General features: G+C 40.9%; 5 protein-coding genes across 16 annotated transcripts; 2 read left to right on the top strand and 3 right to left on the bottom strand.

Annotated features, from left to right (window-relative positions):
- Nucleotides 1-3,283: 3,283 nt before the first annotated feature.
- Sowaha (sosondowah ankyrin repeat domain family member A) lies at nt 3,284-7,511 on the bottom strand. The gene has a single exon (XM_046467605.2). It carries the CDS (start codon nt 7,075-7,077, stop codon nt 5,371-5,373), a length of 1,707 nt encoding a protein of 568 aa, XP_046323561.1. The 5' UTR covers nt 7,078-7,511; the 3' UTR covers nt 3,284-5,370.
- A 36,948-nt stretch (nt 7,512-44,459) lies between these two features.
- On the top strand, nt 44,460-69,925 carry Septin8 (septin 8). Of its 8 annotated transcripts, none has more exons than XM_046467568.2 (10): nt 44,460-44,690; nt 55,191-55,314; nt 56,622-56,817; nt 57,168-57,348; nt 58,330-58,491; nt 59,052-59,148; nt 59,305-59,473; nt 59,674-59,806; nt 59,923-60,113; nt 68,588-69,925. In XM_046467568.2, exons 1-10 carry the CDS (start codon nt 44,661-44,663, stop codon nt 68,751-68,753), a joined length of 1,449 nt encoding a protein of 482 aa, XP_046323524.1. In that variant the 5' UTR covers nt 44,460-44,660; the 3' UTR covers nt 68,754-69,925. The 8 variants fall into 8 exon arrangements, with proteins under 8 accessions (XP_046323524.1, XP_046323521.1, XP_058442501.1 ...); XM_046467565.2 differs by having other exon boundaries at nt 44,463-44,690; nt 57,162-57,348; nt 68,591-69,925; XM_058586518.1 differs by lacking the exon at nt 68,588-69,925 and adding an exon at nt 62,293-64,891 and having other exon boundaries at nt 44,463-44,690.
- Ccni2 (cyclin I family member 2) lies at nt 69,627-73,116 on the bottom strand. Of its 2 annotated transcripts, XM_058586519.1 has the most exons (3): nt 72,619-73,116; nt 72,084-72,212; nt 69,627-69,887 (listed from the first exon to the last, which is right to left on the bottom strand). In XM_058586519.1, the coding sequence occupies exons 1-3, from the start codon at nt 73,030-73,032 to the stop codon at nt 69,627-69,629; spliced, it is 804 nt and encodes a 267-aa protein (XP_058442502.1). In that variant the 5' UTR covers nt 73,033-73,116. The 2 variants fall into 2 exon arrangements, with proteins under 2 accessions (XP_058442502.1, XP_046323599.2); XM_046467643.2 differs by lacking the exon at nt 72,084-72,212.
- Nucleotides 73,117-80,595: 7,479 nt separating this feature from the next.
- On the top strand, nt 80,596-130,156 carry Kif3a (kinesin family member 3A). 4 transcript variants are annotated; one of them, XM_046467563.2, is made up of 19 exons: nt 80,596-80,872; nt 84,428-84,701; nt 96,308-96,452; nt 96,588-96,672; nt 99,570-99,675; nt 107,908-108,047; nt 108,450-108,647; nt 109,080-109,254; nt 113,747-113,845; nt 115,471-115,542; nt 117,611-117,619; nt 121,234-121,390; nt 121,782-121,962; nt 122,320-122,430; nt 122,909-123,034; nt 124,393-124,446; nt 124,789-124,857; nt 125,428-125,552; nt 126,820-130,156. In XM_046467563.2, the coding sequence occupies exons 1-19, from the start codon at nt 80,627-80,629 to the stop codon at nt 126,866-126,868; spliced, it is 2,421 nt and encodes an 806-aa protein (XP_046323519.2). In that variant the 5' UTR covers nt 80,596-80,626; the 3' UTR covers nt 126,869-130,156. The 4 variants fall into 4 exon arrangements, with proteins under 4 accessions (XP_046323519.2, XP_058442493.1, XP_058442492.1 ...); XM_058586510.1 differs by lacking the exon at nt 115,471-115,542; XM_058586509.1 differs by lacking the exon at nt 117,611-117,619.
- A 5,351-nt stretch (nt 130,157-135,507) lies between these two features.
- Nucleotides 135,508-143,195, bottom strand: Il4 (interleukin 4). Its single transcript, XM_046467641.2, has 4 exons — nt 142,952-143,195; nt 142,631-142,678; nt 137,916-138,074; nt 135,508-135,632 (listed from the first exon to the last, which is right to left on the bottom strand). The coding sequence occupies exons 1-4, from the start codon at nt 143,078-143,080 to the stop codon at nt 135,522-135,524; spliced, it is 447 nt and encodes a 148-aa protein (XP_046323597.1). The 5' UTR covers nt 143,081-143,195; the 3' UTR covers nt 135,508-135,521.
- Nucleotides 143,196-143,477: the final 282 nt, after the last annotated feature.

Genomic DNA, 143,477 nt, shown 5'->3' with positions numbered 1-143,477 from the left:
TAAGGATATTTTTGGAAGTTGGGCACATTAAAAGGCATATGAGTGTGTATTTAAAGCCTACTGACCCTAAAGTGAGAAATCTCTGCTTCTGAGCTTTTTTTCTGATGTGTATTGTCACTAAGTGCAACTGGTTGGGAATTTTAAATGGTTGTATTCATACCAAAAGCATTAGTTATAACAGTCGTGCTATTGAGCACAGAACAATGCTCACATTGTACCTCCTTATAAAAAACATATGGAGCTCCTGCTGAGGCCATTGCGGGTTCTAACATTATGCTTTGCTTCTCTCCTTTGAACACTGTGGGCGGGGGTCTCAGGTCCAAGGTCCTCAGCTGAGCAAGTCTGCATTATAGACGGAAGCTACTAATTTCTTCCTTTTTGTCCTGTATAGTTCTCCATTGCATTCTCCCATTATGGTATTCTTAGAAACACATTTAAGCGCTGTTGTCTATTAGGCCAATGGGAATTGTATGTTTCAGACAAAGCACTTCCAGCCTGGGTCAGGCATTGAGCGCATGGGTATGGAGGTAGGGGCATCTGCCATCTTTCGATGAAACTGAACTTTAGTTCTGTGCTGGTCTTTCCATGAGGGAATATGAAGCTTCTGTGCTCAATCCTGCTAGCTCAAGAGTAGGGCCACTCTTTCTGCTCTGGTCCTTCTGTCTTGCCTGTCCTTCCTGCCGATTTTCCTCACTTCCATCTGTTATTTCTTCAGAGAGCAAGAATGAGTTGTTCAGAGATGTTTTGTTTTGTATTGCCAACACAGACCTCAAGACTTTTGGGGGACCTGAAGTCCGGTGAATTGACCCTCCAAGACATTGCCAGCAGAGGGCACTGTTCTCTTTAAGGTGAAAGCTACTCCCCACCGTTATCACCCGCAGCCTCTCCAGCTAGCAAACTCTGGTCAAGCCACTAGGACTTTGCCATGTCCTGCAGAGCAGTGGCCCTGCTGGGCCTGAAAACTGGAGCTGAGCCTTTGCTTCTGTCAGAAGGAAATTCTGGCTAGCTAAGCAGGGAAAGGCTGGCTGGCTCTCCTTTGCCACAAGGTCTCTGCTGGAAAGTGCTCGGCTAACGAGAAGTGCAGGGGAGGAAAGCCGGGGGTGTCGATCCTGAGCTTCGGTATTACAATAGGCCTTGCACAGATTCCCAGGGTGGAAAAGAGTGTTGCACGAGTTGCAACTGGGGTTTCTGCCGCCCCACTCCTTTAGCCGCCCGCGTCCGTGACTCCTGGTCGCCTCCTACCCCTGGTTGCCTGAGACGGTGCCCTGGGGCCTTGAAGGAGCTTTGGCTTCTGCTGGAGTGGTTGCCCGGCAACAGGCAGCCCCGCGGCCGCCTCCCCTGCTCGCCTCGCACCGCCCCCGCTGCTCCTCCTAATAAGGATTTAATTAGTGTACTTTTTACCTTCAGACTGTAAATTGGAAGCAGAATGGGGAAGCAGTGTTCCGCGGTGCTCCAAACCAGTGAGCAATCTGTCTTGAACATCCTGCTCGGCACACAAAGTACCTCCCTGAGCGACTGGCGTAAACCTCAGGGATCCTCTCTGGAACAAATTGCCGTGCTGTTCATTCAGATGTAAATCAGAAGCTTAAGAGCAAAGTTAGGTCAAATGTAGTTGAGGACTTTAAAGAGAAGAGGTGAAAGGGGAATTTGGGGACGTGGGGAGGCAGAGGGGTACTTGCTATGAGGAAATCCTCCTCCAGGCCCCGTAGTGTTACTGTTATAGCCTCGCTGCTCTTAAAAGGTCACAAAAAGCACTTGTCTGTTGTCTTAGATATTTAAATGAACACGCACTCCCCAGTAGCAGGAATTTTTTTCCTATGTGGGAGAGGTCTGCATTTCATTCTCCCTTCTCTCCTCTTGCAGGTAGGCACACATCCGGCTACCCCGGCTTCCTAGAGTCAAGTGCAGAGGAGTTAGGCCAGTTCAAGGCAAAAGGCTATCTGCAGAGCCATAGAGAATCTATTTATGAAACCATTTTCAATGGTCACAGAGTTTCTTCAGGTAAAAGTAAAAAATGGGGAGAATATGGATCCTGAGTGGGTCTAGATTTATAACCCCGTGTTCAGGGGTTTCACACCCCCCTCCATCCTGGGCAACAGTTTAGGTGTCATAGGTTGGTTGCTAGAGCAGTATGGGCTAAGAAAGACAATTGTTTCTATGTTTTTAGCTTTTACTTATATGTGGTGCTGAGGATCAACCCAGTGCTTCACATGTGCTAGGCAAGCACTCTACCACTGAGCTACAACCCCAGCCCTGATGCTTCTATTTTAACTAAAATGATATTATTTACAGAACAGGATAATTTCCCTTTTGTGGGAATATGTTTTTTCCTGGTTCAGTGAATTAATTTATGTATGCAAATACTGACATGGTAAAAAAAAAATGGTGATCATATTGAGTAAATCCATAAACCAGTGCTATATAGTTTTGGAATATAGGCATGTACACTGTGGAACCAACTCAGTACCCTTGTAATATCCCCAGTTGGCAATGGAATTCAGGAAAAGCCTTACTTATTCCATAAGTTCCTCCCTCCCCACAGCCCATTAGAATAGGTACTGCATCATAAGTCCCACAGAGGAAGGAGATGTGAGCTTGGAGAATTGGGTGACTTGCTTAAGGTCACTAAGTGAGGAAGGGGCTGAGAGACGACCCTGCTTCTAGACAGGACAGGGTAATGGAAAAGAACACAGGGATGCCACCCTAACTCTGTCATTACTAGCTGTGAGGCCCTAACAAGTTACTAAAAGTTTCAGTTCCCTCATTTTAAAATCAAGATATTAAGTATATTCCTTGTAAGTTTTGATTAAATATTTAGAGTTGTGCCTGGCACTTGCTTAATGTACATGGCTTATATTGTATGTATTATCCCTACCCTAGATCTCCATTAGGAGAACGAGACTTGCTCAAGAATACCTTAATCTCCATATGGGAAATGTAAAAATTTATTAGAAAGTTTGCTATGGATATGACTCATGCACCTCAATATCATCGATTAACTTCTCTCCCATTAAAAGGAGTCATTATCCTCTCTGTGACAATTTTACCACCTAAATAGCCTTAACAGTTCATTTTTGGGAATGCCCTTCTAGAGGAGAGCCTATTGCTGGGCAATATATGGTTCTTTTTAAAAAATTATTAAATATATGAATATATGGTTCTTGAAATCTCTCTCTCTCTCTGTATATATTTTCTACTGACTTACTTTATAATTTCAGAATGTCCTGGTCTGAAATAAAATAACAGTGGTTTTCTAACACCTGAGTTTTAGGTTTACCAATCCTTAACTCTTGCCAAATGTTTTATTTTGCTTGGACACTCTTTAGAAACACAGAGATTCCTTTGGCCATTCAAATAACACTTTTCTGATGTAAGCATGCAATAAACATTAATTATTAGTGTTAGTTTAGATTTTGTCTCTCAAGGCAAGTGATATCTGTGTCTGTAATCTGTTATCTTGTCTCAATCAAATCTCTTCTTTATCATAGAAAATCTCTAATATTTCATTCTTTTAGATCTTCAGCTACTAAAATTGCTATAATTATTGCCTCCCACATTTTTTTCTTAAGAGGCAGAATATTTAATTTGCATTTTAAAATAATTTATGCAGACTAGTTAGAGTTCCACACAGGAAGGTATGAAGGGTCAGATCAGGGCCTGTATTTATCCACAGTTCTTGGCTACTGTAACTATGTGTGGTTGACTCTTTTAGTTTGGAGAGAAATCCAAATTCTTTCAGTAATAGAATGCTTGAAAGAAGCAGAAGAATGAGGGGGAAAAGAAAAAAGTAGGTAAAAAGAAAATAAAGACACAGTAGTAAAAGCTGAATAATGTTTAAGGGAAGTATATCTCACAAAAACGTGAATAAAATGCTGTCTGTTTATTTTGTTGCTTAAATCAAAACATTCCATGAATGATTGCCTTAAATAACTTCAACGGCCTCACTGATATATACTGAAGAAGAGGGAAAGCCCTACTACTCTCTGCCACAAAAATCATTTGATATAACTAATGACATGCAAACATAATTTGCAAAAGCAGACCATTATCACGATATGAAATAAAAAAGTTGACTGAGCAAATAGATTTGACATCTTTGAAATAGAAAATGTACCCTTATAATTATCCTGTGCCAAACCTGGGAAATCTTGGCGATATCTACAAGCCTTCTCAATTTATGATTGAAACAAAGGTCCAGAGAAGTTAAGTTCTCAGTTCAATGTCACTGAGCAAAGATTCTTCTACATATGTTATTTTAGAATAAATTGTCTACTTTCAATTTTTTTTAAAAAATAGATACCACATACTTTTTGCTTATTCAGGATTTTCAAGTAAAAGAGTTACTCCTTAATTGTATCAATTACTATTTAATCAGTTGTTTTTCTGGTATGATGTTATAACTTTTTTTCCTTTGAATATTCACCCATTGCACTGAAAGGCTTAGCAAGGTGTGAAAATCACAGATTCACAAATGTGGCACTAAGGCATAATTCACAAAGAGATCACAATTTAAGAAAACTAAATATTCATGCCAAATCAGAATAGCCACCTTTGAGTGCCAAACATACATTTACATTTCACCATAAGTATTCCCAAAATGTCTCTTTTCTATCTTTGTTAAATCATGTTTACTCCCAAGATGCACTGGTTTCTTAATATTTAGCATTCACAGTACAACTGCAATTAGTTACATTCATATGGGTCACAATAGTTATTCTGTGTTCAAGACTCCCCAGAATCATGATTGACTAAAATGAGGTAGATGAACTTTTAAGAGTTTTCTTGGTTGGGACTAATTTCCTTTAGATCTTGAGCATTCTATTTGTTTTAAAATGGAATTCCAAAATATTTAGCAAAAGATTGAAAATGTCTAAGCTCTTTGCCTAAAAATGGAAAAATATAGTTTTAAAAGGTTATTATGAAAGTTGCTTTACCTCATTTCAATTTAAAAACAGAATAAAAGCATCAAATTACAAAACCACTACATATCTTAAAGTTGACAAATAACCCAACATCTTTGAACATTCAAAGAGACCCTTGCTCTAGTTCTGGCTTGGGAGTGTGTAGACTCAGAGGCATCTGGTTAGCTCATTCAGGGGCCAGACCAGCTGCTGCCCCTTAACCTTTGACCCTAAATTTTAAGTCTCCTCCAGAGTTCAGGACTGAAGGCTGGTTTCTTCATAGGAGCCTTTCACTGAGATCTCAATCAGACAGATCAGGTTTCAAACAGAGGCTGGAAGTGCAGGCCCATAAGGATAAAACAGGCTGCAGTGGACAAAGTTGGAAACAAGTGTTGAGCCCCATTCTTGAGCAGACTTAGACTATGAGGCGAGCCTAGATAGACCAACCAGGCCATAGCCCCATGGATCTTCAGGTTTCCGGGGGCAGACTGGGCACCAAACCAGCTAAAGGCCCCGGTGCGGGTCGACGAGAGACTTCTGAGAAAGCTGGCAGGCCACCACGGATCTTTGTCTTTTTACGCGGAGCCATGGGCGAGGCGCCCAAGAACTTGCTGAAAGAGCTCGACTTCTTCAAGCCACGGGCCAGGTCCTGGAGCATCAGATCGTCGGCCAGGACACCCAGAAACGCGCTGGTGGTGGAACTGAGGATCGTGGCGGCCACTTGCACTGGATGCCGGGTAGCAAGGCTACCACTTCCACCACTGGTAGCATCTGGCTCCGTCGCTCCTCGCAGGCCTGGGTCACCAAGCAGGCGTCGCACCGCATAAGAGGAGCCAGGACGCAGATACTGGTAGGCTCGACGTCCGCTGTGGTCACGGACGTGCACTTGAGCACCCAGACGCACCACCAACAGCACGGCGGCGTCCTCGTGGCCGTGCAGAGCGGCTAGGTGCAGCGGTGTGTAGCCGCCATGCGAGCGCGCGTTCACGTCGATTGGCGCGCCACCACGACGCGCGACCTCCACCAGCTGCAGCGCCATCTCACGGTCGCCGCTCTTGGCGGCCCAATGTAGGGCCGTGAAGCCAGATATAAAGTCGCGCTTGGCAGCTAGGCCGCGGTCCCGCAGTAGCAGCCCGTGAAGCTGGTGGGTCCAGCGGCCAGTGGCCGCCCGCACTAGCCACTCGTGCTCAGTAGGCTCCAGGGGCACGGCGGACGGCGGCGGCGCGGTGGGCATCTCCTCGGTGTCAGGGCTCAGCAGACGCGGGCCACTGCGCGACAGGCGCCTTAGGTGCGGGGAACGACCGGGTCCCAAGTGGAGGCCCAGGCCCGACTCCTCAACTGAGAGCCGCCTCAGGAGCAGCGGGGAGCTCCGAGGGCTGGGCTCCTCAGACAGCTGCCGGCGCAGGCCTTGCTCCTCTGCTCGGACCCGGAGCGTGGCGGGGCCCAGGACGCAGCGTACCGGCAGCATGCAGGGCTTCGGAGGCGGCGCGCGCGGAGCGGGTGGCGGCGGCCCTTTCGCGGCCCCGGGTCCAGGTTCCAGGTCTGGTGGCTCTGCGCCGGGAGAGGTTTCCTCCGACGGCGTGCTAACCGGCGAGGCCACCTCCGCGGAGGATCCCTCTGAGGACAGAGCTAGCTCAAAGGCTGGAACCCGGGGGTCCGCGGGATCCTCGGGGTGCTGGGCCGAGCCTAACAACGGCACCCCAGTGGGCTGGGTGGGTTCAGAGGCCGGATCCCCGGGGGTGTCCCGGAGCTCTGATGGCGGGGCCAGGTCCTCCGGTGATTCTATGGACGGCTGCGCGGAGGCCGAGTGCGCAGCTCCCGGGCCAGAGTTCTCCCCTAGCGAGACGGAAGTGGCCTTCGACGGAGGGGTTGGTGCCCCAGGGATGCAGGGGGCCAGGGGCTCTGGTCCCTCCGAGGGCCGAGGCTTCTTCCTCAGCACCACGAACTTGACGCCGTCCAGCTCCTTCACCACCGCCACGTCGTTGACGAATTGCTTGAAGCGGTCCCTGCGGGCTGCGCGGCCGCGCGGGTCGCCGGCATCCAGCAGCGGCTTGAAGCGGCTCAGCAGCTCCGAGTTGCGCACCTTCCCGCCGCGCTCCTGCAGGAAGCCCAGCACTGCCGCCTGGCTCACCCCGGCAGCGGCGGCCGCAGCGGCAGCGGCAGCGGCCAGCGCCATGGTCCGGCCCAGCCGCGGAGGGAAGGCGCGGCAGCCGCCTCCCCCGGGTCCCGGGTCCCCGCGGCGGGGCAGGTGGACGCCGCGGCGCTTCCCGGGACACGCGGGATCCGGGTTTCCGGGAGTGAAGTCCGCCGCGGCTGGCTCACCTGGTGATTGTCCCCGAAGAAGGAGCTCGGTCACGCCTGCGCCGTGGGGCCAGGATGTCTCCCGGCGGAGGGCACAGGGGGCCGCGGCGAGGGGCCCCCGCCAGCGCCCCGCCGGGCCCCCAGCCTCAGGGCTGGATTTCTGTCTTTATGTTCTGTCCAATGGGCGCCGGGCTCCATGCCCCGTGCGCGGTGCTCGCCTTACAGGTGACAGCTGCCACTGGCACCGCGGAGGGAATGGGGGAGCGGAAATTGTCCACCTTCCCCCCCACCCCAAACCCGGAATTAAAGGCAGAGCAAGCGCTTCAGCTCGGCTCCCGGTTGCTAGGTGGGCGTGTTCCCCAAGGATGCCGAGGTTGATTGGTGAGGCATGGATATAATTTCCTTTAAGCAATTTAACTACCATAAAAAAGCAATAATTTAAAAAAAAACAACCATCAATACCTTCCCAATTTTCTAATGCATTTCACACAGGAACGGCTTCTTTGAATTTACAGCAAAACCAATTCTGTACCTGGCAGTGTATGTGACTTGAGGTTTAAAAGAGGTGCTTTCAAAAGCAGCATTCTCAAGACAAAATAAAATTTTTTTTTTCACGTAGAATTTTGGGAATAAGCCCACAGAAAAACATGAAGGAAAAAAATTCACCTGTAATCACCAGTAATATTTTGAAATATTTTACTCCCATATACATGTGTGCACATGTTAATGCTTTAAAGTAAAACAAAGTTGAAATCATTGTTTTAATGCTGGGTATTGAACCCAAGCTGCTTCACCCCCAGACTGTAGTGTGTTTTGAAAACTTCATTTAGGGCTGGGATATAGCTCAGTTTCAGAGTCCATGCTTTACATATGTGAGGCCTGGAGTTGATCCCGAACAAAGAAACAAACAACTGAATTTATTTCACAAGTATTTATCGAGCATCTAGTTTTTGCTAGGGCCTTTTTGGGGCTGTGATACATGTCAGCCTGTGATACATGTCAGATAAAAACCCTGACCTACTGCAGCTCATTTATCGGTAGAGAACAGAAGTAACACAGTGAATCTGAATACTGTATAAAACCATAGCTAAATTCTATAGGGAAAAAAAGAGGAGGAGATAAAACAGAGGAGGGGGCAATTTTGAACTGGGTGGGCAGGGTAAGATTCACTGTGAAAGTGACAAGCAAGGATTTGAGATCAGGAAGTTATGTAGGTGGAGAAGAGTTCTCTGAGAAGAAGGAACCATCAGGGCAAAGATCAGTTTCTTAATTCATAAGCACAGTACAACAAACTTCTGATAAATATGTAGCTGGGGGTAGCCTATTGTAGTAATTGAAGAGGAAAAGACTCTAGTGCCAAAATTCCACACTTGATGGGCTGGGATTGTGGCTCAGTGGGTAGAGTGCTTGCCTAGCATGTGTGAGGTACTGGGATCCATCCTCAGCACCACATACACATAAATAAAATAAAGGTCCATTGACAACTTAAAAACATTTTTTTAAGAATTCCACACTTGAATCCTAGAAAATCCTAGACCTCTCTATGCCTCAGTTTTCATACCTGTAAAGTGGGTGTATGAGAATAGTACTTACCTTGAGATTATTGTGAGGATTAGGTGAGATATAAGTACTTAGAACAATGTTTGACATGAAGTAATCATTCAAATTATCATTAGTACTATAGCCAGTACTATTACTCATTGAAAAGAGAGAACAGTAAAATGTGCAGAATCCCCCACTTTCTCCAATCCTTGTCCCAGAGGCAATTTTTCTGTCTTCAGCATGCATAAAATTTAAACTTTTCTTCCCAGTTTATATTGTATTTTAAGCATTTCTCCCAATGACAATAGCCTTCAAAAATATATGATTTTAGGGGCTGGGGGGGTAGCTTAGTGGTAGAGAGGAATTTGGCATACCCAAGGCCCAGGAGTCAATCCCCATCACCTACCTATATATGGAGGTAGATATAGATATTTAAACATGATTTTAATGATAGCATTATATATATATGTGTATATATATATATGGTTTTTTGTATATAATTGATTTTAATGATAGCATCAAGGAGGTGGTATAGTATTGTACTTTTTAGAATTATTTTTAAAAAATATTAATGTATTTCTTTATAGTTGGACACAATATCTTTTATTTTATTTATTTATTTTTATGCAGTGCTGAGGATCAAACCCAGAGCCTCACACATGCTAGGTGAGCACTCTACCACTGAGTCACAACCCCAGCCCCTACTTTTTAGAATTCTTGATTGTCTATATTGTTTCTCTTTTAAAGTTTTATGATTGTGCTTCTTTTTAAAAATTTTTCAATTCTACATGGCAGTAGAATGCATTTTGACACATTGTACACAAATATCGCACAACTTCTCATTCCTCTGACTGTGCATGGTGTAGAGGCACACTAGAAGTATAATTGTACATGTATATAGGGTAATAATGTCTGCCTCATTCTACCATCCTTCCATCTCCACAGCCCCACCCCTTTCTTAACTCCCCTCTGCACAATCAAAGGTTCCTTCATTCTTCCCTCCCATCCTCCACTATGGATTAGCATCTGCTCATCAGAGAAAAACATTTGGCCTTTGGTTTTGGGGGGGATTGCATTATTTCACTTAAGCTGATATTCTCTAGTTTCATCCATTTACCTGAAAATACCATCATTTTATTCTTCTTTAAGGCTGAGTAATATTCCATTTTATATATATACCACAGTTTCTTTGTCCAATCATCTGTTGAAGGGCACCTAGGTTGGTTCCACGAGTAGCTATAAACATTATTGTGGCTGCGTCACTGTAGTATGCTGGTTTTAAGTCCTTTGGGTATAAACCGAGGAGTGGGATAGCTGGGTCAAATGGTGGTTGCATTCCAAGTTTTCTGAGGAATTTTTATACTGCTAAAGTATGCTTCTTATATATAAAAATTGTTCACCTTTCTGATGAACTCCTGAACCTAGAATCATGAGTTGAATTACTAGGTCAAAGGAAATTGTTTCAACTTATTGCTAAATTCTTTCCCAGAAAAGCTACCCTCCCGGTTTTTCTCTCCTTGGTATTGAGTAGTATCTTTTAGGTTGTTGATTACAATGTTATTACCCTATGTGCATATGTGAATACACTACTGGTGTGATTCTACATTATGTACAACCGGAAGAACCGGAAGTTTATGTACAATGAGTCAAAGTACATTTTACTGTCATGTGTAACAAATTAGAAACAAATAAAAAATGTATTATGCTTTAATTTGCATTTATTTTATTATTGTGATATTAAATATTCCCTGTCTTATTTATTGTCTGTTTGTTGTTATTTTGTGAATTACCTTTCCCCTTTTATCCATTTGTTAAAATTGTTCTTGTTGATATGTAGCAATTTACTCTTTACTATGTTGTATTTTCTCAGCTTGTCATTTGTCTTTTAATTTTGTTTTCTGATGACATATTCTTTTTTTTTTTTTTTGAGCCACATCCCCAGACATTTTTTTTGGAGTCAAGATCTCACTAGTTACTTTGAGTCTTGCTAAGTTGCTAAGGCTGATGTTGAATTTGTGATCCTCCTGCCTCAGCCTCCCAGCTTGCTGGGATTACAGGTGTGCACCACTGTACCTGGCATTTTCATTTTCATTTTATTTTTTAATATTTATTTTTTAGTTTTAGGTGGACACAATATTTTTATGTGGTGCTGAGAATCGAACCCAGTGCCTCACACATGCTAGGTGAGCACTCTACCACTTGAACCACATCCCCAGCCCCTGGCACTTCCATTTTTAAACAACTTGTTTGTTCCAGTGTTGGATTGAACCCAGGGCTTGCACATGTTAAGCAAGCTCTGTACCACTGAGCAACATCTCAAGCCCTTTTCTAAAATTTAATTTTGAGACAAGATCTTGCTAAATTGCCCAGGCTAGCCTTGAACTTGTAATCCTCCTGTCTCATCCTCCTGGGTTGCTGGGATTACAGGTGTGCACCACTGTACCTGGTGACAACTAGATTTTAGTTGTAAATATTCTCTTCTTTTCACTTAGGAAGTAAATGCAAAATAAGAAGGCATCTTTTTCATTTAAAGAAGAACTTTAAGGATCAGTAAAACCTGTAGTATTAAACAATTAACATCAAAGTGATGTTGGGAGGAGTCTCTGTGTGTGTGTATGTGTGTGTGTGTATGTGTGTGTTTACATTTTATTTATTTATTTATTTATTTTAAAGAGAGAGAGAGAGAAAGAGAGAGATGATTTTTTAATATTTATTTTTCAGTTTTTGGTGGACACAACAACCTTGTTTGTATGTGGTGCTGAGGATCGAACCCGGGCCGCACGCATGCCAGGCGAGCGCGCTACTGCTTGAGCCACATCCCCAGCCCAATCTTTTTTTTTTTTTTTTTTTGATAGATCTTTATTTTATTTATATATGGTGCTGAGAATTGAACTCAGTACCTCACACATGCCAGGCAAGTGCGCTACCACTGAGCCCCAGCCCCAGCCCCTAAGTCTTCGTGTTTTATCATACAGTGATACCACGATCAGTCATCATTTCTGTCTAAATATTACCCACTCCAAGTCCCACCTCTGTAAACCCTGCAGCTGTATCATGCTCTGCCCTTCTATAATTGATGTCAGCAAACATCTATTGAATATCTTTGGGTGCAAGGCTGTGAGCCAGGTACTCTGTGAAGGAGACATGATCTGCCTTTGAAGAACTTACCACTCAGTGGAGGAGAGAAAGACAGCCACCTAATTATGTTCCCTAGCCCTGGGAAATGGAGGCTGCAGGAACTTACCAGAGGGTTGGTTCTAGGGCAGGGGTTTGGGGGAACCTGGGAAGTCCTCAAGAAGCAGCTCTGAGAACAAGCTAGGCCAAGGCTTGGAAGTGGGACTGCGAAGGCTGAATCAGGGCGGAGTGTCTCATTGTTTGTAGTTTAGGGTGTGTGCCAGGAATACAGAAGAAGATAAAGTTGGTCATGGGAGGAGGATCTTAAATGCTAGTTTGGACTTTTATCCTATTTGCAGTAGAATTCCATGGAAAGCTTTCTTCCTTTAAGAAGTAGCTTTGATTATTTTGTGATTATAAAATTAATAACGATATTTCCCCAATCCTCAGTAGTGTCCAAAAATATAATAAGAGCAGATCACATGTCAGAGAGCCACTTTTAATCTTTTTGTGTGGTTTTCTCTATATATCCGTAAGTGTCTCCATAGCCCTGTACGTGCCATTCTATGCAGGTGGAACTAGACCACCACGCATCATCTCATAACCCACATTTCTTCCCTGACTGCCATGACCAGCGCTGGTGTGACAACTGAGTGGAGGAAGTGAAATTAGGTGACGGCAGGGCCCCTGGGAAAGATGCCTTTGGTCATGGACCAGGGCAATGGGATGGGTGCCAAAGAGATTTTTAGAAGCAGAATTTGTATTACATTGCCTTACTTTCATTTTTTTTTAAGTCACAATCATGTTGTTGTGATTTTCATTTCAAAAGCTACTTTCTGTATTTTATTTGGCCTTTTCAGGACAAATTTGCTGGGGCCCTTGAAATTTCTTTCCATGACCTCATGGGTACAGGAACCCATGGGTACTGGAGTCTCCATCAGTGTGGACCTTGTTACTGCTCCCTATCTCCAGGGGAAGGAGAGTGAGGACTCCCCTGTTAAAGAGCATCACTGATTTCTGTGGTTTGAAGTCACTTTGTGATCACCAAGAACAGACAGGATTAAATTCTGATTGAACAGGAATTGCTGGTACAAGCAAAGTTTATTGACAATGCTTAACAGGCTTCAGGCTCTGAGCTATACAAAGAAACTTGCCCAAGGTCACAGTTAATAATTGGCTGAGCTCAGAGTCGCCTGGGTTCATTTATCATGCAAAGTTAGATCACCAATTATTCAAAGTCAATGTTCCGCATGTTTAATAAAGTATAGAAAATGCCTCATAAAAATCAGACTTAAACCTTTTTGATTATGCATCTGAACATACTTGACTTTAATATTTTCAAGTGATTAGTTTCTAGTTTGCACAAACATCAGGGCAAGGATGCCAATGACATCCTGTTCCCCACACTGCTCTGTAATTTTGGTGCCCTGCTGCCAGTGAGGCCACTGAATCAATTCTTCCAGTGACCCAGCAGTTTGCCCTTAAACATTAGGAAAATCAAATGCAAAATGTATATTTATAGCAATGGTAAAATTCCATAATGCGTCTTGAATATAGAGAAGGCAGCAGGAAGGCCATTTGTTTTTAACTCAGTATGTCAAACTTGGAGGTCAGGCTGGAAGGCCTCTTGTAATTGTTAAAGCCACATTATTAAATAAATGCAAAATAAAAACCTGTTCCTAATCATATTGTATAATATCAGATTAGCTATTTCAACCCACTCTATCCTCTGATCTTCTTGCCTGGGTCCACTGAAGCACAGTGGATGCTTTATGTTTGTGATGGTCTTGTCCCCTGTCATCGCAGTGCAAACCAGCCCCTTCAGTGTTCAGACCATCACTTCAGCCTCTTTTGCCCTCTTATATTGCACCAATACATCTTCATCCACAGAGGAAGAGGAGTATCTGAGGCCCTGGGAGGCAGGAGCTAAGGGACTCAGGGGGATGGGCTGCCCCACAGTGGTTGTAAAGGGACTTTGCCCAGATAGCAAGCTTTTGTAGTCATGATTTCCTTCCGGAACAAATCATGTTTTGTTCTTGCTTACCAGCCCAGGGGAAGCAAGAGGGGCCTCTTCTTTCTCGTGCCTGCAGCTCGTTAAGCCCGGTCCTCTCTGGGGTCAAGGGGACTTTATTTCCAAGTCTTATTGACAAATGTCAGATCCAGTGCCTGTGTTATAAACTGAGTTTTAGTAGCTGTGATTCATTTCTCAGGCTGCTTTTCTGATTGTTGAGACTGTTGCTTGGTTGCTAGGTAGGGAGCTGGCAAGCCTGGTCCTCAGAGACTTGCAGAGCTGTGTCCTGGTTAGGTAAATCTTGAGCAGACATTGTCCTTTGCTACCCTTCATTAGTCATCCCTTCTTGACCTGTTTTATTCTAATATGTGAGGTTTTTATTTGTTTGTTTGGTACTAGGGATTGAACTCAGGGGCACTTTACCACTGAACCATATCCCCAGCCCTGTTTTGTATTTTATTTAGAGACAGGGTCTCACTGAGTTGCTTAGGGCCTCACTAGGTTGCTGAGGCTGGCTTTGAACTTGTGATTCTCCTGCCTCAGCCTCCCCCAGCTGCTGGGATTACAGTTAAGTGCCACATCGTCTGGCCTAATATGTGAGCTTGGATTGAAAAGTTTCTACCTGCCTCTGCTCTCCACAGAGGGTCATTTTTGGGCTTCCTTTTTTTTCTTTTTTTCACACAGGTCAAGTGTCTGAATTAGGAAGGGGCTAATTTGAGAGGCTGAAAATTGCCATTTAGCCACACCCTTAATTACAGAGTCCCTGTTTGAATGAATCAACAATTAAGGGGCCAGCTTTCCATCCCATGGTGGCTACTCATTCAGATAGGCTTGGAGATTACAGCACCCAAAGGTTGGAAATGTGGAACCCACCAAGAGCATTCAGCCTTGGGGCAAAAGGTGTTCTGGCTTTGAAGATGGACAGGGAGAAATAGTTACCATGTTTAACATACCTTCCATTTAGCAATTTAGTTAAAGCAATTTCAGAGTTATCAGCTTATCTAGCTTCCTGTTCAGTAATTCTTAGGGCTCATTAACAGCTCAAAATGATTTGCAGTGGTAGTAAGAGACTGAAAGTCAGCTGTTGTTTGGGGGTCAAGCTAGGCTCTGGGTGGTGATGGCGGGTAGGACTTGAGCTGGATGGTGGGATAGGCAGGCAGCCAAAGGTCTAGTTCCAGGTCCTCGGAAGATCTACTTGCTTGCCACTTTGAGACCATAAGCTAAGCAAATATTGAACAGTTTCATTAACAGTCTTCAGAGTAATAATTTGTGACATTGAACAATGAGCAAGAAATAGAAAGATGAACTCTACCTCTGAGACTATGTGGTCTGGAAATGAAGTCATTAATAGCCACTGGTTTTATTTATCCAACGAACTGACTATGAATACTAGAAGTGCTAAAAGAAAATAAGGATGAGCCTAGGTCTCTTCAGTTACCTACGCCCAACATGGCTTAAGCTGCCAGAAGAAAGATGCTGTGCTGTGTCTTCATGTTGAGTTTTGGCTCTAAATATGGGATAAATATTGAAAATGATAAAATGGCAATAATTTGTCACCTAATAGTGACTGTCATCTCTTTGACTTTTCTTTTTCCAAATGGGATCAGAGGGTGTGTCTATATACCTTGCTATAGCTTGGGTGTGGATTGTCCCCAAAGGGTCATATGCTGGAAGCTTGGTCCCCAGTGTGGCAATGTTGATAGATGGTGGATCTTTAAGAGGTGGGGCCTAGTGAGAGTGTTCTGGGTTATGGGGGAACCACTGTTAGTGGGGATTAATACTCTTTCAAGAAAATGGGTGGTTAGGTCCCTCAGGATTGGATTAGTTATTACAAGGGTAGATTGTTATAAAGGGAGTCCGGCCCATATGCTTGGTCTTTTTTACATAAAGCTACTTTCCCCTTCTGATTCTCTGTCATGTTGCAATGCAGTCAGGAACCTTCACTAGATGCCAACACCATGCATTTTGGACCCTCTAGTCATCAGAATCATGAGCCAAATAAACCTCTTTATTTTTTTACCTCTTTATTTAATAAAGTAACCAGTCTCAGGTATTTTGTGATAGCAATATTTCTATGGACTTAGACATACCTTACATTGAATAACTACTGATAATGACAAAATAGTAACAATTTTTCACATGGTAGTGACTCCCATCATTTTGATTTTTCTTTTTCAAAATGGGATTGGAGGTTATTGTCTGTGTACCTGACTTTCATCCTGGTCAGAAGGTTAGTAAACAACTTTGATATATTATAATAGGTTAAAATGATTCAAATCCCATAACTTCAAAGCCTAGGAGTGGGGTCATGGAGAGGGATGCTTTTTCTGGACCTTTTCTGAATGTAAACTTCTGGTTACCTTGTCAGATATCAACTGAATGGGCATGAACATAGAATAGTTATCCACCTAGAATAGAATCCACATTAGTCCTGCAGAGCTTCAATTCCAAATAAAGCCGGAGCAAGGAACAACAACAATAACAATAACAACTCAGATGGGGTTGGAGGTGTTCAGCATGAGAAAAGGCTCCATTTGCCCCATCCAGTCTCTGAAATGCACTCTCTTGAAGGTTTATCTCTTAGTAGGAAGAGGCTAGAGGCTGTGCTTGGTTATTTAACCGTGGCACTGAGCTTCTTCCTCTCTTCTTCCTGCTCCAATCTTTTTTCTTCGTTAGCAATGATCATAGAATTTCCTGGGCAAAAGAATCCTTTCTTTTTTTAACTGGAAAATTTTGGCAAAATGTCACAATGTTCTAGTGTCCTAAGAGCTCAACATACTGGGCCTTAGAAACTTTCCAGGAGAGAGACAATAAGACCACAGTCTGTACAGAGCCTTCTGTGTGGCTGGGACTGTGAAGACAAAAACAATCACGTTAATGTTGTTTGCTAGGATTGGGGCTTTTTTGCTACTGCTTCTTCGTGGTAGTTTTTGACTACAGTATTCAACCTAAATTTTTAGGGAGTATTATTTACATTTCCATTAAGATAAATTGCTTACATCTCACAGAAAACACATCCTGTCTTGTCGTTTTTTCCATTCAGAAGGTATAGCAAGCTGAATGGTGGCCCCCAAAAGGTATGTCCATGTCCCAGAACCTGTGAATGTGACCTTATTTGGGAAAAGGATCTTTGCAGATGCAATTAAATTAAGGACCTAAGATGTGAACATCTTGGATTATTCAGGTGGGCCCTAAGTCCAATGACAAGCGTCCTTAAAAGAGACAGGAGCAAAGACATAGTATGAGAAAATGTGGCCCAAATGAAGAGGCAAAGACTGAAGTAATGCTTCCAAGGCACACCTGGAGCCACTAAAAGCTGGAAGAAGCAATGAAGGATTCTCTCCTAGAGATTTGAGAGGGATCAAGTCCCTGCTGACACCTTGATCCCCACTTCCAGTCTCCAGAAACATAGGAGAATACATTTCTGTTGTTTTAAGCTACTGAGCTTGTGGCAGTTTGTTATGGCAGCGACAGGAGACTAATATAAATGATGTATTTACCCAAACCTTGCTGAAATGGATGATTCCATCTTGAAACAGAAGCAGTATACCTCCCCCTGAGGAATTCAGATGATGACCCACCATTATGCAAGATCTGGCCCCTGCATCTCTCAAGGAAAACCCACGGCCTTGGCTGCGTGTTGGAGAGTCCTGATGTGTGCATTGAATTTTAGGAGCAAAAATTTCCCTTCAGTATAAAAGGTATCTAGATGCCAAGAAAAGATTCTTATTATAAGAGGGTTTTGTTTTTGTTGGTGTGATGAGATAGTAAGCCAGCAGGGCTTCTTACAGCCCTTGAGAAGAATTTTCACTGAACTCCTGGTCCCTGTCCTCTTCTCTATTTGTGACATTCATTTTCCAAGCACCCCACCACCACCTGGCACTGCTTGCATCCCTCTGGAAACATCCATAACATAGCATTCCAGGTAGTTGTCAGCAAGCTGGTATCATCCACAAACGAGACGGAAAGCCTTCAGACTTCTTTAAGAGATAAACATTCAAAGGATATAAGTGCTGATTCCTGTCCTCTGCAAAGTAATCTCCCTGTGGGGGATGTTAGATATGTAAACAGATCTATGGGAGTCTGAGCTCAGGGATAGAGAGCAACCTGTGTACAGGCTGGGCACCCAGAGGAGGGAGGGCTTCTCCTAGGGAGAGTCTGAAGGACTTCTAAGAAGATATGACATTGGAGTTGGGTCATGACCAAGAACTCTGCAGGCTGAGAAAGGAGAAGAGAGCATTCCGGCAGAGGCATCAGCATAAGCAATGACTGTTTGTGGGACAATCAGAGGCTTAGGTGACAGAGAACCTGGTGAGGAGGATAGTAGTGGAGTGTAGAAACAGGTTGGAGATAGTGGTGGGTGCCACTATCCAGGGCCTCAGACATCGTCAGGGACTCCAACTGAACTTGTCCAAGATGAACTGCTCTTCTTCCATACCCCTGCTGCCCCTCCTCCAGGGCTCTCCAGCTCCCACCCAGGTGACAGAGACCTGAGCATCTGCCATGATTGTATCCTATGCTTTTTGCATCTCCTGATCCACCTGTCCCCTCTATTCCTGTGCAGGCCATCACTACCTCCAGCCTGACACCTGCGATGGTCCTCCCTCTACTCCACCCCTTGCGCCCTAGTTCTTGGCTTCCAGTCTGGCTCACCTTCGCTCCATCTTCTCCCTAAAGCCCAAATGTTCCATTTAGAAAACACAACTAATCCTATCATCTGGATGGTTGTGTAAAACTATAAACTATCTTAAATTGCTTACAAGTTTCTCTACGCTATACCTTCTGATCCAAACTCTACAATGCACAGAGGAACTCATAACAGAGCACTAGTGTTCGCTGGGGCAGCGGGATGCTTTCTCCCCACAGAGCTTCTTTCAACCAGTTCTAGGTTGTAGCACTTCTGGTGCTTATTTCTGTATCCATTCTAAAAGAAGAAGAAAAAAAGTCAGCCAGGAAAAGGAAAGATACAGCATTCAGAAACAGTGCCTCCAACCCCGGAGGGCAGTAAAGGGAAGCCCAGGATGAGCTGTGAGCTCTGCCGCAAGTGAGGACAACATCCAGGTCAGATGGTCCCCAGAGCGCTTGGTGGGGGGTTGGGGAGGAGGAGGAGGAAGGCAGGCAATTACACTCCCTAAAAAACAAAACAAAACAAAAAAAGTAAACAAGAAAATCTGGTGGCACATGTAGATAATCCCAGGGAGGTTGAAACAAGAGGGTTACAAGTTCAAGGTCAGCCCGGGCAACTTGTCAAGACCCTGTCTCAAAATAAAATATAAAAAGGGCCAGGAACATGGCTCAGGGGCAAGAGTGCACCTGGGTTCAATCAATATACATATGAAATAAAACAGCACCAAGATGGCTGCAGTGAACATGGTCTTTCATAACTGTTATAAAGTCAGCTTTTTTTTCCCCCTCCTTTTTGAATCAATGTAGAAGGAATTAACAGAAGATTCCACTAAGGTTAAGTAGAATATAATGTTATCAAACTCTTAATGCATGTCAAAGTTAAGGCAAGAAATAGCATAGAAGGTGGGTAGTGGGACCTCTAAGGTATCCATTTTTGTTGTTTTGTTATTGTTTTCTTGTTTGTTTGTTTTGTTTTGTTTCAGTACTGAGGACAGAATCCAGGGATGTTCTACCACTGAGCTACATCTCTAGCCCTTTTTATTTTTTTATTTTGAGATAGGGTCTTACTAAGTTGCTTAGATCATCACTAAATTGCTGAGACTTGTCTCAAACTTGCAATTCTCCTGCCTCAGCCTCCCAAGTAACTGAGATTACAGGTGTGAGCCACCATGCCCAGTGCTTGCTTTACCTGGTCTTCTGACCCATGGGTTGTAGATTTGGTTTCCCACAAACCTTTCCTTAGGTTTGATTAATTTTCTTGAGTGGTTCACAGGACCCAGGGAAACACTTATATTTATCAGTTTATTATGAAGGATATTATTAATGAAGAGAAACATAGGGAGAGGTAGAAGAGAAGGGACCCAGGCGTCTCTATGCCCCCTTCCTGTGCTTTTGGGCTTTCATGGAGACTTACTTTGTTGCATAGGCATGATTGAAGTGTAGATACAGTGTTGAAATGTGATTGGACAAAAAAAAGTATGATCTACTGTTAATTGACTGGGCCAGGAAACCCATCAAGACTTGACTGTTGATTCTTTGATATTCCTTCCTCCCAGATATGGGGCAGGCACCTTGTGAAACTGGAGTCCTACCATCTACTATCAGAAAAGGTAAGTCAGAAGGAAGAGAAATTCTAGTTTTTATATCCTGCCTTTGGAGGGAGTTTTGAGCCAAGCCATAGATGAAAACCAGAAGTTAGCTGGGGGGGGGGGGGTGGCTCAGTAGTAGAGTGCTTGCCTGGCATGTGTGAGGCACTGGGTTTGATGCTCAGCATCACATAAAAATAAATAAAGGTATCAACTAACTAAAAATAAATAAATAAATAAACCCAGAATTTATATATTGTAATATCATAGGGGGTAAATTTTTTTTACCTTTTTATTATGGAAAACTTCACACATATATAAAATAATATAATGAATACTCATATATCCATCAACCAACTCTAGAGACTGTGGAATCTTGACTAACCTTATTTCATCTACTCTCCTACCCATGACTTACCACTCCCAGGTTACTTTGAAGCAAATTCCAGATATCATATCATGAGAAAATATTTAAGAATATATCTGGAAAAGATAAGGGCTTTAAAAAAATATATAATAATTAAACCATTAATTCATCTAAAGTTAGCAATAAACTTCTTTTTAAAGAATTTTAAAATTTGTTTTAATTAGTTATATATGACAGTAGAATGCACTTTGATATGTAATATATAATGAAGTATAATTTCTCATTAATGTCATCTGTTGGAATTCAAATTTTTCTGATATATATAAATGTTTGCTTGTTTGAATTGGATCCAACTGCAGGTGTTTGTTACATGTGTCTGGGTTTTGCTGAGTGCATTGCTATTGTGACATTTGACGTGATCCTTTATCCCCTGTAATTCCTATGCATTAAATCTGCAGTCTTCATCAGATTCAGATTGGATTCCTCCCCACCACACTCCCTGGCACTGGGAATAGAACCCAGGGCCTCATGCATGTTAACCAAGCAGACTACTACTGAGTCTTTTTATTTTCTCTTGAGACAGGGACTCACTAAGTTGCCCTGACTGGTCTCAAACTTGTGATCCTCCTGCCTCAGCCTCCCAAGTAATAGGGATTCAGGAACGTACCAACAAACCTGGCCCAGGTTGGATCATTTTGGAGGTACCTTCGTAGGTGGTATTGTATAGTTCCCCAAAGAGGCACAACATGTCTGCTATTGGAGGTCTTTGTGTAGATCTATTATTTTATTAGGCATTACAACATAATGATACTGTATTCCAATTCTATCAACCCTAACTTATTAGCTGGAAGATTTCTATGGTAGAGAGAAATTTCCTTTCATCTACTACTTAGTCACCCTGAGGTTCCTATGCCAAAGGTAAGATAAATTCTGGCTTTCTCTCTTTTATTTAAACATTTTTCAAAATAATGAGTTCTTTTTTTTTTTAAATTTTTTATTGTTGGCTGTTCAAAACATTACATAGTTCTTGATATATCATATTTCACAATTTGATTCGAGTGGGTTATGAGCTCCCATTTTTACCCCATATACAGATTGCAGAATCACATCAGTTACACATCCATTGATTTACATATTGCCATACTACTGTCTGTTGTATTCTGCTGCCTTTCCTATCCTCTACTATCCCCCCTCCCCTCCCCTCCCCTCCCCTCCCCTCCCCTCTTCTCTCTCTGCTCCCTCTACTGACATTCGTTTGTCCCCCTTATATTATTTTTCCCCTTCCCCTCACTTCCTCTTGTATGTACTTTTGTATAACTCTGAGGGTCTCCTTCCATTTCCATGCATTTTCCCTTCTCTCTCCCTTTCCCTCCCACCTCTCATCCCTATTTAATGTTAATCTTCTTCTCATGCTCTTCGTTCCTACTCTGTTCTTAGTTACTCTCCTTATATCAAAGAAGACATTTGGCATTTGTTTTTTAGGGATTGGCTAGCTTCACTTAGCATAATCTGCTCTAATGCCATCCATTTCCCTGTAAATTCTATGATTTTGTCATTTTTTAATGCAGAGTAATACTCCATTGTGTATAAATGCCACATTTTTTTTATCCATTCATCCATTGAAGGGCATCTAGGTTGGTTCCACAGTCTAGCTATTGTGAATTGTGCTGCTATGAACATCGATGTAGCAGTGTCCCTGTAGCATGCTCTTTTTAGGTCTTTAGGGAATAGACCGAGAAGGGGAATAGCTGGGTCAAATGGTGGCTCCATTCCCAGCTTTCCAAGAAATCTCCATACTGCTTTCCAAATTGGCTGCACCAATTTGCAGTCCCACCAGCAATGTACAAGTGTACCCTTTTCCCCACATCCTCGCCAGCACTTGTTGTTGTTTGACTTCATAATGGCTGCCAATCTAACTGGAGTGAGATGGTATCTTAGGGTGGTTTTGATTTGCATTTCTCTGACTGCTAGAGATGGTGAGCATTTTTTCATGTACTTGTTGATTGATTGTATGTCCTCCTCTGAGAAGTGTCTGTTCAGGTCCTTGGCCCATTTGTTGATTGGGTTGTTTGTTCTCTTATTGTCTAATTTTTTGAGTTCTTTGTATACTCTGGATATTAGGGCTCTATCTGAAGTGTGAGGAGTAAAGATTTGTTCCCAGGATGTAGGCTCTCTATTTACCTCTCTTATTGTATCTTTTGCTGAGAAAAAACTTTTTAGTTTGAGTAAGTCCCATTTGTTGATTCTAGTTATTAACTTTTGTGCTATGGGTGTCCTATTGAGGAATTTGGAGCCCGACCCCACAGTATGTAGATCGTAGCCAACTTTTTCTTCTATCAGACGGCGTGTCTCTGATTTGATATCAAGCTCCTTGATCCATTTTGAATTAACTTTTGTGCATGGCGAGAGAAAGGCATTCAGTTTCATTTTGTTGCATATGGATTTACAGTTTTCCCAGCACCATTTGTTGAAGATGCTATCCTTCCTCCATTGCATGCTTTTAGCCCCTTTATCAAATATAAGGTAGTTGTAGTTTTGTGGATTGGTTTCTGTGTCCTCTATTCTGTACCATTGGTCCACCCGCCTGTTTTGGTACCAGTACCATGCTGTTTTTGTTACTATTGCTCTGTAGTATAGTTTGAAGTCTGGTATCGCTATACCGCCTGATTCACACTTCCTGCTTAGCATTGTTTTGCTATTCTGGGTCTTTTGTTTTTCCATATGAATTTCATGATTGCTTTCTCTATTTCTACAAGAAATGCCGTTGGGATTTTGATTGGCATTGCATTAAACCTATAGAGAACTTTTGGTAATATCGCCATTTTGATGATGTTAGTTCTGCCTATCCATGAACAGGGTATATTTTTCCATCTTCTAAGATCTTCTTCTATTTCTCTCTTTAGGGTTCTGTAGTTTTCATTGTATAAGTCTTTCACCTCTTTTGTTAGGTTGATTCCCAAGTATTTTATTTTTTTTGAAGATATTGTGAATGGAGTGGTTGTCCTCATTTCCATTTCAGAGGATTTGTCGCTGATATACAGGAATGCCTTTGATTTATGCATGTTGATTTTATATCCTGCCACTTTGCTGAATTCATTTATTAGCTCTAATAGTTTCTTTGTAGACCCTTTTGGGTCTGCTAGATATAGAATCATGTCATCTGCAAATAGTGATAATTTAAGTTCTTCTTTTCCTATTTTAATGCCTTTAATTTCTTTCGTCTGTCTAATTGCTCTGGCCAGTGTTTCGAGAACTATGTTGAACAGAAGTGGTGAGAGAGGGCATCCCTGTCTTGTTCCAGATTTTAGAGGGAATGCCTTCAATTTTTCTCCATTCAGAATGATGCTAGCCTGAGGCTTAGCATAGATTGCTTTTACAATATTGAGGTATGTTCCTGTTATCCCTAGTTTTTCTAGAGTTTTGAACATAAAGGGATGCTGTACTTTGTCGAATGCTTTTTCCGCATCTATCGAGATGATCATATGATTCTTATTTTTAAGTCTGTTGATGTGGTGAATAACATTTATTGATTTCCGTATATTGAACCAGCCTTGCATCCCAGGGATGAATCCTACTTGATCATGGTGCACAATTTTTTTGATAAGTTTTTGTATCCCAGTGGCCAGAATTTTATTGAGGATTTTTGCATCTAGGTTCATTAGAGATATTGGTCTGTAGTTTTCTTTCTTTGAAGTGTCTTTGTCTGGTTTAGGTATCAGGGTGATGTTGGCCTCGTAGAATGAATTTGGAAGTTCTCCCTCTTTTTCTATTTCCCGAAGTAGCTTGAAAAGTATTGGTATTAGTTCCTCTTTAAAGGTTTTGTAAAACTCTGCTGTATACCCATCCGGTCCTGGGCTTTTCTTAGTTGGTAGTCTTTTGATGGTTTCTTCTATTTCCTCAATTGATATTGGTCTGTTTAGGTTGTCTATATCCTCCTGACTCAATCTGGGCAGATCATAAGACTTAAGAAATTTATCTATGCCTTCACTATCTTCTAATTTATTGGAGTATAAGGATTCAAAATAATTTTTGATTATCTTCTGTATTTCTGAAGTGTCTGTTGTGATATTGCCTCTTTCATCCCGTATGTTAGTAATTTGAGTTCTCTCTCTTCTTCTCTTCGCTAGCATGGCTAAGGGTCTGTCGATTTTGTTTATTTTTTCAAAGAACCAACTTTTAGTTTTGTCAATTTTTTCAATTGTTTCTTTTGTTTCGATTTCATTAATTTCAGCTCTGATTTTAATTATTTCTTGCCTTCTACTTCTTTTGCTGTTGTTTTGCTCTTCTTTTTCTAGGATTTTGAGATGAAGTATGAGATCATTTATTTGTTGGTTTTTTCTTTTTTTAAGGAATGAACTCCAAGCAATGAATTTTCCTCTTAGAACTGCTTTCAATGTGTCCCATAGATTCCGATATGTTGTGTCTGTGTTTTCATTAATCTCTAAGAATTTTTTAATTTCTTCCTTGATGTCTTCTATAACCCATTGATCATTCAGTAACCTATTGTTCATTCTCCAAGTGATGTATTCTTTTCCCTTCTTTCTTTTATCGTTGATTTTCAGTTCCATTCCATTATGATCAGATAGGATGCATGGTATTATCTCTACTCCTTTATATTGTCTAAGAGTTTCCCTGTGACATAATATATGATCTATTTTTGAGAAGGATCCATGTGCTGCTGAGAAAAAAGTGTAACTGCTTGATGTTGGGTGGTATATTCTATATATGTCAATTAAGTCTAGGTTATTAATTGTGTTATTGAGTTCTATAGTTTCCTTATTCAACTTTTGTTTGGAAGATCTGTCCAGTGGTGATAGAGGTGTGTTGAAGTCTCCCATGATTATTGTATGGTGGTCTATTAGACTCTTGAACTTGAGAAGAGTTTGTTTGATGAACATAGCTGCACCATTGTTTGGGGCATATATATTTATGATTGTTATGTCTTGTTGGTGTATGGTTCCCTTGAGCAGTATGTAGTGTCCCTCTTTATCCCTTTTGATTAACTTTGGCTTGAAATCTATTTTATTTGATATGAGTATGGATACTCCTGCTTGTTTCCAAAGTCCATATGAGTGATATGATTTTTCCCAACCTTTCACCTTCAGCCTATGTGTGTCTTTTCCTATCAAATGCGTCTCCTGTAGGCAGCATATTGTTGGGTCTTGTTTTGTGATCCATTCTACTAGCCTGTGTCTCTTGATTGGTGAGTTTAAGCCATTAACATTTAGGGTTATTATTGAGATATGGGTTGTTCTTCCAGCCATATTTGTTTATTTATGTTACTAAACATGGTTTGTTTTCCTCTTTGATTATTTTCCCCCCTTTAGTGTCCTACCTCCCACTGTTGGTTTTCATTGTTATTTTCCATTTCCTCTTCCTGTAATGTTTTGCCAAGGATGTTTTGAAGAGATGGTTTTCTAGCTGCAAATTCTTTTAACTTTTGTTTATCGTGGAAGGTTTTAATTTCATCTTCCATCCTGAAGCTTAATTTTGCTGGAAACACAATTCTTGGTTGGAACCCATTTTCTTTCAGTGTTTGAAATATGTTATTCCAGGATCTTCTAGCTTTCAGAGTCTGTGTTGAAAGATCAGCTGTTATCCTGATTGGCTTACCCCTAAATGTGATCTGCTTCCTTTCTCTTGTAGCTTTTAAAATTCTCTCCTTATTCTGTATGTTGGGCATCTTCATTATAATGTGTCTAGGTGTGGGTCTCTTATGATTTTGCACATTCGGCGTCCTGTAGGCTTCTAGGATTTGGGGTTCTGTCTCATTCTTCAAGTCTGGGAAGTTTTCTCGTATTATTTCATTGAATAGATTGCTCATTCCTTTGGTTTGAAACTCTGTCCCTTCCTGTATCCCAATGACTCTTAAATTTGGTCTCTTGATGTTATCCCATATTTCTTGGATGTTCTGCTCATGGTTTCTTAACAGTCTTGCTGAGCTGTCTATGTTCTTTTCAAGTTGAAATACTTTATCTTCATTGTCTGATGTTCTGTCTTCTAAGTGTTCTACTCTGCTGGTAGTATTCTCAATTGAGTTTTTAAGTTGGCTTATTGCTTCCTGCATTTCTAGGATTTCTGTTTGTTTGTTTTTTATAACCTCTATTTCCCTGTATAGTTGATCTTTTGCTTCTTGGATTTGTTTATGTAATTCATTGTTGAAGTGATCTTTCATTGTCTGATTTTGCTGTCTGATGTCTTCCTTGAGACTCCAGATCATCTGAAGCATGTATATCCTGAATTCTTTATCTGACATTCCATCTGCTGCAGCTATTACCTCTTCTAACGTTGAGTTGACCTGCAATGCTTGTGGTGCTTTCTTTCCTTGTCTCTTCATACTGTTCGCGTTCCTTTCTACTTGGTGAAACTGTTGTGCTATTGAATTTTCCCCCTATATATTTATATTGGTCTTGTATAGTTGCAAAGTCTCCCTCGCAGGCGCGGGCGGCGGCTCTGTCCCTCTGCGGGCCGCTAGGCTTGTTCTGTCGGTGGTCACAGTTCTGTCTACTTTGCAGGCGCAGGCAGCGGCACTGCCCCTCTGCAGGCCTCTGGGGCTGTACTGCCAGTGGGTCGCAGGTCCGCCTACCTTGCAGGCGCGGGGGGGGGGGGCGGCTCTACCCTTCCTCAGGCCACTGGGCCTGTTCTGTCTCTCGGTTGCAGGTCTGGCCTGTTCTGATGGTGGTCACAGTTCCGTCTACCTTGCAGGCGCGGGGGGAGGGGGCGGCTCTGCCTCTCAGCAGGCCGCTGCTCCTCTTCTGCCGGTGGGTCGCAGGCCCGCCTACCTTGCAGGAGTGATTGGAAGCTCTGCCACTCCGCGGGCCACTGGGCCTTTTCTGTCAGTGGTCACAGTTCTGCCTACCTGACAGGCGCGGGGGGTGGGGGGCGGCTCTGCCCCTTAGCAGGCCGCTGGGCCTGTTCTGTGGGTGGTCACAGTTCCCTCTACCTTGCCGGCGCAGGGGGAGGGGGCGGCTCTGCCTCTCAGCAGGCCGCTGCTCCTCTTCTGCCGGTGGGTCGCAGGCCCGCCTACCTTGCAGGAGTGATTGGAAGCTCTGTCCCGCCGCGGGCCACTGGGCCTTTTCTGTCGGTGGTCACAGTTCCCCTACCTGGCAGGCGCGGGGGGGGTGTGGGGCGGCTCTGCCCCTCAGCAGGCCGCTGGGCCTGCTCTGTGCATGGTCACAGTTCCCTCTACTTTGCCGGCACAGGGGGAGGGGGCGGCTCAGCCTCTCAGCAGGCCGCTGCTCCTCTTCTGCCGGTGGGTCACAGGCCCGCCTACCTTGCAGGAGTGATTGGAAGCTCTGTCCCACCGCGGGCCACTGGGCCTTTTCTGTCGGTGGTCACCTGGCAGGGGTGGGGGGTGGCTCTGCCCCTCAGCAGGCCGCTGGGCCTGCTCTGTGCGTGGTCACAGTTCCCTCTACCTTGCCGGTGCAGGGGGAGGGCAAAATAATGAGTTCTTGGCAACTTCCAAAGCCAAACTGTGAGGGTTTTAAAATTTTTTCCCCATGATACACCAAATGTGTTTCAATTCATTGCACTTATAATCCTTAACGATGTTCCCACTTTCCCTTCTATTTCCAGTGGAAATGTCTTTCAGTTAGCTCTGAGCCTCCTGCCTTGATTCGTCCTTGATATCTGGAATTATTCGATGTTCTGGTTCATTATTTCCTGCCCGTTACCTGGAATGAACTCTTCTCTAATTTTTTCCCCCTTTGGTATTGGGGATTGAACCAGGGGCACTCAACCTCTGAGCCATATCCTCGCCCTACTATTTCTCATTGTTACTGGATTGGTCATTTTTTTTCTAGGCCTTTTCAGTAGAAAGGGCTAGAAATGCAATTCTTTAAAGATATATCATCAATTCATACTAAAAATTCTAAATCCAATAGAAAACTAAAGATTTATTTTTTTACTCCACTGGATCTTATTTCTCCTTTCTTCTCATAAACTTTATATCTTTGAAACTGTTTGAACATACTTTATTCTCCTTCATGGTGAATTGATAGCCTGACTTACTATAGAACTGGGTTGCAAATCAAACTTTGATGACATTGCTCCGTTTTCTTCCAAGTAAACAATGTTGCTAATGAGAAATCAAAGGCCATTCTGAGTTCCTTTTCTCATATGTGTCCTACTTTTCTTTTAATTTAAGGGAACCTTTAGGGTCTTACATAGTTATCCTTGTAGTTCTGCAATATCACCATGCCATGTGTAGGTATGGGCCTTTAAAAATTGACCTGGATCCACACTTGTCGGGGGGGGGGGATGAGTGTTGCAAAAAATATGCAATCTGCAGGTGGTCACTCAGCCTCTGGCTTTTAGCTCCTCCCTCTTCCAATGCCCTCCATGGCATCTATGGCTTCTGAGTCTCTAGCTTGGGAGGGTCAACTGGGCAGGTGGATGCAGCCTACATCTATGAGGGTCACCCATTCTGCTTCATCCCTGAATACACATCCTTCCAATTTTCTGTCATCTAGAAAATCGTTGAAATCCTTTATCTGCAAATATCTCCTCCTGCTCTTTTCTGCACTAGAAAGAACAGGAATAGGGCAGGGATGTAGCTCAGTTGGTAGAGTGCTTGCCTAGTATTTGCAAGGCACTGGGACTGATCCCCAGCACCACCTCTCTCTCTCTTTCTCTCTCTCTCTCATACACACACACACACACACACACAAGCACACACACACACACAAATAATTGTTAAGTTTCTTACTTGTAATTATTATAATGGAGAAGTACAGGTACTGGGAAGCCCCAGCCTTGTCTCTCACCATCTTGCCTCTGACCTGGCTCTTCTCTTTTCCGAAAGGGGTTTCAACCTCTCTTACTTTTGGATATTTGCAAACTCTTCCTTCATCTGGGAATATTTCTCCTTCTCTGCCTCCTGCCCTAGCACCTACTTTGGGCCTGGTTAATTCTTGCTCACCTTCTAGGCTGTGCCTATGTCTCCTCTGACCCTCCACTAGATCAAGTCCCCTTATTTATGCTCTCATCACAGTCTGTACTTTCTCATCACATTTCTAGACCATTCTATAACAATGTCTCCCCCTATTGCAATTACTTCTTCAGTATCTGTTTCTGACTCTGGGCCCCTTGAAGGCAAGAGGTCATCTGTCTTGTTCAAGATCTCATTTACCTGCTTAGAGAAGTTTCATATGATCAGCCAGGAGTCAATGCATGGCCATCCCAGCCTCTAGGAAGCTACCTGGAGGTAAGGAGGTGATGAGCTACAGAGATGCCTATCAGAGAGGTGGACCAGGAAGTTATCTCTAGAATCCACCAGAAGCTGAAAAAGCCTTGGACTAGGGGTAAAGAGGGAGGGAGCCTGGTTCAGAAGATGTATCGGAGACTATGATCAGAATTTGGTGTCCCTTCACAGAGAAATGAAGGAAAATAAGCATTCAAAGATGAATCCCCATTTCTTTTTTTTTAAATATTTTTTAGTTGTAGATGGACACAATACCTTTATTTTACTTATTTATTTTTATGTGCTGAACCCAGGGCCTCATATATGTGAGGCAAGCGCTGGGCCACTGAGCCACAATCCCAGCCCTGAATCTCCCATTTCTATCTTGTGAGAAGAGGAAAATTGTAGTTGTTTGCTAAGATAAGAAAGATCAACAAGAGGCAAGATGCAAAGTGAGTTTGTATAAGAAAGGTTCTAAGTTAAGAGGTGTTTGTGGGTCACCTGGGAGGGAGGTGCAAATGAGAATCTACAGCTCAGGAGAGACTTCTAGACTGGGATGTGGGAGTCCTGAGCTTCCAGATGGTGAACCCATTTAAGGAGAAGTTTGGCGAGAAGGAAGGATCAGGTAGAACCCCTAGTCCCAAAAGGGCTGTGGAAGAACACCCATGAAGGGGAAGAGGAAGAGATGGACAGACAGGAGAGGCAGGAATACCAAGGGGAAAGAGTTTCAAGAAATAAAAGACTTGGGGAAATGGCTCATTTGTGACATGACTATCACCTTGGAACAAGCAGCAAAGTATGTACTTGAGAAATGAAGCCAGCAACTTTTTAAATTTTACTAGTGTTTCTTTTTTTTAAATATAAATATATATATATATATATATATATATATATATATATATATATATATTTAGGTGTAGATGGACACAACACAATGCCTTTATTTTTATGTGGTGCTGAGGATCGAATCCAGGTCCCGCCTGTGCTAGGCGAGCCCTCTACCGCTGAGCCACAATCCCAGCCCACCAGTATTTCTTAAGGATCTATTAAGTACCAGGCCCTGGGGATTATTAAATAAACAAAACAGACAAAAATCCCTGTCTTCATGGAGGAAGACAGATGATGAATAAGATAAATAAATGAAACATACCGTATGTTAGAAGATGGTGAGTGCTAAGGAGAGAGAAAAGAAAAAAGGTCACTGAACAAGGGTATGAGATATAGGGAGGGTTGGGATTTTATAGCTTGGCCAGGGGAGCCCTTACTGAGAATGTGATTTTTGAGAAAAGGCTCAAAGAGTAAGCACATAAGCTACCTGGATGTCTAGGTAGACCCATGCGAGGTAGGGCTAGGAGTGCTCAGGGGACAGCAGAGTCCAGTGTGACTGGAACAGAGAAAGCAAAGTATCAGTGAAGTATTGAGGGAGCTCAGATCATGTATAACTATATAACTTTACAGGCCATAGATCTGACTTATGCTTTAATAGAATCTCTTACTGAACTAAAACATTGACATTGAAAGTTCATGTTTTGTTTTGTTTTGTCTCAAGGTAATGATAGATAAGCAAAGAAAGAGAGAATTCAGAAGTTAGAGGTATACTCAAACTAGGTAAAACTTTCCATGGTCCAGAAATAGATTATAAACCCAGAAACTTAGGTTAAAGTTTTGATGGGTGCAGAGTCTAGATGTGAGGGAGATATCCAGGTCAGTGGCTCTTGAGAGCTTCCTATAGCTAACAATTCTCCTTACAAAGTGGGGGGCTAGAACCAGGCCCACTGTGGGGAGTTGGGTATTGAGATAGAGCTTGTAAAACCACAGGTATAGCTTTCATGTTTTAAAAATAACCCAACTGTGATGGGGATGTGGCTCAGTGAGTAAGTACTTCTGGGTTCAATCCCCAGTACAAAAAGAAAAAAAGAAAGAAAAAATCCAAACTAACTGGGTGTGGTGGTATATGCTGTAATTCCAGTGACTTGGGAATCTGAGCAGGAGAATTTTAAGTTCTAGGCCAGCCTCTGCAACTTAGCAAGACCTGTCTCAAAATAAAAAGGGTTGAGGATATAGCTCAGTGGTAGAACACCCCTGGATTTAATCCCCAGCACTGGAAAAAAAAAACACACTAAATGTGTATGAATTCTACTTTTCTTATGCATGGACAAATGTCTAAAAAGATGTGTTGACACAGGAAATGGTGTAAGGGGCAGGGACAGGGATCTCCTGGTTTTTCCTTTGTATATACTTATAGATTTGGCTTTTCCCCTCTCAATGAGTATATACAATGTCACAGAGAAAGTAACAGGGGCTGAGTCCAGTGTGAAAGAAATAGCATGAGAATTGAGCCAGGTGCAGCAGAGTAGGCCTGTAATCCCAGCTACCTTGGAGACTGAGGCAGGAGGATTGCAAGTTCCAGGCCAGCCTCAGCAACATAGCAAGACTCTGTCTCCAAATAAAAAATAAAAAGGACCTGGGATGGAGCTCAGTGGTAGAACATCCCGGGTTCCAATCCCTAGTACTAGAAAAAGAAGGAGAAAGAGAAGGAGAATATGCCACTCGATTTGGCCAATAACAGGACATTGGTGGCCTCAGCAAGAACAATTTCTTCAGAGGTATGAAGACAAAAGACACAAGTCACATGAGTGAGTTGAAGAGTGGATCTCTCTTTCAAGAGGTTGCACAGGAAAAAGAGAGAGAGATAAAGAGAAGTCCTGATGGAGACAGGGTCAGACACAAGCCTTCTTAGGTAGAGGAGACTTGAGGGTATTGGCTTGATAAGAACTCAGGAGACGAAAGGAAAGAGAGAGTTTAGCTGTGGGGAAAAGAAGGAACAACGGAGCCTGTAAGAGGGAACTACCTCCACAGAAGTGCTGGGCCACGTCTTCCTTGGGGTCCAGGCAGCTGTATCTCACAAGTCTTGGGCTGGGTGAGAGGAGGGAGGTGGCCTCAGGAAGGGCTTTAGACTGTGCCTGGCAGTTCAGATATAGCACAGCATGCCCATTTTTACTTTTCTGACTATGAGGGCAAGAACCAGGCCTGCTTTGTCCCCGTGGCTCTAGTGCACACAGTAGGCCTTTAGTTAATGTTTGTTGACTAGGTGGATTTTTCTCCATAAAAATGAGGCCACCATATCAGCTGAGTGTGAAGGGGGACAAAACAGGGCAGAGTGATTAATATTTGGGTCAACAACCATAGGGGGTGACTAGGAATGCAGGCAGGATTTCCAAGCAACTCCAGGAGCTCTGCTGAGCATGGCGCTGTCAGGATGGAGTGCTGTCAGGCTTGCAGGGCTGTAAGACTTTTTTTTTTTTCCCCCTCATGCACCTCTGGGCAGCTCAGGAACATGCCGAGAAAGCAGATGGGTTGTTTGTAATGTGAGTTGGCCTGCTGTCATTCTCTCAGTGGTGGCTTGGAAGGGTTTGTGTAGCTCCCCGAGGCTCTGGCTTCATTCCTGGAGGGTGTTTATGCCTTGGGTGGGCTCCTCCTTTGTGTCTGAAGCTGCTGCTGACCAGAACAAATTAGTGTGTAAGCCTCAGCCCAAATGTCATACCCAGGGACATCTTCTCCTCCCCTCCATCACTCCTCCCATCATCTTCTGGGTGCCTGGCAGCGGGTACCATGTCTGTGAACTTCCTGATTTGTGTTTGGCCCATCAGGACATCCTGTGCAGGGGGTGTGGATTCACCAGCGCAGAGCCCACCCTGGGAGGGCAAGAGTCAGGCTGAGCCATCAGGTATCCTCAGCAGGCCTTCAGTAGGAGGCTGTGCCCAGGGAAGCAGAAGCAATGGTGTTAGTTGCATATGGGGTTCTCGAGGCCATTCGAAAACTGCAGTAATATCACACGAGGCAGGCTGGGAGACAGAGCCAAGGGAGAATAAGGCAAAGACAGACAGTGAAAGATGTGAGCGGGTTGCTGGTGTAGGGCGGCTCAGGATTTGGGCTTCATAACGCTGGTGTTTGCACCCTGTTATCCGACTCATTTTGCTTTGCTGAGGGCAGACTCTTAAAGGGATGTCTAAGTTGAGCTATATGTATTATAATTAATACTTATTATGTTTGCTCTCCTGTTGAACTCTGAACTCTGGTATCCATCCTCATGCCCAAGTACTCAGTAAACCTTTGTTGTGTAAATGACTAAATAACCTCAGTGTTCAGCCAGTCATTGTTATAATTTGAATCTGGAGTGTCCCCCAAAGACCCATGTGTTAAAGACTTGGTCACCAGTCTGTGGTGCTTAGGAAGTGGGGCCTACTGGAAGGAATTTAGGTCACTGGGTTTGTGTCCGTGAATGGGGTATTAGGACCTGAGCCCATTTCTGTCTCTATTTGCTTCCTGGTGGCCTTGAGGTGAATAGGGCTCCTTCATCCAATGCTCCCACCATGATATACAGGGACAGGTAATCATGGACTGAGACCATGAGCCAAAACAACCTTTTTCTCCTCATAAGCTGATTATCTCAGCTGTTTTCATCACAGTAATGAAAAGCTGATTAACACAGTCCAGAAACTTCTACAGTCCTAATAGCCTGGGCTAACAGGATGCTGAGAAGTGAGCCAGACAACCCCCTTCCAAGAGGAATGTCACAGATAATAACAAACTATAAAGGCCCCAATCTGTGATTTATCAGAACAAAACAACTCTTTCCTTTATTAAAATGAATGAGGCCCAGGAGTGGTGGTGCACACCTGTAATCCTAGCAACTCAGGAGGCTGAGGCAGGAGGATGGTGAGTTGAAAGCCAGGCTCAGCAACTTAGGGAGGCCCAAACAACTTAGTGAGGCCCTGTGTGTAAATTAAAAATATAAATAATAAAAGGGTAGGGGATGTGGCTCAGTGGTTAAGCATCCTTGGGTTCAATCCCTGGTATGAATGAATGAATGAATGAATGAGTAAATAAATAAATAAATAAATAAAATAAGAATTCAGTGAACCGGACCTGGAGTCAGAAGACTGGATGAAGTGAGCTCTTGTGCCTTCAATCTCCTACCTAACAGCCATTCTCCGTGTCTCCTGTTGAACATTAAGGACTACAGTCTTGTTGAGATAGCAATGTGCCCAGCCCCAGAGAACAGAGCTTTATCTTCATGTGTGGAATTATCTTGTTACAATGTAGCCTTCAAGTTCTCCATCAGGCAAGTGCCTGGAGGTCATGAATAGACAGACTCCTGGACCAGTTTAAGATGCTTACATCACTCAGTTTATTGATTCCATTTCAAACTTACAGCGAGACTAGGGGACACAGATGGGGCAGATTAACCTAGTCAGGACATGGTATAAGTGGGATGTAAGGAACACACTGCCTGAATCCTATGTTCACACGCTGCCTGCCCTAAGTCCCTCTTCCACATCATCTGTCCCCACCAACAATGTGGTTTTGAAAACAAAAGTCAACATTGAACAAAGTGGCTGAACAGTCAGAAGTTGCCTAGAGCTGACACGTGCTTTGTCAGAGAAACCGGTACAAATATGCCTGGCTGTAGCTAACACATATCACTGACCACCACACAGCTAGGAAAGAGCACAGGAGGGGCCAGAAAGGGATCATAGTGTGTGGGGGAGAGTCATTGTTACAGCTGTCGATGTGACATGATCTTTACCTTGGGGTGTTTCAATCCCTATCTACAAGTAACCCTTATGTGTTCTATCTTTTTTTTTTAATTATTTTTTAGTTGTAGTTGGACACAATACCTTTATTTTATTTATTTTTACGTGGTGCTGAGGATCAAACCCAAGGCCTCTTGCATGCTAGGTAAGCGCTATACTGCTGAGCCACAACCCCAGCCTTCTATCTTTTTTTAAAATCTATGTTTAACACCCATATGTTTCATTCATTCTGTGTCTAGCATATCTCACAAGTTAATAATTTAATATCTATACTTAACACATCTTCTGAATTTTGCCTACTACTTTGTTGTTTTTCTTGCCTTCTAGCAGATTTAAATATTCTCACTATGCAGGCAACACACATTGCATCAGTCTGGGCATACCTCTGGAGATCTTGAAACTTCTGTGCAGTCAATGAGACCCCAGGGGAAACGTTTAGGGAGGTATCTGGAAAAGCTTTTCTTTCTTGACAAATGGCTAGAGTAATGCAAGGAGGAAGTCCTTCAATGCCTTTCCTCTCTTCCCTTGTCTTCAGCATCTGAAACGGTGGTTGCTACATAATAGACTCTTGCTATGGTTGGGATGTGGTTTGTCCCCCAAAGGTTCATGTGCTGGATGGAAGTGTGGCTCCCCAGTGTAGCAAAGTAAAGGTGGTAGAATCTTTAAGAGGTGGGACCTAGCTGGGCACGGTGGCAAGTGCCTATAATCCCAGTGGTTGGGGAGGGGTGGTTGAGGCAGAAAGATTGTAAGTTCAAAGCCAACCTCAGCAATTTAGCAAGACTCTAAGCAATTTAGTGAGACCCTGTCTCTAAATAAAATACAAAAAGGATGGGGATATGGCTCTGTGGTTAAGTGCCTCTAGGTTCAATCCCTGGTACAAAAAAAAAAAAAGAAGTAAGTTCTAATGGAAGGTCATGGAGGCTTCCTCGCGAATGGATTAATCCTATTTTGCAAGAGTGGGTCAAGTCTCTTGTGACTGGATTAGTTCTCCTGAGAGCAGGTTGTTATAAGGGGAGGCTACTCCAGGTAGCCCACAACCAGTATCTGCATCTCTACTGTGTTGTAATACAGCCAGGGGGCCCTGGCCAAGATGGTAGTGTCATGCTCTTTGGACCCTGCAGCCACCAGAATCATGAGCAACATAAACCAATTTTTTTTTTTTGAGGGTGAGTACTGGGGGTTGAACTCTGGGGCACTTGGCTACTGAGCCACTTCCCCAGCCCTATTTTATATTTTATTTAGAGACAGGGTTTCACTGTGTTGCTTAGTGCCTCACTTTTGCTGAGGCTAGCGTTGAATTCGCGATCCTCCTGCCTTAGCCTCCCAAGCCTCTGGGATTACAGGCATGTGTCACCGCACCTGGCCCACAAACCACTTTTTAAAATACATTGCATAGTGTCAGGTATTTTGTGGTAGCAATTACAAAAAGGACTAAAGCACCCCTCAACAAATACTTCATTGAATGAGTGAATGAGTGTTTGCATTCAGTCTTAAATTCTGTGTCACTGAAATCAGTCTTTGTCTTATGACTGAGTTTCATTTCTGAGTCCAAGGTTGGAAAATATGAAAGCAGGGTGGCAAAAGTAAGTTTGATATGATAATTTAAAATAACACTAATATTAATAATAGTTAACATTTATTGGAAAGCGTATGCTGTCAGAAAGGGTTCTAAGCACTTCACATTTAACCTTATAATAACCATATAAGGTGGCAATTATTATTATACTGACTTTGTACATGAGGAAACTGAGGCACAGAATGTAAGATAACTCTGCCAGCAAGTGGTGACCCTGGCATTAAAATTCTGACAACTTGGGTTCAGAGAGTACATGGTGCCATCTGTATTCGTTTCCTCTTGCTGCTATAACAACTTACCACAAGACCTGTGGCTTTAGACAACCAAACTTGTTATCTTACAGTTCTGGAGAATTTTAGACTGCTAACTGCTTACCAGGCCAAAACCAAGGTGTTGGCAGGGCTGTGTTCCTGGAAGCTCTAGGGCAGAACCCATTTCCTTGCCTTTTTCAGTTGTAGAAGCTGCTCAAGTCTCTTGACCTGCCTCTGTTTCCATCATTGCATCCCCTGTGATGCTCCTGTTTCCCTCCTACACGGACCCCTGTGGTGATATCATGTCCACTCAGATGATCCAGGATAATCTCCCCATCTCAAATTCCTTAACTTAATCACATTTGCAGAATCCCTTTTGCCACGCAAAGTAAGATGCTCTCAAGTTTTGGGGATTAGGAGGTGGACATTTGGGGGGCAGCCATTACTCTACCATCCCGCCCATGGGGGCCTATAACACATCTGCAGCAGTAGTTCTGCCACACATCAAGGAATAGAGGAGTATTCCCTGGAACCTTCTCCATGTTCCCAAAGGCTTCTTGTTACCCCTCCCTCACAAGCCTCTCACTGCAGCAGGCATCCTAGGCACTCTTGGAAATCCAGGAGTGTGAACCAAATTAAGAGAAAGTTCATCATCATCTATATGGCTTTCTATACATTATTCAGGTCCTTTGCTTTGTCTAGTTTTGTCCCCCAGCCAGTCGGCTCTATCCTTGTGTGTGTGAGTTCTCCTTCTTGCTTATTTGCTGTTATTTCTACTCCTACTTCAAGTTAGAATAATTTCTCTTGGTTCCCTTGAATTTTCTTCCAATCACCCCAGCCAACCCCTTGGAGCCAGGGGAAACTCGACCTCTGTCTCCTAACTCCCTCTTAGTGGTTTCCCCGTTTCCTCCCAGCAGCAGCCTTTTCTAGACGCGTTTTGTCTGTCTGAATAAATTCTCCCCAGAGACATAGTTTTCAGACATATTTTTAGCTGCCGAAGAACGTTTGTTGAAATGAGACCCTAATTTATAAAGCAGATGGAGTGGAGCTGTTTGGGGAGGGGGTAGAGTCCCTCCCACTGGGCTCTTTCTCTGTCTCCCACAGCTCATCTGGGCCCAGTTAGAAAACCATTGCTCTGCAGGGTTTTGAGTCTTGCCTCTTGTTAGTTAAGTGACTCCTTCCTTAATGGCTTTCTTTAGTGCTTTGTACAATCTGAAGCATTCTTTCTCTCTCCACTTCTCATGCTCTTCGAAGGTCACATTTTCCCAAGAAAAGTGAGAGATTTTAACTTTCTCATCTCTGCCCAGCAATGTCACCACGTGGGGCTTCCTCTCACCTGCATGTATCCTGCCTACTCAAGGCTGCCAGGATGGAGGCCACACTGAAATGGGCTGGCCAGCCAGCTGTGCATCACCTGGTCACCTCCATAATGTGAGTATCATACAGTCCTGTATATAAATTGTGGTTGCTAGACAAGTGACATATCCCCCTACCCCCCTGCCCAGGAAAGTTCTTTTTGGCTATGACTAACTTGAAAGGGAAGAAGTCTTGTACCTTAGTGAGGCCCAGAATTCCAGCGGGACAGGTCCCTGGAAAGATTCTCTGGACGATTGTGTGGAACTCCTCCTTATGAAGTTGATGTCAATCCTGTCCTGTTTCTCCAAGCCAAGCTTGGAGTGGGGTTTCTGGTCCAGAGTGGCAGCTCTGGACCGTGGAGTTGCTTCAGGGATCCCTGCAACTTCTGGGACTGGGGATTCTTGGGTGTCTGTGTGGCTTATTTACTGAGGGTGGCTTGGACCTCAGGAACACCATGAAACTGAGCATGATTTCCAGGGCTCTCACTTGCAAGCATCCCTTCCTTTTCTCGGTCTAAATAAGTAACTACTTCCATATCCACTTTGTCTATATAACTGTGTGTGGTTTTTTTTTTTTTTTTTTTTTTTTAGGAAAACCTTCTACATTCTACTAGATTTAAGCTCCTCAAAACTTGGATGCATCCTTGGAACTGTGGATGCATCAAGTCTCGCTCAGGGGACCCAGGGATCCAAGTACAAGGGGATCCTCTTCTGTGAGAAGAGGCAGAGATTCTCATTTCCAGGGCTTTCCAAGGAATCCCTAGTACTATCTTCAGGGTCTCCATGCCAAATTCTCTGGTGGAAAGCAGGAAGGCATGCAGTCTCTCCCAGCTACATCAGGGTACACCCTGGCACTCTGAGGCAGAGGACAAATAGAAAGCTATGTGGCTAGGGAAGGGCTGTTTGCTATTGGCTACCCCCTGCCCCCCCAAAACACACACACACCTGGTGCTACACAGCTGGTGCTACACAGCTCCCACACCAAATCTTGGTGCAAATTCTGGCGGTTTTCCTGGCAAAAGGTGTCAGAACATGGTCTTTTACCTCTGGCCAACTTTCCATCAGGCCAGGACTTCTGGTCTAGGCCTCAACCTGGCAGTATTGCCATTTGACTATAATCCCTAAATATGGGTTCTAAGAACCATATTTTGCAAAATGGGAAAGTTTGCCCATCTGGGAGGCCGTGTGGACTTGTGAACTCAGTGCCTAGGACCTAGCAGGTTCTTCAGGTCTCCCCTTGCTTTGTATTATTTTTGCAGCTGTTGACACAAGTCAAACCTGGAAGTCAGAGACAGCAAATGTTGCTTTAAAAAAGTGTAGGCACTTCCAGGATAGGTAGTGGATTAGGGCCTCCCCATAGTTCTCGTTCTCTATTCCTAATGAAATAAAAGCATTTAAAACCAAGGGGGAGATTTACTATTAATGACCAATACAGTATGCCTTGAAAATAGGCAAACAAAGATATGGAGGATCCCGGAGTGACCAGAAGTTGCAAAGAACATCTCTCTGTGCTCCCTATCCTATCCTCAATGCCCAGAAATTGACAGACTCCTGTGTTCTATCTACTGCTCCTGCACCTAAAAAGGAAGCAGGGATGAATCATGCTCTTATTCTTCCTTTTCTGGAAGAGCTCGGGAGACTGGATAGAGCAGAGCTTGGTCTACCCAGCTGTCTTGGCTAATAGAAATACAGGCTCCAGAACAACACTCCAGATAGGGACAGTGATCTAAGGCCTGGGTTATCCCCCTTTTGGGGGAGAATTATAGTGTCCTCCTCTCTATCCCCAATCAGGTGGCATGAGCCTTGTACAGGACTTTAAACAGAACTTCAGGACAGGAGCATGCCTAGGTGTTCCAACAAAGTCTGCACTCTGCTTTGACCAAACTCTTCCAAAGTCTTCCTTCCCTTCAGAATACTTAAAACTGTACAGAATCCAAAGACCCAGCCTTGCACTTAGCTCAGAGGGAAAACCAAACTGTGGGATGATGGTCACTAAGACCCTTTCTCTTATCACTCTGTTTCAGCAGTATTAAAAAACTCTGAACAGAGCCACACCAAAACAAATAACAAGAAAATGATTAAAACAAATGGGAACAAAATATAATGATCGATAAAAGGGAAACAGAGGACAAAAGAAGAAAAAAGTTCCTTCCTCCTACACCTGCCAAAATAAATGTGTGTGTGTGTGTGTGTGTATGTGTTGAGGAGGTTGGTTTGACTTCTTCCTAGAAGAGAAAGGAGCAAAATCTACCATCTTTTATAACATTCTTGCAAAATGGGAAAGTCTGCCCATCAAGAATATTATACCCAGCTAAGATATGCTTCCTGCAAAGAGGCAATAGGTAGTCATTCTTAAACATACTTAATTCTTCTTGGAAAAAATAGCTAAACAATGAAATTCAGGCCATTAAGAGATTAATTGAGGGGCTGGGGTTGTAGCTTAGCGGTAGAGCACTTGCCTCGAACGTACGAGACCCTGGGTTCGATCCTCAGCACATTAAAAAAATAAATAAATAAATAAGTGAAATAAAGGTGTTGTGTCCAACTACAACTAAAAAATAAATATTTTTTTTAAAAAAAGATTAATTGAAATAAAGAACTTGCAACTGAAAAAGGTTTTGTAAAAAAGACCAACAATAAATGTCTGCTAAGTAACTATAAAATAGTGTTTACAGAGCAAAATATGATTGTTGTAAGCCTAGATATTGTAATAATAACAAATAACAAAGCCAGGAGGCAGGAGCAGGGTAGATGGGAAGAATCACAAAAACTAATTTTCCAGAGCAATGAACACACACACATACACACATACACATAATTTAAATGTCTAACATAAAAACAATGTGTAACATTGTTTTTCACAATTTTTGTTTAACCTCAGAGGTATCTTTTTGGAAGTAATATTTCTTTTTTTAATTTATTTTTTAATTGTAGATGGATACAATATCTTCATTTATTTCTATGTGGTGCTGAGGATCAAAGCCAGTGCCTCACATGTGAGGCAAGTGCTCCACCGCTGAGCTATAGCCCCAGTCTATTAGGAAGTAATATTTCTTGTGGTCAAGAAACATTCTTTGAAGTTCAACTCCTCCTTCAGTTTCACTTCAACTTCAAGTAAAATTAAATGTAATACATTTATTTAAATAGCATCTGTATTATGGCCCACATTTCTTTAAAATATCTATTATCTTTCCTCTGGCATGTAAATATTCTCAGAAAGCTTTCTGAAATGTATTGTTCATGATGGGCATTTCTGTATGATGGAATTGGAAAAATTCAAACTTTTCTGTATTGTTAAAATTATTTAAAGTGTCCATATATCATTTTTATAAAATCATGTAATTTTTATTAAAAAGGAAAGCATAGGATAAGAAATTATCTCTGATTAATTCTGAATGGTGTTGTCTGATTAATTATTTTCTTGCTTGTCATTTTTTTTGTTTTAATTCTCCAACAAATAAACAAATAAAATGTTAAAGTGTCAGGAAAAATTTTTCAGACATCTCACCATCCAGAACCAGATATGGCAGATATTGCTTCTGTCTTCCAATATCTCCTCTCCTTTTCTAATATTTAAGGAAGTTCTAGCTGTGCATGCAATGAGCAGCAAAGAACCCTATTTCTTAGTTCTCATGAATGGGATGTAAACAGAAGCACCATGTGGCAGCTTCTGGAAAGATTTGAGAATGTTTGCTCATTTTCTCTGTGTTACTTTCATTTCCTTTTGCTGCCTGGAATGCAGGTTCAGTCACACTATGCTAGACCATAATGGTCAAGCCATTCAAAGTCAAGCAAAACGGCTGGGGATGTAACTTGATGGTACAGCACTTGCCTAGCATGTGTGAAGTCCTGGGTATGATACCCAGCATCAAAGGAAAAAGAGAGAAAAGCGGGGGAAGAGAAGAATAAGGAGGGGGGGGGAGAGGAGGAGGGGGAAGAGGAGGAGGAGGAGAGGGAGGAGGAGGAGAGGAGAAAGGAAAAAAGGGAGGAAAAGTCTTTTATGAACTTGAGTTAGGGAAGTTTTCCACAGAAACTTTATTCTTGTATGGAACTCAATATTCCCCATGGTTATTTGACAATGGAATCAATCTTTCCTGTTAAAATTCCCCTTGGAGTACAAGAAACACTTGGAAATGCTATTATAAGAAATAACACTTTGCAATGTGAGACATGATCGTTATACTCACCTTTGAGTCCCTATAGATAATTCTCACTCTTTCATAAGTTCTGACCAGCAGCAGCATACAAAGAGAAAGAAATCTGGGGTTTGGAAAATAGGAGTAAATTTTCCCGGTAAATTGAACATATACCAAGAGAAGGAAATCAGCTGGAATCTGGGTTTTTCCTTCTCATAGCCACTGGCTGTAACTTCAAGGAGTAGGTATTTTGAGATATGCCCAAGTAGGGATAATGACCATTTTAAAAACAATTTAGGGCAGATCCCAAGAGTTGTGATGCAGAAAATGGTAGCCGGGAGTGCCTTCTTGGCACTTAAGAGGAAATAGCAAAAAAGATCTAGGATAATCAAATCAATATTGATCAGCCATTCATTCACCTACCTACCTACCTTCCTTCCTTCCTTCTCTCTCTCTCTCTCTTTCCCTCCCTCTCTCCCTTCCACTTCTGAGCTTATAGAGATATATTATTAAACACTATATTCAACTACAGTTTACAGCCCTTTACTTATTTTACCTTATTTAATCCTGTGATATAGATATTATGGATAGTATCTTTACTTTTAGGGCAAGGTAAGGGAAGCAAAACTAAGTAACTTGCCTAAGTAAGATTAAAAAACTAGCAAGGGGTGAAGGCAGGATTCCAACTAGGAAGGTTTGCCACAGATTCACCTCACCTAACCACTGCTTATACACAAAAATGTCCAAGAAACAGCCACACAGCAAGATAGAGAGAGGAACCAAGTGATTATATGTCAGGAAAGTCCAGCAGGATGGGATGTCAGTTCACCTGGGTGATAAGCTACTGTTTTCTAGGGAGAGAAAGGAAGGGGAAGTCACCTTAGGGTGAGAAGGTCTGGGGCAGGGAGGCAACTCCTCTTAAAGAGGGGTGTGCCAAGTCCAGATTGGGATGGAAGGTTGTTTCTTAAGGGATTAGAGGATGGACACACCTGGGATGAGGCCAATGGAGGATCAAGAAGCAAACCCTGCCATGTTACCAAAGAGAAACCAGAGTAATGCAGAAAGAACGGAAAGAAAAGGAGAGTTTCAGGGGTTTTGGAGTTGTATTTAGTACGGATAGTGAGAAGAACACAGAGCCCCTTGAAGCCTCTGGCTTGGGCATAGGTGCTAGTTTTCGGAGTTTTGTGCACGTTTTGAATAGGGAGCTTAGCAGAGAAAATGTTCATACACTGGGAGCGGTGGACTTCTGCAAAGATCCAGAATGCCATTAATATGCTATTCCAAACTCTTGGGACAGTAGGTGATGGTCACTAGCAACATGGTGTTTTTACCGTTGAGCTCTGTTTTCTATTGCACGATTTCTGGTCCGAACTGCGCATCCTGCGCATACATTGCGCAAGAAGCCAGAGAGGCTGGTCCCTTGCCCGGGAAGGCCGCCCGGCCGGCTGCGCCGGTCCTGCCCGGGTTCCCGCCCTAGCTCTGGCGGGAGCATCAGGTGGGACCCAAGATACTGGCAGACGAGGCTGAAGCGGCCCCTCCAGGACCCAGACGGCCGCTTGCAGCCCGTCTGCACTCTGGTGTGTGGTTCCAGTACATTCGCAGGTCCAGCGTGCCTAGGCAGCTTGGAGCGGGGAGCCCCCAGGAAGCGCACAACACTCCTCTCTATTCCCCACACTCCGGGCTTCCTAGCGCGGCGGCCCAAGACACTTCCCACCGCGACTCGACCCGAGGCTCCCAGGGACACGCGGCAGGCCGCTGGGCACCCGCCCCAGCCCCCCAGACAGACGTCCGGGCCCCCCAAATCGCGGACTACAAGTCCCAGCAGCCCCCGCAGTTGGCACCTCCCGCCTCGCCGCGGAGACCCCCGGCGGTCCCAGCGACAGGGCTCCGCTGCGCTCGTGGCCGGGCCGGGCGGAGAGGCCGGTCCCGCGGGCGGGGGAGGGGGCGGCTCCGCAGTTTCTCCCGCCGCCGCCGCCGCCAAGGGGAGTTTCCAGGAAGTGGCCATATTGGATCCATTCAGCCGCAGCCGCCCGGGCGGAGCGCGTCCCGCAGCCGGCTTGTCCCCGTCGCGGCCCCGGCGCTCTCTGCAGCCCGCCCGCCGGGTGCGGAGCTCACCATGGCTGCCACTGACCTGGAACGCTTCTCGGTGAGGGCCCTGGTGGCAGCGGCGCGCGCGGGAGGCGCTGAAGGGGGCCGCCCTGCAGCTGGCCGGGGGGCGCTAGGCGGGCTGTCAGCGCCGCGCGGCCGGGCCTCGACGCCCAGCGGGCTCGGGAACACTGGAGCCGGCTCTCGGCCGCGCTGGCCCGGGGTCTCGGGGAGTCGGGCGGGGGCGATTCGCCCGGTGGCTGGCGAGGCAAACCCCCTTCTTGGGAAGAAGCAAAGACCCGCCTGGCTCTGGGCAGGTGTGAAGATAGACCTGGATCCCGGAGGCCAGAGGAAAGGATCCGGGGTACTCTCTACCCCCATCTCCCAGGGTTTTTCTTTCTGCACAACTGGGAAAGATTCCTAGCCGCGCAGGTGCTGTTGGATGGACACAAACGGTGGGGATGAAGCCCTAAGGATCCAGGGAGTCCCCCCAAAGCGCTCAGGGTAGTTGCACACTTGGATCCTGAAGACCCTGCGCCCACTTTTCTTCCTCTTCTCCCCTCCACTTTCCTCCCCGCGTCGGGATCCTGGATGCGACCCCGACAGGTCAGGCCTCAGTGGTCGGGTCTGCGGCAGCCATTCCCCTGGAATGGGAGTGATTCCAGATTCAGCCCATTGGGTGTTTGGGCTCAGTCTGGGTCTGCCTTCTCTTGGGCTAACATTTTTGGTGGTCCCTGCAGGGGTCTCTCTGGACCTGAGTCAGGCCAGAGTCAACTTCCTAAAGGTTTTTATAATTCATCCGGGGGAGGGAGGCCCTTTGGGGGTTGTGTCTGTACGTCCCTTGGTGTCTAAGGCTGGATCTGGGTGTGTCTGAGAGGCTAGGCTGTGACAGTGAAGGGAGCTGTGTCCTCTTGGCCAGCAAGTGAGGCCCTGGTCGGCTGGAACGGGAGGAGGGAGATGAGAGGAAAGGGAGGGAGGGGAGGGCCGGGGGGAATTCTGACTATGTGACCGATAACGAATTGGTTCTGGGGCTAAATAAGGGAGCCAGGACTTATGTAATTAATGCTATAAATACTGTCATCTGAATTTATATATGTAAATTTCCCCTTTAATCTGAAAATACATTTGTTGGTCTACTTTGGAAATATGCATAACTAAGCAGGAGCTCATGGTTTCATAATGTATAGACTGGGTGTTTTATTTCCCTTGGTGGGGGGGAGGCATGTATCAGTTAAGTAAATTTAACTAAGATTCAGAGGCTGGGTGAATCTGAAATCCACTTCATCCCTGTGTAGTGAATTGGAATTTATATACTGGAGGAAGGCAGTTCCTGAATCCTGATAGACCCGCTGGAGGCTGAGACCAATGTGTACTTTTACGTGTCTGTGTGCATTTTCTGTGCCCAGCTGACCAGAAAGTTATGTCTGGTTCTTGTCTGTTGCTAGAGGTTGCTCTAGCAGTTGATTTTGTAGGTGGGAGTGGTATGTAGGGTAACCAGAATCAGACGGCCTGATTTGAATCTTATATGCTATGTGTTGGTCATCTGACCTTGAGCAAGTTATTAACCCCTTGTTGATCTTAGCTGTATAAAAGGATAAAAGACATTATTTCTTATTGGGTTACTGTGAGGATTCAGTGAGAGAATTCAGATGAAGAACTTGAGCAGTGTTGGGTACATGGTAAGGACACAATAAATGACACATGATACTTACTATTTATGTGGACATAAAGAATGATCCTCTGTGTGTGAGAAGGCAGCAGAGAACATGTTTGCCCCATGTTGCACTTTCTAGAAGGGCTTCCTTCCATTGATGTTTGTCCAGATAGTTCTTAGAGGATCAACTGAGAGGCCTGCCTACACAGCAGTGATCTGGAAGGGCCTCTTTATGTTTGCTCTTGGACCATTCCTGTGAGAAGCTTGGGTGTTATTATCTCTCAGTGCACGAGGCACTGAGAGTGCACTGTGAGCTAAGAGCATGGAGCCTAAGTACTGTGCCAGGTTGAACTGGAGGGATGGCTGCTTACCACACCCTCTGCTCTGGGTCATCAGCTTCTTGGGAAGACTTGGACAGGGTTGAATTTAGGTGGAGATCTTGGGTGGAGTTTGGCCTGAATTTTGGAGCCTGGACTCCATTCTCCCCCTCATATCTTGTCATTCCAGGAAAATAATCTCTTATCTTGCTTTTTCCTTATCCTGCTGCAAATTGGGCACCACCACACTGACTTGTCAAAGAGTTTGTGGAAGGTTAATTGTAGTCTTGGTGTGTTTGGAGATGTCTCAGGTGTCTTACCAGCTCCAGGGTCTGGATGTGGCTATGGTAGGTCTGCACTGCCCCTCTGGTTAGCACAGTGGTTAGAACAGCCCTGAAGGGCTTGGGCACTGTCTTGACCTGGAGCTCAGAAGAGCATACAGAATTGTGCTTTGAGATCAAGATGTGCTCGGTTCCTTTGAGATCAAGATGTAGCAGGATTGTGTGTCCCACATCCCCAGCAGCCTTTACCCTTGACTGGGCCCTGCTCAGCTCTAGATCAACCATGGGGTTTGGGTTGATGCCTGAAGTATGTGCATGTCGGGGGCAGGAAACGCCTCAGGAGTTTCTGTTGCCTCTTTCTCCTTGTGCGTCAGACTCCTGTCCACTCTTGCTTGGTCTCTTTTCCTTACTGGTCCCTGACTCTGAAGCTAACCTCTTCCTGCCCTGAGGGCCAGTTCCTGTTTAATCCTATCAGAACCTCATGATGCAAGATTCAGACTCCATGGTGAGGGACCTTATCAGGCCTGGGGAAAGTGAGATGTGAGGGGGGAGGAAGAAACGTGAGGCAGCCTCATGCTTGGCATTCTTCCCAGCCAGTCACCCCACCCCCCCATCTCGGCTTTATCCCCAGCACCATCTGTTGCTTCCGTTGTCACCCCTGTAATCTTGACACTTCCCCAAGAAGCAGACTATCTGAGAGTGCCTATTCTTCCCTGAAGCGAGGGATGTGGGAAGCAGCCCTCTCACCCAGGTGGTGTTTCAAGGCCTCTGTCACAGTGTTGTATCTCCCTGTCCTGTAAACATGGCCATTGACCTCCCTTTCTGAGGGAGAAATGAGAGTTGAGCAAGAGATGTCTCTGCAACCCTCAGTGCCTGATGACTTTGAGGGGTCACATGTGAGCACCCTGGGCAAAGCCGCAGCTCTTTGTAGTGGGTCTTCCCCAGCAGTGGGTCTGCCCTGCCCTTCTCTCTCATTGCATCATGCCATGCTATGGTGCCTGCCCTAGGAGGGTCTGTGTGGGATCTTGGTTGGAATGGTTGAGGGCTGTGAGGCTGGTCGGGGAGGCAGTGACAGTTCAAGGGTGCACTCCATAAGGGACTGACCAGGGTAAGAACAGAGAGGGTTGTGAGAAGAGACTGATCTCAGTGCCAAGGAGAATGGATGGAAGCTGAGCACCCAAGGATTGGACCTGTGTCTGAAACTGGAGACAGGGACAGCACTGGATGCTTTGTGTCCATCATCTTTTTGATACTAATAGGTGAGGAAGCCAACTTTGGTCATTGGCCAGTGAAGAGAGGGCTCAAAGCCCAGACTAGCAACTAAGGACCCCTTGAGATGACCAAGAGGGCAGTCCTCTGTGTTTTGAGTTCTAGGATTGACCAGGTGGAGGAGCATATTTAATGCAGTGACTACTACAAGTGTCCCTGTGACTCCAGTCCAGCTACCCTGAGGCAAGGCGAGCAGCTGTAGGATGACAGAGCAAAGGACCTAAGGGACAGCTGGTCTCCATGCGTTCCTGTCTTCCTACCTCTGTGCTGCTGCTTGGGTCTGGGGATTCCCAGACATAGCCCCCAAGGCACAAGCTTTGCCAGACAACGGGATGTGGAGCTATGCAGTCAGGAGGGAGACACCTCTGCCTGGTGAAAGGATGCTTCTCAAGGTCAGAATGCCTTCATAGTAGAGCTGGGTGCTCTTGACTGGGTGCCTTAGGAGCTGTCACCCGCATGGCTCTTGAGGAACCGTGGTTGGGCAGAGGCATTGGAAGACAGGGCAAGGGGCATCTTGGCAGTGATTGCAATTGCCCTGAAGGTCTTGGGACAAGTTAGATGTTCTCATACTCAGAACATAGCTTTTAGGTGCTTCTTAGCCCCACCTTAGAGACTTAACAGGGTTAGAACAAGGAGAAGAGGGAGTAAGGGTCCATTTCTGATTGTGGCAGTTGGCTGTTCTCTGAGGGACCTTCTGGGCCACCAGGGAAGTTCAGGAGGAGCAGTGGTTATGGACCTAAGTGTACTCCCCAGACCTGGCTATGGGGTTGATCACAAGCCTGACCCTCTGCCTGGTGCTGGGGTGAATGAACAAGCATCAGAGACGTGTAGCAGTGCCACCCACACTTCCGTTCTCCATGTTGGTGCTCATGAATTCCTCTGTTCTTTGCCAGCACTGGCATCTGTCCTGAGAGGAAAGAAGAGGCACCTTTGCTACCCATGTTCCACCTTCCATGTCTAGGGTCTCATTTTCTGTGGAGCAAAGACTGCCCCCTCCTTCCAGCATTGTCAGACCCCTCATGACTTTCCCTGTTGTAAGTGACATCTGCCCTGAGCCAAGTGAATAAATAGGAACACCTGGGTTTCAGTGCTTTCTGTAGCCCAGAGAGCCTTTCCCATCTGCACAGCTGTAGGACAGACAACCTCTTAGCACATCGAAGCCCAAGAATGGGGCTGTGTCCTAGGCCTGGGCACTGAAGGTGACAGGCATGGGCCCAGGAATCAGCAAGTATGCCCTTGGTTCCTGGAAACCTGATTTTGATAGGAAATCAAATCATTCCCAATTAATAAGCTGCCACCTGACTGATGTGCAGGAAGAAGGAGAACGTACCTTCTGGAGACAGGGAAGCAGAGAAGACAGAATACTAGTATCAGCGGAGGGATGGTCTTAGACTCCCGCAGATAGTTTTGCTCCAGAGTTCCTTGTCTTCTGAGAATGGGGGGGGGCGGGGACAGCTGGTTTGTGGAGTGACTGGTGGTCCAGCTCCTATATCCCTGTTATTATCCCATCTGCCACCACTGTGATGCTAGGAAGGTTGATCCCTGTTTGAGTCTTCTCTGGTTTTCTGTGGTGTAGGAGAGAGACACTTTGGTTCCTAAGTGTCCTGTTGATTTGGGACAGGTATGTCCTGCCTCTGTTCTTCCCTCTCTGCCCAGGGTAGCAGCATCTCCACACACACACCCCCCCCCCCTTCCACATGTAGTCCTTTTGGTTATTTCCCGTAACCTCTGACCTGGGCTTTAGAGGCTTATTGTGGAATCCTGGGACCAGAGCCTAAGCCTTTCCTGGGAAAATTCCTAGGATTCCTCTTGGGCTCAAGGACAGTTGTGCTTATTACCAGACCCCGCATTCCAGCCAGAGGCCTCTGCTCTGGCTATTTAAGGCCCTATCTACTAGAAGTAGCTGGAACTGGTGTAGGATGGTTTGGGCCAGGAACACTGGTAGAGAAGGCCCCCAGTGGTGCAGTGACTCCTGGTTCCTAACAGGGCCTCTCCCAGGGCTGGAGCTCTCCTGAGGTGAAGGCCTCCTTTCTGTCTGCAGGGTGCACAGGCCAGTGGATGCTAGGCATGAGAACCCAGGTGAAGACAAGTGTCCCAAGCCCAAGGCATAAAGAACTCTGTGGAAGGCCACATGCCACTGTGTAGGGTATCCCCTCTATTTCCACCCTAACAACTGTCTTGGTTTGGGGGTCTTTATTTGCCCACAGCTTTCCTGGCTGTGTTGGTTTGGATATTGATCAGATTTCTGTTTTTTTCTTTCTTTCTTTTTTTAAAATCTGGATAAAAGGCTATTATTTGTGTGTGGCTAAGCCACAAACTGTAGTTTCTCCCCTAAATCCCATCTTGCTTCTTGGTAAAGTGGGCAGCTCCTTTTGGCTGGCAGTTAAGTTAGGGTTGATCCAGGAGACTCAGAGAACACTTCCTGATCAGGAATAGGACGTCCTAGTTATCCGCTGGCCTGCATAACAAAATACAGTTCTCCACTTTGTTTTGGATGGCCAGGCATGGAGGAACACAGCCGACTGAGTAGTTATTATTTTGGTTGTTGTCTTTGATATGCCAAAGAAATGATGACACAGAAGCCAGGGGCTTGGCTCAGGAGCCAAAAGCTTGTTAGTGATTAGAGAGGGGATAATGTCCCCATAGAGTTTCTCATTGTATGTGTAGAGCCCCAAGCTGCCAACTCTCACTGTCCTGGGCTTTGAAGACATTAAGAGGTCCCTGAATGACACCCCAAGTCGCTGGGCATGTGGAAAGGGCCAGAGGCAGCAGGGTCTGCCTTTCTCCAGGGTCCAAGTTGACCATTCACCCAGGCTCCTCCCTGTGGAACAGTGTCCTGTCAGTCTCCACGCTTGAGAACAGAGGCAGGTGCATCGTAGCTCCAGCTCATTCTCCTTCTAGGCCAGGTTGCAGACCGTCAGGCCTTTGGTCTAGACCAGGCCCCTGATATGTCGTGTTGGGCCCTCCCAGGATTCTCAGATTGTATTTGTTGCCAACCTTTAAAATTTAGAGGATTTCACGCAAAGATCTAGATTTCTGAATTCTCTTGAAAAATAAGGTTTGGCAACACTAGACTTGCATTCCCACAGTTGGCTGGAGTCATGGAACTGTGACCACCAAAGGCCATGTGTACACATGGGCTCTGCAGCTCCCCAATATTCTTAGTCTCCCTGGGGGATCCCACACTTGGCCATGTCAGTGGCATCTTTCCTCCAGCATGCAGGGTTGCCATGCAGCCAGCTGTGTGCGTTTCTCCATCATGCTGTCTCCATTGAGAGCCTGGCCTCACCCTCCTGAGCAGCATGTTTGTGTGCAAATTATTTAAGCTAGCGTTGCCTCAGTGGTCTCATCTGTTCAGTGCAAACTATGTTACGGCCAATCTCACAGGACCGATATGTGAATTAAATGATATTAAATCAGAGCCATTAATAGCAAGTGCCCGATGAATGTTAGCTTGTTCTTATCATCATTATTACTGTATTGCTTCTCTTCATACATTTACATTACCTGTCTGGCCTCTAAGCACTTGAGTTTAGAATGAGTCTTTTGAAGGCAAAGGATCTGGTGCCCTCTTTTCATTGCCAGCCATCCCAGTGCCTGGCACACAGCAGGTGTGTCCAATAGGTATGCGATGAGTGACACTGATGTACCAGCATGGTTAGGGGCAAGGGCTTGGTTTACTCTCACATCCCTGCTGTGCCCTGATTAGTTCCCACATCATGTGCCTCAATTTCCTTCACTGGTAAAGTGATGCCTGCTGCATAGACTAAGGGAGAGATCGTGTAACACACTTGGTCAAGTTCACCCATAGTGGTCCTCAGTGTGGTGCTGGTGTCATCTTTGATACCCATTCCTTCCTGTGGTTGTGAACTCTGTGACACTTGACCTCCTACATCTTTCCACTCTGAGGTCTCTCTGCTCACCGCCACCTCCCCATTCCTGTGCATCCAGAATTTCACAGCAGCAGTCAAGGTATTTTCAGTTGCAAGTACTAGAGTACTTCACCCAACTGGCTTAAGCAATTAAGGACATATACAGCCAGGGGTAAAGGGGAAGGCCCAGAAGTAGGGCAGACATTGGCTCTTTATAGCCATCTTGAGATGGCTATAAAGGCTCCATGGGTCACCTGCCTGTATCTGAGCCAATCATGGAATCATGCTGAGTGATTCCCACCAAATGGCAAGGCTGGTAGCCAATGGGAGACCCAATTTTATTTCTGAGACTTGCAGGAGATGCCTTGGGGGCTGCTGGCTTCTTATAGGCTGTGACCCTGCTCAGATTAGTAGACACCTGTGGTGAGCACCTCGGAGCCAGCCATGTGTCTTGGATCACATGTTGTTGATGTCAAATATATGATCAGGGAGGCTGGCATCATTGAGCACCACCATTGATAAAATTGAGAGATCACATCAGCCTCCTGAGACCAGGGAAGAACACTGTTTCTATTAGGGCCATGTATGTGCATGTGCTCCATAAACTGAATACCCCCACTGACCCTGAAGCTTTCCGGCAGCAATTGTCCCAGGTGTGTGACCTTGGTGACAGAGTGAAGACTGTGCAACAACTGGGGGATAACGACCTCCATCCTCCACACACTTCCACAGAGAGAGCTGAGCTGAATGAGTGAAGGGCAGGCAGGCAGGAGCCTGGGTAGGTGGGCTTATGTGAGTCTCCCAGTGCTGCTCTAAGCCTCTGAAACCTGGAACTGTATGCGGGGTGGGGGTGGGGATCTGAGGCACAGGATGGTCTCTATTTCTCTGCAAGTATTCTGCTGTCGAGTGTGTGTGTGTGTGTGTGTGTGTGTGTGTGTGGTTTCCAGACACAGCTGACTTGGTGGGTTTTGGCGGCAGACTACAGGATGTTGGATTGCATCCTGATTGTGTCACCCTTGGAACAGGAGGATGAATAAACACATAGCCTTCTCTGCAAGCACAGCACGCCTTAAATTTTAGAGATTTTCTGTCTCACCCAAAAAGAAGAAAGCTCCAGACTGACTGTTCTGTCCTCCATTTGATCCTCAAACTGCCAAGAGCAAGGGGAAAATAGACCAAATAATGAAGCCCTCTGTCAGGTGGGCAGATGCCCATAGAGTAAGTAATAAATGGGTAGTGTTGTCTAGCACTGAGCATGCTGGTGAGAAGAATGGGAAACATGATCTCCCCCAACCTGCAGCCAACTTCCGGAAGCTTATGGAATAGGTGGAGAACCAAGATGCATAAAAGGATAAATAACAGTGCAGGCCAGGCGACAGCAGTACCAGGGAAAAGCTAGAGCTCTGGAGCCTAGGGAAGGGCAGAGCTTATAAAGTGAATTGAGAAGTAACCAGTGGGGCGGAAGCTGAGCCTGTGAAGAAGGCCTGGAATGCCACACCAAGGGGGTTGTTCCTGGCAGCCACGTCCGAGGCTCCATGCACTGTTCTTGATGTAGATGCTGCCTGGGGACTCTTTGTCAGGTTATGTTTCCAGCCCTAAAGGAGCCTGGGCTTAGTGGGGAGCTTGGACCATGATGCCCTGGGGTTAGCCGGGGGAGGAAGTTTCAGCTGTAAGAAAAGAGGCTCCACTAAGAGAGAGTCACTGGAGAAAACAAGTTTAGGGGGTAACCTGGACTTATTTCAGAGGGCATAGTACACTGCCCAAAGAGGCCAAGTGGGGTATAGCCTGTCAAGAGACATACTTAGGAACCAGTGGTGCAGGGCTGCCATGGGGAGGTGGGCGTAAATGGGGAAGGAAGTTGGGTTTGAGTGCCAGATGGCTCTGGTTGTGAGGAAAGACTGCTGCGAGGGGCAGAGGCAACAGGCTGTTGTTGCAGAGTCAGACACTCAGGTACAGAGGAGATCCCTCCGCAGAACAGGAGCAGGGCCCTCCTGTCCAGTCCTCTATACCTCTGCCCACTCTACCTGTATCTACATTTGTATGAGAGCAGCCATGGTGCTGAGCAGTAGCTCTTGTACTGACCTCCGCTGGGCCTGCTTCCTCCCCTTGGGAGCTCTGGGAAGGTGGGACTCTGAACCTATTGCCCTTTCCTGTCTTTAGCTGGTGGTCAGAGCAGAGGAGCTCAGGAAGGAGCTCCATGTTTCTGCCCAGCATGGAGTTGTGTGGGGCCTTCCCTTCAGTGGAGCTGAGCATTTTGCCTTCATTCCCAGAGAAGCCAGAGAGATCATCTATACAAAGGGGAATCTGACCTTGACCCTCTGCTTCATATTCTCATGATTGATTTCTTGTTGTGGTGCTATGGGCCAGCTCCTGTGACCCCTGCTCACTTGGGGCCTGCTGTCCATCTTTCTGCTAAAGCCAGGCCCCACATTCTCATCCAGAATCTTCTGTGTAAACAACCATAGCTTGGATTGGGTTGGGAGGATGACAGGAGCCAGAGCCTGGAGGTCTCTAGAGAATATCACTGAGAAGGAGGTAAGAGGCTTTCTCTGAGCCTAAGGGGTGGGATTGTCTTCATGATTACCAGCCCCTTTAACAGGACCCATGTGTGCATTACATACTTGAGTGCACAAGGAGTAGGGGGTGGACGTGGAGGAACATGAGCCCAGACTGATGGGGTAGTCCTCTCTAATGGAGCATGAGTGTGAGGGGTTGGGAAAAGGAGGATCTGGGAGCGGGCAGCAGCATCACTGTCTCCTCAGAGCCGGCCACAGGAACATACATTCTGCACTCTGGACTCTTGGACTCTTTATTTAAGATCCAGGGATAATCTGGGGTCTCCTCCTAGGCAGGAGGACAGGTGAGCCCTCTGAGGTATCAGTCATAGGCTTTGGGACTACCCCTGTTAAGAGAGATGGAGCCTGAGACCCAAGTGTCCCTGGCCATGCCACATGGAGCAGAGCCTCAGAGGGAAAGGGCCTTGCCTTTCCCAAAGCCGATTCAGGGTCTCCGAGTATTGCTGGGCTCCCTTTGTGGGAGTATTAGTGTGGAGTTGTAGCTGTGGGGCCCTCAAGGTGTGCTGAGCACTGGGGGAAGAGAGGCAGGGCTTGTTTCACTCCAGTACAGCCTTACCCCCCTGGGCTCACAGCCTTGCTTTGCTTCTCTCAGCAGAATGCGGATCCAGAGCCCCGGACCCTTTCCCTGGGTGGCCATGTGGGCTTCGACAGCCTCCCTGACCAGCTGGTCAGCAAGTCTGTCACTCAGGGCTTCAGTTTCAACATCCTCTGTGTGGGTGAGTGTCATGGCCAGATCAGGGGCATCCTCGGACAGAGGATGAATGGGAACCTTCTAGGAGATGGGGCATTGCTGCCTTACCTGTCAAACTATGTGGGGGCTTCTGAGGCAGAGGAAGAGGATTTGGTTGGTGTCTCTGCCAGAGTCAAGGAGACAGGATTGGAGTCAAGGCCTGACTCAGAGTTGTCATGAAGAATAAATAGGATTAGGCACAGGAAAATGCTTTTGTAAACTGTGGGTGTCTAGACAGAGATTTAGTTTCATTTGTTCATTCATTTTTTTTAAAAAAAATGCACTTATTCCTTCTATGTGTCAAGGACACGATGGTGAACCAGACCCTGCTCTTCATGGCAGTATCATGTAATAAAACCTCCAGCATACGCCTGAACAAACACAATCCTTAAACAGGAGCTCTGGGAGGAACCATGTGCCTCAAGGCCTGGAACTCCCAGGAGGGCACAAAGTGCTCTACCAGACACACACACCCCAGCCCCATTTAAACTACACAGAGCTGGCTGAGCGCAGTGGTGCATGCCTGCAATCCCAGCAACTCCAGAGGCTGAGGCAGGAGGATCACAAGTTCAAAGCCAGCCTCAGCAATTTAGTAAGGACCTAAGCAACTTGTTCTCAAAATAAAAAATATGAAAAAGGGCTGGGGATGTGGCTTATTTATTAAGTATCCCTGAGTTCAATCCCCAGTATTTTTTTTTAAAGGACTACATAGAATTGAGGTGACTCAGGGTTTGTGGGACAAGCCATTGATGGCTTTAGATCCTGACCCTGCTGTCTTTATAATCATCTGGGACCTAGGGGGATGGCATGCATGGGAGGATATGTGTTTGGTGATTGGGTCCCTCTGAAGCCAGCATCTGGTGGTGACCTTACAGCTGTCTGACTCTGCTTCTCCACTTTATGAGGAAATGTTGCATGTTCTGCACAGCTGTGTCTTATGTCCAAAGCTTCCTTTTAGCTTTCTTCCACACATTATTTCTTTACCTTCTGGTTTGTTTTTTGTTTTGTTTTGTTTTGTTCTTGTGGGTGCTGGGGGTCAAACCCAGGACCTCATACAAACTAAGCAAGCACTCTAGCACATCCCAGCCCCCACACATTATTATACTAAGAAAAGGGATAATTCCTAGGGAATAGGATCAGAGAGGGATGGAGTGGGAGGCCTGCCCCTTTCTCTTGTATCAGGCCTAAGTGTGCCTGAGCCTCCCCCTTCATCCCTGGCCTAGCCATTAGCCAGGGACAGTCCCCATTCTAGCTTTCCACATCCACTCTCTCCCTCCTGTCGCCTCTCCTTAGGAGAGACGGGGATTGGCAAGTCCACACTGATGAACACCCTTTTCAACACAACCTTCGAGACTGAGGAAGCCAGTCACCATGAGGAGTGTGTGCACCTGCGGCCCCAGACCTATGACCTCCAAGAAAGCAACGTGCAGCTCAAGCTGACCATCGTGGATGCTGTGGGCTTCGGGGATCAGATCAATAAAGACGAGAGGCAAGAGATGGGAAGGGCAGCCCCACCTAGCCTCGTCCATCCCTCCCATGTTAACCCCAGTTCTAAAACTGCCTGGACACATGTCACCTTAAACTGCCCCTATTTGAGTAGCTGAGCTGCCACACTCCAGCGAGGCCAAGGCAGGGCCTCTCAGGGACTTCTGAAGCATTGTGGCCATTAACTGACCAGTTTTTACTTGGGAAGGGGGTCAGCCACCTGGACCAGATAGGGTAGAGCCTTTTATGTCCATGGAGGAAAGGAAGGGCCAGAGTATAGCGTGGCTAGGCTCTGAGCCCTCCAAGCAGCTTAGCTACCTGGCTCCCAGGTGATGGAGCTGTCTGTAGTTACAGGCCTATAGTCGACTACATTGATGCGCAGTTTGAAAACTATTTACAAGAGGAGCTGAAGATCCGCCGCTCCCTCTTTGACTACCATGACACGAGGATTCACGTTTGCCTCTACTTCATCACACCCACTGGGCACTCCCTGAAGTCCTTGGATCTGGTCACCATGAAGAAACTAGACAGCAAGGTATGTGCCCTCTCCTTATTCCCTCTCTCATTATCCACTAAGGTGTGATATGGCAGCTGCAGCTGGGCAGTCCACTGTGGTCCTTAAGGACCTTGCACGCAGCTCCCTTCGCTGTCCTCTCTATATTTTATTTTGCAACTGTCTCTTCTACTCCAGTGGGTCCACACTTGCTCTGGGCTCTTTCTTCAGGATCCTGTCCCCTGAGTCTGGCCCTGAGCCCCTTCCAGCTGAATCATTCTTTGTTCCCCTGCTAGCTCATTCCCTCCTTCTAGAATGACTTCCACCTCCCTCTGATGCTCTGGGGCAGAGCCCAGGGGATCTTTGTTTCCCCTTCCTGTCTCAGCCTTTTTTCTGCTTATTTTGTCTCTCATTTCCGTTTTCCTACTTCCCACTTTCACTTCCTCTTTCTTCTACAACATGGATCCTGAGCCCTCTAGGGGGAGGAGAGTGAAGCCCCAGAATTGGGATATGCACAAGGAGTGGGTATTGTGAGACCGTAAGAGCATCTTCATGGGGATGTCAGGAAGGGTTGGAGATCCTGGAAGGCCTGTGACTCTAGTCAACCTGTCAGCTCTCAGGTGACCTCCCCCTCTTAGGAATTAATGTGAAAAATATGATAACCTTGTCCTGGGAGATTTCGATATCTTTCCATATCTTCTGCTGATATAAAAGTCATCTTACCTGCTTAGTGGGGAGCTTGGTTCCCCATCAGTGCTTCTGTCAGATTCTATTCTGGTTATGACCTTCAGAGCATTCTGGGTCAAAGCTTATTATGCCCAGGAGGCTGGATGGTTGTTTCAGAGACCAGGACTGTAAGAAGCATCACAGCCAATTATGATGGCTGGATTTGGGCTGGTACTGTCTGTGGGATAGTTCCATCTTCTTGGCTTCCTGTTCCTCTATTTAGAGCTGTCCATAGTCCGGGACCATTGCTCAGACTAACTAACTTGCTGTGTGCCCCACACCCCTGTGGTCTGGCAGGTGAATATAATTCCCATCATCGCCAAGGCTGACACTATCTCCAAGAGTGAGCTCCACAAGTTCAAGATCAAGATAATGGGTGAGCTGGTCAGCAATGGAGTCCAGATCTACCAATTTCCCACTGATGATGAGGCTGTTGCAGAGATTAATGCAGTCATGAATGTGAGTGATGCTCAAGGGTCTCCGGGCTCTGGGGCCAGAGGGCTTGGAGCCAGCACAAATCTCAGACAGCCCCAGGAGACCTTTGTTTCCCAGGATTGCAGCATTAGCTTCTCCAGGACAGGCAGATGAGTATTTGACACGAGCCATTCCTATTTCCTGTGGGCAGGGGACAAGAGGACTTGGATATTGGACCCACACTGGAGTTCTCCTAGGTTTGAGTGCTAAAATATTTTTACTCAGAGTAGGAACTTAAAGCCTATAGGAGTGAGCAGACATGAGGCCAAAGTATGGGAACCTTAAAAGGAACCAGGTCCATAAGTCCATTTGTGGAGCCCTGAAAAGAACACCCTAGAGAGTTAGTAACATCAGGGAGGGGGGTTGAGGCTTCAGCCCACTACCCTGTTTGGAAGAGAACATTTATCCAAAGAGAGCCAGAAAATGAGCATCTGGGCCTTTGTTCAGGTCTGGCAACTCCTCCCTGGGACCCAGGGGCAGTGAGGGAGAGTCTGTGTGTCCCCCTCTATAATGCAGCACTCACACATACTTGGGTCCCTTTCTAGGCTCACCTGCCCTTTGCCGTGGTGGGCAGCACCGAGGAGGTGAAGGTGGGGAACAAGCTGGTCCGAGCACGGCAGTACCCCTGGGGTGTGGTGCAGGGTGAGTGTGAGGAGAGAGCACATTCCCATCTGGTGATGTGAACTTAGTCCCCATCCTGTCCTGCCACCTGTGGCACTCTGACCACGTTTCTGCATGCTGCCCTTCCCCTGTCCAACTGTGTGCCTGCCACATGCCCCACATGCCCCCTGCTTTCAGTGGAGAACGAGAATCACTGTGACTTTGTGAAGCTAAGGGAGATGTTGATCCGGGTGAACATGGAGGACCTCCGTGAGCAGACCCACAGTCGGCACTATGAGCTCTACCGGCGCTGCAAGTTGGAGGAAATGGGCTTCCAGGACAGTGATGGTGACAGCCAGCCCTTCAGGTGACAGCCTGAGCTTCATAGCCACAGCTACTCTTGCCGCACGGGCCTCTAACCTCCATGGTCTTATGAGCCAGGCAGAGGCTATTGGAAGCCCAGCCTCCTCTTCACCCCAGCGTCCCTCTGATTGTACTTCTCTGGCCCTGTCCCACCTGTTCTCTCCATAATCCTACCCTGAGTCTCTCTCCTTTGGGTCTCCACAGCCTACAAGAAACATACGAGGCCAAGAGGAAGGAGTTCCTGAGTGAGTTGCAGAGAAAGGAGGAAGAAATGAGGCAGATGTTTGTGAACAAAGTGAAGGAGACTGAGCTGGAGTTGAAGGAGAAGGAAAGGGAGGTGTGTGTGCCAGGATGGGGCGGTGGTGAGGAAAGCGAGGGGACCCTGGCTAGGCCTAGATGTGGGGGCCCAGCTCCTTCCCTCTTCATGCCAAAGTGCCTCTCCTTCCGTCCCAGCTCCAGGAGAAGTTTGAGCACCTGAAGCGGATCCACCAGGAGGAGAAGCGCAAGGTGGAGGAAAAGCGCCGGGAACTGGAGGAGGAGACGAGTGCCTTCAACTGCAGGAAGGCTGCCATGGAGGCTCTGCAGTCCCAGGCCTTGCATGCCACCTCACAGCAGCCCCTGAGGAAGGACAAGGACAAGAAGAAGTAGGTGGTGGGCTCCCCCGCTGCACTGGCTTCTCTCTACCCTGTGCACTCACCCTGGGATCTGGCTTCTGCTGTTCCTGCTCATCTCTGGCTCACCTGGCCTTCTCTCTGGTTCATCCTTGTCTTGTTCTCCCTCATGTTCACTTGTTCTGCCACCTCTTCTTGTTCATGGTTCTTATTCTTGTTTCTGCACTAGTGCTCTCGATGCACCATAATCTGCATCTCTCTCTCATGGCCTGTGCTCTCTTGCATGGTGATCTTGCCCTCTCCTTTCCTGGCTCTGCCTTTCTTTTTATCACCCCTCCCCCTCACTCTTCTGCTCACTCGTTTCTTTTCCTGCAGCGCCCACAGCAGCTGGGGCCTGCTTGCTGCACATGGGGAAGGCTGACCCCCCAGCCCTGGGTGGAGCTGCTGGGGTCTTAGGGAAGTCTCTGGGGCCAGGAGAGGAACCAGGCCTGGTACTGTCAGCATTTCTAGCCAGATTCCAAAACTTCCCGTGGTTTCTGCTTAGACAGCCATAGCTGTCCATCCTCGGCCTCTGAGATGGTGGGTGTGGGACCCATATTGGCTGCAGATGGTAACCAAGAGCAGCCGGACTCAAGGCCAGCTAGCACTGACCTGGACACTGTGATTACTACTCAGCTGTTTTGAAGGGCGTGTGGGGTTGAAAGGATAGCAGCTCTCTGCAGGACTCTGGTTTTGCCAGGTAACTGGGCTGCCCCTCCAGGAGAGGTTAGAGCTGTTCATATAGAGTAGGGAAGGAAGAGAAAAGGATGCCAAATTTTTGCCAATCCACAAGTGCTGTCAATTTATCAGCCAACTGGGGCAATTCTGAGTCACTTCTTGGCTTTTTGTTTGTTGTCTTTTGTTTTGTTTTTTGAGGTACTAGAGATCAAACCCAGGGCCTCACACATATTATGCCAGTGCTTTACCACTTTGTTATACCCCTAGCTCTCCTTGATATTTTTCATGTCCTATTTATACACCCTTAACTTGAGTCCAGATGCCCTGGCTCTCCCTCACCTACCCTACTTCATTCAGAGTCCCATGCCATGCGACACTGTGGAGCTCTTATCTGTCCTTACATCTCCCTTTCCCCAGCCTGGATCTGGTACCATTATTTTCTTACCACCTCAGGAAATAAGCAAGTTTAACCATCTTGGACTTCATTCTGGGGGGCGGTGGGTGAAGTCTTTGGCACCCAAGTTACTTTGCCCTTCTCTCTGACAGCTTGGCCCAGGTCATCTTGTTAAAGAAAAAGTAGGCATGATCCCCTAGGAAACATGCTGTGGAGAAACCACAGACATTGAAGACAAGGACCAGTTCAGGCCTGAGGGTCAGTGGGGGTGGGGTGCAGACTGGCTGCAGGGGACCAGCAGAGCTCTCAGTGGGGGCTTGTCCCTGGTGTCTGGTCTCCGTGGTACATTGTTGTCCAGGCAGAAGCCTGGAAGACAGGCTCTTCCTGTCTGCTGGATATGCCAGAAAGTTTCAGTCGGTTTGGCCCTGGGAGAGAGAACTCCTCCCGTGTTGGCCTAAAGAGGCTGGAGTGGGTGGGCTGGGTGGCTGGGGGCATGTTTTCCTCTTGCCCTGGTCAAGGGGATAGGGTGGGTTGGGAGTGCATTTTACGGGTGGGTATTTTTCATGACCATTTAGTTGAACAGCTTTGATTGGTTGTACTTATTCTTCAGATTTTAATCCGTTTTTGCAAAAATTACTTCCCAATCAGATGTTGACCCTCAGCCTGGGACGTCACAAACTGAAGCGAATTCTCTGCTTTGCCCGTCACAAATGCCAAACTGACTGCCCTTTCCCAGTGTCCATCTTGCTGTCTTTTGCTTCTGTTTGATTTGGTCTGTGTATCTTTTAATATGTCTGTTTTTGTTTTGTTTGTTTTATTTTTATTTTTCAGTTAACGCACGCACAGACTTACATGTCAAGAGCGGACTTTAGACTTTCATGTGTTAAGTTGCTTGAGTTACACCTTGTGACCCTTCTCCCATAACATGGTGTGAGGACGGACTGGGAGCCGGTACAGACTCCAGTGTTTACAGCCTTGCTTTGCCCCTACCCCAATCTGGCTCCAGGCTGCCCCTGGGCCTGGCCTGTCACCCCTCCCTATGCAAATACCTAAAAGCCATGAATGCTGGAATCCAAAACTGATGAGGTTTATTTTTTTCAGAGCCAGTGGCTGGTCTTCCATTTACAGTGTCACTATTCCTTGATGGAGCAGTTATGTGCCGCTCTAGTGAAGGCCCCTGCCGGCGATGCTAGGCCTAACTGTTCAGCGTCAAGATGGCAGCTCACGTGGTGCCTAGGTGTGGCCTGTGGTCTGGTATACATGCTGCAAAATTTGCCCAATTCCCTTTCAGTTTAATTTTTCTAACCTAGAGTTTAATTTCAATAATAACTTTGAAACACTTCTAAATTTTTATTTTGGCACCAGCGTAAAGACAAATAATATCCTCTCCCGTTATTTTCATAAGTAACACAGACTTCCTGGTTTTTTAAAAACTAAAAATATCTCTAAACCTTCTTATGTAAAAAAGTACCCCTATAATATAAAGGGAGAGGGGGTAATAAACTTCCTGTAATGACAGTGTTTGGAATTTCTTTACGGAATGAAAGTGAACATGAACGAGACCACGTCCAGCGTTTTTACTGTGAATGTAAATGGAACAGCAGCCCAAAGCCATTGTCTCTGTGCCCCCAAGGTGCTGTAACCAGGGACCAACTCCATGTGTGTGTGTGTGTTAAGTGTTCGACTTCAAATAAGGCTCTCAAGCCAATCCTGCGTGTTCCAAATGAGTTATTTCCAGTGGGGAAAAAGCTATTGCCCCAAACTCATTGTTTCTTTTTTCCTGGCTGAGTCACAGGACAGAATGAAGGTCTCTGGTGTATTTAGGACAATTTGAGAACAAATTAGCAGTCAAGGAGCCTTCCCCACTTCAGCTGCATTCTGCAGCAGAACATTTTCTAAAGTTCGGGCAGCACTGATTCTTCTTGGCTTCTGATGGTTTGCACCACCAGGATATATGAATGTTAAAAATCATGGCCGGGAAAATCGGTTGGTGAAAAAATGAAGAGATGAGAGGAAGACTAGCCTCAAGGTTGCTGCAGCACTGTGCAGCCTGGTGCCACCTGGAGGAAAGCCCAGCCCTCTCCTCAAGGCACTCCCTCACCAGAAGTCTTAGGAAGCTGTGTTGATTTATTGCTGGGCTGGCAGTTTTTCATGCCCCCATCTTCCATCACTCTTTCCCCCTTTCTACCTGGCCCTGGCCTGCTTGATTGATTTCCAGGACCAAGTTGGGGATTCCTCCTGCCCTTGTAAAATGATGTTCCATTCCAAGTGAGGTGGAGGTAGGGAGCTGTTGTATGTCTAACTGAGCCACAGCCAGAAAGGGGCAGTTTGTACATAGGGGGGCTCCATATGCCAAGAGTATAGCAGGTTTTATTTATGCTGTAAATGTTATGAAAATCCTCCAAGTGTTATGCTATGACCAGGGGTGGATTCTGACTTTTTTACTGAGCTGGAAGCTTGAACTATTTAGGACGATTGGTTTAAGAAAAAGAATGTGAATGAAAAATTAGGCACAGGGCCTTGGAAGGGACCCTGAAGATTAAGCCTTATCAGCTTTGCAGTTAATCCACCTCTGGTTGTGAGTAGAAAGGGATACTTCATTCTGGGTATCTGAAAAGGTCAACTGCAGATCTAAGGCAGATGTGGATGGTGAACGACTCCTCCTTGGGGTAATTGTATATCTGAAAGTGTATTCAGTTGGGTCAAAGCATGACCTTTAAAATATCTTCTTGAAGCTAATATATATCTGACGATGAGGTTCAGTGACCCAACAGGTTCATTGGTTATGTAAGAAATGAGGACTCCTGGCTCATGGCCAACCTGAGGCTTCTGGAAAAGGCAGATTCTGCCACCCGTCCACCACACCTGCTGGCCACACCCCAGGCATACTGGAAAGCCATACTTGTGGCCAGTTGCTTGCCTGTAGGCCCAAGACTTCCCAACATCTCTGGGGAGACCTGATAGACTTGCATTTTCTGGGGTCTGAGCTGCCCCCACAGTCATCAGCTTTAGCAAGTCTTACTGTGCTCTCCTGCTCCTGTTTGTGTTTGGGATTTTGTCATCTTTAGCTGAGACCAAATGAATCCTTGGTATACAAGGTGAGCATAATGCATGATTATTTAATCTACCCCTCATGTAATATGGCCTCCATGTGCAGATCTGATTTTCCCCTCTTTTTTATTTTTTGTTATTATTCGTTGGTATTACTAGGGATGTCATATAGGATCATGTTGGCATTTACTGTTATGTCTCCTGAACTATTGGTTTGGGGTAGAATCACCATAAAATTTATTGTCCAAACTAGGACTTTTGAAAGAGAAAGGGGATGCTGTCAATAATTAAGCCAGGTCAACATCCATAAACCAGAACCATCCCAGGCAAACCAGAATGTGTGGTATCCCTCATCAGCATAGGAGGCTTGTAATTGTTCAGATTGATTGCATTTATGTTTTTATTTGTCCATGTGTGGGTTCCCTGTTTGGCGGGGTTTTTTTTTGTTTATTTGTTTATTTTGTTTTGTTTTGTTTTGTTTTTACTAGATAAGAGGCCTGAGGGAAGTGTGGCTTGCTAGTCTGTTATGTTAACATGCTTTTCTAAAACTGCTTCACTTGTTAATTCATTTACTCCATTCATTGACTGTTTTTGTTCCTTTCAGTTCACTTTGTACTTTTTTTTCCCATTAAATTTTGCATTTATTTGAGTTTTTATGGTGTCTTTTTTGGACAGAATTTTTGATTTAACAAGTTTCCTGAGCCTATTAATACGCTACAGTGGTGTTAAGATACAGCTTGTCTTTTCTGTGAACTTCATGAGAGTTACTTCTGCAGAAGTTATGTTTCAATAGTGAATCCTGCTATTGACATCTCTGAAGGGCTTTTGTATGGTGCGGGGTGGAGGAAAGAATTGCAAGAAAAAGAAAATGAAGTCTGTGGCATGAATATTTATTGGGCAACTGGGTTAAGGAAATGAGACTGAAACTCCCTCAAGGAGTTTATAAGGAGCCTTGACCCGGGACAACTAACATTTGTGTGCTCTCAACTGCATTACATGCATTAACTCCTCTAATCTTCATCAGTTTCCTATAATTAGATACCATTATTCTCCATATTCCACAGGTGAGGCACCTAAGGTCACAAAGCAAGTAATGGAAGAGTTGGGATTGGAACATTAGTTGTCTGTACCCCTAAGTCCCAAGCTGCAACCGCCTCTTGGCGTTCCAGTAGGCTCATGTAAGAAGACTGGAAATGTGGTCATTGTTAGGGTACATAGTTTGACAGTGTGGGCTGCTGGACCTGGGAAGGTTTTGTAGAGTGGAAAGCCTTCGGATACAGGTAAATGGCTGAGAAAGAGAAAACTGTGTTTGGAGAAAATAACAAGCACATGGTTGTCCATTTGTTGAGAAGCTTTCTTTCTAGGACCTAGTCAGATCCTGAAAAGACCAAAATGAGAAAATAGGGACTGAGGTTGGGGAGTTGACAGCCCAACGGGAAGACTGGATGCTGATACCCCTGCTGAAGGTGTAGTTCAACTCTACCTAAGGGAGGCAAAGTCTTCACCAGACTTTGAAGGATAGACTCTCCAGGAAGCCAGAGGGAGCTGGGCCTCCTTGGTGGAAGGAGCAATATCATACAAACTTGACTCACCCATGTGGGGGAAGTACCATTTGAACATGTTTAAGAAAGATCCATGACACTCCCCCCACCACCACCTCCCTTAGCCCGTTGACCTTTCCCACTGCTATGGCATCTTCCTCTGGGCTTTCTCCCATCTCCATTTTCTGCAGCCTCAGTCCTTTACCAACCCCCGCCTTTCTGTATGGGTGGAGACAAAAGATGGATTGTGTCCATATTAATCCCCCTTCAGAGGATCCCTAGTGTCTGCTCCAAAGTGGAATGTGAATTCCTAATGTCAGGAGGGGAAAATGTTAGAGGGGACTAGCACAGATCTGGTACTCTGAGGCAAGGGTGACCAGCATAGACTTTTAAAAATGTACAATTGGTACTTTGGCAATGCAAGTGTTAGCTTCCTAGTGAGGGTTACGTCATTTATAGAACAGCTGAACAACAAGGCGAGGATCACAGGTCTGTCTTCTTTCACTAAGATTTACATGTAGAGCCACTTGGTTACGAGGCCCAGATGCCTCCCAGCAGTTCCCCAAAGCCTGGTGTGGGTCCTCAGGATGAACTCCTGCCTCATCCACTGCAGTGCTCACTCACATTGAGGCAAGGAGGTGGAGGGCAGTGGTGGCCATGCAGCTGCTCGGCATCTTCATCTGTAAAATGGGTACTGGATGTTCTGCCTCTCTGCCACCTGCCTACCAGATGTAGAACTGACCTACACCCTCATGGGAGATGTTTGCATACCAGCCTTTTTTTAGGCCTCTCAACTCCCCAACCTTAGTCCCTATTTTCTCACTCTGGTCCTTCCAGGATCTACTTGGAGGATAGTTATGAATAGGATCCAGGAGAGTGTGTTCCTAGTGTATTTGACTCTAGAAGTCTGAATGCACAGTACTCCGTAAGTGCAAGATAAGATTCAAGACAGTGTTGAAAGCAATTAAAGTCTATTTTTTACAGAAGCTCCAATAGGCAAACTTGTGTCAAGAAAAGGTACAGATGTATACTGACTTTAGTGATTATAGTGTATTTGGTTCTTACCAAATTGCCCCTAGTAGTAGACCATATCCCTACCCACCATGGCTTAGCACATTCCTGAAAACAACCGTTCACAGTGGAGAGACTTCACAAACCACCTCTAAATGTGTGCCCTAGTCATTCAAATCCCCAACACTGCTTTCACAGCTCCAGCTGGCCTCTGGGCCAGCTGGGCTCTACTGCTTAGAGAATGGCCCTATAGTATCATGGCTTCAGAGAGGCAGCTGGTCTTTCTCTCAGCCACACAAGTTACATCCTCCTCTTCCTGGCAGCACAGTGGTTGGAGCAGGCTGGGCCTCGAAACCTGTCTACCCCAACAAAAGCGCTCAGAACTGCTGCCTTCCCCTCACAGGTGTCACCCAGTAATCTCCATTAATTAGCATGAAATTCCTCTACTTAGATTAAAAAACTACTTTGGTTCACAGTAACAAAGGGAAAACAGTGCTTAAAGCATTTTTGAGTTACTGTTCCTTAAATAAGGTCTACTCTAAGATCATGACCTTGTGGAGAAGACTTAAGCTAAGACCCATCAAGGTAAATGAGTCTGGAGAGACTGTCCCAGTTTTGAAGGGGCTGCATGGCAGCTGAGACTGGGACACATGGACCTGGCTGGCTCTGGCATATAGAACAGCAAAAACTGGTCAGTCAGGATCTGGACCAGCCCCAGCCTTTCAGGCTTAAGCAGGGCCCACCCTTTGGCCTCAGCTCTCTGAGGGGCCAATATCAGCCCTTGCTGGAGAAGGAAGGAAAAACAAGTGCCGTTGAAGCATGCATTTATTACCTGCTAGGTTGGGGGGAGAAGGGAGAAGGCAAGATAGTATCTGTCAGACCACCCTTGCTACTGTTGATCATGACCCACCCTTCCCCTCTCCTGAAATTTTTCTCTTAGGGCCAGAGGATCTTTCTCAGTTACTCTTCTGGGTCTTCTTCCTGTCTTGTTACAGGATTCATAAAGCCAAAGAATTTATAAGAGTCCATGCATGGAGGGTTCCCATTAGGCTGTGAAGGAACCAGGGTCCTGGCAGAGAGGCTGGGTGGCAGGTGGAACGGAGCTGCCTATGCGGGAGGCTGATTCAAACTTCCCAGGTGCTGCTTTACAAGTTCCTTGCAGCAGCTATACTGCTCGGTACAGATGACCTGTGTTAAAACAGTGGCCAGCCTGTTTAGGCAATTGAATACCCAAGCAGGATCCAACCACCCAACCCGCCAGCATTAACCCCATTGGGTCAGCGACGTCCCTCTCCAACCTCAGTAAACTGTCAGGAGTCTAATTGCACAGCTCCATCCTGACCTATCTGTCTGCAGGGATTCTGACCCTCCAGGGCCTGGTGCCATAGATTCAGACAGATTGGGGTGGGGGTGGGGTCTGCTATTTACAATTCCCAATATTAAGCTCAAGTTTGCTTCCTTCTGAGCTGGGGATTCCCCCCCACACATACCCAATCTTCTTGGCACTAAGGATTGCCATTGAGATAAAATTTCTCATTGCCAGGGACCCACCTGCATTGATCCAGTGAAGGTGCAGGTGTTCATACTGATGTCCACAGAGTGTGGCCAAGTGTGGAATGCATAGCCCTTAGGCAGACTCTTGCCAGAGTCATCAAGGCCAGAGCATCTTCTGGAGCTCACAAGGGCCAAGAAGGGCCATGAGTACTCTTTCAGGGGCACAGTATATCTTCTAAAGGGGCAAAACTCAGAGTCAGGCTTGGGGCAAAGTTGATGTCTACCTGTGCTTTCTTTAGCAGATCAGATATAGGAGTCCACCAGTCGGGCATGAGCCTCTCCAACTCTAAGGTGATGATGACCAAAGCCAGTGTGGAGCCCTTGAACTGCAGCAGCTGGTGGCCCGCCATACAGTGCTGCAGCTGCCTGGTCAGGGACGCGACGTGGAGGGAAGGATTCCTCTGAGGCAGCAGCTCTACCACATGGGGCCGGCTCAGGACCACCAGGGAGTGGAACTGGAGACCATGGTTTTTAATGTTAGAACAGAAAACCCCATACTTTTCATATATCAATGACCAAAAGTGCAAACAATCTCCGTTTCCTTCAGGGAGCATCAAATGTGGCCCAACCCTTCTCATCCATGGCCCCATGAGGGGCTTGAGGCTTAATGCCCATTCTGTGGCCAACCTGAGCCTCAACCCTGGAGAGAAAAAAGACAGTCTGCTTTGTGACAGTCTTTGAAGGCCTAAAGTACTTAGATGACAATGTTTTGAATCTGAAAAATAGAAACATACTATTCAAGATCAAAGTAGCAGAAAAGTTACTTGTATCTGCTTGATACTAGAAGAAACTCAACTTGGCAACAGTGGTCAGTTTTCATAATGAAACATCCCTTAGTAATTTAATCTTCATGCTTCATAACAGACCAAAATCCCATGACATTGTCACATTGCATAATTTTGCCTTACTAACAGAATCATATCCTTGAAAATGATGATCATTCCCCTAACTAAAACAAACCCAAACTAATGTATGATATTTTTTTAAGTGCCAGATCAATATGGTCTAAAGCCTCAATAAGGATTGTGTGTAGGTGAATAAAGACAGCTAAGTGAATGTGTGTAAAGTGTAGCAAAAGCAGACAGATATTTATGTACAATATTCATAGAATGGAAAGTTAAATATTTTTGCAGTGTGTATTTAAAAGAGAAGTTCACCATAATAGTGCCGTTTAAAAATCTTTGTCAAGTAAACTTAATGTCCTTCAGAAATGGGAGTCTGGTGGAATGGTGTTGGATACATTTTCACTCCCGTATGTTGTGAGCCTTGTGGGTCACCTCACCGTGGTGCATGTGCAAGGACGTGTGCACGCCTGTGCTTTGCTGTCCTATGTTGTGAACAGCTGTTCCAAAGGCACAAATGAGTCTCAGGGAGACTCGGCAAACTCCTCATGCTTACTATAGTCAAGAATTCCAGCGGCATCCCAGTGTGTAGGTCCCAGTGCAGTCTGTCCAGAATAGCCAGCTCCATCCTCAGCAGCTCATTCGGGGTGTAGCCAAAGCCATAGTGCTTTATGAAGTCTTTTATGTGTGGAATCAACTGTAAAAAGAAAATAAAGAGGCCAAAGCCCTACATTATGTCATAGTAGCTTTTGTTTTCTTATCCGTGGGGGATTGGGCATATACGACCTGAGCAGAGTTGTCTTCCAATGGCATGCCACAGAAAATGCTTCTAAAAGAAAAACCAAATCAGACCTTGGCTATCTATCAAGTCCCCAGAAGTTATGACACTGTAGTGCATGTCACATGGTCACCCTCTGCAAACAGGTCTTGATCCCCCAACTGCATGCCAGCTCAGACCCAAAGGTGCTTTGGAGACTGGGTGGGGCTGTTCCAGTTCCTGTGTTCAGCTACAAGAACTCCTCAAAGGTTTTCAGGAGCCATGGGTTTGGACTGTTCTTGTTCCTGATCCCTACCATGGTTTCTTATAGAAAGTTTCTGCTTATGAGCTTCCTGGTCCACACCAGGCAGGCACATTGACAAAACCTCCTGTGGTTTTTGTACCACTACAGCTGGACACACTTCCCTTCAACCTGCATTGAAGGTGGTTTAGTTCTGGGAAAAATATGACTTTTCTTCAGAGGGACTTCTTAGTCCAGAGGAATAATAAAACTTGTCTATGAGTAAACACTGATGTATCAAGTGCATTAAAAATTTGGTCCTACTTTTTCAGGTATTTAAAATATTGCTATAACTTTCAGAAATACTTCTTTTAAGGGTTATTTACTTGATTTTTTCATTGGGCAAAAAAAAGTTCAGGGAGCATAAATTATAATAAATAAGGGTTAAAAACATTTTTATTGAAAGTTTGGAACTGGACACACAAGCCTTTTGTTCCTGCTTCCTCAGACTTTGAGATCAGCTAAAGGAGACCCTTGGAAAGGACAGCAGTTTCCCCATCCCGAAGTAGGAGGGCTCGGAAGGTGGTGGGGAGGTCTGGGAAGGGTACTGAAAGGCAGTCTCCTCCAAAACAGAAAAACATGGTGAAACTAAGGTGGCCAAGCAAGCAAACCTGAAGCACTCAGCAGGGACTCTCCTTACCTCCAGCACACAGCCTTCCTGCCCCTCTCAGAAGAAGGATCCCAGAGTCCCCAAGGACTAAGTTCATTGGCATAACCAAGTCCTTAAGCATCAAGCATCTTTCTTAGACATAGTTTCTGGGAGTAGACTTTAAGCCACATGGTTTTGGAAGACTTTTTTTCCTCATTAGCAGATGCCTCTATTTAGTGGGCGTGACACATGGCATTTACCAATAATATCAGAAGTATGTGCCAGGAGGTCAGGCCTCTGGGTTTGCTGGGTCAGGAGAGTTCAGGTGTTTGTACTTCCCCATTTGTGAAGGTTGAGCCTGACAAGCCAAAAGGCAGGAGTTGGGGTGGGGGCCAGAAGAGATCCCAAGTGATTTTCCCAAAATGCTCATCATTCCCAAGGGTACAGCCTTTCAGGAAACCCATGTGCTCTAGTGTCACATCTCTATCCTTCAAATGTGGCCCAGTGCAGACTTCCAGGGATGCATACCTCCTCCTCTTCATTCATTTTTACAGCAAGTCTCAAGGAGGTAATTGTGATAATTTGGAGTAACCTCTCTTTTATCTGCAGTATGAACACATTTGAGAAGACTATGAATGCCAGAAATAAACTGCAAAGCATCTGTGGGGATATTTTCTTTAATTAAAACAAACTTTTCCCCCTACTTTTGTGATACTGGAGATTGAACCCAGGGGCACTCTACCACTGAGCTAAGGCTGGCCTTAAACTTGTCATCCTCTTGCTTCAACCTCTTAAGTAGCTGGAATCACAGGCCTCTACCATCAGGCACCCAGTTGGTGTCACTTTTAAATATTACCAACAAAGATGTTTCTGATTTCAGAATCACTGGTGACTAGTCAGTAATTCCTTTGTTAGGGGATGAAAGGAGTTAGGAAATATGGTACTTTTTCAGGGATACCATCCTGTCCTGCCTCAAGCCCAGCTTGACAGGTCCAGACAAGGACTTCCTACTTCAACAGGAAGCCCTTCCCCAAATAGGTCCTCAAGTCCAATCCTGAGGATCACAGGACACCCAGACAAATGTCCATGGAGAGGTTCTAATCCCAGCTTTACCACTTGGGGCATGTGACTTAGTTTATATGCATTGGTTTATGCATATGGAGCACTCACTTCTCAGGTAGCAATAGGAAACAAAGGTTAGTTTCGTGTCCCACTATCTCTCATCATCCCTTAGAGGACTCCCTACCTTCACTGAAACCAGGAGGCGGTTGAGGATGGTGAGAGCCAGGTTAAAAGTGGTCTGAGAGAAGTGAAAGATGTTCTCACGTTTCAGGAGCCACAACACGACTTTCTGGTGGTCATTGCAGATCTCAGCCTGATTGAAAAGGTGGGCAGGGAGGGCAGAAGTATTTCCGAGTTTGGGGCAGCCCGTGTCCACCGGTAGCACGAGCTGCCTGCTTAAGGTGAACAGAAGGGCTATGATAAGCCCCATCACCTTAATCCCGGGATGGGATTAAGTGCCTCTCGGTGGCCCGGCGTCTCACCCATTGGTACCCCAACTCCAAGGGCACCTGCTTTTCGTTCTAATTCACCAAATGCAATAGGGCCGGTTAGGAGGCAACTATTAACAAAATTCCTTCCTGGTGCGGGAACTCAGGGAATCCCGCCTAGTGCCTCGAATGGAGACGCACCTGAAGGGCCGGGCCTCCTGAGTTTTAGACACCTGATTGCGGATGGAGCGGATCCGCCAGTGAGAAGGGCCCCGCCCCGAGAACCTGTACCTGGAGGTTGCCGCCCCGCCACAGACGTTCTTCGCGAAGCTGGGCCAGATGCAAGTGAACCAGCAGCCTGCGCTCGTCCAACAGGCCACTCCAGTCGGAGGGCACACCATGATCGCGCTGGGAGGACTGCTGTGTGGGTGGCGGGGACTCGGCCGGAGCGGTAGCAGGGACCCCGCCTGCGGCTTGCTGAGCTACCGCTGCCGGGTGCTGGGACAGCAGGGGTCCGCTCGCCGACGGCGCGGAGAAGGACGCCGCCCCAGGCTTAAGGGTCGCCTGCAACCCGCTGGAGGTCGGCGGCGCGGCAGGAGAGGCTTTGCTAGAAGAAGGCGGGAGAAGGCTAAATCCCCCAGAGCTCTGCAAGGCGCTTTCCTCCGAGGCCGACCGCTCCGGTGGGAGCCGCGCGTCTGAGGCCATGGCGTGGGAAGGATCCTAGGTCTGAGTCGTGGCTTAACCCGGTTTTTTATAGCCCAGTGCAAGGGACTCTGCAGCCGGAGCTCCGGGGTAGGGGCGGGCTCGGCGGGCCCCACCCCCAGCCCTCGCAGGGGAGGCGCAGGGTCTTGGCACTAGCCCGGGGGGATGGGCGGCGCACACCCGGCACTACTAGACAGACCTCACTCAGGTAAGTGAAAGATCCCCATCTTTCCTTCCCATCTCCACATACACCTTCTGTACGCTTCTTCCCCACTTGTGGCCTGAGCCTCATGCAGTCTTCAGCCCTCGGTGTGGTGGCTAATGACCAAGCCGACCCTGAACATTCGTGTCCGAGCACACATCCTGTGTCTTATCTCATAGTACAGATTTGGGGATACAGGTAGAGAAGCATCAGGAGCTCAGCTCCTCAATAAGACAGGTTTGCTATGGAATTTCCAACCTGCAGTGTGTGTCTGACCTCTCAGAGTCTCCTTCTCTAAAAAAGTGATGATACCTCCCTCAAAAGTATCATCCATGCATGCATTTATCTTTTCAGTAGTTATTTATAGAAGGACTGCTATATGTTAGGTGCCAGAACATAACAGTGAACAAAATGTGCATGATACTTACATTCCAGTTAGGAGAGAGAGACAAAAAACAAAAGTAGAATATATGGAGATAAACCAGGCACGGTGGCTCACACCTGTAATCCCAGCGGCTCTGGAGGCTAGAGCAGGAAGTTCAAAGCCAGCCTCAGCAAATTATGGAGGTCCTAAGCAGTTCAGTGAGACCCTGTGTCTAACTAAAATACAAAAAATGGCTGGGGATGTGGCTCAGTGGTTAAGTGCCCCTGATTTCAATCCCAGGTGTCAAAATACACACACACACACACACACACACTCACACACACACACAAATACCAGCAATTCTCCTCTTGGGTATAGGCCCAACAGAAATGTTCATGTGTGTACCAAAAGACACATAATGCTTAGAACCACACTATTTGCTAAGGCCCAAACTCTAGCTGAAATGCTCATCAGGAGCTAGAGCTAAATGAGATAGATAGGTTTTGGTATATTCACACCATGAAATATTGCATTTTGTTGAAGAATAATGAACTTCACTATGCTTAGCAAGATGGAAGAATCTTACAAACATACTGAGTGTAAGGGAACAGAAACACTGTATGACTGGTTTATATGAGATTTTGTTTAAGAGATGGGGTCTTGCTACATTGCCCAGGGTTGACCCCCAAACTCCTGGGCTCAAATGAACCTCCCGGCTCAGCCTCCCTAGTATCTGAGATGACAGCTACCTTCCATTGTATCCGGCCTTACAAGAAAAACTCATTACATTGTTTAAGTGGAGAAAGTGGTTACCTTTGGAGATGAATGCAATATGACTGGAAGGGGACACAAGGAGCTCATGGGGGGCTGGTAATGCTCTATTTCTTTATCTGGATGCTGATAACATAGGTATGTTTACCTTGTGAAAACAGATCAAGGTCTATACTTGTGATTTATACATTTTCTTATGCAAGTTACATGCTGTTAAAATTTAATCCCATTAAATGTATGAGATTATTAAAATATGTGGGAATACTAAAGGAGAAAAAAGAGGAACAGAAGATATATTTAAAGTAATGATGAGTGAGAATTTTCCCCAAAATAATGTCAGATGCCAAACCACAAATCTATGAAACTCACAGAACACCAAGCTGGATGAATGCAAAAAAAAAAAAAAAGTATCTAGGTGTTCACATTAAATTTGTAGAAAATCAAATATAAGAAAAAAAATTGAAATAAGCCAGGGGCAGGGAGCCCTTATCTATAGAGGAGCAAGGATATGAATCATATTAGAATTGTCTTCAGAAATCATGCAAGCCAGATCGTGGAATGAAATATTTGAAGTGTTGATAGGAAAAAACCCCACCAACCTAGAGTTCTTGTATTCATTGAAATTAGCCTTAAAAAGTGAAATGCAATAAAGACTTTCTCAGGCAAATAAAGTTGAGGGAATTTGTCACAAGTAGACCTGTCCTGAAAAAAAAATGTTAAAAGAATTTTTTTCAGGGACGGGGTTGTGGCTTAGTGGTAGAGTGCTCGCCTAGCATGCATGAGGCACTGGGTTCAATCTTCAGCACCACATAAAATAGAAAATAAAGATATTGTGTCCACCTAAAAACTAAAAAAATAAATATTAAAAAATATATTTAAAAAGATTTTCTTTCAGAGAAAAAGGAAAATCATATAGACCATAGACTCAAATCTACATAAAGGAAGAAAGAACATTAAGGAATACATGAAGGTAAAATAAACTTTTTGTTGTTAACTAATCTAATAATTTATTGAAATTAAAGCTTATAGGCTATATAGTTATAGGTTATGGGTAAGCAAAATAAGTGGCAACAATAATACAGGCATGTAAGGGAAGAATTAAGAATACTTTGTGGGACTGGAGTTGTGGCTCAGTGGTAGAGTGCTTGCCTGGTATGTGTGAAGCACTGGCCTCAAGCCTCAGCACCACATAAAAATAAATAAAATAAAGGTCCATTGACAACTAAAAAATATTTTCAAAAAAGAATACTTTGTAATAAGGTACTCACACTATCTGTAAAACAGTAAAATGTTAGTCAGAAATAGATTAATTTTAAATGCATTAGTTTTTAATTTTTTTTAGTTGTAGATGGACACAATACCTTTATTTTATTTATTTTTATGTGGTGCTAAGGATTGAACCCAGTGCCTCACACATGTCAGGCCAGTGCTCTACCACTGAGCCGCAACTCCAGCCCTAAATGCATTAGTTTTAAATATACATTGAAAAGTCTAAGGTAACCACTAGACAATTTTTGAAATATGTAAATAACATGCTAAGAAAGGATAGAAATGGCACCATAAAATACTAGTAACACCAGATAGTCACCTGAATCCACAGAAAAATGAAGAGAAATAAAAATAGTAAATAAGAAGGTTAATGTAACAAACTATAATTTAAGCTTAGCTCTCCTCTCAGCTTCTTTAGACCATTTAAAAGATATATCACTGAAGTATAAATTTAAAAGATATATCACTGAAGTTGTTCATGATAAATACTATATATGTATGTATATGTGTGTGTATATATATATATATATACACACACACATATACATATATATATAAAACTCTAGAGCAACCACTAATAAAAGTAACTAAAAAATACAGTAAAATAACCATGGAAAAATTCAAAGGTTAAACTAGACAATATTAACTAAATGAAAAACGAATAGCAGAGCAAAAAAGACATGACATTACAGAAAACAAAAAGCAAAATAGAAGACTTAAATTGAATAGTATTAATAATAATATTAACTGTAAGTGGATTAAACAGTTGTATTAGTCTATAGGGATTGTATTATTAACTGGAAGTTTGTGTCCCTTTAAAATTCATAAAATTAAACCCTAATCTCCAATTTTATAGTATATGGACATGAGGCTTCAGAGAGGTAATTAGAGTTTGATGAGGTCATAAGGGTAGAGCTGTCATGGTAAGATTGGTGCCCTTCTAAAAAGAACCTGCTCCCTACCCTCAGATTATTCTATGAGGCCAGGATCACCCTGATACTATAACCAATGAATAAAAGATTCTTCTAAAAACAAAAACTACAAGCTTGGTTTAATATCCCAAAATGTGTGCGTGCGCGCGCACGTGCGCACATGCATGCACACATGTACACCTATCTGATAAAGGACAACTGAGATACACAAGCATCACAATAGAGCCAGAAAAAGCATTTGACAAATCCAATACTGTTTCATAATAAAACACACCCCACAAATTAGGAACTTCTCTAACTTGATAAAAACCATCTACGAAAAACCTACCGCTAACATCATGCCTAACAGTGACCAAATGCTTCCCAACTAAGATCAGGAAAAAGACAAGGATGTCTATTCTCATTACTTCTGTTTAACATTGTATAGGAGGCAATTAGATCATAAAAAGAAAGAAAAGGTTTGGATCCAGACTAAACAGAAAGAAGTAAAACAAACACTACTTTTGGATTATGATTTTGTACATAGAAAATCTTAAGGATAGAATACACACACAAACTACTATTAGAAGAATAAAGAACGTGGGAAAGTTACAAAGCATAAGATCAATATATTTAAAAAGTCAGTTTGAGCCAGGTGTAGTACACGCCTGTGATCCCAGTGGCTCAGGAAGCTAAGGCAAGAGGAACACAAGTTCAAAGACAGCCTCAGCAATTTAATGAGATCCTAAGCAATTTAGCAAGATCCTGTTTGAAAAAAAAGGGGTGGGGGCTGGGTATGTTGCTCAGTGTTTAAGCACCTTGGGTTCAACCCCTGGTACCAAAAGAATAAAAAAAAGTCAATTTGATTTCTGTACATTACCAGAGAATAATCTGAAAATGAAATTTTTAAAAATTCCATTTACAACAGCATAAAAATAAATAAAATATTTAGAAGTAAATGTAATAAAAATGCAAATTCTGTACATTGAAAACTAGAAAACATTGCTAAAATTAAGTGGAACATTATATATATTTTTTCCATAACTAAAGGGAAAGACACTCTGTGTTCATGCATTGGAAGACTTAAATTGTTTTAGGCGAAACTTCTTGATATATGGATTCAACAGAATCACTGTTCAATTTTCAGTTGCCTATTTGCAGAAATTGACAAATGTGTTCCTAAAATTCCTTTGGAGATGCAAGGTGAATCCCTGAATCAAATGGCCAAAACAATCTTGAAAAAGAAGAGCAAAGTTGGAGACTCACACTATGTGATTTAAAATCTTAGCTACATTCCTCTAGACAGTGTGGTACTGGCATTTGGACAGATGTATAGGTCAGTGAACTAGATCCAAGAGTTTAGGAATGATTAATTGGTTTTCAACAGAAGTGCCAGTTCAGTAGGGAAAAGAATATTCTTTTCAGCAAACTGTGCTGGGATAGCTGGAAGAGAACCATGCAGAAGAATGAAGTTAGAACCCCATGTCTATCAATATACAACAGTAAGTTGAGGGCTGGGGCTGTAGCTCAATAGTAAAGCACTTGCCTAGCATGTACAAGCCTATGAATTTGATTCCCCAGTGCCACAAACAAAATGAAACAAACAAACAAACAAACAAAAAACTACTTTGAGATAGATCATAGACCTGAATATAAGAGCTAAAAATGGAAAACCCAGAGGAGAGAAAATCTTCACAAGCTTGGGTTAGGGAATGGGTTCTTAAATTTGCAACAAAATCACAAGGACAAAAGAAAATATATAGAAATTGAACTTGATCAAAATTGAAAACTTTTGCACCTCAAAGGACATCATCGTAAAGTAAAACGACAACCCACAGAATGGGGAAAATATTTGTATATCATATATCGGAAAAGAGATTTGCACTCAGAATATATATAAAGAATTCAATGAAAAGACAAATAAAATGGGTAAAGGATTTGAACAGATATTTTTCCAAAAACGTTTTATAAATGGTCAATAAATACATGAAAAAATGCTGAACACCATTAGTCACCTGGGAAATGAAAAATTTAAAACCAAAATGAGATACTATTTTACACAGTGTTGGTGAGTGTATAGAGAATTGAAAACCTGATACATTGCTGATGGGAATTTAAAATGGTGCAACTACTGTAGAAAACAACTTGGAAGTTCTTCAAAATGTTATAAACATTAAAGTTATGAAATGATGCAAAAATTCTAGGTATACATACCCGAGGGAAATAAAAACATATGTTCAAGTGCTGGGAATGTAGTTCAGTGGTGGAGAACTCATTTAGCATGTATAGAGCGCTGGGTTTGATCTCCAGTGCCTGAAAACAAAATGAAGTTGGCATGTATAACCAGTATATATAAAATATCAGATGATGATAAGTAATATGGAGAACTATACAGTCGAGAGGGGAAATAAGAAAAACTAGGGCTAAATTTTGAAATTTTAAATAGGGTGGTCGTGTTAGGGCTCACTGAGAAGGTATCTTGTGAACAAAATCTTTCTAAAGGAGGTGAGGGAGCAAGCAAGTGAGGTATCAAGGAGAAGAGCTTCTGGGCTGCTTAAGTTTGAAGCTGGACTTCATCATGGCCCACATGTGTGACCTTGGAAAAGTTATTTATTGGCCTTGTGCCTCACTTTCTTTATTTGTAAAATAAAGATAATAAATACTACCTATTTTGAAAGATTATTGTGTGGCTTAAGTGATTAAAAAAGAAAATAAAGCACTTCGAACATTACACTGGCAGTAAGAAAATGCTTTATAGTTATTTTCATTAGTTTCTGCTGCAAGCACACAGCCTTTGCATGCTAAGATAGAAGCATGCCTGGAATGTTTAAGGAGGCCTGGTGGGGCTGATGAAGAAGCAAGAATAAAAACGGTAGGAGGTGGAGGGAGGGTTTGTGGTTTTTACTCTGTGAGATGAGAAATCAATGGAGGATTTGGGGGAGAGAAAAGATCTGATTCATATTTCAACACCATCACTCTGGCTCCTGTGGTGAAAATATAGTCATCCCTCTGTATCTGTGGGTGATTGGTTCTGTATAAAAATCTTTGGATGTTTGAGTCTCATATAAAATAGCATAGTATTTGCATATAGCCTACATACCCATATACTTTAAATCATCTCTAGATACCTAGTCCAAAGCAAATGCTATGTAAAGAATTGTTATACTATACTTTTTAGGGAATAATGACAGAAAATGTTTGTATATGTTCAGTATAGATGCGAATTTTTTTTTCCCAAATGCTTTTGATTTGCTGGTGGTTGAATCAACGATGCAGAATCCACAAATATGGAGGCCTGACTATATACTAAAAGAGGTCAAGGATGCAATCAAGGACATTAATTAGTTCTGAGGTGTTGTAATAATGCACATGAAAGATGTTGGTGGTAAGTGGTCATATTCTGGTTCTTAAATTTGAAGATAGGTCCAGTAGACTGGATATTGGGTGTGAGAAAGAGACTGCAGTTTAATCTGAGCAATTGTCTAGTTGTTGAGATGAGTCAGAGGAGCCTTTTTTATTTTTATTTTTATTTTATTTTATCTGTTTTTTTAGGGGCTTAAGATAAAGAGTCGGGGAGGCAAGTGAAGAGGGGATGAGGATTTACATTTTTGATTGTGCTAAACTCCAAATGTTTGTTACACATCCAAGTAAACTGATGCTCAGGGGAGAGGAGAGTTTCGGACCAGAAAAAGAACAAATCATTGGTTCTTTCACAAATATTTATTGATATCCCACCCTGTGCCAAGTTTTATTGTTAGGTTCTGGAAATAAACGCAGGAATACTGACTCTTGTAAGCTCACCTCCTAATGGTAAAACAGGTCATAAACAAGTTAGCAATCAAGCGAGGTAACGTATGTAAGGTCTTCAGCTCTCCAGATGGGACAATGTACAAATGCTATTGTTGTTTTCAATATTCGGGATATTATAAGTCTCAGAAGATAAATGAGCCATGCGACCTAGGAGCGCCTCCTTCTCCCAGCGGGGACCTGCCAGGTATCCTTCCTTAGGGCTAACCGATTCTTTAGCTCAGGGGATTGTCACCATTGCGCAGGCGCGGCCTCAGTCTGGCGTCCTAGGAGATGGACTTGAAACGCCTCCGCGCATGCGTAGTTCAAGAGGCCGAGGGAGCCCGAAACCTGGGATTGGGCGGGGCGAACTTGGAGTGCGCTTGCGCACTGCAGACTCTAGTCGAAGAAGCCGCAGTCTCGAGAGCGCCCAGGAGGTGTTTCAGAAGACTCTGGCCAGCCTCTCCTGTGGACCCGGTGTCGTTGGGCTACACCCCGGTTGGGGACGTCTCCCGGGCACGGGAGTGGGCCATGATGCCGGTGAGGAGAGCCACTCAGCCGCTAGGGTTCCTTATCCCAGCGGCCTGGCTCGGGGGCGCGGCCGTTGCCATAGAAGCGCGGAGCAGGCGGGAGGCCCGGGTGGGGCGGGGCAGGGCCGGACCCCGTGGGTCTCGGCCGTTAAGGGAACTGGTAGATGGGCCCAGGGCCCGTGGGGGTCCAGCCCTCTTGTGGAAGCACTCGGGAGCAGGCCCTGTTGCCTTTGTCCTTGCTGCATCCCATGGGGCCTGCGCTGTTTGACATAAAGGCACTGTGCCAGAGGATGCGTCCTGGCTCCCAGCCCGGCCCGCTGGGCGTTTGGGGGCGGCCCCCTAGGGTAGTTCGTGCGCTCCGCGCCAGGTGGGGTCTGCGCAGCGTAGGCACGCCCCGGAAAGTGGCCGGGCGAAGGTTGCCAGTCGCTGTTTTAGGGCCCTGACTTGCGTTTTCCCAGGTTTGAGCTGTCATTCCTCTTGTGGCGCTGTAGTTACCGTGCAGAATGTAACCTGTAGGTGTCTTTGTGTGTGTATGTGGTGGATATACATAGTTACCGTTCTCTTAATAAGGTTTTTTTTTTTTTTAAGTCCAATAAAGGGTCATGGAGAAAACTTGAGCCTTGGATAATTATTTATTGGTTATGCGGCCTCGGGTAATTATTTAATCTGTCTGGGTTCTTAGTTCCTGCCTAATGAAACTTTTCTTCATGGGGTTTTTATTAGGGCGAAATAAGATAATACACAGGAGACGAAGGACAGTTTTGACATTTAGCATTCATTACTCTATATCTTTTTTTATTGTTTTCAAGTTATTAATTCAGTCAATGCTGGGCATCAACCACATGTTAAGCACTTAAGATACAGTATTGAGCAAAACCAGACGCATTTTTGAATTTGGAAAAAAAAAGACTTGCTTTCTTAGGTAGAGGTGAAAATCATACACATTTACAGAGATAATACACATTCTTAAAGCATGAAGTGAGTGGGTGGCATAAAGTAGAAACTAGTGTATACTAGTGATTGGAAAGTGTTACCATGTAGGAATGCTAGCCTACGTTGATATCAAATCATGTATTTTTTTATTAGAGATGGATCAACTGTCTTTTAAGAGACTTTAGAAATTGTGTGCTTGTGAAATTTTACCAACTAATATTTTAAAGTACTGTGAGATAAAAGATATTTATGGGCTGAATTCAGTCCCTTGACTATTCATTTGCATTTCTGATGTAGACAGAGGGAAAGACATTAATCAAATAAGGGAGTAAAATTTTGTCCTTGGAAAAGAGAGCAGGGTGCTCTGAGAGCCTATAAAAGCATTTGACCTAATTAAAGAAGTGTTCCCAGATTAAGTGGCTATTGAGTTGAGTTCTGAAAGATAAGTAGATGTTATCTAAATGAAGAGGGGGGTAAGGAATGTTCTAGGCAGAAGGAATACCACAAGGAAAAGCCAGTGGTAAAGGAGAAGCATGATGATTAGAAAAGACCATAAAACCCAGGGTGGATGTAGTTGAGAGCAGGTGAAGTATCTTGTGAAATAAGCCTGCAGAAGAAGTAGACATGGGCAACAGACAGATCTTACAGACCACCTTAAAAATTTTTATTTTTATCCTAAGATCTATGAGAAACTATTGAAGAATTTAAAGTAGAGGAGTCAACATGATTAGATGTGTGTTGATACTGACTTTCAGGAGTACAGACTGTAGGACAATCTAATTTGACATCCTACAGGAGTAAAGGGCCTACATGATGGGGACCTAGATTGTGGTAATGAAGGTAGAGATGGAGAGAAATGTGTTGTATTGGTATTATCTGTTAACTTGTCAATGACAATTTCAAAGTCAATGGCTTACATGTTTCTTTTAATGTTTATAAGAGTATCAAAAACAGGAATTTGATAAGTATATGTTCAATGGAAATGTTAAGCTTCATTTCAGTAATAGAATTGTATTTTGATTTATAAAATTTCAAAAATTGAAACTTTGTATATACAATTTTCATGAGTTTAGGTCATTCTAAGACATGTTTCTCTGTCTGCTATTGTACTTTTTTTTTTCACTCTTAACTTTCTGTTGTCTTATATAGAGAAGATAAGCCATGCATGGAGCTATATTTTAAAAGTAATTTTACTAATGTGTTATAGAAAATAAAACTAGATGTGTCAGGGGAACTAAGGACTGACTATATTCTTTTTTAAATTTTTTTTTAGTTGTAGATGGACACAATATCTTTATTTTATTTATTAATTTTTATGTGATGCTGATGATGGAACCCAGTGCCTCATGCGTATGAGGCAAGTGCTCTACCACTGAGCCACAACCCCAGGCCTGCCCCCCGCCCCCACATCTTGAATTAAATTTATTAACCATGCTCACTTGTGTTTTCTTATAAGCAGGAAACTCAGAATGTCAGGGACTTTTTGTTTGTTTGTTTGTTACTGGGGATTGAACTCAGGGGCACTCAACCACTGAGCCACATCCCCAGCCCTATTTTGTATTTTATTTAGAGATAGGGTCACTCTGAATTGCTTAGTGCCTCACAATTGCTGAGGCTGGCTTTGAATTCAAGATTCTCCTGTCTCAGCCTCCCAAGCTGCTGGGATTATAGGCAAGTGCCGCTGCTCCCGGCTGTCAGGGACTTTGTGCAGAAAGACAGTCAATAATATACTAGTTCATTTTCTGCACTTACTATAGAAGTAAATTAGTTTTTCTATCCCATCTTTTGCATTGTAAAGAAAATATTTTTAAAATTTATTTATTTTGGTACTGAGTATTAAAGCTAGAGGCATGTTACAACTGAGCAATGTCCCCAGCCCTTTTTATTTTTTATTTTGAATAGGTCTCACTAAGTTGCTTAGGGCCCCCATAAATTGCAGAGGTGTGTCTTGGAATCGCAATCCTCTTGCCTCAGCCTCCCAAGTTGCTTGGATTGCAGGTGTATACCACCAGGCCTAGTTTAATATCTTAAAAAAATTTTTTAAATAGTAAAGATGGACACAATACCTTTATTTTATTTTTATGTGGTACTGAGGATCAAACCCAGTGTTTCATACATGCTAGGCAAGCACTCTACCAACAGCCCAGCCCCATAGCTTAATATATTTTTTTGAAGTCTTTTTTTAGTTGTGGATGCACACAATGCTTTTATTTTTACATGGTGCTGAGGATTGAACCCAGTGCCTCATGAGTGCCAGGCAAATGTTCTAACACTGAGCTACAATCCCAGCCCCACTTAATATCTTTAAAAAAATTATATATATATTATTTATTTATTAGTTGTAGTTGGACACAATACCTTTATTTATTTATTGTTTTAATGTGGTTCTGAGGATTGAACCCAGGGCACCGCATGTGTCACTGAGCCACAACCCCAGCCCCTTAATATCTTTTTAATAAGCTTTTGCTGTATATATATATGAGATCTTTAATTGCATTTAATGAAGACTTATGAAGTCCTAACATATGCAGAACACTGAGATGGCAACACAGTCCTTTTTAAGTTATAAATTTAATAGGTTGATGGCTAAAGCAAATGTTCTTTTCATTATTTGTAAATATTGTCTCCACAGATCAATAAATCAGAGAAGCCGGAAAGCTGCGATAATGTGAAGGTTGTTGTTAGGTGCCGTCCCCTCAATGAGAGAGAAAAATCCATGTGTTACAAACAGGCTGTCAGTGTGGATGAGATGAGGGGAACTATCACTGTACATAAGACTGATTCTTCCAATGAACCTCCAAAAACATTTACTTTTGATACTGTTTTTGGACCAGAGAGTAAACAACTTGATGTTTATAACTTAACTGCAAGACCTATTATTGATTCTGTTCTTGAAGGTTACAATGGTAAGTGAATATATAGTTTATTTTTAAAAAACTTTATTAAGGCATAATTAATGTCCCATAAAGTTATCTCTTGTAATAGTACAGTTAGATGAGTTGTAGTAAATATATACAGTTGTGAAACCATCACTATAATACAGTTTTAGAGCACTTCCATCATCCACCAAAATTATTTTGTGCCATTTTGCAGTTCCACCCCCAGGCAACCATTGGTCTGCTTCTGTCGCTATAATCTTTACCTTTTCTCAAAATTTCACATAAATGAAATGTTATCTTTTTAATCTTTTTTCTTTTACTTGGCATAATGTTTTGAAGTTCACCCATGTTTTGCATATACCAGTAGTTTGTAGCCTTTTATTACTGAATTGCCTTCCAGTGTATGAATACAACAATTTTGTTTATGCATCTAGATGTTTGGCTATGATAAATAACACAGCTATGAACATTCATTTATACATCTATGCACAAACATATTTCAAAGTTTCTCTAACATACAGTTTTCAAAATTCTCCCATGTCATAAGAATGTATCAGTATTTTATTCCTTTTTATGGCCAAATATTCTCTTATATGTTATATAGATATAACATTTTGTTAATCCATTCTTTTGGATTAACATTTGGATTGTTTGTACTTTTTAGCTATTATGAATAATGTTGCTTTGAACATTCTTATGCAACTTTTGGTGTGAATATACGCTTTTAATTCTCTTGAATATATAAGGAGGAGTGGAATTACTGAGTCATGTGGCAACTCTGTTTAACATTTTGAGTAACTGTCAAACTTTTCCAGAGTGGCTGCATCATTTTATATTCCCACCAACAATGTGTGAGGTTTTCAACTGCTCCACATCCTTGTCAACAATTTTACTTGTCTTTTTGATAGTGTCATTCCAAGGGGCATAAGGTGGTATTTCATTATGATTTGCAATAGATTTTTTTTATATTGACCTTGTATCTTGCAACCTTGCTAAAATTGCTCTTTAATTCTAGTAGATTTTTTGTTTTGCTTTTTTCTTTTTGCAGTGCTGGTGATGGAACCAGTACCTTGCATATGCTAGGCAAGTGCTCTACCACTGGGCTACACTACTAGCCACTATATTTTGTTGCTGCTTTTTTTTTTAATTCTGTAGGATTTTTTTTTGCATATAATATTATGTTGTCTGCAAATAAAGGTGTTTTTTTATTTCTTTCCAATCTTAATGACTTTAATTTCTTTTTGTTGCCCGATTACACTGACTGGAACTTCCACTGAATAGAAATGGTGAGAGTGGACATTTTGTTTAGTTGATGATCTTAAGGAAAATGCATTCTTCTTTGTTTTTTTGTTCTTTTTAGGTATACATGATGAGTGTTTTTTAACCTAATACATGGGGTGTAGCTTATTCTAATTAGGATCCCATTCTTGTGGTTGTACATGATGTGGAGTTTTACTGGTTATGTATTCATATAACATTTATTTTTTCACTAATAAATGTGATATTACATATAGATTTTTAAAATAAATATCCTTTATCAGATTGAGGTAGGTCTCCCTTGTTCTTAGTTTGCTGATTTTTTTTTTTTTTTAAGGAAAGTATATTGAATTTTTTCAAATGTGGAAACTTTAAAAAAGTTTTCCAGTACTGGGTATTGAACTCAGGAATGCTCTACCACTGAGCTAATAACCCCAGCCCTTTTTATATTTTTAAATATTTATTTAAATACTGGGGATTGAGCCCAGGGGCACTTTACCACGGAGCCTCATCCTCTGCCTCTGCCCTCCACCCTCTTTTTTGAAACAGGTCTAAGTTTCCAAGACTGGTCTTGAATTTAGCAGTCCTCCTGTCTTAGCTTCTTGAACAGCTGGGATTACAAGTGTGCACCACTATATCCTACTCTGTGCAACTAATGAAATAATCTTTTTTTCTGTGTGTTGATGTGGTCAATTACATTACTAGTTTTTCAGTGTGAAACCAGCTTTGCCACTTGGTCAGGAAGTAATACCCTTTTCAAATATTGTTAGATTTTGTTTGCCAAAATTTTGTTTAAAATGTTTGTATATGTGTTCATGAGGCATATAAGAATGTTGTTTTCTTGTAATGTCTTTATCTGGTTTAAATATCAGAACAATTCTAGTTTTATAGAATGAGGTAGGAAGTATTCCCTTCTTTTCAAATTTTATAAGAATTTGTCTAGAATTAGCATTATTTCTACTTTAAATATTTGATAGAATCCATCAGTGAAGCCATCTGGTCTTGGAGTTTTCTTGTGGGAAGATTTGTAAGTTTTGCCACAGATCAAGTTTCTGTAATAGATATAGGGCTTTTCTGGTTGTGCATTTTTTTATTGAGTTTTAGTGGTTTGTCTTTCATGGAATTTGTCCGTTTCATTGAAGTCAATTTATTGGCAAAAAATTGTTCATATTATTCTTTTATTATTCTTAGTATGTTAAAATATAGTGATACAACCTTTCTTATTCATGATATTGGTATATTTGTAATTTGTATCTCCTCTCTCTCTCTTTTTTTTACCGATTACACTGATAAGAGCTATATCAATTTGATTATCTTCTGAGAGAACCAGCTTTTGGTTTAATTTTTTCTATTTTCTTTCTTTCTTTTTGGTTGGCGGGGGTGGCGAGTGATACTGGTAATTGAACCACCGAATGTCTCCTCCAGTCCTCTTTTAAAATTTTTGAGATAGATCTTGTCAAATTGCCCAGGCTGTCTTTGAACTTGTGATACTTTTGCATTAGCCTCTGAAGTTGCTGGGATTATCCATGTACTCCATGGTATCTGGCTTGTTTTTATTTCATTGATTTCTGTTCTGATCTTTATTGTTTCTTTTCTCCTACTTACTTTAGGTTTAATTTGCTCTTTATTTTCTACTGTTTTTAAGGTGGAAGCTGAGATAATTGAGAACTTTCTTCCTTTCTAATATAGGAGTTCAATGGCATAAATTGTTCCCCAAGTTCTGTTTTAGTGGCATCTCACAGATTTTGTCATACTGTGTGTTTTAGTTAGCTATTCTATCACTGTGACCAAAACACCTGACATGAATAACTTAGAGGAGGAAAAGTTTATTTGAGGCTTGGGTGTCAGAGATCTCAGTCCATTCTGGGCTCAAGTGAGGCAGCATGCCTTGACAGAAGGGCTCAGTAAGCAAAGCTGCTCAGCTTATGGTGGGTCAGGAAACTGAGAGGGGCTCCAGGGAAGATGCACCCTTTCAGAACATACCCCAGTGGCTCATCTTCTCCAATCACACCCCACCTGCCTATAGTTACTACCCAATGAGTCCATTCAAACTACAATGAACAGGTCCAGTCATTTCACAATCCAGTCATTTCACCTCTGAATATTCATGCATTAACAGGAGCATATCCAAACTATAACTGTTTTCATTTTCATTCTGTTCAAAATACTTTTTTACTTTACCCCTGGATTTCCTTTTTTAATCTCTGACTTATTTAGAAATATGTTGCTTAGTTTTTATATTTTTTGAAATTTTTCAGAAAATTTTTTGTTGGTTCTAGTTTAATTTTATTTTAGTCAGAGAACATACTTTGTTTGACTTGAATCTTTTTAAATTTATTGAGACTTGTTTTATGTACTAGAATGTAATTTATTATTATTAGATCTTTGTGTATACTTGAAAATGCATGTATATTTTTCTGTTCTTGGATAGAGAATTCTGTAAATGTCTATTTGGTCAATTTGATAGTGCTATTCAAATCATCTGTGTACTTACTTATCTTCAATCTACTTGGTCTGTCAATTATTGACAGAGGAGTATTGAAGTTTCTGAACATATTTTCAGATTAGCCTTTTTCTATCAGTTTTTGTTTCATGTGTTTTGAAATTCCGTGCGTACATGCATAGATGCTTAGGATTTTTAGGTTATCTTGATGAAAAAAACCTCTTTATGAAATTACCTCTTCTTCTCTGGTAATATTCTTTGCTCTGGAACCTGCTTTGTCTGATATTAATATAGATACTTCAGCTTTTTTTTGATTAGTGTTAACATGCATGACTCTTTTCCATTCTTTTAATCTTTATGTGTTTTTATATTGGAAGTCCATTTCTATTAGGTAAGTGCAGTGGAGACCCTCATGATCACCCTAGATTCAGTGATTGTTCAGAGGACTCACAAGACGATCATATAGTTATACTTATAAAAAGAAAAAAAGATTAGAAAAGGTAAAATGTGCTTGGAGCAAAATTTCCAGGAAACTAGATGCAAATTTTTAAGAGTTCCTTCCTATTGGTCACCCAGGATATACAATGTGCTTAATTTTTTTGGCTTTCAGTATGAAAATACATATAAAGTATTGTCTATCTGAGGAAGCTCATTAGAGACTCAGTGCCCATTGCTTTTACTGGGCACTGGTCACATAGGAACCATGAGCCCAGAACATGCCAGCATCCCAGACTCTTAGCAGGAAAGCTGAGATAGGGTCTTAGTGAGACCCTATCTCAAAAAATAAATATATAAATGACATTGTTTTGTATAAACTATTTAGGCAAGATGAGGCACTCTTTTCAGCTAGGGAATGATGGAAACCCCCTAACTTCAAATTCCCAAGGGCCAGTCTTGCAAGCAGGGCTTTCAAACAGCAGCAGCCTCAGGTTGGCTTTGTTCTTTTCTGCACAACAGCATATAGTTAGTCTTGCTTTTTAAATTCAGTTTTGCTGTCTTTGTGTGTGTGTGTGTGTGTGTGTGTGGTGCTGGAGATCAAACCCAAGGCCTCACGCATGCTAGGCAGATACTCTGCCACTGAGGTACACTCCAGATCTATCATCTCTTTTTTGTGTTTGTTTTGTTTTATTATATTTTTTGATTTTTATTTGGGGTATTGTGTTTTTTAAGAGTATTTACATTTAGTGGGATTATGTGTTTGGGCTGCAACCTATCATCTTGCTATTTCTTTTTGTCTCATTTGTTGTTTGTTCTTTTTTTTTTTTTATTAAGTATTCTTATCATTTTGTTTTATCTTTGTTGGTTTATAGGAATACACAATTGTTTTAACTGTGGTTGTGTTAAGATTTATGATATAAATTTTTAATATATTATGGTATACCTTCAAATGATATTATACCACAATGTATAAGAAATTTTTAACAGTAGATTTTATTTCTTTCCTCTCAAATTTTGTGTTGTTATTTTCACATATTTTACTTCTACATATCGTAAATTCCATAACATATTGTTATTTTTGTTTAAACCATTAGTTATCCTTTAAAGGTACTTAAATAATAAGAAAAAATTTTATTTTTTATTTTATTTTTATTTTTTTAATGTGGTGCTGAGGATCGAACCCGGTTCCCGCCCGTGCTAGGTGAGCGCTCTACCACTGAGCCACAATCCCAGCCCAAGAAAAAATTTTATATAGTATCATTTTTGGTACTCATTGCTTTATGCAGATTTATATTTCCATCTAATACTGTTTTCCTTCTGCTTGAAAAACTTTAACATTTATAATAGTGTAGATTTACTGCTTATGAATTCTTTCAGCTCCTATAGTCAAAAAAAAAGCATTTATTTCACTTTTTTTTTTTTTGTGTGTGTGTGTGTGTGTGTGTCTATGTTGTACAGGCATTGAACACTGGGGATTCTACACTGAACTACTTCTCAACCCTTTTTATTTTATTTTGACACAGACTCTCACTAAGTTGCTGAGGGCCTTGCTAATTGCCCAGGCTGATCTTGAACTTGCAATTCTCCTACTTTACTCTCTTGAATCAAGGTCAGCAACTTAGTGAGACCCTATCTCAAAAAATAAATATATAAATGACTGGGAATGTAACTCAGTGGTAAAGCACCCCAGTGTTAAATCCCCAGTGCCAAAAAGAAAAAAATATGTTCACTATACAATCTAGGTTGACGGTTTCTTTTTTTAGTGCTTTAAAGAATTGTGCTCTTGTCCTCTCACTTGCATTGTTTCTGATCCAAAAGCTGCTTTCATTCTCATTTTTGTTCTTCTGTACATAGCATGTCCTTCTTCCTCTATTTTTTTTTAATATGGACACAATGTCTTTATTTTTATTTATTTTTTAATGTGGTGCTGAGGATCAAACCTTGTGCCTCACAAGTATGAGGCAAGCGCTCTGCCACTGAGCTATAACCCCAGCCCCTCTTCCTCTATTTTTTAAAACTGTTTTTATTAGTGCATTATAGTTATATGTAAATAGTAGGTCTCTGGTTGTTTTAAAGTTTTTGTTCTTTGTTGTTGGTTATGTGGTATTTGATTATGGTATGCTTTGGTATGTTTTTCTTTGTGTTCTTGTGTGTGTGGTTTGTTAAATAGCATTTTGAATTTGTAGTTTGTAGTTTTCATCAAATTTGGACAAATTTCAACCATTATTTCTTGACATTTTTTCTTTCCTTGCCTCCAACCTTTTGGGGGAATTCCAAAGACATGTAGGAAGGCTAAAAATTAGGCTGTTTGGGGTTGGGGTTGTGGCTCAGTGGTACAGTGCTTGCCTAGCATGTGCAAGGCACTGGGTTTGATTTTTAGCACCATAAGTAAATAAATAAATAAAGGAAGGTCAATTGACAACTAAAAAAATATTTTTAAAAAGTAGGCTGTTAGAAATTATAGCACAGCTCACTAATATTCTCTTCTGTTTTTTGTTTTTTTTTTTCCTGTTTTCTCTCTGGGTTGTTTCTGTTAGTGTGTTTCCTAGTTTACCAGTCTTTTCTTCTATAGTACCTAATGTGCTATTAATACTGTTTATTTTATTTTTCATTTCACACATTGTAGGTTTCATCTCTGGAAGTTTCATTTGGACTTTATGTTTTCCATCCATGTTTCTACTTGGCCTGTTAACCTATGAAATACAATTTTTATAACTATTTGAATGTACTTGTCTGCTAATTCTCACATCTGTATCATTTATGCGTTAGTTTTTTTAAAAAATTTCTTTTAGTTGTAGATGGACACAATACCTTTATTTTGTTTATTTTTATGTGTGCTGAGGATAGAACCCAATGTTTCACAAGTGCGAGGCAAACACTCTACCTCTGAGCCACAACCCCAACCCTATGCATTAGTTTTGATTGATGGATTCATTTCTTCATTATGGCTAATATAGTTTTGCTTTTTTGCAAAGTTGGCAATTTCTGGTTGGATGCAAGACATTCTGAATTTACCTTGGGTCTTGGATTTTTTTTATTCCTATAAATATTTATGAGTTTTGCAGTGACTTGAAAACAATTTGATTCATTCAGATCACTCTTTTAATACTTGTTAGTAAGTATCAGAGCAGTGTTTAATCTGAGGTTAAAACCTGTTCCCCATTGAGGCAAAGACCCTTTTGCATACTTGTACCTAATGTCCTGTCATGGGCTTTTCCAGTCTGCCTGTGGAAATAGATACTATTCCTGGCCTGTATGAATGCTGAGTATTCTTTTTTACAATCTGTCTAGCTGATCCTCCCATCCCCCCTATTTAGATAGTTTCCTCATATAAGCCTATCAGTTTCAGCAGAATACTTGCGGAGGACCCTGGGCAGATGCACAGAGCTCACTCTATTCAGTTCTCTCTTCTCTGGTACTGTGTCCTCCAAACTCTTGCCTCTTCTGACTTATTTTGTAGCTTCTCAGCACCTTCTTCTTAGCTCAGGGTATCTTCTGGTCTGTGAGTTCTCCCTCCTGCTCCATGGCTTGGATTTTCTCTTAAGGCAGTAAGATGGGAAATCAAGAGACCCACCTCATTTGTGTCTCATTTTTTAGAAATCACAGTCCTTTGTTTATGAATGTTCATTGTTTTTGAAACTGTGGTTTGGGGGCTGTGTTTGTAGCTCAGTGATAGAATGCTTGCTTAGCATGTGAGAGGCACTGGGTTCGATTCTCAGCACCACATAAAAAAATAATAAAAATAAGAATAAAGGTATTGTATAAAAAAATTAAACTGTGATTTTGTGTACTTTTGTATACTTTTAGTTTTAGCCAAGAAGGTAGGTTAATTTAGTCCTTGTTTATCTTGGTTGGAAACTGAAATATCACTAGTTTAATTTTGAAATAACAGAATTATGTGTTTTAAAAATAAATATATAGAGCGAATAGTATTCGACTATCAAGAGTTTATACCTACTTTTCAATGTCTGACTGAAAATTGTCATTAACAAGAGAAAACATTAAAAAAAGGACCAAAATAATATGTAATGCAGTGTACTCTCCATTATTGAAATATGATTTAGCTATAACTTCTTGGATTCTCAATGACAAGTACATAATCTTTTTACCATTTTAAAATAATTTTGTCCAGGGACAGTGGCATGCTTCTGTAATCACAGCCACTGTGGAGGGTGGGACGTGAGGGTTTCTTGAGCCTAGGAATTTGAGACCAGCTTGGACAACATAATGAGTCCCAAAATAAATAAATAAAACTAAATAAATAAATAAAACAATTTAAAGAAATTAATAAATGTTATTTTAAGTGTTTTTAAGTTCATAGCAAAATTCCCAGCAGAAAGTAGAGAGTTTCCATATAACTCTCATCCCCATACATTCACAGTCTCCTTCTGAATCGATTATCCCCTTCCAGGTTGGCATATGTGTTAAAATGATGAGCCTGTGTCAATACATCATTATATCCAAACTCCATAGCTCATATTAGGGTTCCCTCTTGCTGTTGTATATTCTATGGTTTAGATAAATTAATGCTAATATCTACCTACTCTTGTTTTATGCATAGTAGTTTCATCACCCTAAAAATTCTCTGTGCTCTCTGCCTGTTCATCCCACCCTCCCTTTTAACCTTGGCAGCCACTGATTGTTTTACTGCCTCTATACTTTTGTATTTTTCAGAATGCGATAAAATTGTAATCATATAGTATATAGTCATTTCTTTTATTTAGTAATATGCTTTTAAGTTTCCATACTCTCTTTTATAGTTTGATAATAACTCATTTTTTTAGTGATAAATAATAATTCATTGTCTGGATGGTATTATATCCTTATGCCTACTGAAGATATGTTGGTTTCTTCCAAGTTTTAGCAGTTATGAATAAAGCTGCCACGAACATTAATGTTCATGTTTTTATGTGGATCTTTTACCATTTTTAATATATGACGGTAATGAGAAGACTGAGTAAAAACCTCAATCCAGTTTTAGTTTTTTTGTATTTTTTTTTGCGGTGCTACAGATTGAACCTAGGAGTGTTCTACCAATCATCTACCCTTTTCATTTTTTATTTTGAGATAGGGTTTTGCTAAGTTGCCTAGGCTGCCCTGAACTCACAATCCTGCTTCAGCCTCCTGAGTAGCTAGCTGGGTTTATTGGTACATGTGCCACCATACCTGGCTTTTCCTCTTTTCTTTCTTTGAGACAAGGTCTTACTAATGTTGCCTAGGCTGACTTTGAACTTGTGATCCTCCTACCTCAGCCTCCTGAGCACAGTTTTCGATATTAACAAGTAAAGTTTTAAGAGATGCATGTTGAAGAAAACTATATGCCATTAGAATTGTTTAAGTTTGACATTTTAAAACCAGAAATTCTGACTCTCTAAAATTGAGATGAGATTCTCTTATTATAGGAAATCCATGATCTTTTTTTCTCAGGTGTAAAAAGTATAGATTAATAGGGTTTTTTTAATTAGTAAATTTTAAGTATTTAATGCAGTCACAGAAATCGAAATAGGAACTAATTTTGAGTTAAAAAAAATTTTTGGCCATTGCATACTGTTGAAAAAATATGGGCTCTGTAGCCAGATGGACTATGTTCACACCTTGTCTCTGCATTTATAACATTGACCAAATTACTAAACTTAAGCCTCTATTTCCCTAAATAAATCATGGAAATACAAATAGTGTCTATCCCTTAGGATTGGGGTGAAAAAAAGAAATATAATTGCATGTAAAGTGCATGGCCTAGTACATAGGAAATGATCAGTAAATAGTAGCTATATCATGATAGAGCTTATTATTTAGTAATTCATTGTGTCTCTATAAGTTACAATATTTTCAGGTCCTTTGAATGTAATAAGTTACATTCCTAATGGCAGAATTTGAAATAGCCAGTTTGAAAAAACTGAGACTTTATATTCCAATGTGTAAAAAATTATTTCTGGTGTGATTGATTTATTTTTTAAAATGTCTGAAAATGATGGTGTCCTTTGAGGTTAACTGAATAGAGTATTCATAGTTAAGGAACTTTTTTTCATTTATGCTGTACATCCTAGGCTATCTTCTCATGCCATATCATCTCCTGACTCTAACTCTCTAACTGGTTTCTCTATGTCTACCGTTGCTTTATTCCAACTGTCCACAATATAACCATAGAAAAATCATTCTATGGCTTCACTCTGCTTCAGGATAAGGCCTAAAAACTTTAATACAGTTTTCATGACCCTGTGTGATTAGGACATTGCTAGTTTAGTTTCTCTTGCTCTCTATGTATCTACCTTACATTTTACATGTTTCTTTCTTTCTGATCTCATTTCAGTGTCTGAAACCTCCATTCTCTTTCTTCCCTTTTGCCTCTTCTACTCTATTCCCATCTCATTTGTGTTTCAGATCTTATCTTAAACCATACCTCTTCTGGAAAGCCTTTTCTGACCGCTACTCCTAGCCATTCCCTGGTCTGGTTTATATCCTACTCTCATCTGGAACAGTTTTCTCAGTACTCATCAGGCTAAAAATTGTTTTGCCAGTGTCTTTTTCCTAAGATTATAAGCACTTTAAGATTAAGGATTTTATTAGTCTTGTTTGTGACTCTGGCCCTGGTGCCTAGCACAATGCCACACTCAGGTGTGTTGTAAATATTTGTGGGATGAAAAAGTTTAAGTATTTAGAAGGTTTTAAGTTGTGTCTCTAGTTAATCTGTAAGAATTGCATTGTCACTTTTTTAGTTAACACCCCATATTTCTTATAAATGTTACTTTAAAACAATTAAAAAAAATGAATTTATTCAGGATTAATAAGGGAAAAAAAACCCACCATTTACTGGTACTTTCTACTAGGCACAGTGTTGGTTATTTGTGTTTTTAAAAATATTTTTATTAGTTATTGATGGACTTTAATTGATTTATATGTGGTGCTGAGAATCGAACCCAGTGCCTCACACATGCTAGGCAAGTGCTCTACCACTGAGCTACAACCCCAGCCCTGGTTATTTGAATTAAATTGTTTCATTTGATTCTTAACTATCAATATAGAATATTCTCAACCCTGTTTTACCATCAGGGAGACAATCTCTGGGTAGATAAATTGTCCAAAGTCAAGTAGCTAAAAATGGGCAGATATGGATTCAGATTGAAGTCTTTTTGCTCCAGATCCTGTGTTCTTCTGCTGCCTTCTACAATTTAATGTCTACAATAAATAATACATATTAAAAGAAATTTCTTATAATTAAGAATAAGATTCTTGCATTTGGGGTTTAAGATTTTTTTATTAATTAGTAATATCTTATTGATTAGTGCTTTAGCAGTGTTTTATTTATGTGGCACGGAGTTCATATTGTACATGTTGATAATAAAGATGGAATCTGTACTAGAGCAAATTTTGAATTCATGGAAGAAATTACATCACAATATCAAAGAAATTAAGAGTTCCTTTTAATTAATTTTAAGAGTTATTGTTCTGTCGCATCAGGTTGTAAAAAGTGGCTGATTATCTTGATCATTTTCAGGAACTATTTTTGCATATGGACAAACTGGAACAGGCAAAACTTTTACCATGGAAGGTGTTCGAGCTGTTCCTGAACTTAGAGGAATCATTCCCAATTCATTTGCTCACATATTTGGTCATATTGCAAAAGCAGAGGGTGATACAAGGTAAAAGGGAATTCTTTTATTTTCTATTAATAAGAAATACAAACACAAGAAAGTTTTACAGTTATAAACTCATTTTAAAATGGGTCCCATAAACATTTCACTGCTTTTTATGTGCTTAAAATATTTTATTTATAGATTTTTGGTTCGAGTGTCATATTTGGAAATATATAATGAAGAAGTTCGTGACCTTTTGGGCAAGGATCAGACACAGAGATTAGAGGTAAGGGTAACTGAAATTGGAATACTTTCCAAAGCAATAGAATATTTACTAAGTTAAGAATCTTTTTGTATAAAAAATACTTTTAATGTTTTAAATAACCTTGTACATTTATTTCTTATTAAATTTAGACAAAGGAGATGGGGAGTTACTGAAGCAAGACTTGTGAGTCAAGTAGTAAATGATGTCAGTTTGTTAGATACTGTCAAATTTTTTAACCCTATAAAATATGAGACAAATAACAAGGAAAGAATAGCCTTTAAATATTAATATTAAAATTTTTTGTTGAAATTGCATTTTCAGTAAAATAGAGGTGAATAACATATGCAGAATAACAGTAGAATGGGGTAGAATTACAATAGCCACCATTGTAGGATGGTGAAGAATATATGCAGCATTGCAGCAGCCACCATTACTGAGCCTTTCCAATTGTGTAGACATTTGATGTAGTCAATGGCAGTTGGTAGTAGTGATATTTCATTTCATTTAATCTTCCCAGCAGTTTACTTTTCCTGATGTGGTAACTGAAATTTACAGGGGTTTCATCCATTGCTCAAGGTCATGTAGCAAGTGAATTGTAATATCATTTAGGATTAAGAGGATGGTTTCTGGGGTCCTACTATCTTAGCTTGAATTCTAGCTCTGATCTTGATCAAATTACTTAACCTCTGTGAGTCTTAGTTCTGTCATATGAAAATGGAAATAATAATAGGATCTACTTCATAGGATTGATGCCAACATTAACAAATTAAAGTGTTTAAGTCAGTGTCTGACATTTAATAATATTTGTTAGCATTTTTCATTTTAAGCTTATATAAATAGAGTTTTGGTACAGCATATTGGAGCATTAAGAATTATTTGTTGGGCTGAGGTTGTAGCTCAGCTTGCCTAGCATGTGTGAGGCATTAGGTTTGAGTCTCAGCACCACATAAAAATAAATAAGTAAAATAAAGGTATTGTGTTCATCTACAACTAAAAATATTAAAAAAAATAATTATTTGTAATAATGAAGGCTATTCTGTAATGATAACATGTACATAGCAAACTGTAGAAATAATTTTTTTTTGTTGCTAGTTGTCATCTTTAGTTTTCTTATCTTTTAGTGTTTTTGCCTCTGAAAAGTTTATTGTTTTATTTTTCAAACTTTTGGGAAAAAAATTATTTAGAAGGAACACTTCTGTTTTTGTACTTTAAATTATAGATCAGATTTATTCTCAGGAACATTCTTACCAGTGGTTCTCAACCCTGTTAGACCTTGTGCTCTTTTTTTAATAACATTTTGTAATGCCCTTTTGACTATCCTGAAATGAAATTCACAGGTGATAAAATCTACCAACACACGTAATTTTAAAAAAGTTAGTATACTGCCCTACTGTAATAAAAAGGAGAATAACAGTAATTTAAAAATAAAATGCTAGTACTACATTGTGGAAATGATTAGATGGGGGACCACAGTTGAGGATGTAATGAAATAGTTAGAGGCATGGAGAATCACCATGGCTACAAGAACTACAGATACAGAATATTATAACATACAAGTATGTTGTAATAGTAATCGGAACACTTGATTGGTATCGTTGTCAATGACCTGGTCTTTTAAAAGAGTGATTAGCTTTTGGTAGAGTTCTGAGAAAAATTAAGTACAATTCTTTCCTCAGTTTTTCTGTATTTTTATATTATTGTTATTATTATTATGGAAAATACCTTTGTCTTTATATCTTAGTCTCAGATAATTATGAATAGTTTTTTAATCCATGTAAATATCTACTAGGACATTGAAATTTATATGGGACAGTTGTTCTTTGGGTGAGCCTTCCCACCCATTTCAGAATGTTTAGTATCCTTGCTCCTTGCCTATAAATACTAATTGTGTTTCAAGTAAACCATAAACGCCCCCACTATAACTGTATTGTTATAGAAATTAAATTTTTTATGATAAATTTTCAAGGGGATAACGGCCAACATCTCATTAAGGGGTTCTTCTTCCTGCCCACGATAATCCAAGCCACCCTAAGATTTATAATCAATCTCAAAATAATTAGTGAATAACAAAGCACAAATACTCAGAAAGTAAAGCCCCTGATAGATCTAGTGCTCATGGGTTCTGGAACTAGACATGACAAAAATGGCTCTGGTGGTTTATTTTAGGGGGTACATCAAAAGCAGGGATAAGGTTTCAGGGGCAGAGTCTTGCTTGGTGATATCTTGCAGTCAGCAGGTTGATTGACGTCTTCGCAGGTCACACTCATCTCAGGTGCTGTGGTGGGTCACTGCAGAGCCAGATAGAGATTCACATTGTCCCTGGGTAATTGACCAAAAAAATGTCCACTGGTCATTCCCAGACACCAGACGTCTCTACCATGAAGCTTCTATGCCTGGTGACTCACATACAACCCATGGATAGCTCCTGACAATAAATTTTTTTTTTTTTTTTTGGTGCTGAGAATAGAACCCAAGGCCTTATGCATATTAAGCATATTTTTAAAACCTTAACAAATTCTCAGTTTTTAAACCTTAACAAATTCGAGATTGTATTTTATTTCTTCATCTTTCGTAGCTAATCAGTTATTAATTGAATTTTGAATTTTGAATTATGTGATTGGAAAAGACCTTAAAGTTCATGAAGACCAATAGTTCAGGAACAGATGTGAACTTGAAGAATGTTTCCAGTTAGCAGTAATGTGAACATAGAAAGTGCTTAAAAACTTCCATAGCAATTTGACATTGCCATTGCATCCAAGTATTTTTGTATTTTACAAAGATTTTAGTTTGCCAGATTAGAAGTGTACATGTCCTCTACCATAGTTTTTTTTTTTTTTTTTTGAGAGTCAAATGATAAATAACAAATTGTGGAAGAATTATTATGATAAATGTAAGTAAAGTCTTACTTTTTTTTTTAGGTTAAAGAAAGGCCTGATGTGGGAGTTTATATCAAAGATTTATCAGCTTATGTGGTAAATAATGCTGATGATATGGATAGAATTATGACACTAGGCCATAAAAATCGTAAGTATAGTGCATGTGTTGAATAGATTGGTTGAGAGACAAAAACAGTGTGATTCTTTGCTCTATAGAGACTGAACTTTAAGGTTTCTTGAAAATTCTTTCCCTTTGATGATTACTATGTAGAGAATATAAATGAATGAAAGATATCAGATTGTTTTCCATGCTGACCAAAATTTTTCTTTTTAATTATGCTAATCTTTGAAACTCTCATATAATTGTCTTTTATTAGTTACACTAAATATTGAGAGCATTTTTTGAGCACTTAATAAGTGGGAAGCACTTGTGCTCAGTGCTTCATGAAGATGATCTCTTAATTCTCACTGTAGTCTGTGGAGATACTAAAGTCCTACTTTTTGAATGACCAGCTGAGACTTAGTTTAAGTAACTTTTCTATGGTAGTATAGTTCCTAAGTGGCAAAGTGAGTATTTGAATGTAGGCTATTAGTATTAACCAGGCACTATACTGCTTCCCTTTTGTTGAGAGGGAAAGCAAAACAAAATCTTATCAAAATTACATTTATCTTAGTAGTTGTTTTATGTTTTTAATCTAAAGAATCAGAAACTTCAGCAATATTTAAAATATAGGTGCCCAAAGTCTAGTACTAGTGATGTTACCAATAGCAATTAGAAGTTAGAAATAAATGACAAGAACATAGAAAGTGAAAATATTAAGTTTCTGTGTCTTGACTATAGATCTAGCAAACACAAAGAAATTAAACATTATTCAATTTTTATACATAAACTAACAGAAAAATGATCAATAAGAAAATGACCAAATCTCAACAGAAAGATGAGCAAAAGATAATGTGTTATTCACAGAAAAATCATACAGAGCAATGATCACATGAAATTACTTCATAAGTAATCAGGATAATGCAGATTAAAACTGTAGTAAGAGATATTCTTTTGGCAGGGGGAAGGTAGCAGGGGATTGAACTCAGTGACACCTAACCACTAAGTAACGTTCTCAACCCTTATTATTTTGAGACATGCCGCAGTCTGGCTGGGCACAAATGCCGCAGTCTGGCTGGGCACACAATCACGAGCCACCACACAGCTTGTAGATTCAAACAGCAACTCTTTATTCCCGAACTCACACCAGCCGTCTACAATCACGTTCTGGGGAAATCCACGTTCTCTGCCCAAATCCACGTTCTCTGCCCAAATCCACCTCCACTGGGCTTCTATCTCCAAAATATATTGTCTGAATCCCGTGAGAACTCAAGGGGAACTCAGGCAGCAGGATACACCCTATTCCCAGCAGGAATAATCTTAAACCTGGAACCTAAACTGGGAACGCCCTAAACACGATTATCTTAAAACCGGGAACACCCTAATCTGCCTTGGTCCTTGAGCAAGGTCATCTACATTCAATGTCACTGCAACATGTCAGCAACATGGGGTACGCTGGCAAGGAAATTGTCATACCTACTTGGCTAATGGCTCCCAGCATCTCCCCCCTTCTGATTAATTAAACAACAAGCAATGTGGCTTACACATGTATGTCATGTGTAGTTTTATCTGCTAAATCATTGCCCAAACTAAGGGCTCCAGGCAATCCTGTATGTGCCCTGATATGTCCTATAAAGAATGGATCTTTTCTGTCCCAGATTAGACTTTGTATAGTGGAAAACAAAGAGAAAACAGTAGAAGAAGGGGAAATCCTACCAGCATCTTCAAGAGATACTATAGCATTAACTACATACTGACTATCAGAAAATAAATTAAATACAGAATCTTTAAACATCAAAAAAGCTTGTAAAACTGCATTAAGCTCTACCTTTTGAGCTGATTGTTTTGGTACTAAAAATGTAAAAGTTCGATCTGGGGTAACTACTGCTGCTGTACCATTATTAGACCCATCAGTGAATATATTTGGAGCATTCATGATAGGTGTTTTTCTTGTCATTTTAGGAAAAACTACAGGATGCTTAGACCAAAAAGACAACAAAGGATTAGATGGTAAATGATTATCAAATGAAACATTAGATTTACACATGATTGCCCAAGTATTTAATTCATTAGCTAACTCATCAATTTGATCCATAGTATATGGAGTAATAATTTTATTGGGAGAAATTCCAAACACTCCCTTCGCTGGTTTTATTCCTTTGAGTATTAATTGTCCTACAGCTTCAGGATACCTAGTAAGAATAGTGTTAGGAGAATAAGATAAATGTATCCACAATAATGGACCTTCTTGCCAAAATACTCCTGTAGGAATATTTTTTGTTGGTAGTACAATAAATAATAAAGGCAAACTTATATCAATTCTATCCAAATGTATGTTTTCCATATATGTTTCAATAATTTTTAATGCCTTTCTTGCTTTAGGAGTTAACATGCGGGGTGAATTTGGATCTGATGGACCTTTTAGGATATCAAATAAAGGTCCCAACTCTCCTGTTGGTATACCTAGATAAGGCCTTATCCAATTTATGTCTCCCAATAACTTTTGAAAGTCGTTAAGTGATTTGAGTTGATCTACTCGTATTTGAATTTTTGGTGGACGGACCATGGTTGAGGATAGTAGAACTCCTAAATAATTAATTGGAAAATTTAATTGTACTTTATCTATTGCTATCTCTAGATTATAATTTTTTAATAAGTTTGTAAGTGTGGCATAACATTCCAGCAATATGTTTTTATCTTTATGTGCCAATAATACATCATCCATATAGTGAAATATTTGTAGTTCAGGATTTTGATTTCTAAGTGGCTGGATTACTTTGTTAACATATATTTGACACATAGTTGGACTGTTAGCCATCCTTTGAGGGAGTACTTTCCATTCATATCTCTGATCAGGACCTTCATGATTTAATGCAGGGATAGTAAATGCAAAACGTGGACTATCCTCGGGATGAATTGGAATTGAAAAAAAAACAATCTTTAATATCTATAGCTAAAACATGCCAGGTTTTTGGCAAAGCAGACAATTGAGGAATCCCTGATTGAGCAGGTCCCATAACAACCATCTCATTATTAATGGCTCTTAAATCTTGCAATAATCTCCATTTACCAGATTTCTTTTTGATGACAAAAATGGGAGTATTATGGGGAGATATGGAAGGTTGTATATGTCCTTCCGCTAATTGTTGTTTGACCAGATCATGGGCTACTTGTGTCTTTTCTTTAGTCAGGGGCCACTGAGGAACCCACACTGGTCTTTCTGATTTCCAAGTAATTTTGATTGTCTCAGTGGCCCTTTCTGAAAATCCAACCCATGTCTGTCTGTTCCTTGATCTATTTGTACTGGTGCTGCTATACCTTGCCCTTGTTTTCCTAATCTTTTTTCTTTCCTAAAGCCTTGTCTAGCCCTAGTAGTGGGCGCATTAGGATTGATGTTATTTGTTAACGTCAAACCTAATTGATCTAGGACATCTCGTCCCCATAAATTTATAGGAAGATGATCCAATACATATGGCTGTATAGTTCCTTCACATCCTTCAGGATCCTTCCAATCTAATATCATAGAACTTCTATGGGGATTAGTCGCCACTCCTAGGCCTCGAAGCGTTTGAGTGGCTTGTTGTAATGGCCAATGTTTTGGCCATTCTTGACGAGATATGATGCTAAGGTCAGATCCTGTGTCCAGTAGTCCATTAAACTCATGACCTTGAATATTTAGTTTTAGCATTGGGCGAGAATCTAAATTTAAAGACAACATAGCCCAATCTACACCTGTGGAGCCTAATCCCCTGGAACCTCTTTCTACACTATGACTAGGAAATTTATTATGTAGGCTGGGTATTATTAACAACTGTGCTATTCTATCTCCAGGTGAAATTACTGATATACCTCTTGGAGAACTAGCTATAATTTTTATTTCACCTACATAATCGGGATCAATTACCCCAGGACTTATCATAAGTCCTTTTAATGTAGATGAACTACGTCCCAGTAATAAGCCTACTGTTCCTTGGGGAAGAGGTCCTTTTACTCCTGTGGGAATGATTTGAACTCCCATCTCTGGAGTTAATACTGCTCTGGCAGAGGCGCAGATGTCCAACCCTGCGCTCCCTCGGGTTTGTCTGATGAGGGATTTAATGGACAATGTGTCCTGGGCACTAGCCTGATGGTGTTGCTGGGTTCCTCCACTGCCCCGTATATTTGTGGTTGTGGGCCCCAGAGCATTGGGCCCCCCTGTCCGTTTTTTGGCAATGGAGCCTGATGCCTTTCTCCACGATATCTTGGATAAATACCTGGTCTTTGTCCGTTTTTTGATAAGGGAGTACCTTCTATGGTGGTTTGAGAACGGCATTCATTAGCCCAATGTCTCCCTCTACGGCATCGTGGGCAAATACCTGGTATTCTATTCCTTTGATCCCTACTTTTGTTAAATCCTCCTCCTATGGGGCAATTCCTTTTAAAATGTCCTGTTTGTTCACAATCATAGCATGTTTTTGGCCTGGCATCTAAAGCCTGTTGTACTGCAGCTGCCAAGACTTGCCCTTGTTCATTAATATCTCTACATAATTTAATATATGTGTTTAAATCTTCATGTCTCCATGGTCTAATAACCTCTCTGCAGCAACGATTTGCTTGGTCATAAGCCAGTTGTTTTATTAATGGCATTGCTTGTTCTGTATCCCCAAAAATTTTGGCAGCCGTTTGAATTAGCCTATCTACAAAGTCAGCGTAAGGTTCATTAGCTCTCTGTATTACCTTAGATAGCTGACCTTGTAAATCTCCATGTCCTTGTAAAGTCTTCCATGCCCTAACTGCGTCTGCAGCAATTTGTGCATATATAGCAGGATCATATTCAATTTGTTGCCATTGACCCTCATAAGGTCCTTTTCCTAACAACATATCTAGATTTCTTTGAGGGTAACCGGCTGCTGCATTTCGCCTAGCTGTCTCCGTGCAAAATTCCTCATTGGCAACCTTCCATAACAAATATTGTCCTCCATTTAGTACAGATTTACACATGCTAGCCCAATCTGCTGGCGTCATGTCCAAGTTAGTAATGGACTCGACCATGCTTACCGTGAAGGGAGCTTGGGGACCATAGGTTGTTACAGCCTCCTTTAACTGCTTCACTGTTTTAAAATCTAAAGCACGGTGGATTCGCTGCCCTCCTGCCTGTTCAAGTACAGGGCATGCTAATCTTTGAGGTCCTGTCTCAGGATCCCATTTATCAACTACGGGGTTTGAGGGCCACTCAGCTGTCTCCATCGGTGGGGCTGTTGGTTGAATTACGCCCTCTTGTGATAAAACAGAGTTAGTAACAGCCTCCTGTTGTGGCCTTTTTCCTAACAACCCCTTTTCCTTTAAATTTTCTTCCTCTGTCTGACTAGCTCGAGAGACCTTCTCTTTTGCTTGATCTAAAATGTCTTTCTCCATGGTCTGAACCTCTAACAATTTACTTAACATCTTTTCGGTTTGTTTTTTACTAATTTCTAATCTACTATAAAGATAACGCAACCCAGTAAGATAGCACAAAACAAAGCCGAAACTGAATGAAACAAAAACGGAAAAAAAAATCGTTGTATCAATTTTCTCTTCCTCAGGGCCGACAAACTTCAAACCTTTAGTCAACCATTTTTTCCAGTTTGCCTGAGAAATTTCTAGGGATAGGCAGCTTGAAACAAAAACAAGATAAATCAAAACAATAACACATTGTTTTTTGAATTGGTCACCCATTCTTTCGCTCTTCCTCAGGGGCGAGCAATTTCACTTACCTTTAAGCTTCAGAAGTTCCCCGCACGGGCCGCCAAATGCCGCAGTCTGGCTGGGCACAAATGCCGCAGTCTGGCTGGGCACACAATCACGAGCCACCACACAGCTTGTAGATTCAAACAGCAACTCTTTATTCCCGAACTCACACCAGCCGTCTACAATCACGTTCTGGGGAAATCCACGTTCTCTGCCCAAATCCACGTTCTCTGCCCAAATCCACCTCCACTGGGCTTCTATCTCCAAAATATATTGTCTGAATCCCGTGAGAACTCAAGGGGAACTCAGGCAGCAGGATACACCCTATTCCCAGCAGGAATAATCTTAAACCTTAAACCTGGAACCTAAACTGGGAACGCCCTAAACACGATTATCTTAAAACCGGGAACACCCTAATCTGCCTTGGTCCTTGAGCAAGGTCATCTACATTCAATGTCACTGCAACATGTCAGCAACATGGGGTACGCTGGCAAGGAAATTGTCATACCTACTTGGCTAATGGCTCCCAGCAGAGACAGAGTCTTGTTAAGTTACTTAGGTCTTTGATAAGTTGCTGAGGCTGGTTTGGAACTTGCCATCCTCGGCCTCCTGAGCCACTGGGATTACAGGCATGTGCCACTTCTCCCAGCTCCAGATTATTTTATGCTTTGAAGAAATGGGCACTGGGGTGGGAGTGGAAATTGATATGGCATTTTTGAAGGACAATATTAACAATATCTGTTGACATTTAAAAAAATGTTCATTTTGATCTAGTATTTCTAACTCTTGATATATAGTCTAGAAAAATATTTTTAGATGTAAACAATCTAAACATCAATAAATCACTATTTTTTTTATAATTATGGTACAAAAATACTATATACATAAGAGATAATGTTAAGTGAGGGAAAAACAAGATAAAGTGAGACCTAACACACTATAGAGGCTTGTATATTGCTACTGACTGATTAGATGATTTTTGAAAAGTGGTATCAAATTTAATGGTTGTATTTTTTGGAGAAAATTCATATTTTAATTTAAAAGAAAATAGAAAAATATAGAATCGCAGATCCCTGTGTTTTCTTTGATTAATTCTATCTATTCTTCATATAAATTATTTCTTTGTTCTTTCACTGATTTTTCATGTATTTCTTTCATTGAACTTTATCAATGCAGTTTACATTCCAGTTATATGACTTCTAATATAGCCACAGGCTAATATACTCTTTTAATGTCTCATTTCTAAAATCAATGTTTGCACAGAGAAGTTCTGCATAAATAGTAGGAAGATAGAAATTAATGCTTTAAAATACTTTGGAATTTAAGAAAAAAATTAGCACGTGACTATTGTAAAAAAAGCATGTTTATGCAATATATTCATGTAAAATTGTATAAGTACATGAATATTTTATATATTTTAAGTAGATGCTTTTGTTTTTGCTTCATATAAATGAGATCAAACTATATATTCCTCTCTTACTTTTAAAAAGTCAGATGCTAGCTGGGCATGGTGGTGCATACCTGTAATCCCCGCAGTTTGGGAGGCTGAGGCAAGACAAGTTTCAACTCAGCATCAGCAATTTAGTGAGGCCCTAAGCAACTTAGTGAGACCCTGTCTCAAAATAAAAATAAATAATAATTTTTTTTTTAAAAAAGGAAAAAATGAAAGGACTGGGGATGTGGCTTAATGTTAAGTGCCCCTGGATTCAATCTTCGATACGCTCCACACCCTAATTTAAATGCTGTGGGCATCTTTCACATCATTGGATACAATTCTGCCTATTTTTTTTTTAAATGACTGCTTAGTTGTCCAAAGTGCGACTATTCTATAATTGATTAGCCATTATCCTATTTGTTGTTTCTGGTCTTTCGTTGTTGCAAACAGTGTTACACTATATATTCCTAAAGCACATTTGCAAGTATTTCTGTGGTTTAGTTTGCTAGAACTAAAGTTTCCCTTATATTTTTTTTTTTTTTTTGGTGGTGCTGGGGATTGAACCCAGGGCCTTGTGCATTCGAGGCAAGCACTCTACCAACTGAGCTATAGCCCATCCATAATTATCTTTAGAGAGAGCTGAATCAGCAATAATTGTTCCAGTTATTTAACACGTTTCTTCTTTATGTGTAATTTTTTTTTTTTAAGAGTGGGAGGAAGGGGGTTCTCACTATATTACCTAGGCTGGTCTTAAACTACTGGTATCAGGGATCCTCCTCTCTCAACCTCCCAAGTAGTTGAGATTATATAGGCACCATACCACCCTGTCTGGCTTTGTAAATTATTTATTTCAACAAAAATTGTAAGAGAGGGATGGGCTATAGCTCAGTTGGTAGAGTGCTTGCCTCGAATGCACAAGGCCCTGGGTTCAATCCCCAGCACCACCAAAAAAAAAAAAAAAAAAAATGTAAGGGAAACTTCATATAATGGCTAAATGCACACCTTTACTTTTATGGTCTAGCCATGTTCTCTGGCTTTTATTATAATGATATTAAGTATTTTGAACTATTCTGGGTATTTAATTATTACTGTATGCACTCTCTGTTACAGTTTTTAAGGATTTCCTTCCTTTATTAAAGGTTCTGTTGGTGCAACTAATATGAATGAACATAGTTCCCGTTCGCATGCCATCTTTACAATTACTATAGAGTGCAGTGAAAAAGGTGTCGATGGTAATATGCATGTCAGGATGGGGAAGCTTCATCTTGTAGATCTTGCTGTAAGTAACAGGATCCTACTTAAGGAATAACTTGTACTATGACTTACATTTATCTCATAAATAAGAATCAATGTGGAAAGGTGTGATTTACATGAGATTTTAAAATTGTGACTTGTGTTTAACTTACTACTCATTATGGAGTATTTCAAATGTATATGAAAGTAGACTAGCATAATGATTCCTTATGTTCTTGTCACCCAACTTTTAACAGTTATCAACTCGTTGTCAGTCTTGTTTCATCTTTTCTTGCTCACTTTTTCCTTTCCTTAATTATTTTGAAGTGAATCTCGGGTGTTATATCAGGTATATTACTGTTAAATTGCGTTTTTAAAAAATCCTTAAAAGGATATTCTGTATTATTATTATAATTTTAGCTTGAGTTTTGTCTCTGTATATTGCTAGGGCTCAGAAAGACAAGCAAAAACTGGAGCTACTGGACAGCGCCTGAAGGAAGCTACAAAAATCAATCTTTCACTTTCCACCCTTGGTAATGTAATTTCTGCCTTGGTTGATGGAAAAAGCACTCATGTGCCTTATCGTAACTCTAAATTGACTCGTCTTCTTCAGGATTCTTTAGGAGGAAACTCAAAAACCATGATGGTAAGACTTCATTTGTGGTATCGTTAACATCCAGCAAATTTAAGATTCTAATTTGTCCATAAGTAATATAAATAACATTTTTAAAATTGACTATTATGGACTGGGGCTATTGCTCAGTGGTAGAGCACTTACTTCTCACATGTGAGACACTGAGTTCAATCTCAGCACCATATAAAAATAAATACATAAAAAGGATATTATGTTCATTTTTAAAAAATTAACTATTTTACTTCTTTGATTTTTGATTATCCTTTTTGTAATATATCATGTGTATTAGTTTGCAGTAGTATCACTTGGAAACCCATATAATTGACACTTTCTTTTTTAAAAAGGTCAAAGTGCCTATGTACTTCAGACATCTATTCTGATATATTTGTAGTTGTACTATTAATTAATGGTAGTGTAAAATGATTTGCATTTCTAATTCAACAGTGTGCAAATATTGGGCCAGCAGATTATAATTATGATGAAACTATTAGTACATTACGGTACGCCAACCGTGCTAAGAATATTAAAAATAAAGCTAGAATTAATGAAGATCCAAAAGATGCTCTGCTTCGCCAGTTTCAGAAAGAAATAGAAGAACTGAAGAAAAAGCTGGAAGAAGGTAAATTCTTTGAAAAATATAAATCTTAATTTTGGCTAAAAGTATGTTGGTTAACGGAGAAGCATTCTAACAGAAATCACCTATTAAACTTTTTTGAGCTTCTAACATTAATTTTTAAAAGAATATTTCTGATGGGCTGGGATTGTGGCTCAGTGGTAGAGCGCTTGCCTAGCATACGTGAGATGCTGGGTTCGATCCCCAGCACCACATAAAAACAAATAAAATAAAGGTATTGTGTCCATCTATAACTAAAAATATGTTTAAAAAAAAAAAAGAATATTTCTGAAAACAATTAATACCTAGCATTTTCAATTAAGTATAAATTATATAATGTATGAAAGATGATATATCATGAGCTTTGTAATGTTTTGAACAACCAATACAAAAAATAAATTAAAAAAATAAATTATATAACATTTGTATTTTTTTAAATTAAAGCTGTCATCTTTATTCCCATGACCTTTTGTAAATTTCCTATGTTTACATATGAAATAATAAATTTTTATCTATGTATAGAAGCACATTCTACTGTGTGTACATTGTGAAAAAGATCAGAGTTCTGGCTTTGTGATTAGTATCACTATTATTATTTTTTTAAGATTTTTTTTTTCACAATACCTTTATTCTATTTATTTATTTTTATGTGGTGCTGAGGATCGAACCCAGGGCCTCACACATGCTAGGCAAGTGCTCTACCACCGAGCTACAGCCCCAGTCCTCTCACTATTGTTAAGGAAAGATAGTAGTTGTTTTTGCTATCAATAAAAGTGCATTGCATAGCCTTAAAATATGCTTTCATACTCAAATTTGAATGTGAGATTCTATTTTGGAAATTTTTTTTCTTTCTTTCTTTTTTTTTTTTTTTTAAAGCACGGATTGAACCCAGGGGTGCTTTACCATTGATCTGTAGCCCCAGCCTTTTTTATTTTTTATTTTGAGACAGGATCTCACTGAGTTGCTTAGGGTCTCACTGAGTTGCTAAGGCTAGCCTTGAACTTTTGTGATCCTCCTGCCTCAGCCTCCTAAGATGCTAGAGTTATAGGTATGTGTCACTGCACCTGGCTGGAAATTATTTTCTAACATGATAATGCAAAATGGTTGGGAAATTTAAAGATCTTATTCATCTCAGTCATCATTAAATACCTAGTCACTCCCTGCACCTTCATTGTTAGGGACAGATAGGTCCTTCTTATTGGCAAGGAACTCCTCTGTGTATCACGTAAATAGAGGGCTTAGAAACTGCACTTGTGCAGTCTTTGGGGAAGGAAACTAGTTCCATCGCAGGTGAAATTTAGAGATGCTAACCCCATCACATATGTTTGGAGAAGGTGCTAATTCAATCAACTAGAGTAAGATAATTGAGAAAAAGCAATGAGTGAACTAATGAAATTTGGTGTTTTAAATGTGACCACTAGGTGGTATTTATAGCCACTATGCTTTAAAGAGTTTAAATTTCTTGGTTATGTTGATTTTCAGTGCATACCTTTATTTTGCTGTCTTTATTTTTAACATTATTAGGAGGCAAAAATATATGAAACATAAAATGTATCATTTTAACCAGTTTAGTGGCATTAAATACATTCATATTGTTGTGCAAACTATTATTACTCTTCATCTCCAGAACTTTTTTATCATCCCATATACAGAAATTCTGTACCCATTAAATACTAATTCTCCATTCCTTTCTCCCCCAAGTCCCTGGGGACCACTGTACTACTTTCTATGAATTTAACCATTCTAGGTACCTTAGATATGTAAAATCATACAGTATTTTGTAGATTTCCTATGTCTACTTGTTAAATAATGATTTTTTATCTAAGTTTAATTTTTATGTAAGTTTATTCACTTAGCATAATACCTTAAAGATTCATCCATGTTTGTAGCATGTCACAATTTATTTTCTTTTTAAGGCTGAAAAGTATTCGAATGTGTGTGTATGTATGTATGTGTACACACACACACACACACACACTGCACTTTGTTTATCAATTTATCTATTGGTGGATATTTGGATTGCTTTCACCTTTTGGCCTGTGTGGCTTACTTTGTGTTCATGGATGCAGACAGTCCTTGTTTTAAATGTTTTGGGTAAAAAACAACAGTAGAATTGCTGGATCATATGGTAATACTATTTTTAGCACATTTTATTTTATTTGCTCTGCACTTTTGTTTTTATAACTTAGTTAATAGAGTTGATCATATAAACAATAAAAAGTAGGTAAAAGCATTAAAGTAATTTTTAAGCTTTTTATTTTAAAATTATTTTAGACTTACAGAAAATTTATGTAGTACAGAGAGTTTCTATGATACCCTTCATTACCCTTATCCAGCTACCTAATGTTAACATCTGTCACAGTACCATTATTGAAACCAGGAAATTTACATCAGTACAATCTCACCAACTAATCTATATGCTGTTTCAAATTTTGCCAGTTATCTTTCCAATGCCTCCTTTTTTTTTTAAGAGAGAGAGAGAGAGAAAGAGAGCGTGCATGCTCGCGCAAGAGAGAGAATTTTTGTTAATATTTATTTTTTAGTTTAGACACAACATCTTTGTTGGTATGTGGTGCTGAGGATCGAACCCGGGCCGCACAAACGTGAGGCGAGCGCGCTATCAGTTGAGCCACATCCCCAGCCCCCCCCCCCTTTTTTTTCTTATTTTAGTCTATGACTCAATCCAGGATCACACACAATAATTTTATTAGTCTATTTTTTTTCTGTCTTTTAAATCTCCTCCAATTGCCTTAGTTCCTTTTGTTTTTCAAAATCTTGACACTTCAGTAGTAGGAATATGGCTCAGTGGTAGAGCATGTGTCCAGCATGTTCAAGGCCCTGGGTTTGATTCTCAGCACTGCAAAAGAAAAAGAAAATGAAGAATCTTGACTTTCCTGAAAAGTGCTGATCCTGAATGTTTAGATTGTCCTTTAATTTGGACTAGTCTGCAGTTCTCTCATAGTTACTCTGAAGCCTCCTCCACTGTAAACCTACTATTTTTTTCATTTGCAATTAATATGTATCTTGTGGGGAGATACTTTGAGATTCTGTAAATATCCTGGTTCTCCTACTAAGAGATAGTAGGAGAAAATAAGTACCTTATTCCTAATTTTAGCATGTATCAGTGGTTCTTGCCTGTGACTATAATTCTGTTGCATTTGTTCAATGATGATTTTCTATTCTCATCATTCATTTTTTTTAGTGTTTGGAATTCTGTTACTAGGAAGAGGAATCTCCATTTATTTATTCAAATTTTTATTTTATTTAGCCTGTGTGTTACAATCCAGTATTTTATCATTTATTAGGTTGCTCATATTGTCACAGTTTTGGCTATTAGGAGTTCTAGTGGGGTAGTTCCTATATTCTTTCAGGGTGTTCTCATCAAGTTATTTTTAGGCACCTGCTTGTTTTTCTGGTCCTGCAAGATAATGTTTTAGGCTCATTTTGTATCTTCCCTACCATAATCTTAAAATACATTTCTCCCTGGTTCCTTTTATTGGAGAATGGTATATAGAATGGGACACTATGTATGGTCATTGCTGATAAGAATCATTGTTTCTAGTCTCAAAGAATAAAATATTTTAAATGATTTCTTTACCTAAGACACTATTCTCTTTCCAGCCTTTATTTATAACTATATAATCTAGTTGCAATTTGTATGTATTTTACTTTTTTCCCCCAATCACCTTTGCTTTCTTAAAAACTTCATGTATGGACAATGATGTTTTTAAATAACTAATTTGAAGTTAATTTAGTGCTTCTCTGTATTACTATTTAATGGTTCCATTTTATTGACTTTTTGTCTTTAAGAGAATATGTAGTTAACATTATCTTTGTACAGATAAAGCTGTCTTTGAAATTTTTTTGTGATATAATCCTAGATATGGGATCACTGTGTTAACTGACAGTTTTGTGGTTCAAAAAATATACAGATTGAATTATTTGAAATCTTAAGCAGGAAACAAGGAGAAGATACTCCCCAAAGACATCACATTTAAAAAGACTGAACTAATAATTCTAACACATAATCTTTTGTATGTGTTTAGAACTCTATTTAAAATAATTATTTGAATTTTTAAATGGGTCAGATTTTAACTTTTTTAGGAACTTTGGAAAAATAAAGTCTCTGTGTACATCTTAGCTATTTCTGAGATTAGCACAACTGATATACTATCTAGGAGCCCTGAAACATTTAAATTTATATTTTGAGCAAGGCACAGTGATACACTCCTGTAATTCTAGCTATTCAAGAGGCTAAGGCAGGAAGATCACAAACTTGAGGCCAGCTTGGGCAACTTATTGAGACCCTATCTTCAAATTAAAAATTAAGAGGGCTGGGGTGATAGAGCACCCCTGCCCAGGTTCAATCCCAGTACTGCAAAAAGTATAAGTATATTTGAGTCAAAAAAAAGCTTAATGAAGAAAATTGGTATAAGTACTTCTGAAATAACCAATGACTTGTACAGACTAAAATCATTGCATTAAATTTCTATCCAAGGAGAAGAAATATCAGGCTCTGATATCAGTGGGTCAGAGGAGGAAGAGGATGAAGAAGGTGAGGTTGGAGAAGATGGAGAGAAAAGGAAAAAGAGAAGGGGTAAGTTCTGTTAAGTGTTCTAATTGGTAGAAATAATTAGGATTGCTACCTAATAATGCTTTCACATTTCTAAGACAATAGAGTGCATGCCTTCTATTTTGCTTTTATAGTTATGGTAACAATTAGAACAGAGGATGTATGCCATATACCTGGTTAACTTTGCATTGTTTTTTTCTCCACTAACCTGTTCTTAGCTTACTCAGAATAGTTTGGATTTTTTTTTTTTTTTTAGAATTATGAAACTATGAGAGTGGGTATAACATTTTGAAATTTTAGGTAGAGTTTTGATTTTACGTGAGGACTTGGATCTGTTAGGAACCTACATATTTTAATAAATTAGGAAAATGTGGAGTTTTTCCTCAAGTAAGGTTAATCTTTAGAATTCATTAGATTTTTAAATAATAAATTTGTTTAAGTATTGTATTTTAAAATTTAATTCCTTTTCTTTATAATATGTGCTCATTCTCACCCCAATGTGGGGCATATGTTATCATGTGTGAGTTAAGACTTTGTCATGCTAAGATTATAGATAACATGCAAAAGAGATGGACATATTATAATGGCCTGCATTTCAAGCCTATTTATCCTAAATATTTATTTCAGAACTCTCTTCCATTAGTGTGGATCATTGTTTTCCAGCTGGTGCATATTTTGCTTGTCTTATTTAAATGATGTTGCTGAAAATAAACCCATCACCGTTTGATCAGGAGTCCCAAATTTAAAAACTGTAAAGATTGTATAAATTCAGAAGAGAGGAAAAGCATGATTTAGAGCAAGAGCTGGTAAAATACAACCTGCTGGCCAAGTCTAGCCCATATCTGTTTTGTAAAATGTTATTAAAACAACTATGTTCATTTGTTTACATATGTTCTGTGGCTGCTTTCACATGGCTTATGGCCTATAAACACATATTACTTGTCCTTTTGTAGAAAATGTTTGCCAAACCCTGACTTAGAGAAATGTATTTTTTGTTCATATCTAGTTTTTTTTTTTAACAAAATGAACTGTTGTTTAGAAAGTTATAAAGCATATAATAGATTTATTAAGAATAAAACTTTATGTAGAAAAATGCCACTATTTAATATATTAAAATATTTAATGATAATATGCCTTCCAGGCTTAGAAATTTAAATTTTTTCAATGAGCCTTTTCAGTTTTGCTGTCATACCTTAAACATAAATATTTGTATTTGATAGTTTGATGCCATGAGGGGAGAGAGGGAAATTGGTGACAGACCTATAACGTTAGTTGAATTTGACTTTAAGTTTTAAAACTTCCTTTAACTTATAACCTAAATAATTTAAATAGACTTAAATGTCACCAAATAACATATTTTTTATTCTTGTCATTTCAACATGCAGTGTTTTAAATGAGTAGTAAAATTTGCACACAGTGAATCTTTATACAGTTTTTAATCCCCCCCATATGGCTTTGGGAAGTAGAGAACATTGGATAGACTACTACCAAAACTGGTTTTAAGGGAAAGTAAGTTTTGATTCTTTAATACAAAGCTTGTTTGTCCTTTAAAATTCTTTCTCTGGAACTGAATTTTTCTCTATATGTGTGTTCATATTCCTGTTTTTTCTTTCTTTGGTTGGCGTTGGGCTCATTTCTTTGTCTTCCAGGCAGTAGCAGCAGCAGTAGTTCAGACTCCACATGTTCTGTCATAGAGAAACCTCTGGATAAGTTCTTGACTAGTGAGTGGTAGCTCTTAAATTCTCTAACAGAGCTTTGGCTTCTCCATAACCCATGGGCTTCATTTGAGCAATGCTGCACCGCTCCCTGTCATTATTTGAAGAATACATGTTGGACTTCTCAGTAGAACAAAGCATGTTGATGATCCCCTATGCCCCTTCATTGCTTCCAGTTAACCATAATTGTTAAAACATATGCTTTAGCTTATGTTTGAGACAATGGAAGAGAGATCCATGCTTTTGCAGTTGAGATAATGTAAAGAGAGCTAGTAAGCTGTATAAAAGAAAAATTCTTATGGTTGTTTTTTATGTTTCATTATAAATGTTTAATCTTGGTCAGTATAAGGGACATGTAACAACAAATCCTGAATTTCTAAAAGTACCAATTACATTTGGCAGTATATCAGTACCCATTATAACATGTCATACAGTTATAAAAATTTTACACTTTGGTGTCCTATTCTTAGCAGTAGCTTAAGATTAAAGGCTCCCAAATAAAGAAAAATGGAGTGTTTCAAGCAAGTAAAAATAAATTGAGTAGTATTTTATTTCAAATGGACTTTATCTCCATTTCTAATTACCTGATAGGTTTTAAGAATTTTTCCAAGATGTGATTAAAGAATTAAGAACCACATGAAGTTTACTCAGGATCTATCTAGACTTATTTCAGACTTAAAGACTTTTTCTTAAACTTTAATTAAGTTGAAAAATATTATTTAATTTTATCTATTCATATTTTATTCTCAGAAGGGAGATGATACCTTCTTGTACCAGCTTGCAGCTTACTGTCTTTTTAAAGCATTATCTATATTCTTACCTTTCCCAAACTAATAACAAAATAATTATTGTTCTTATGCATTTAGCTTTTTAGAGGAAGAATCCAAGAATAGCAAAAATCTGTCTATTGACGATTCTTAAGCAATTTACCAAAATGATTCACTTCAGAGGATAATTTGAAAAAAATACATGATGTTGCTTTAGAGACCATATAGAGGTTAATTTTATTTTATAAACTAAAATATGAGAAATATCTGAATAGGTAACATTGCATTTTTTCTAATGCAAAACTTATCTTAGTTCTTAAAGAATAGTTACATGAACTTACAGTGTGAAATGAGTTGTACTTTGTTCAATTCAAGAAGTTTTCATTGCTATTTACATACTTAGCACATAAAATATGTTGTTGTAACATGGGTAGATTGGTGAAGTGGAGAGATAGTTGTCCCAAGCATGTGGTTGCTGTGTGTAACTTGTTATGTTTGTACCCTCCCTTTATAAAACCCGAGTGGCCTTTTTTCTTTTTTAGGTGTCCCTTGCTTGAATCATCAGTTGTCATTTACTTCTATAATCTACTAATAGGTTGAATGTAAGTTTGTTACTATACAGGTGTACTCCATTTTATGTAGTAAATTTTTTCCTCTGAAAACATTGCTTATAAATCAAGTTGGAAAACAGTGTATTGTGAACTTGCTGTCTTTAAAAAATTCTTCATAAAATTTTTTTGTCAAATAGTGAAAATTATAAACTTTTATCTCTTTTTGGTTCAGGGTTTTGAGTTGGATTTTCTTAAAATGGGGCACACCTGTAATGGATCTTTGTACTAGGAGACACATTGAATTGGGAAATTTTGGAAATGGACAATGTGAATTTTGTTACTTTCAACTTATTAATTTTAAAAATTGGCTTAATTTTCTGCTTTGTTCTTTTGGAATTTCCCAGGTCTTAACAGGTTCCCAATTCTTTGTCTACCATTTAACATAACCACATGATGCTGAATTGTTAAATTTGCAGGAATTTGGGAGTCAGTGTGAGCTCTTTGAGTTGTAATCTTAGAGTAAAGTAATCTTCTCTTTGCTTAAATTGTATCTCTCATTATATTCAATATGCTTTCTTTTTACGTGGGCTCTTATTTCCGTTTTGATAATGATTTGATTTATTTCTCTACTTATACTGTAAATGCTATTATACATTTTTTTTGTTTTACAAAGGAAATAATGTTTTCCTTTTTTTCTTCCTCATCTCTGTGCATATGCTTCCTGTCTACGATTTGCTTACCACTTCTTATTGCAAGATCAAGCAGGTTGGTGTGATTGATTTGCACTCCACTTGGTAGTTATTTATCTTATAAAGAACTTTGTTAATTAAACAGCATTTTTTAATTTAATATTTTTTTGCAAGGTAAGTATCCATTTTTTTGTATTCAAAAATTCTTTCAACTTCAACTTAAAAAAAAAAAAAACACTTGGGAGACTAAGGCAGGAGGATAACAGGTTCAAGGCTAGCCTTAGCAACCTTAGTGAGTCCCTAAACAACTTAGCAAAACCTGTATCAAAATGAAAAAAAAAAAAAAAAGTACTGAGGATGTAGCTCAGCACTATGGGTTTCAAGCCCAGATACCAAAAACAAAATAAAACTTTCTTTTTTCCTAAATTCTTAAAGTCATATTTTAGAAATACAATTATAAATAATTTCACAAACATTTTCCACTCTTTTCTTTTAAAGCCAAGAATAACGTGCCTGTGAGCTATGCTGGTGGGTACTCATTTAATAATATGAAGTGAATTCAGTTAATACTTCCCTGAAGTTCTTCCCCTCAGACTTTCCTTGCCAGTTCACCATCACAGTTTTGGTTAGAACACATGACAAAGTGCAACTGGAAAATGTTACTAGTTCTGTTTGTCTTAATTAAATACTCTTTATTCTGGCATTATTAAAATTTACTTACCTGAAATTTTGTGCTGAAATTTTATCATGTAATATTAGAAACTATGTTGTTATGGGGTGGTGGTGGTTGTTTTTTTAATTAACTGGCTTTGTTTAAAAGAGGCTATGTGTGTATGTTGTTAGGGATCAAACCCAGGGCCTTACCAATGCTAAGCAAGTGCTTTACTTCCCAGCCTTACTCCCCTACCCTTTAAAAAAGTCTTTTAAAATATTTGTAGTTAGAAGAATCAAAGTTCTTACTTAACGGTGACGGTGACGAGGGGAGATCACCTTTGTGCTCCTGGATACCAGGCTCTTGCCCCTGGTATCCACCTTCCCCCAGACTAAAGCACCTTAACCCTAACCCAGGAGTCCACAGGCCAGCCCCCTGGAGACTAAACCTTATTTGTATCATAAAGAACAGGGTAAAAATAAATAAATTAATTTAAAAAGTACATGTAAAAGTGACTATTAGTAATGCCCCATTTTAAAATGATTGGTTAGGAGAGTTGGAACATATTCAAGGTTAGCTTAAAGTATTATTTGAAGAAATATAATGATTTATCAAAGTGATTCTGGCTAGACTAACATGGTAAATATCAGACTTTTGAAATTGATTCTAGCTATACTGATTATATATGCATGGTCATCTTCATGAAAATGTTACAAGAGCAGCATAGTAGTGTTTTTTGCTGCAAAAGCATCACTTTGAAAAACATTACCAGATGGTTTTTACTAATATAATTCAGGCATAGTATTAATTCATCAAGAGGCATGCATTTTTATATTTCTACATATTCAATCTTTTTATTTTTTCACCACTTTGTAGGTTTTGAAACTATTTTTATTTGTTTTGTTTTGTTTGGATTAAAACCAGTGGTGCTTTACCACTGAGCTACATCCCCAGTCAGGGTCTCACTGAGTTGCTGAGGCTGACTTTAAGCTTGAACTGGTGATCCTTCTGCCTCAGCCTCCCAAGTAGCTGGGATTACCTGTGTGCCACCAGGCCCTGTAAAAACTATTTTAACTATTAACAAAAACAATTAGAATCCTAAAGGCCTAAAAATATTCATGTTCATATGTCAAGCATCCATGTCTTCATACCTGTGTTGTTTTCCTTTTAACATATTTGCCATTTTTTCTTTAAATATTTGTAATTCTGAGGTGGAAAGGAAGTTACAGGTTTTTAAATGCACACACCTAAATTTATCTTTTGTCCCTCAAATTTCTGAGAAATTGAATTACTTATGGGAAATTCTTTCTAAGTATTCATTGAGAAAAGGAGTTAAATTATTTTTAAAAGTTATTTTTTAACCATATAACCCAGAAGGTACCATACAGGGGACTGTGATAAACAAGCCAACAGATTCAGGTCCACATCCTGACTTTTGGAATGCAATGAATCACACCATACCAAAGCATGAATTTGGATCAGTGCTTTTATTTTAATTTGTTTTGTGGCTTAGATTTTGCTTTGAATTTACAGATCTTAGAAATGAAGGATATTGTATTTTAAACCCTTGTTTGTTTGTTTTTAATATAATTTTGGCCTGAAGAGTTAAATGAAGCCTATGAATGATTCTTCTTCTCATGGTTCTTCAAAGAATATATTCAGATATATGTTACCATCATAATTATTTTCAGTTTTTTTCCTCATTATTAGCAGAAGGGGTTGGATTGGGGTAGAGGCATTAACAATTTATAAACTCTTCTGGTTTACCCTTTTCTTCTACAGTCCTTTGGGAAGGAAGTTAAGAATGACAAAGCTTTCAGGAGAGCCTCAGACCAATTCTGTGAAAAGTTTGATTGGTTTTCTGAAGGAACATATGATTCTGAGAAATAGTTGCCAGAAATGAATTGTCATTGATTCAGTTCCATAACCATTTTAGTAAGCTAGTTTTTATTTTCTTTTTGATTTTTCATATGAATTTCATGATTTTTGAAATTCATCAGTAAACTTTCATTGAATACCTATTATATGTATATAGAACACTATTAGACATTATAATCAAAATAATCAACTGGAAGTTATGTTCCAGCTTTATTATTTGGTAGTATTTTTGATTATATTTGACACTTATTTAATCTGAATTAGGGAGATTTAGGATCCTGAGTTTGTCATAGTAATGAGCATTTTAGTTGCTCATTTAGGATCTGATGATAATCATGACAGCTAATCAGCTATAAAATGCTTGGTTAATACTATGTAACTGTTGTATAATTATTATAGAATTTCTTTCTTTAGAAATATACTATGTGGTAGAAAATACTTTCTAATAATTTTATTAAACAAAAGTTTTAGAAAAACCCTGAATAATAAAATTTTAAAACTCTCAAGAATAAATTAAAAACTACCTGATACAAATTCTGATATTTTTATCTGTATTTTATATCTATATGTGTCTTTAATTTATGTTATTTGGGAGACGGTTTTTGAGAAGCCACTTGTGATTGTACTTAATTATCAGGAGAAAGAAACTGAAGAATCATTTTGCTTTCTTTTTTATCCTATATGTATTATTTGGGGACACAGAAATTTTTGCTATTTTATTTGGCTTTCCTATTACTCTTTCTTTCCCTATTTTCAGCCCATCTGTTTTGCTTCTCTTTAACCTACTTTTGTTCTTAGATATCATTGTACAATTGAACAACAATTTGAATTTAGCAGTGAATTAAAAAGTTCTTCTAGGACTGGAGTTGTGGCTCAGTTATAGAGTACTTGCCTGGCATGTGTGAGGCCCTCCCTGGGTTTGATCCTCAGTATCACATATAAATAAATAAAATGAAAAATCCATTGGCAACTAAAAAATATATATAAAAAAAGTTCTTCTAGAACATAAATGGAAATGAGTGATACTATCAGTTTGATTTTCTTAAAATGTTGATATTTTGTATTATTGAGGAGTCTAGTCAGTTCTGTATCAAAGATAATTTACATGTCTGAAACACTCACTTGTTTTAGTGATTGTTGCAATTAAATGACTCAAATAGGTAAAAAGAAAGTTTCTCCAGATAAGATGGTTGAAATGCAAGCAAAAATTGATGAGGAGAGAAAAGCACTTGAAACAAAGCTTGACATGGAAGAAGAAGAAAGAAACAAGGCTAGAGCTGAATTAGAGAAGCGGGAAAAAGATCTTCTTAAAGCTCAGTGAGTTTTATTGAATTGAGATTAATTCATGATTTAAATTTCTAATAGTTTTCATAAGATATATAAACAGGAAAATTGAATAGTAACTAAAAGCTTGATTGTTGTTTCAAGTATAGCTGTTCTGGGGTAGAAAATGCCATGTATGTGATATATTTCTAAAGATTAAATCTGTTTCAATTATTTAATCTCTGTGGGAGGAAAAATATTGGTGAGTTTGAATTAGAGGTTAATGAATTAAAACTACACAGAGGTATAGTTTTATAGAGATGTTATATAATTATTTTTTAATTTTGAAATTGTACATCTAAAATTCTTATCAAATTTTGGGAAATACCATTATTAGAACAGTAGCTGATCAGTGAATTTAGAGTATTCTCATTTGAATCAATAGACAAGAGCATCAATCTTTGCTGGAAAAATTATCTGCTCTGGAGAAGAAGGTAATTGTTGGTGGTGTTGACTTGTTGGCCAAAGCTGAGGAACAAGAAAAACTTCTTGAAGAATCTAACATGGAGCTGGAAGAAAGGAGGAAAAGAGCAGAGCAGCTTCGCAGAGAACTTGAGGAAAAAGAGGTGATGTGACTTTTTGCTTTAAGTTTAATATTTGTTGCCTAAGTTATTTATCTTTTAATATCTATAATCTTAATAAAATTTTGAAATAGGGTGTGTGTTAGGGGGTTTAGGGATTGAACCAGAGTGCTGAGCTACATTTCCAGCCCTTTTTATTTTTTATTTTGAGATGGGCCCTCACTAAGTTGCCTGAATTGACCTTGAACTTGTGATCTTTCTGCCTTAGCCTCCTAAATAACTGGGAGACAGGCACTAAAAGCAGATTTATGGTTTACTTTGAGGATAATAGTCACTAACTTTTTAAAATAATTTAAATTTGTGTCTTAAAATGATTCTGAAGTTTACCAATTTTTATCATAGCAAGAACGCTTAGATATTGAAGAAAAATATACCAGTTTACAAGAGGAAGCACAGGGAAAGACCAAGAAATTAAAGAAAGTTTGGACTATGCTGATGGCTGCAAAGTCAGAGGTTGGTTTCTTAGAATGATCTACAAATGTAGTTCTGAATTTTTAAAAAATATTTATTGTTGTTGATGTTGTTGATGGACCTTTATTTTATTTATTTTTATATGTGATGCTGAGAATCGAACCTAATGCCTCACACATGCTAGGCAAGTGCTCTATCACTAAGCCACAGCCCCAGCCCTAGTTCTGAATTTTTAAAGAAGAAATTCCTTTGATTAAGAATGCATACGTAATCATAACATGAGCTTACAGTTTTAAAGAAATAAATAAAATACTTTGCCTTTATGTGCAATTTTTAGTTTTAGCTATCAAACTAATTTTTTCCCCAGTTTTGACTAATAACTTGACATAGTGATAGTGTCAGTCTATTTTATTTTTATAAAAGAACTGCATAAGGTTTGACAAGCCAATGTCCTATGTCAGAGGAACTTTTGTACTCAAAATCTTATTTATTTATAATATTTTTATGGATTTTCTGGTAGATGGCAGATCTCCAACAAGAACATCAGAGGGAAATTGAAGGCCTACTGGAAAACATTCGGCAACTTAGCCGGGAGCTTCGACTTCAAATGCTTGTTATTGATAACTTTATACCTCAGGACTATCAGGTAAGCAGGAAGTTCTCTAATCTAGATGTTAGTCACTGGACTGGGGTTAAAAAAAGGAAATAAAATTTGTAATTTAATTTAATTTAGCTATTATCTATAAAAGTTTCTTGAACAATGCCAGTTAACTTCGGTTAACTTCCCTTAATATCTAAATATCTAATTAAGGTTCCCTTAATATGTAAGTATCTAAGAATTTCTCTTCCATTTGGAGAACTCGGATTCATGTAAATGCAATCAGAATCAAGGTATAGGTCCAGTAAATAGAACCCCTAGGCTATTTTGCCTTGTTTATGGATGTTAATTTTTGTGTGTCTGGTTGGTAAAATGAGCATACATGAAATTTATCATTTTAACCATCCTTAATGTGTACAGATCAGCAATGTTAAGAATATTCATATTGTTGTGCAGCCATCACCACCATTCATCTCCAAATGTATGATAATTCTTAGTCAAGTATAATTTAAAAATCTTATCCTCTTTTTCATAACCAAAAATTCTCTTTCCAATTCATTTTAATCAACTTTGAACATGATTTTCTTAAAAATCTGTTTTGAATTTCAGACAAATTTGAATTTGTCTGAAAATAAGCCTTTTTCCTTTGGACCTCAGGTGTATAAAATTAATACTGGATACATAGCCCACTCTCTTTATTTGTCCTTGGATGGTCTGCTTTAATTTAGTTAGTTATTTTGTAGTGAATTCATCACCCAAAACAAAAGCTAGGACCTTGACAGTAACCTACTTTTAACCAAATGGTTTCCCACACTCTTCCATCCATGCTTCTTCCAACCAAATGTACCCATCATTCTGATTCCTGTGTTCTCATTCTCTTGACATATGTATATATGTAAATGTATGTGTGTGTATATATACACACACACACACACACACACAATAGTGTACACATACAGTATAACATATTTGTGTGTGTGTGAGAGTGTGTGTGTGGTGCTGGGAATGAAACCTAGGGCCTCATACATGCTCAGCAAGTGCTGTACCACTGAATAATAATATCCCCGGCCCTATTTTTATATAGTTTAATAGTTCCTACACATGTTCCTAAGAATGTATATTTTAAGGGCTGGGGATGTGGCTCAAGCGGTAGCGCACTCGACTGGCATGCGTGCGGCCCGGGTTCGATCCTCAGCACCACATACAAGCGAAGATGTTGTGTCTGCCAATAACTAAACAATAAATATTAAAAAAAAAAAGAATGTATATTTTAAAACTTAATAGAAATGGTATCATGCAGTAATATAATGTCTTGAAACTTTTGTCACTTAAGCATTCTATGACTATTTTTCAATAATTTAAATGCTATTAAATATTAAAAATGAACTGTCCTTGACTTTTAAAAGGAAATGATTGAAAACTATGTACACTGGAATGAAGACATAGGAGAATGGCAGCTAGTGAGTATTATCTTCATCCTTTCATGAAATAATGTGAACTACTTTCTCTGGACTAGAAATTGTGCTGGCTGCCGTGAGGTGGGAAGTGGTCCAGAGGATCAATCAGATGAGAATTTAGTAGGGCATTTAAGATGGTTTTCTAATTAACTGTAACAGAGATCATGTGGTAGAAATGGCCTAGATTGGGAGATATGGAACTGATTGACCTCTGGTTCCTTTTCTGTATCAATATTCAAATCATGTTTTACTAGTGAAACATCAGGATATCTCACAGTAGTTTGCCTAATTCACAGTACTAATTACTAATCAAGACATTTCTTCCCCGCCCTTTCCTTTTTTGAGAAATGTGTTGCCTATACAGGAAATAACATGAGGAAGCAAACACCAGTACCTGATAAAAAGGAGAAAGATGTAAGAATACTTTTTTAAAAAAATTACACATATTTCTTTATAGGAATGTGGGTCATTACAGTGTGCTATTAACCTGGTATCTGTTAATCAGCTCTGCTGAAAAGTGGGCTCCTCTAGGATGGAGCGGTTGTTAGGACAGTTCTGCTCACTCTCAGGCTTATCCTGATGGCCAGCTTATTTCTGTCATAAGAATAGCCTGGAGACACTCTTTGGAATCTTCTTTTCACCTCTCTAGGTCATGGGGATATGGTGAGAGACAAGAATGCATCTGCCTTCCCTTTCAAAGTTTGTTCTAGTTGTAGGTCAACAAGAAGAGGAACAAGGTTTAGGGAAGTTAGTAACAGTTTTTCTTTATGTCTGAGGAAATTTATAGTGTTTCAGACGTTCTAATTCACCAAACTTTGGTGAATACATTTCAGATATTGGAATTAGAAGAAGTCTTTAAATATTTATTTAGTTTTATCTTCTCTGGTTTTTTTTTTGCTAGGTGTTTGTTCAGTATTTTACATCTTCCCCTAAATCTGGTTTAACTTTTTAAAGAGTATCTGGTTTAACTTTTTCTTTCACTAGCCCTTTGAAGTAGATCTTTCCCATGTGTATCTTGCCTATACTGAGGAGAGTTTGCGTCAGTCTTTGATGAAATTAGAAAGGCCACGGACATCAAAGGGGAAAACAAAGCCAAAAACAGGGAGAAGGTAAGGACCATCCTTGAATCCAATAAAATGCTGATTAATACACTTAGAGGAAACTAAAATTTATCTAGCATGATAAATATTTTGGTTAATAAGTTAAAAATCAAATTTCTTATGTAGTCACAATTTGAGCAAGTAAAATCTGACTAAAGAATTAAGGTCTTCCAACTTCTTTAGTGTACAAATTTTTGCATTCTTCAGCATTTAGATAAGCAGTTTAAAAACTTTCATGTGCCCACCCAAGACACACATGCAATATTAAGGAATGAAGCAAATCAGTTCTAAGAAACACAAGTTCTTTTAGATCTTGTGTTTTACTTTTCCACTTTTACTAGAAATATTTTCCTCTTAACTCTGCAGTTACTAGGAAATATGACACTACAAATATGATGGTAAGATAGTTGGTCCTGGCATAGTAGAAAGTAGCTAGTGGAGGGGACTGGGGCAAGCTGGAGAGCTGTGCTTTTAAAAGTTCCTAATTGTGGGAATAGTGGGCCTGTTGTTTCTGAATCTTCTCTTTTCTAAGGAGAAGCAAGAAATTCAGATTACTTACATGAGATCCCTCAGTTTTTAGTTACTTTTTTATTTTGTAGACCTAAAACATCAAATTTGATGAGCTCTTTGGATATGGCTTCCATAATGTTCATTTTTAAATATGTACCTTTTTTTTTTTTTTTTAGCTTAGCTTTAGGTTAAGCTAAAAAAAAACAGTGTGGGCTAACATTATGTGAGCCAAAATCAGCATCTTTGTATACCAGAAATATCCTGTTGTATCATAAAAATTGTAGATAGCCATAAATCTAGGCAAATATACACAATAAATGGTTCATCGATATTATATTACATGATATGTTCAGTGTGATAGTCCTCATTAGAAATACATAATTCATTGTGCTGGGCTTAATTGCATAAACAGTACAATAATATAGCATTTTCATCAGTCCCTACATAGGTATCTGTGAGTTGTTGCTTAAGATGATTTGTGTCTAATTCTTACACAATCCACCTGTGCCATTAGCATAGCCCAAAAGAGATTAGTAAGAGATTCCAAACTGGTAGCGTGCAACCCACTTTACGTGGCCACATCGTCTAGTCCAGTTTTGGACACTAGCATCTCCCCATCTCTCACTACTCTGTATACTAGGGTGTGATGTCAGCCAATTTTCAGATTCTATAGCCACCCCATTATTCTTCTACTACATGTTGTAAAGTGTTTGCATTTTTGTCTTTTTAAAAGCATTCATGTTTTCTTTTTTTCTTCTTCAAACAGAAAGCGTTCTGCAAAGCCTGAGACAGTAATTGATTCTTTACTTCAGTAAATGTTGTAGAGTCAAAGTCACAATAAAAATTAGTGATGTTCCTATGCCTGGACAAATCTTTAATTAAAACACTGAAGACTTCTGTGTAATTTCATATAATGAAAACTATCATAATATAAGACTTGGAAACGATGATTTGCATAATTTTTAAACATATACATTAAGTTAACATATTAAAATTGTACAATTGATGATTGTTCAGATTGTTATACTACTCTTGAACTGTACTGTACCAGAAAGTTGGGGGAGCAGTTCATGCTATAGAGTTGCAATTTGATGTAATGTAAGTCTGTTAGCTATTTACCCAACTACTCTATATTTAGATAAATAATTTCAAAGTACAGGGAAAAAAAAAGTATGTCCTGTTTTGCATGTAGAAAGTAGCAGGTTGAATTACCCTATGTTGTGCTGCTGTATGTGAATGTTGGGCTGCACATGTAAGAAATGACTCTGTCCTAACACCAACCCTGTTGGCCTGTTCATATATATTTTATTTTTTATATTAATATCCATTGAATTTAAGTATGAGATGACTGATCTTATTCATGTTCTGTAGAAAATTTTGTAATTCAATGGTCAGTCCTCGCAAGTATACATTTTGAAACCAAATATTGAAAATATATTTCATTTCGATCTCTTCTGACCTTTTTTACTACTTTGAGTTCAATTAAATACACTTTTTTTTGTTGTTCTGGCTTCATCTTCTCTTGAAACATTGAATTGTACAAACGTAAAGGAGTATCTTTGCCTGTATTGTCTATTTTTAAAAATTCTCTTTGAAGTATGATTTGTGTATGCTTTCCCTTGTATAAGTTTTAAATTTTGATGGAAATTACCTATATCCCAATTGAAAAGGGCTTTTATTTTCCAGAAAATGCAACTAAGTCAGAAAAATCTTTTTGAATCCTTGACCTTTAAAACATTTTATTTTTCCAAGTGTTGTGGTGCACACCTGTAATCTCAGTGACTCAGGAGTCTGCAGCAGGAGGATCATAAGTTTGAGGCCAGCCTCAGCAACCTAGCAAGACCCTGTCACAAAATTTTAAAAAGTAAATAAAAAGGGCTGGGGAGGTAGCTCAGTAGTAGAGTGCCCCTGGATTAGATCCCAGTACCGCAAAACAAAAACTAAACACCACTTTATTATTTTTTAAAATATTTTATAAAAGAAAATATTTTCTAAATTTCTTCTATTGATAAACCCAGTTGGACCATATTCCTCTCAATATAAAAATTATATTTATTTATTTATTTCATAGTAATCTAAGTAATAGATAATTTGTTTTTGGTTGGCTACTTAACAAAATTTTAATTTTTTTTTTTTGTAAAAGTTTTCCTATTCTTAAACCACTTAGTCTTCTGTGAGTTTTAAAATTTCATAATCAACCCTGACATGTGTGAGTTGCAAAGGTTTTGAGACTTCTCAAGTTAGGATTTATTAAATTAACATTATTTAAATAAGTTTGATTAAACATTAGTTTAATAATTATACTGGGGTGTTAGAGTTGTGTTAGAGTGGTGGTAAGTGGAGGTAGAATACTGGTGAGGTGGTAGTAAAAATGTGTCCATATGATTGAAGTACTTTTTGGAAGTGGAGTCCTGAATGTCCTGTGTGGTATTTGCTAGGTAATGAGAACTGCATTTCACTTGGCAGCATTTTCTTTGTAGTGTATGAGAGAGTTAGAAGTATATAACTTTGCTCCGAGGGGCATTGTTTAGGTACTGTGAAGACTTGAGGTGAGTATGTCTTGTCAAGACTTTATGTGAGTAGAATATCTTGGTAATTGTAAAATGTTTTTGATGATGCACACTTAACTTTAGTAATTAGTCTACAGATATCTTTACCTGTAGGAAAAAAGTGACCAGTGCTCTTTCTTTTTAAAAGTCCATGTTTCTAGCCTTCAACAGTTTATTTAATAGGAAAGGAATACCTTTTGAATTAAGCTTAAAACATTATAGAAATTTAAGCCACAGTATGTAAAATATTTTTTCTATCCCACCCCAACACAAGAACAAAAAGAAATCTATGAAGTGTCAAATGTTGAGAAATTCTTGAGCAGCCTGCTTTAGCAATTTGTTAAAAAAAGAATTAATGCTAGAACTGATTCTGCTAGATGGACATTAAATATTTAAATATACCAAAATCAAATATTCAAGCCAGGTCTGAATATCCATTTGAATATATAGGACACTGACTTCAGAGGTATTCATTTAGCTCCAGTCACAGTAGTTCTGTTTTTTTCACATTTACTGTGTTTTATTTCACAAATGAAATATTTTATAAATTCAGTGTTAATTTCCTAAAAGAATATACACGAACAAAATTTGCTCATTATTTGAAGTAAATGTGCAGATTTAAAACATCACAAATATATAATAGGTTATTGAACAAATATTCTCTTTCCCTTTAATTTAAAAAGTAATATTTATTTATTAAAAGGGGCCTTGCTACCATGTTTAGTTTAAGTATGGTCTTCAGTAAACCTTGTAATTATATATATATAGATAGTTGTAATTTAAAATATAAAATGGTATTCCCCATTTGTGCTTAGATTCTTGTGAAGTGTAAGATTCCTTAAGGGGGGTGGGGGACTTCTGCATCTACACATTTATTGCACAAGTAAGAATTCATTTGATAAGCTATTTCATGTACTTTTTAGAAAAAGAATTTTTTTCTTTAAAAAATTTAACATTACTTTGGGGGAAGGAAGTGTTATAATATCATCTGTAACATGTTTTTTAAATTATTATAGCTTGGGGGTTTTGTTTTTGCTTCTTTTTTTAGTCTGTTTTAATATCTTTCCCCTTAATTCCTTTTTTAAAATTAGAACATAAGTAATTATACAGTATATAGTCATTATGTAGTGGCACATGTGTTCCCCTTAATTTTTAAGGAAAGTCCCTCTCTTTCCTACAGGGCTGTGAATTAAGGAATGGGTAGAGTTTACATTTAAGCACGCCAGTGTCTGCCCAATTTCTTAATGTATGCATTTATTTTCCTTTTTAACTTTTCTTTTTTCGTAAAATACTACAAGAAAACATAGATCTTTTCTAGTGCCTTTGAACTTAACTTTAGTGTAATTTAAATCCTTAATAACTTCAATAGCATTACTAACAATACTGTATACTGGCCAAAATTACAAATTGTACAAGTTTGTTGTGTTAAATTTAAAAGCCACACTTTCATGGTATTTCATGTATAAATTGTATTTGTTCAAGTTGTATATATCAATATTGTATGTACACATGCAGCATGGTTAGATAAGAAATAAAATCTTTTACCTTTATAAAGCCTGTAGTGATGGTCTTTTTTTCTGAACTACTTTTATGTTTACTTTGAGCCTGATATTAATGAGCAGTTTCTTTGTGCTTAACATCTCAATTTTGTGTGGTTAAAAGAGGCCTGTGTTTTTAATTTCACACCCAGAAATTCTTAATGTTGTAGGTCTTTTAAACAGAAGTCATGAAACAAATTAGGAAGAAATTTTTTGGGGGGAGGAATACTGGGGTTGAACTCAGGGGCACTTGGCCACTGAACCACATGCCCAGCCCTATTTTGTATTTTATTTAGGGGCAGGGTCTCACTGAGTTGCTTAGCATCTTGCTTTTGCTGAGGCTGGCTTTGAACTTGTGATCCTTCCTTCTGCCTCAGCCTCCTGAGCCACTGGGACTATAGGAATACGCCACCACGCCTGGCAGAAGTATTTTTAAATGTACTTTTTCTCATTGATAAAATTTCCTTTTCACCAAAAATATTTTAGCCAATTTTTGTTATCCTTTTCATTAGGTTTTGGAGAACAAAAACCAGTTTTTAGGTCATAACGTAAAGAAATGTGTATGTAGAAAGTATCCCATGGAAAGTCAGGGGCAGTGTTACCTACTGGTAACAAGACCATGATCTCATTTCAAAACTCTTCATAAGCTTAGAGCATCTCCAAAATAATCATAGTTCTTGGATTATATATTATCAATTATATTATCAATCACATGTTCTTTTGACAAACACCAATTACTAGGCACTGTGCCAGGCAGCTATCAGAAATTCAAAGTGGGTCTGGAGAAATTTTGGATTTGTGGACTAGTTTCAAAGGAGGACTTTTTTTTGGTACCTGGTATTGAACTCAAGGGCGCTTAACCACTGAGTCACATCCCCATCCCTTTTTTGTGTTTTATTTAGAGACAGGGTCTCACTGAATTGTTTAGGGCCTCATTAAGTTGTTAAGGCTGGCTTAGAATTCGTGATCCTCCTGCCTCAGACTCCTGAGCCTCCCATGGCTAGTATCAAAGGATTTTTTTAAGTGTATTTTTTTTTTTTGCATGTAGAGGAGGAGATTCCTCTGGCCTTTCTAGAGCTTGCTCTCTTTCTTTTCACAATGGTCAGCTTATATAAAACTCCTAGATGCATGCAGAACATGACAATAAATTAAAAGCTTGCCATGGCCTTAGCAAGGTAAAAAGTAGGGCCACCTTTGCAGCTTTGCCCCTCCCTCAATTTCAGAGCTTCATGCAATACCACGAAGGTGCTCCTTTCTGCAACTGCCAGTTTCGTTGGGCGGTGGCTGAGCACATTGTCCATCGTGTCATCTCATTAAATATCTCTAAAAGCTAAATATTAGGTAAAAGCAAGAATTAGGTAAAATGATGAGAATTTTGCTTTGGCTGATGGGACAATAAAATTTGGTAGCCTCTTGTACCATCTGTGTCACCCTGGATCATCACTTCTACTCCCTTTCTACTTCTACTCCCCTAATAACATTTTTGTTATTTTTCTGCTCTAATCTTTTTCAATAAGTCATTTTGAATCCAACTATCAAACAAGTATATCCAAATAAATGAAGACCACAGCCTTTGTCTTATGGGAACAGTTAGCACAGCTTTGAAGCCCCAGCCTGAATTCAAAGGGAGCTGGAGCAGCCTCCAAACACACTTGTTATAATATTAGCTGAATATCTTGTTCTTAAGCTCTTTCATTTGCAAAGCAAATCAGGTATTCATTCTTCCTTCGGAAGTTGAACAAATGTGTGGGAAAATGATTATGAAGAGGCTACTTCAAAAAGAACCTGTTTCCTCTCAGCATTTATCTTGGGCTTCCTGTGACCCAATCTTCATGTTACTTCTATCAACGTTATCAGAACATCAGATTGCCTTACCCAAACACGTTTATGGCTCTGACTACAGAATATGACAGATCAGACATTCTTCCACACCTGTTCCCCTCCCCCATCCCTTTTTAAGAGGGCTGGGGAAATTTTAGTTTGTAATCAAAGGCTTTTATTTCTCCAATTGTACAAAAGAATTTAACTGGGACTTTACAAACTGAATAAAATTTCTCAGGGTCGATACGTATCTTAGCAAGAGGATATTGCTTAATCCAATTCAAAAGTGCCAGAGTCATTACAGAAACTGTGTATTGCCTTACAAACTGTGTTTTGCTTTACAAGTATGTATTGCCTTGATTTCTACTTAAAAGTTGTCCTCTTTTTAATGTGTCTCTTCTGCTTTGGCCCATTATGTTGTACATGTACATCTCCTCTTTACTTACTAGGCACCTGCCCTATGCTGAGTAGAATGTCTTTGGGAACACAGGAATGCCAGCCCTTGCAAAACTCAGCCTCCCTCAGAGGGCAGGTGGCCTCAAAACTGGAGAATGAACACATTGAGGGCTGAGGTAAAGGAAGGTGAATTTTCAGTGTTCTTCTCTGGCAGCTAGCTAAGACTCTTGGCAGAGGGCAGAGGAAAACCAAAGTCAGAGTCCATGGCATGGACAGATCCAAAACAAAGTCCCTGTGGCATTTTTATTAGAGGACAGCATTTCTAATTGTAACTCAAGAATATTTCAGGGAGACATGTAGTTATCGATATGATCCCGATGGTTTTTTTCATTCATTCATTCAATAAATACTTACTGCCAGACTTCAGAGGTAAATACTTCCTGGGCCAAAGGTAGAGGTAGCCCAGTCGGGGATGGAGTTTGGTCTTTGCTGTCAATGTCACAGACTGCACAGACAAGAGATTCGTCCCATGGAGCAGGCACTGGCTGCCACTAAGTTGCCTAAGTAACTACTCAAATGCCATCTTAATCCAATTTGTCTTCACTCACTTTTTAAAAAATGTGTATCCTTGATTCGTATTCTTGGTAAATTTAAAGACATTGTTGGATGTTTAAATCCAGATTCCAGGACTTCCTGTCCGGAAGTAAATAGGAATGTTAGTTACGCCTTGACCATCCAAGTTCATCTTATCACAGCCCTGGCTCGAGCGCATGTGTCCTTTCTGTGGCCTATTCTAATTCTTTCTTTTTGACAGCCTCTCCTTTATCATCCTGGCCTCATACCCAAAGTGTGACCCACAATTCATATCCTGTGGCAGACTACAGCTCACATTAGCCATTGAATGCAAATGAGCCTCAATCAAAGGAGAAAGGAAATTAAAATTTTCAGCGTGTATCTTCTCCGATTGGCCTTACAAGCCTCCATGACTCTCTCTATTACTTATTGCCCTTGGCATGCTGGTATTTTATGTGGGCAGGGTGAAACTGGCTGTGGTCAGGGTGAGACTTTAAGCTTTTGATTTTTTTCCCCTTATTTTGAAAGGGTTAAAAAAATGTTGTATATTTTGGTGTAATTTTAGAACTAGTATTAATTTTGTCACATGTGTAAGCGAGGATGAAAAGCGCTCAATCACTGTTAAAAGATCCATACTCTTGCAAAGAATGCATCAAAAGGAAAATTTTGATGTCTTGACACTTGATTTTGTTTTTCTCTCCCTTTAATTTCTTTAAATAAAGAATTTTGTTGGGATATAACTCACATTCTCAGTGGTTTTTATTCTATTATAGAATTGTACATCCTATACCACTGTCTTATATCAGAACATCATCATCACCCCCCAGAGAAACTCCATACCTGTTAGCAGTCACTCCCCCTTCTTCCATCTACTGCTCCACCTCCTATTTGCCACTGTGTATTTTCCTGTTCTGTATAAATAGAATCTTACCAGGCATGGCCTTCTGGACCTGGGCGACTTTCACTTGACGTAATGTTTCCAGGGTTTATCCATTTTGGGCATGTCTCAGTACTTCATTTCTTTTTATCATCAAATAATCTTCCATTGTATGGATATATCACATTTTGCTTATCCATTCCTCAGTTGATGGCATTTGGGTTACTTCTACCCTTTTGCTGCTGTTAATAATGTTACCGTGAATATTTGTGTAGAGGAATTTGTGTGGACATATGTTTTCAGGTCTCTGGGGGAGGTATAGGATTGAAATTGCTAGCCCATCAACTAGGTTTAAGCATTTGATGAACTGCCAAACTGTTTTTCCAAAGTGGCCACACCACTTTCCAATCACACCAGCTATGTGTTCCAGTTTTTCCACATTTTCACCCATACTAGTTATTGTTAGGTTTTTATTTCTTCTTTTATTTTAAAATACATGCAATCATTTATGTATATGCGTGCACATACACACACACACACACACACAAGAAAGGCAATATTCTCCCATCTAAATAGCTTTCCAAGCGAACCATCATCCTACCTTTGTTTTTGTTCTAGTGGTTATCATCATAATCCAAAGATTTCTTGATTCATTTTTTTTTCACTTTTTTAAACAAAAATTTCAAGTAGATTTAAAAGCAGACCCATATCCCCATCCCCAGCTACGACAATTGTCAACCCAGGACCACTCTTTCTATTTTTGTCAACTTCAAATATTATATATTTCCCCCATTGAAAGAATGAGGCTTTACCCCTAATTTACCTCTTCCAAGTATTTTTCTGCTTGCTTTTGTTTTATTTTTGAGATGGGATCTCACCGTGTTGCCCAGGCTGGGCTCAAGTGATCATCCCTCTTCAGACTTTGAGGAGCTGAACCACAAGGATGCACCACCATGCCTGACTTCCTTTCCAAATTTTTTTGAGTAAATTATTTTTAGTTCTATTATCTCTGCAGTTTTGAGCACCTTAATCTCTTGGTCTGGTTTCATCAACTTTATTGTTTAACTGAGCTCCTCCCTGCTGAGGCTGGGGGTGTTAGTGCTGCACCTCTTTCTTTGCTTCTGCTCTGACCATGTTGGGCTATGCCTTTTGTGTTGTCAGGTAGAGCCTGTTCTCTAACCGTAAGTCTTCTGGGCTTTGTCTGTTGGTTGGTTCTTGGATTTGAAAATCAAGAGAGTGCGTTATTATGACTTTAACTATTATTCACCTCAGAGCCATATGTTGTGTAAGGATTACTTGTTTTTCCTACAGATTCAATAAAATGCTTCTTGTCCCAATGGGAGAAGAATGTTCTAAGCATCCCTTTGATACTTTTGTGACTCAGAAAAATGTGGTAGTTAGGAGGAATCATGGACTCACTCTAATCACTTACATCTCGTGTGACCTTTTATTCTTTAGCTATCTTGTGCCTTATGTCCCCAACTAGACAGAGAACTCCTTGAAAAGAAAGTGGTCTGTTTTGTTGCTACACCATTTGTTGCTTCTCAGTAAAAATTAAATCAGTTTCCCTAAAAGTTGCAAACCATAACTTCATTTGCTGAGTAAACATAGCCAATACCATTAAACGTCATTTTAGGTTCTACATATACTTTATTTTATAATGAATTATAAATATATAAATATTTAAAAAATAAAGCCATTAAAAACTTATAAATTAAAACTTGGACCTTCCACACTGTGAATATTTCTTTTGCATGGTGTTTTTTAGGCTTTCCAAGAAGTCTTTCAATGTTCTCTGCTTGGATTCACTCACGGGACAGTTGTGCTACAAAAGAAACATTGCATTAGCTTGCATGAGTAGGCATCCAAGTCTCTCCACTACGTCTGTCTGCTTGGTCAAGCTCACGTGGCCTGAACAATTGGCAAACTGGGACCTCCCGTCGTCTAGCTTGATTGGGAGTCCAGCAGGATGCTACTTCCACTTCCAGAGCTGGTTACTGTAGCACCAACCCCTGCCTGCCTTCAGGGTGTGCTACAGTCTCTGAACAGTGTGTCACAGCTAGCAGAGGCTCAGAGAGAGTAATGTGACGTGCAGGCTCAGACCTGCCCGGTGCCACTGCCTGGCCACCTGGACGGTGACGAGACAAGTCATGTTACCCTCCTGCCCACGGAACAGCTGCAGCTGTTCTACCGCTCGGCCTCCAGTCCAGTATGAATCTCAGCTCTACCACTTATTAATTGCATAGCTTAGGACAAACGACTTAATTTATAAAAGCTTCAGTTCCTCTTTTTGTAAGGTGGAGACAATAGTGCTTACTTCATAAGTTAATTAAGAGGATTAAAAGAAAATGTGTGTTGTGCCAGCTCCTATTCATTAGCTTTCCTTTTAAATGCAGCAGTAGGCAGGGTGGGGATGAATGTCCCTGCCCTTCTAGAAAGTCAGGTCCTCCACTTGGCATTAGACAACACCCACCGTGGCTGCAAGACTTCTGGTCCCACTCTCCCTCTTTCCTGTGGCATCCATTCTCTCTTCTTACTGGATTATTCCCATTGGGATACTAACATGCTGAACAGACCCCACCTTCAAGAACTTTCCTCATTCTGCAACTGCCCTTCAACTGCGATTCCATTTCTCTGCAACCTTATAGCAAAACACCCCAAAAGAGTTTTCCATACATACTGTGACTTCTTTATTACCTCTGCCCACCCATCCTCTACTGAGCTTACTCCAGGTGGGCTTTCATCCCTCCTCTCCATTTACATAAGCATCACTGATGGCCTCCATCACGCCAGACCTGTGGCCATCACTCTCCCTCCATCTCACTTGATTTGTCAGGATGTTGGACAAGGTCCATCCCCTGCCCAGGGGTTTTTTCATTTCCCTTCAGGGATGAAACCACACTCTGATTTTCTCCCACTTCACTGGTAATAATCTTCAGTCCTCCTCTTCCCTGAACTCTATATATGCCTCTGGGATGGGGCCTTGGATCTCTTGCTTTCTCTATTTTCTTTCATTTGTACTTTAGCACTTACCAGAGGACTCTCCATTTTATGTTATGAGCTCTGACTTCTCCCCTAAGCTCCAGCCTTTTTAACCATTTCCACTTTGTTATCCACTCAGTTTTGGGGGGATGAGGCATAGTACTGGGGTTTGAACCCAGGACCCTGCACATGCTAGGCAAGTACTCTACCTCTGAGCCATATTCTCTACTCGGTACCTTGCATTCATTATGAACAATGTTGAACTCTTTCTCTGCTCAGTCTCCAACCCTGCTTTGCCCCAGGTCTTCCATGTCTCTGTAAACAGTCCCAGCCATCTCCAAAGGAGTTCAGGTGGGAACCAAGAGGGTACCTTTTATTTCTTTCCCTCAACCCTCACAATTGACCTGTCAGCAAATCCTTTGGGGTCTATTTTTCATTATACCCCACATTGAACCACCTCCCTGGTCTCAGCCTCACTAGGCCACTGTTATCTCCAGCCTGGTCTACTGTGGCAGCCTCCCAGCAGGCCCTTGGCTCTTCACTTCCTACTCAGTGTATTCACATGGGAGCCAGAGTGACCTGCCTGAACCCGTACAGGTGCTTCCACCATACCTGGGGCAGGATCCAAAGGCCTGTGTGAGCTGATCTAGTAAACCTCCCCTCACTTGCTCTGCTCCAGCCACACTTGAAGCTTATTTTCACCTTAGGGCCTTTGCATAGCTATTCCTTCTGCATGTAAGTCATGTGGCCTGTTCCCGCACTTAATTTAAGTATCTGCTCAGAATATATCACTGACTCCTAAATTAACCCCCCTGCTCCTATGACCTATGTTCTTTATTCCTATATTTTCGTTCATAGCCAGTATTACAACCAGACATCTGATTCTTTTGTCTAATTCCCCCACTAGAATATTTCATGAGTCCCTACTCTGCCCCCCAATCTTTAATGCTGCATCCCCAATGCCTAGGCCAGCACCTGGCACTTGTAAAGCCTCAACAAATACTTGCTGAATGAATGGGTTCATTGATCAAGGGCATTACAACTAATAAGGAGAGTCATTTACAAGAGAGGCTGCTGTCCACCAGCAGCCACAATCTCAACCCACCAGTAGGACAGTGTAGCTTACCAACTGGGCCATGCTTCGGAGGTTCCTGTAGAGTCCTCTCAGGAGTTTGAGAATGTCAAGTTTTCCATTTTTGTTCAAACACCTAGACACCGGGTGGTCTTGATAGGTCTGCCGAAGCACAGTTGTAGCCGTGCAGAGGATTTCCTTCTCGGTTGTGTTCTAGGACGAGAAATGGCCTAGATGAGCCATGTGCTACACTATTTTGAGCATGGGAGAGAGATTTTTCCTCCTTGTTTCCTCCTCCTAGGAAAACACATGGAGATGAATTTGCTCAACTGTGGAGCTACATTCAAGTCTTTCTGTGACATGAATAAAGGCTGGTATCAGTCATAAATCTCTATAAATAACCTCTATTTATTACCTGGAAATGCAGCAACCTTCTCCTCTGAACCTCCAAGTTTCTCTTCCCTTGGAGAGTTTTGCTGAAGGGGTACCTGAATAAAGTCACCAAGTAGGTATATGGCAGTGGGGATTTGAATGCAGGGCCATCTGGTGCGGCATCTATGCACCATGAGAGATGCCCACGTGAGTTCTTAGGTGCTTTCATTCTTACAAGGGGTTAAAATCCAGCTTTCCCTGGAACCCAACATACTTGTTGGATAAACAAATGCCTGTCCTTGGCCTGCACTGCATAGCCTTTTCCACGTGACCCTCCCTGTGAGATAGAGTGTGTGTGTGTAAAAGGCATGGTCCAAGTGAGGAGTTCAGGCATGTCCCCATGCAGCATGAGGTAGGTGCCCAGTTCTGGGAAAGGTGCCCAGGAGTCTGGTCTGGGGAGATCAGGGAGGCTTCTTGGAAAGACACCATTGAGCTAGGCCTTGGAAAGAGTTGCTATAACAAGGCTTGGACATAAAATGGTATAGAGTGGATGCTGGCAGTGCTGATGTGGGTCTGGCCACATGGCTCTTCTTGGGGACATTGAGCCTTAGAAAAGGGAATGTACAAGCAGCAGAGAAGCTCTTGCTGGGAACCTGGGAGAGGAACTGTGTTTTAGTCTATACCAGGCCTAAGTGTTCTCCCATTTTCCATTAAAGAACACAGGCACAGAACCCAGAGTGGTCTTAGCTTGGGCCCAGTTTCTTTAACCGAGTCTGATGAAAAGCTGCTTCTAGCCTCTGCCAGGACATGCCTGGGGCCCCTGTTACTCAAAGTGCGGTCCATGAACCAGCAGCATGAACATCATCTGGGAACTTTTTAGAAACACAACTCCCCGTCCCCTATCCTGGACCCACTGAGTCAGAGTGTGCGATGACAAGATCCCCTCGGAATTTACATGAGAAGCATCTGAGTTCTTACAGTTGTGTTTACCCCCCTAATTATCAAGGTAATGTAACATTACCTCATTCATTAACAAAATTAAATTCATTCAACCCACCAGCCAGATGTAACTACTAATATATTTTGGTAAATATCTTCCCAGGTTTTTTTTAAACACATTTTTCCCCAAACAGGAACTAACTGTTTCATAATCTTTTCACACAATATACACTAAAAACATTTTCTAAAGCCATTTAAGTCTTTTAAGAAAGTGGGATTAGGAAGGGTGCGCTGACACATGCCTGTAATACCCGCGATTTGGGAGGCCAAAGCAAGAGGATAGAAAGACCGAGATCAGTCTGAGCAACTTAGTGAGGCCCTGTCTCAAAATTTAAAATATAAAAACAAAAAGGACTCGAGATGAATCTCATTGGTGAAGAACTCCCAGATTCAAACCCCAGTACTGCTAAAAAAAAATAATAATAAGTGGGACCGAGAACTACATAGGAACCCACTGTTCCCATGTATTTGTACCATGATTTGTCAATCTTCTAAGGTAGCAGGTTTTTTGCTTCTGTAAATAATGTAGCAGTGAGTGATTCTGCATTCATCTCATTTCTGAAGACTAAATTTTAGAAGTGCAGATTATATTTTAAGGTTTTTCCAAGAAGACTTAGACCCAGACTGAGGCACCAGAACCCCAGACTACACAGGTTTCTCCTTTGCCATGTGGGGGTTGGGGTCCCAGGGTCAGGCAGATGGAAGAACACTTAGTGAACCAGCTGCAAGTCACTCCTGGTCTCTGACTCTAGTTGCAAACTGAGAGCAGTGCCAGGGGCTCAGGGCTGTGTGGTGAGCAAAGAGGGGCAACACCCTTGCTGCTGGAGAGAGAACCTGAGATCCGAGAGGGCAGAAAGAAGAGCCCCTCTGCTTATTTCCTCATCAAAACCTAGTGAGACTTTTCTGGAACTTTGGCTTGGAACCTGGGAATTAAATTGCCTATTAGTTTAAACCAGTCTATAGCTACATCATATAGGAAAAAAAAAACCCTCTAACAATATTTTTCAAAGAACTTTCTAAAAGTAATTAAGATAAAATTGTAATTGAAAAGAATCTGCATCAAATGGAAAAATTTTAAAGGAACTAATTCTAAAGGCAGTTTTGGTTAAAGACCTTAAATTTTAGCTTATTGGTTTTGCCGCCAAAGAACAACACTCCACCCCATCCCTGACTTCTTGTCATCTGCCTGTGGAACTTTCTGCCTCAGTGGGTCTGGCAGTGGCTCACAGAGCATACTTTGACAACCCAGCACACTTTGTAGCTCAGACCTGCTAAAAAAGAGACTCAAAATGTGACCACTGGCCCCAAGGGCACTTTTCCACTGAGCTACATCTTCAGTCCTTTTATTTATTTATTTTGAGATATGGTCTCTCTAAGTTGCTTAGCACCTCACTAAGTTGCTGAGTTTGACTTTGAACTTCCGATCCTCTTGCCTTAGCCTTTTGAGTTGCTGGAATTACAGGTGTGCACCATCATACCTGGCCAAGCTACTGGAATTCTTGATTCCCAAAAGAAATCAAATGAATATGCTTGGTTTTAGAAAGATATTGTGTTTGGGGAACACAAAGAAGTAGCTTTTCCTACCATATACCACTTTGTGGGATTTTGAAAATAACACTCTTTCTCCATTTAGAAACATCTTAATATATAAGTAGGCAGTGCTGAGTGTTTGAGGGAAAGAAAAGAATGGAAAAGTGAGGTTGTCAATTCCAGCAGGACGAGACACAGTCTGGGGTAAGGTTGTGAGATGGGTTAGCATGAAAGCAGCCACACAGGACACACTGTGTGTGAGAACTAGGAGTCAGCAGGTGGGGAGGGGTCATCTAGATGCAGCCCAGAGTCACAGGGGGACCTCCTGTGACTGCTGGACCTCCTCAGAAGTGCAGATTATATTTTAAGTTTTTTTCCAACTGCTGGGCCTCCTCAGAATCATCACTTCTCTACAATCCAATCTGTGACTTTAATCATGGTTATATTATCTTATATTAACACTCTCCACTAACTCAAGAGCTACATTCCAATCAACCTTCAAATCACCTTCAAGATCACTTTCATATCCTTAAATGTGGAAGCTCAGGCTCTGAGAGGTGTGAAGACTTATCACAGACCATACAGATAGTTAATGGCAGAACTGAGGCTAAAATCTCAGGCTCTCTCACTTCTAGACCCTCCTACCTCCATGAGGGCCAGATGCTGATGAGCTGGTCCCTTTCCTTGGCTTTGGTACAGCCCTCTCCACATGCAGCAAGCCATGGGAGAACCCAAGGCACAATCCAGGGACTCTTGGCTTCCAGTGGGTACCATATGGGTTGGAAGGACTTAGAGATTTTATATATATATATATATATATGTGTGTGTGTGTGTGTGTGTGTATTATCCTTCAGAATCTTATCCTGCATCAGAGTTCAGAATAATCTTTAGTGAAATGAGATAGTCCAGATAAAAGGCTGAAGAAGAGTTTTCCTTGTGGAGTAGGATGGGCCCTGTTCATGGCCTGGGTGCTGAACAGGGGCTTCCGTGCTGGCCAAGTCAGCCCTTAGTTCACATGGCAAGCAGGTAGCTAAGGGACCACTGGTGAATTGAGGCTTTGGGGCTTTCCTTCTCAGTTGTGTGTTTCCATGAAAACAGGAACTGAAGTGCACAAAGCTATTGATATGGCTGTAGTCATGTGTTTGTCAGAGAAAATGCACTATCAGCTGTCACATCTATCTCCTCCCACTACAGATGGGGGGTGGTGAGACTGCAGGAGGCAGAAAGGCGAGATGCCCAAGCAATAAGAAGCAGGAATACGTTGGACTCTATCTGGCAGGATGGCGGTAGACCAGGCTGCAGGAGCTTTGGCAGGACCAAGTAAGCTGAGGTCTTTGGAGAGCCAGCCCCAGATCCCAGCAGACTGCTAGGTGACCAGGCTGTGAGAGCGAAGGGGCTCTGGCAATACCTTCTCTGTTGCCATAGGAAGTCTCTTAGACAAAGTGAAAGCGCCCTCAACCTGTAATCTCAATATCTGTTTTTGTGAGAGTATTTGGTTCTCAAAACTGCATGGGCCAAAAAAAATTCTCCCATTCAGCAGGCATGTATTGAGTGCCTCCTGTGTTCCAGGTATTATACCCAATGCTGAGTTAAACCCTAGAGAGCTTTTCTTTGACAAGATCTAAATTAGGATTACAAACTCCAAGTTTTCTATTAGGTATCTTCTAAATCAAGTGAAACCGAAAACTTCAAAACACGCTTAAGAGTAAAAAATCAGAATTCCGATTATATGAAAACATTTAACACCCTATAATTAATTTGCGTCTGTTCATTTTTCATTAAAGAAATGTTCCATTCAAACTTTTGTGGATAGCCCTCCTCTCCCAAGTTACTCATCTGCCAAAGCAGACCATAGAACAGCTTCTTACCTTGGGGACAGCAAAGACGTCTGCTACCATCACCTCCATGCATGTAGTCTTTGGCACAAGCAGGAACGAGAGAGCAAGAGACAGAGTTAGCCTCCAACAGGACAGAGAAATCCCTGATAAGCATTTCCTACTCCCTCACATTGGGAAAACTTCCCAGACTTCCCCAGAAGAAAGTGCCAGGGAAAAGTCTTGCTATGCTCCCTGCCTGGCCACCAACATCCACTATCAATTTCTCCCACAAACTATGTCTTTCTCATAATCTGGAACTACCCACGGCATCACCAGAACATCTGGAGAGATGGTACCAGATAGGCTACTCACCTTTTTCCCTGAGAGTGTGTTCAAAGTTTTGATGATCTCTTCTAAGGTAACGTTGCATCCGTGGGTGAAGTTGCCAGGGCATACTAGGAGACAGAAGAGAGTGGCAATCAGCAGGGGGGTGAGACCCATCAATAGGTGTCTTTTGGCAGTGACAATGTGAGACGATTAGTTTATCAGGGGAGGCTAACAATGCAATTCTGACAAAGATATCTCTATATATAGATTTAAAATTGCTGAAACCAAAGGAAAATAAGTTTACATTGGAAATTTTCGTTACACCAGATTGTCAGTTATTTGAGGCCAATCAGCGCCTCTCTTCCAGGAGAAAAAATACTTCATAAAAACAGGTAAAATGTTCCTGTGAAATCAGACCAGTAGGAAAATGAAACCTTTTTTTAAAATTAACTACAAAGTTTCAGCATAGGAAATTACACCATAATTTGCTCTGTAGATTAATCTTATCAGCTTGGGGTTGTTGCTGGCTTTTTACTTTGCATAGAAGGAAGAGGCCACAGGTGTCCGAATT

Source organism: Marmota monax, unplaced genomic scaffold, assembly GCF_021218885.2.
Source record: "Marmota monax isolate L192 unplaced genomic scaffold, Marmota_monax_Labrador192_F-V1.1 WCK01_AAM20220418_F8-fsc00199, whole genome shotgun sequence".
NCBI lineage: Eukaryota > Metazoa > Chordata > Mammalia > Rodentia > Sciuridae > Marmota > Marmota monax.
The sequence above is the reverse complement of the archived record's forward strand: the minus strand, read 5'-3'. Positions and strand labels throughout refer to the sequence as shown.

Coding starts and splice junctions, on each gene's coding strand:
- Ccni2 (XM_058586519.1), bottom strand. CDS start 73,032: ATGGCCTCAGACGCGCGGCTCCCACCGGAGCGGTCGGCCTCGGAGGAA. Junction 72,213..72,618: donor GGCGGGGCGGCAACCTCCAG/GTACAGGTTCTC, acceptor CTTTTCAATCAG/GCTGAGATCTGCAATGACCA. Junction 69,888..72,083: donor GCCTCCTGGTTTCAGTGAAG/GTAGGGAGTCCT, acceptor TTCTTTTTACAG/TTGATTCCACACATAAAAGA.
- Il4 (XM_046467641.2), bottom strand. CDS start 143,080: ATGGGTCTCACCCCCCTGCTGATTGCCACTCTCTTCTGTCTCCTAGTA. Junction 138,075..142,630: donor ACGTCTTTGCTGTCCCCAAG/GTAAGAAGCTGT, acceptor TTCTCGTCCTAG/AACACAACCGAGAAGGAAAT. Junction 135,633..137,915: donor TCCGAAGCATGGCCCAGTTG/GTAAGCTACACT, acceptor TTTCTTTTGTAG/CACAACTGTCCCGTGAGTGA.
- Kif3a (XM_046467563.2), top strand. CDS start 80,627: ATGGACTTGAAACGCCTCCGCGCATGCGTAGTTCAAGAGGCCGAGGGA. Junction 99,676..107,907: donor GACACTAGGCCATAAAAATC/GTAAGTATAGTG, acceptor CCTTTATTAAAG/GTTCTGTTGGTGCAACTAAT. Junction 124,447..124,788: donor ACATAGGAGAATGGCAGCTA/GTGAGTATTATC, acceptor TCCTTTTTTGAG/AAATGTGTTGCCTATACAGG.
- Sowaha (XM_046467605.2), bottom strand. CDS start 7,077: ATGGCGCTGGCCGCTGCCGCTGCCGCTGCGGCCGCCGCTGCCGGGGTG.
- Septin8 (XM_046467564.2), top strand. CDS start 44,661: ATGGCTGCCACTGACCTGGAACGCTTCTCG. Junction 44,691..55,190: donor CTGACCTGGAACGCTTCTCG/GTGAGGGCCCTG, acceptor TGCTTCTCTCAG/CAGAATGCGGATCCAGAGCC. Junction 55,315..56,621: donor TTTCAACATCCTCTGTGTGG/GTGAGTGTCATG, acceptor GCCTCTCCTTAG/GAGAGACGGGGATTGGCAAG.